This window comes from Rattus norvegicus, chromosome 9 (genome assembly GCF_036323735.1).
Source record: "Rattus norvegicus strain BN/NHsdMcwi chromosome 9, GRCr8, whole genome shotgun sequence".
Taxonomy (NCBI): Eukaryota; Metazoa; Chordata; class Mammalia; order Rodentia; family Muridae; genus Rattus; species Rattus norvegicus.
In genome coordinates this window covers 88,549,252-88,693,430 of record NC_086027.1, presented here as the reverse complement: position 1 = coordinate 88,693,430, position 144,179 = coordinate 88,549,252, and the positions used below count along the sequence as shown (strand labels likewise).

At 44.1% G+C, this 144,179-nt stretch overlaps 2 protein-coding genes and 1 pseudogene across 5 annotated transcripts; 2 read left to right on the top strand and 1 right to left on the bottom strand.

The window, feature by feature from the left end:
• Nucleotides 1-56,178: 56,178 nt before the first annotated feature.
• On the top strand, nt 56,179-120,293 carry Serpine2 (serpin family E member 2). 4 transcript variants are annotated; one of them, XM_006245162.5, is made up of 10 exons: nt 56,179-56,330; nt 62,867-62,962; nt 92,942-93,222; nt 97,541-97,768; nt 103,398-103,595; nt 111,196-111,394; nt 112,592-112,692; nt 114,711-114,797; nt 117,557-117,640; nt 119,511-120,293. In XM_006245162.5, the coding sequence occupies exons 3-10, from the start codon at nt 92,964-92,966 to the stop codon at nt 119,546-119,548; spliced, it is 1,194 nt and encodes a 397-aa protein (XP_006245224.1). In that variant the 5' UTR covers nt 56,179-56,330; nt 62,867-62,962; nt 92,942-92,963; the 3' UTR covers nt 119,549-120,293. The 4 variants fall into 4 exon arrangements, with proteins under 4 accessions (XP_006245224.1, XP_038939040.1, NP_062070.1 ...); XM_039083112.2 differs by lacking the exon at nt 62,867-62,962 and adding an exon at nt 83,674-83,762 and having other exon boundaries at nt 56,191-56,330; NM_019197.1 differs by lacking the exon at nt 62,867-62,962 and having other exon boundaries at nt 56,229-56,330.
• An 8,670-nt stretch (nt 120,294-128,963) lies between these two features.
• On the top strand, nt 128,964-129,998 carry LOC108352030 (40S ribosomal protein S2 pseudogene; annotated as a pseudogene).
• Nucleotides 129,999-133,329: 3,331 nt separating this feature from the next.
• On the bottom strand, nt 133,330-138,381 carry Mrpl44 (mitochondrial ribosomal protein L44). The gene is made up of 4 exons (NM_001031650.1): nt 138,185-138,381; nt 136,225-136,693; nt 134,911-135,089; nt 133,330-133,635 (listed from the first exon to the last, which is right to left on the bottom strand). The coding sequence occupies exons 1-4, from the start codon at nt 138,361-138,363 to the stop codon at nt 133,464-133,466; spliced, it is 999 nt and encodes a 332-aa protein (NP_001026820.1). The 5' UTR covers nt 138,364-138,381; the 3' UTR covers nt 133,330-133,463.
• Between the last annotated feature and the right edge of the window lie 5,798 nt (nt 138,382-144,179).

Genomic DNA, 144,179 nt, shown 5'->3' with positions numbered 1-144,179 from the left:
TTGGTCAAAAAACGGGCCTCAACAGGTACAGAAAGATAGAAATAATCCCATGCGTGCTATCGGACCACCACGGCCTAAAACTGGTCTTCAATAACCATAAGGGAAGAATGCCCACATATACGTGGAAATTGAACAATGCTCTACTCAATGATAACCTGGTCAAGGAAGAAATAAAGAAAGAAATTAAAAACTTTTTAGAATTTAATGAAAATGAAGGTACAACATACCCAAACTTATGGGACACAATGAAAGCTGTGCTAAGAGGAAAACTCATAGCGCTGAGTGCCTGCAGAAAGAAACAGGAAAGAGCATATGTCAGCAGCTTGACAGCACACCTAAAAGCTCTAGAACAAAAAGAAGCAAATACACCCAGGAGGAGTAGAAGGCAAGAAATAATCAAACTCAGAGCTGAAATCAACCAAGTAGAAACAAAAAGGACCATAGAAAGAATCAACAGAACCAAAAGTTGGTTCTTTGAGAAAATCAACAAGATAGATAAACCCTTAGCCAGACTAACGAGAGGACACAGAGAGTGCGTCCAAATTAACAAAATCAGAAATGAAAAGGGAGACATAACTACAGATTCAGAGGAAATTCAAAAAATCATCAGATCTTACTATAAAAACCTATATTCAACAAAACTTGAAAATCTTCAGGAAATGGACAATTTCCTAGACAGATACCAGGTATCGAAGTTAAATCAGGAACAGATAAACCAGTTAAACAACCCCATAACTCCTAAGGAAATAGAAGCAGTCATTAAAGGTCTCCCAACCAAAAAGAGCCCAGGTCCAGACGGGTTTAGTGCAGAATTCTATCAAACCTTCATAGAAGACCTTATACCAATATTATCCAAACTATTCCACAAAATTGAAACAGATGGAGCCCTACCGAATTCCTTCTATGAAGCCACAATTACTCTTATACCTAAACCACACAAAGACCCAACAAAGAAAGAGAACTTCAGACCAATTTCCCTTATGAATATCGACGCAAAAATACTCAATAAAATTCTGGCAAACCGAATTCAAGAGCACATCAAAACAATCATCCACCATGATCAAGTAGGCTTCATCCCAGGCATGCAGGGATGGTTTAATATACGGAAAACCATCAACGTGATCCATCATATAAACAAACTGAAAGAACAGAACCACATGATCATTTCATTAGATGCTGAGAAAGCATTTGACAAAATTCAACACCCCTTCATGATAAAAGTCCTGGAAAGAATAGGTATTCAAGGCCCATACCTAAACATAGTAAAAGCCATATACAGCAAACCAGTTGCTAACATTAAACTAAATGGAGAGAAACTTGAAGCAATCCCACTAAAATCAGGGACTAGACAAGGCTGCCCACTCTCTCCCTACTTATTCAATATAGTTCTTGAAGTTCTAGCCAGAGCAATCAGACAACAAAAGGAGATCAAGGGGATACAGATCGGAAAAGAAGAGGTCAAAATATCACTATTTGCAGACGACATGATAGTATATTTAAGTGATCCCAAAAGTTCCACCAGAGAACTACTAAAGCTGATAAACAACTTCAGCAAAGTGGCTGGGTATAAAATTAACTCAAATAAATCAGTTGCCTTCCTCTATACAAAAGAGAAACAAGCCGAGAAAGAAATTAGGGAAACGACACCCTTCATAATAGACCCAAATAATATAAAGTACCTCGGTGTGACTTTAACCAAGCAAGTAAAAGATCTGTACAATAAGAACTTCAAGACACTGAGGAAAGAAATTGAAGAAGACCTCAGAAGATGGAAAGATCTCCCATGCTCATGGATTGGCAGGATTAATATAGTAAAAATGGCCATTTTACCAAAAGCAATCTACAGATTCAATGCAATCCCCATCAAAATACCAATCCAATTCTTCAAAGAGTTAGACAGAACAATTTGCAAATTCATCTGGAATAACAAAAAACCCAGGATAGCTAAAGCTATCCTCCACAATAAGAGGACTTCAGGGGGAATCACTATCCCTGAACTCAAGCAGTATTACAGAGCAATAGTGATAAAAACTGCATGGTATTGGTACAGAGACAGACAGATAGACCAATGGAATAGAATTGAAGACCCAGAAATGAACCCACACACCTATGGTCACTTGATTTTTGACAAAGGAGCCAAAACCATCCAATGGAAAAAAGATAGCATTTTCAGCAAATGGTGCTGGTTCAACTGGAGGGCAACATGTAGAAGAATGCAGATCGATCCATGCTTATCACCCTGTACAAAGCTTAAGTCCAAGTGGATCAAGGACCTCCACATCAAACCAGACACACTCAAACTAATAGAAGAAAAACTAGGGAAGCATCTGGAACACATGGGCACTGGAAAAAATTTCCTGAACAAAACACCAATGGCTTATGCTCTAAGATCAAGAATCGACAAATGGGATCTCATAAAACTGCAAAGCTTCTGTAAGGCAAAGGACACTGTGGTTAGGACAAAACGACAACCAACAGATTGGGAAAAGATCTTTACCAATCCTATAACAGATAGAGGCCTTATATCCAAAATATACAAAGAACTCAAGAAGTTAGACCGCAGGGAAACAAATAACCCTATTAAAAAATGGGGTTCAGAGCTGAACAAAGAATTCACAGCTGAGGAATGCCGAATGGCTGAGAAACACCTAAAGAAATGTTCAACATCTTTAGTCATAAGGGAAATGCAAATCAAAACAACCCTGAGATTTCACCTCACACCAGTGAGAATGGCTAAGATCAAAAACTCAGGTGACAGCAGATGCTGGCGAGGATGTGGAGAAAGAGGAACACTCCTCCATTGTTGGTGGGATTGCAGACTGGTAAAACCATTCTGGAAATCAGTCTGGAGGTTCCTCAGAAAATTGGACATTGAACTGCCTGAGGATCCAGCCATACCTCTCTTGGGCATATACCCAAAAGATGCCTCAACATATAAAAGAGACACGTGCTCCACTATGTTCATCGCAGCCTTATTTATAATAGCCAGAAACTGGAAAGAACCCAGATGCCCTTCAACAGAGGAATGGATACAGAAAATGTGGTACATCTACACAATGGAATATTACTCAGCTATCAAAAACAACGAGTTTATGAAATTCGTAGGCAAATGGTTGGAACTGGAAAATATCATCCTGAGTGAGGTAACCCACTCACAGAAAGACATACATGGTATGCACTCATTGATAAGTGGCTATTAGCCCAAATGCTTGAATTACCCTAGATCCCTAGAACAAAGGAAACTCAAGACGGATGATCAAAATGTGAATGCTTCACTCCTTCTTTAAATGAGGAAAAAGAATACCCTTGGCAGGGAAGGGAGAGACAAAGATTAAAACAGAGACTGAAGGAACACCCATTCAGAGCCTGCCCCACAGATGGCCCATACATATACAGCCACCCAATTAGACAAGATGGATGAAGCAAAGAAGTGCAGACCGACAGGAGCCGGATGTAGATCGCTCCTGAGAGACACAGCCAGAATACAGCAAATACAGAGGCGAATGCCAGCAGCAAACCACTGAACTGAGAATAGGTCCCCCGTTGAAGGAATCAGAGAAAGAACTGGAAGAGCTTGAAGGTGCTCGAGACCCCAAAAGTACAACAATGTCAAGCAACCAGAGCTTCCAGGGACTAAGCCACTACCTAAAGACTATACATGGACTGACCCTGGACTCTGTCCCCATAGGTAGCAATGAATATCCTAGTAAGAGCACCAGTGGAAGGGGAAGCCCTGGGTCCTGCTAAGACTGAACCCCCAGTGAACTAGACTATGCGGGGAGGGTGGCAATGGGGGGAGGTTTGGGAGGGGAACACCCATAAGGAAGGGGAGGGGGGAGGGTGATGTCTGTCCGGAAACCGGGAAAGGGAATAACACTTGAAATGTATATAAGAAATACTCAAGATAATAAAAAAAAAAAGAACATTAATAACGGGGTTGGGGATAAAAAAAAAATATAGCAAATGCCTTCTCCTCCATCCAGGACAATAAAAGCCATCAGAAGCAGTTGGCTCTCCATTGTCTTAGTACTATATTATCCATATCCTACTTCAGGGATATACAAATTCTATAGTCCTTTGCCATACTTTAGTTTGTGTGGCGTAAACTAAACTTTGCTTTAGTGAGATACCGAAGTGGTCTATTAAGTTGGGAGTTACACTCAGTGTGCATGGAGTAGCTTCTACTCCTGTTGTACTGGTAAAAATAAATAAATAAATAAATAAATAAATAAATAAATAAATAAATAAATACCATGTATGTCAGAGAGCTAGACATAAATCCTACAAAAACTCAGAGACCTTTTATCTCAATGTAATTTTCAGTGATTGCGTGCTATGAGGCATATTGAGAAAGAGATCTTTCCCAAGGTAACAGGTAAGCTATTGAATCTGCCTCTTTGATACTCAAAAGAACAACATGGTGCCTAGAGGATCTGTTTAGACTTTGGAAGGGACTTATTTACTCTGTTGGGAGGTTTCTCTGGCCCATTTACTTCACGTCCTGAAATACTGCTGTGTGGAGAGCAGAGTTAGAGAAAATCCTGACACGGGTCCAGAAGGCTGGCAAACTACTCTAGTGTGAACCACTTGACCCGAGTTCCAATGGTGTGTGAAGATAGGCAAGCTCTTTGGAAGCCTTTGGCAAGCCGTTATCCAAAGAAGAAGGAGCTCCCAAGATTCCAGGACAAAGCCCCATCCTTCATTATGTTAAAGAAGCAGCTCTTAAAAGTCCTTAGCCATAGGTCACTGAGTTATCTTGCAACTTGAACTTTCCATCATATACTTGATTTATCCAATGTAATCAAACATAACTGATTGGGCACAATCAAATCCTGAAGTCATGAGTTAGTTGCATGTAGAAGTGGCTCCCATCTTCATGGTCCCCACTGCTATTGCACTGCCTTCTCCCTCCCAACTTGGACCTATGGGTTCATAGAGAGTCCTCTGTCACCAGCAGTTTATACATGGGTTCATACAAAATGCAGACATCACACAAAAGTGGGTGGTTATAACATTAAAACCCCCTTCATATGAAGGGAAAACCTCCCACAGCAGATTTTGCAGTACACCTGGTTTTCCACTTCACTTAGAAGTAGAAATAGCCAATACATAATTATCTACTAGTTCATGGATTGTTGACATTGATTTGCTCAATGGTCCAATTACTTAAGAGGAAAATTGGCGACAAAGAGATCTGCAGGAGAGGCATGTCAATAAAATTCTCTGGGTGGCCTTAAATAGCTCACAGTTCCGAGGTCTGATCCTGCTGAGACATCAGGGAGCTTGAAGCAGCTGGACACATCACATCCTCAATCAGGTCAGAGAGGAGTGAATGCATAAATAGTTCTCGCCTGTTTTTCTTCATTCTGTTCAACTCAGGATCGCCAGGCCAGAGAATGGCCCCATCCACAATTAAGGTAGGTCTTCTCATACCAACTAATATAGTCAAAACAATCTCCTTGTTGTTGGATGCTATTCTTAAAGAGACATGAGCAAATATCTACCCACCCAGAGAGGGAACTGATGACAGATCAAAGTATAGATGCCACTGAAGTCCAACTTGACGAACCGATGGGTTTGATCGGGTGACTAACAGAAACAGAAATGACTCAAAGCTGGGTCACCAAAAGCCCAGCCCGGGCATGAGCAACAGTTTGTAAAAGCTAGACACCTGGATCACACTGTATGGCCTGCAGGCAGCTCAACAGGTTGGAGAATATCCTTTCCAGGTAGATCAGTTGTTCAGAGGCTCTGCCAGGCCATTTGGTTGGTCTCTGCCTTTTCTAGGCAGCTCAACTGGTCTGAGGGTGTCTCTCAGCGGTTCTTACAGCTTGACTGTGCTTGGAGAGTGAGGAGCCTAGTGAGTATGGTCAGTGTCAGTGACTTCCTGAATGCTTTACATTGTCTACTTCCTGAGCTTAAGGAGCTTCCTGCAGGCTGAAATGTTTTACCTCCCCTTAGAGCATCCTGTTGTTTCCTCTTCTGTTTAACATACTGTATCTTAAGGAGCTTCCCTACATGTAAAGGGTTAATCTTGGGGGAGGCCCTACAACAGAAGGAATCCTGAGGCCCATCTCCTAAATGATTATAGATTCTGTCAAGCTTACAGTTAACACTAATAAGAACAGATTAAGAGATAGATACATAGATGATAGTTAGATAGTAGATAGATAGGTGGTAGATAGGATGGATAGATAGACAGACAGATGAAGGAATTCTGATTATTTACCTTTATAATTTTCTAAATAACTTCAGAAGATTTTGGAAATGCTTCTATACTTACACATAAGACAAATGTCTTATTGAAGTTTAGTGTACTTATAGAAAACTACACACACACACACACACACACACAAACACACACACACACACACACACACACACACACATTACAAATTCCTACTTCATCCACTGGTATCCAAAACATTACCCCTTCCAGCCTTTATACCATGAGGACAAATTATATATAACCCCATCCTGACTAACACCACAAGTGGGATTGGCTGGCTTTGAACATTGTATAAATTATACAATATTAGACACAGAGCCTGCTTCTCCTTATAGTCTGCACAGTTTGTCCACCTCATGCTCTCTTGTGTTCTTGTTGCTTTCTACCCTCTGCTGTCTTGCAACCTCTGTCTCACACAGTATGCTCTGTCTCTTTCTGTCTCCACTATGTTCCCCCACACTCCCATATACCTAGCCCAGCCACGTCCAGTCTGCTTTTCACTCTGCTCTGGACTTCAACAAATACTTCTGGCTGTTCTCTCTTTGGTATCCACAATAAAACCTCCCCATACTATGGAGCAATCATGTTAACAGTTTATACACACAATACTTGATTTAGCATGTGGTTGTTCATTCTCATTGTTGTGTGGTATTCTACAGCAATCTTTTCTACATTCTTATGCCTTCTGTCTAGTGTGTGTGTGTGTGTGTGTGTGTGTGTGGCACTCATGCTAGAGATTAGACTCCTTGCCTCACACATGCTACGCAAACAGTCTACCACTGAGCTGCTATAACTTTGGTGCTTTTGACCATAAACAATTCTCCTGCCATGAGTATTCTTGGATATGTGTTTTGAGGGATATATATGTCTTTTAATTAGAGTATACGTAACTTTGGCCAGAATTAAACACCTATTATCTTTGCTCCAAGAACATGAAAGATCTTCCCACTGATGCAAATTAAATATCCTTCCAAGAGCACGTCCACGTTTGCTTAGAGATGAAAGGAAACTAAGATAAAAGAAATCCTGATCTGATTTATCTTTCCCCAGCCAGGGTTGTACCTTCTTGCCAAAGCACAAAGTGTAAAGGCAATGTCTTTGGTTCCCCTTCCTTTTTTAGAAGGGACATTTTTAGAAACGTCCATCATACTCAACCATTACTGCTCCCAATATGCACTTTTGATTTGATTGTTGGTCGTGTCTCCCTCATTCAACTTTGGGCACCTGACATTTACAATGCACATTGACTGGAGGGAATCCATGTAGCAATTTGGAGGTTTTTGGGGTTTTTTGTTTGTTTGTTTTGTTTTGTTTGTTTTTGAGACTTCTTTATTGTGCACTTTCTAGAAATGATATTTCCTCTTGAGTCATTCTCTTGTTTACAGTTTTATTTCACATCAAAAAAAATCTTAGATATGTGTCTTACCATGGCAAGCATTCCTTTTGGCACAAATAGTCATCAATGTCTGCCTTAACTGAGGTGGATTAGACAAGGCTCAAGTGTCTTGTGGTGATCACATTTTACTGCTGACCTAAGCTGGCTCTTTAAATCTTTCTTAGAATAATATCTGCTAAGCTGTCTGATCCTGGCAGGGTCCAGCCTTAATGAGGGGCTTGTGTTTTAGAACAAATGAGCCCATTCCAACTCTCTACAAGCACGTAGGTATGCTTCAATTCTTACATGGTCTTGTGTACTCTACTAACCCCTGTGAACGTCTTCCTGTGCAGCACGAATCCCCAATACCAGCTAAAGGTCATGAGAGAACTAGCCCCACTAAGAATCAGGCCACAGCCTGCCTCACCCATTGGCCTCATCACTACTTCCATGAAGCTCCCCAACTTTAGACATTGCAGAATGAATGGTGTACAACACTCTGTTTTCTGACAAGTCAGGCCCTCTGGAATCCATGCAGAGCTCAACGCACTCCCCCTCCACCCTTCCATCTGCACCGTTGCCAATTTCTCCATTCTGAGGTTTGATCAATCATCTCCCCATGGAATAGACGGCAGTCTCTCTCAGCTTAAACTTCCGACTCTAGAAACAATTCCCATGGAGATCCAGGAGGATTTGGTAGAATAGGATGCTGGCTGAGATGGAGGAAATAAGTGCCCACCATGATGCAAGGATAGTGGTCTCTGACTCCCTATCTCTCTACCCCTCCCATTTCCTTCTTGGATACATTAGCTCCTATCCCATGGTTGCTGAGGGCCATGATCATTGACCATACAAAAGCAAATTAGTTAAGCTCGGGAGACTGACCCTGACTTTCTGTGTGGATATCTAGAGTATTGGGAGTATATAACAAGTTATTTATTCTCAGTTCTCTCCTAAGCCAGCTAATTTAAAATAGTGCGATTGTTTTAAGGTGATAAAAAGTCATTTATAAGTCCCATCATTTCACTTATGTTATGAAGAAGTTCTAAAGAGGTGGGACGTGATAAGGGGCTGCCGGAACTGTTCTGCTTCTATCCTTGGGGTTTCCAAGCACCCTTGTGCACCAGGCTGGACTGCAAGGAATGACACTTAGCTAGACCAGTGGATTCATCGGATCTCCCCTGCTCCTGGCATAAGTGAAGGAGTAATAGTCTTCACTTGAGATGGTTTTCAGTGAAACAGCTCTCCTTTATTGTGAATAACAAGGGCTTTATAAACCTCTGGGAGTGGACTGGGGTTTTCAGGGTGAGTGTACATTATTGGCTGGTGCCCAGATGCTAGAATGTTTCATTTGCATGAAGAGGAACTCCAGGTGCTTGCTGGACATGTCTTTATAGGGAGAAAGGAAGTTTTAACCTGTAATTTGGCCACCAGGCTACGTGTCTACCTAAGGGTAGCAGAGGTGGTGGTCATAAGGCTTATGTGGGCTGGGACATGCAGGCCCAGAGCAAGGAAGAAAACAGCCCTGCTCCTGACTCACTCTCAGGATGAGATTTTTCAGGGTTTGGACACATCTTGACCTTACTCTTGCTCTAGACTGGCTCCCGCAGTCTCATGACTTCTGGGTCTCACGAGGAACCAGTTAAGGTAGAGCCAAAAGCAGCAGCACTGAGGAGGAGGCATATGAGTACACACCATCAAAATGATGGAAATCACTGGACCCTTCAGAAATACGGAAGACCATTTCACACAAACAGAAGAGTGTGCACAAATATTCACGTAAAACTAAGCTTGGCTTCTTGGAAAACAGAGAGCAAGTCCATGTGCTTTACACTTTGCATTTTGCACTATGCAGTTTGCCTAGATACTGGCAAAGTTCTCTCTTCACCTTCAGTCTCTGGCCCAAAAGATAGCGTTCATTCACTAATGAGAAGGCATGGGGAAGCCCCTTTCCATGAGAAAGAAAAAGGATAGGAGATAGGGAAGATCACTCTTGAAAAGAATGATCTAGAAGCAGATTCTGTATGAATACGTAGTTAATCTTAGACTCTGGCATCACTAATGTAGAAATCATTAATGCTACTTTGCTGTGCTATGTATTCATATAAACAGAAGCTTGGGTTAATTATCATCTCTTGCTGTCCAGACATGCTATAAAATGAAGTAAGTAATTGAATTCTCCATAAAGAACCCAGGAGGCAGCCAACTATAACTCTGCTCATGATAATCAAGAAGACTTCACAGAATTAGAGAACAGGATAACTAGACATAGAAAAGTGAGTCTTTGGTGTGTGTTTTGCCAGCAACAAAACAAGGGGAACTTGTGAATGCCGTTGCACTGTTTTTTTAAAGAGAAATTATTCAAATGCATCTAGGACTAAGACATAATAACCGTGAATTAAATCCATAATACTTATTCTTAATCATGGATTTTTTTTGAGAAAAGTTAAAATTTCATTTAAAAAAATTAAGATGCTACTCAAACTTTTCTATCCAGAGGAGAAGTGCAATCAGCCAATTCCTATTCCTCTGCAGCTCTGAGGACTCAGAGTCCTGGCCAAATAGGCCCCTCTTCCAGAAGCTTCTACACTGGAGGTCAAAGTTTGAATCAGTGTGCAAGTTAAGTAGCATGTGAACCCCATCAGGAGCAGTGCAGCACAGGAGGTCGTCCACCCTTGGTTACCACAGGCCTTAAGAGACTCCTTTGTACACAATGTCTCTCCTCTGAGCCTGGCTGAGTTCCGTTTTACACTGAGGAGTTCTCTTTCTAATGGGGCTCATAGTCAGTTCACCGGGGAGGTATATGGCCCTAAGCCATTCTCATTCACCCAGACACTCACTAACAGAGCGTGTGTCAGTTTGACCAAATAGGTCTCAAGCCCCAATCACTTGGTCAGCTCTTTTAAAATGACAATAAGCATCAAGTGGTGGTATATCTATACAATTTTAAGATGTCCCAAACATCATCTGTTATGACTTCACTTACTCCACTTGTATAATCCCCAAGATTATCAATGGGATGGATTTTTCCCCCATCACCAGATTAGGCTATGTTCCACAGTGAACCTTCATGGGACAATTGTTCAGGTGGACCTGGTTTAAGATCATGAGCCACTTTCAGTGCTCTCCAATTGTCACAGAATTCAGTCATGTGGAACTGAAGAATTAGATTGTCTGGCTGGTGGAAAGATAGGAGAGGCCCTGTGTCAATGAATCAGGCAGAACAAAAAGGCTGAGAACAGTCCCTGGCTGACAGCCTGAAAGAAATGGGACCTCACTCACTCTTGCAAATGGATGGCATGGAATTCCTCAAGTATCCTAAATGAACTTGATAGCTGGTCCTTCACTTAGAGACCTCAGGCAAGAACACTATTTGACTGACCCACTGACTACTGCTTTAAGACACTAAGAAGGGCAATATCAGACTCAGACATCTGACCTAGAGAGTATGAGCTAAGAGACATCCTTTTTAGAGCTCTAAAGTTTATGGTACAACAGAAATATAATGTAATCTCTTCAGTAATTAATTTATTCTCTCTCTCTCTCTCACCTCTCTCTCTCTCTCTCTCTCTCTCTCTCTCTCTCTCTCTCTCTCTCTCTCTCCCTCTCCCTCCCTCCAGAGAGCTATTAAGTGAAATGTGTCTTCCCAAGACCCATCCTGGGATAACTATCTTAGTAGCACGCTAGGAATTATTAAATCGATACAGAATATATCCTGTGTTCCTTACATGTGACCCAAATCTATGGAAAAAAACAAATGAAAATGCCTATTATGATGACATATGAGGGAAACTGAGGAAGCAAGAGAAGAGAAATGGAAGAGAGGGGAAGAGAAGGAAGATACGACTGTGCGAGGGAAAGGAAGTAGAAGCAGTAGAGTGAGAACGTGGGATTTCAGTTCTTTGGTGATCGCTTAAGAATCATCCTAAAAACACATGGGCACTGGAAAAAATTTCCTGAACAAAACACCAATGGCTTATGCTCTAAGATCAAGAATCGACAAATGGGATCTCATAAAACTGCAAAGCTTCTTTAAGGCAAAGGACACTGTGGTTAGGACAAAACGGCAACCAACAGATTGGGAAAAGATCTTTACCAATCCTACAACAGATTGAGGCCTTATATCCAAAATATACAAAGAACTCAAGAAGTTAGACTGCAGGGAGACAAATAACCCTATTAAAAAATGGGGTTCAGAGCTAAACAAACAATTCACAGCTGAGGAATGCCGAATGGCTGAGAAACACCTAAAAAAATGTTCAACATCTTTAGTCATAAGGGAAATGCAAATCAAAACAACCCTGAGATTTCACCTCACACCAGTAAGAATGGCTAAGATCAAAAACTCAGGTGACAGCAGATGCTGACGAGGATGTGGAGAAAGAGGAACACTCCTCCATTGTTGGTGGGATGGCAGACTGGTACAACCATTCTGGAAATCAGTCTGGAGGTTCCTCAGAAAATTGGACATTGAACGGCCTGAGGATCCAGCTATACCTCTCTTGGGCATATACCCACAAGATGCCCCAACATATAAAAAAGACACATGCTCCACTATGTTCATCGCAGCCTTATTTATAATAGCCAGAAGCTGGAAAGAACCCAGATGCCCTTCAACAGAGGAATGGATACAGAAAATGTGGTACATCTACACAATGGAATATTACTCAGCTATCAAAAACAACGACTTTATGAAATTCGTAGGCAAATGGTTGGAACTGGAAAATATCATCCTGAGTGAGGTAACACAATCACAGAAAAACACACATGGTATGCACTCATTGATAAGTGGCTATTAGCCCAAATGCTTGAATTACCCTAGATGCCTAGAACAAATGAAACTCAAAACAGATGATCAAAATGTGAATGCTTCACTCCTTCTTTAAAAGGGGAACAAGAATACCCTTGGCAGGGAATAGAGAGGCAAAGATTAAAACAGACACAGAAGGAAGACCCATTCAGAGCCTGCCCCACATGTGGCCCATACATATACAGCCAGCCAATTAGACAAGATGGATGAAGCAAAGAAGTGCAGGCAGACAGGAACCAGATGTAGATCGCTCCTGAGAGACACAGCCAGAATACAGCAAATACAGAGGCGAATGCCAGCAGCAAACCACTGAACTGAGAATAGGACCCCCGTTGAAGGAATCAGAGAAAGAACTGGAAGAGCTTGAAGGGGCTCGTGACCCCATATGAACAACAATGCCAAGCAACCAGAGCTTCCAGGGACTAAGCCACTACCTAAAGACTATACATGGACTGACCCTGGACTCTGACCTCATAGGTAGCAATGAATATCCTAGTAAGAGCACCAGTGGAAGGGGAAGCCCTGGGTCCTGCTAAGACTGAACCCCCAGTGAACTAGATTGTTGGGGGGAGGGCGGCAATGGGGGGAGGATGGGGAGGGGAACACCCATACAGAAGGGGAGGGGGATTAGGGGGATGTTTGCCCGGAAACTGGGAAAGGGAATAACACTCGAAATGTATATAAGAAATACTCAAGTTAATAAAAAAAGAAAAAAAGAAAAAAAGAATCATCCTAAAACAACGGCTTAGTGGATAGCTATTTTATTTTCCTCTAATTGGCCCAGCCTTTCCGTCCTGATTTGGGATACAGGCATCCAAGGGACTTGTCTGGGCTTAAAGTCCAAGATGACAAAGTCACAGGGCTAACAATGGTGATGACTGCTGTCAGGAACCTTAGCTAGAGCCATCGGCCACACCCTGTGGTTCTCTGTGCAGTGTCACCATGCACCTGGTGCTCTTCTCAGCATGGCAGCTGGGTGTTGGGAAGCAGAGGTGGCAGCATCCTTAGGTGTGCATCCAGAAGTACAAGAATGTCACTTTCCCAACATCATCACGGTCAGAGCCTATCATAAGAATCATTCTGATTCAGAAGGAGAAGTCAGTTCTGCCTCTTGATGTAAAAACAAATACACGTGCAGGTTGGAGAAGAATTGGCATCACCACTGAAATCTCAGCATTGTGGGAAGGTCTCTATCTGATGCCCCTATACCCTCTTCTGCTTCTTCACACAGAAGCTATGATCTTGATCAAGCTAACAGCCTTCCACCTGCGGTGTTGCAATAGCCTATGAGGGAGGCATATAATCTACACCTGTTCCAGAGCTTACCTGAGCCCAACCTCATGCTCCCCCTCCACACAATGGCTCACTGCATTCCAGACCTGGGTCTCCTGTTGCTCCTCAAACGTTTCAGGAATATTCCTATCTCAGGATTTTCCTTTGCTTTTGTTTGTTTGTTTGTTCATTTGTTTGCTTTTTCCCTGTCTGGAAAGTATTCTGCAGACAATCACAAAGTTCCTTCCCTCAAATCAAACACCAGGGAAGCTGATTTCACTAGCCTAAAATAAAGAAGCCACCTCCTTCATCCCACTGCTATGCCCTAAATTGAGTCCTTCCAAAGTCTGCATGCTGAATGGAGTTCAAACCCCTTAAGAGAGTGTCCTTTGGAGTATGGAAACAATTAGGATTAAACAAAACCCTAAGGGTAAAGCCCTAACCTGATGACATTGATGCTCTTGTAAGAAGAGACAGTGGAACATCGGTGTCTCTCTCTTTCCTGTTCTCTTTTTATCTCCCCACCCACCTCCATTTCCCACACCATATGTGAGGATACAGCAAGAAGTCATCTACAAACCAGGAAGAAAGCTCTCTCTAGGAAAGAAAAAGAGCAGTGACCTTGACCCTGACCTTGGACTGCCAGTCTCCAAGACAATGAGAAAATGTATTTCCTCCCACCTGCAGCCTTCCACCTGGGGTGTCTCTGGCAACCCCAACAGCACCCTCTATCCTCCTCCTGTATAATTTTCTCCACACCCATATCACTACCTGCATGATTCTAACATATCTATTTGTGTTGTGTTAGAATCTCCTCGCATATATATATATATACACGCTTCATGAGGAGAGACTTGGTTTTAATCACTGCTGTTTCTACAGTCTCTAAAAGACATCATCACTACATATTTGATGAGAGAGTTGAATGAATGAGGAAAAACCAGGGAAACATTTTGTGCATTCACTAGGAAATCGAGAACACTGTCCCTTCCCCTGTTGGAAGCTTAGCATGCCTCCCTGTTCATTGTAAAACCAGCAAATGTTTTGAAGAGCTAGGTTGGGCGAAATATCATAATAATCACATCATAAACCCTCTAAGAAGACAGTGGGACAGGAAACAAATGTGCAGGGGTGGGATTGGGTTATGAAAGCACACGGATGGGAACTCGACTAGGATGGGCATGTTTCGTTTCGACTTATTTCTATTTGATGCATTGCGTTCAAGTACAGCTTGCCCCAAGGAACCTGTGAGTGCAGCTTAGACTGGGAGCCCAATCCACTGGGGAAAAGTGGTTCAGCTCTCATGACAGATCCAGAGTGTGTGTTTTCGAGTCTGTGGCAACACTGAAGGTCTATCTCAGAGCATCTTCTGAGAGCTCTGGGCTTTGTTTCCATAGCAGGCTTACAGAAGATACCCACAGGGCATTACATCATGGGTCTGAGTCATATTTCCATGGGAGATCAGTAACCCTTTCTGTGGATCACTACAACTTCTTTAACATCAAAAGATAACTCCGTAACAATTGCAGTAGCAATGAACATGGAAGTAACGAGGCTACCTGTTACTCGTCGTGTTGGGGTCATCACACGCTTCTTAGATGCAGACTGCCCGCTCTCTTGTCTAATAGTGGGGGAGGGGAACAACTACCACAGTGTCACAGCTGTCACCACAGTCCCAGTTCACTGACTAGGAAACCAAGATTGAACAGTCTATGTACACAGATTGCCCAGAACGACTTAAAAGAAAATTTGTGATGGATTGGCATAGTAACTGTCTGCTTCTTCATGACTGTTACACCTACTTGACAACAACTAAATAAAAACTATCATTGGAGAGAGTGCACAATGGGGGTTGAGGGGCATAGTTCAGTCAGTGAAGTGCTTGCCATGCACACACAAGGACCAGTTTAGATCCCAAGCACACAGGAAAATGCCAGGTGGGCACAGCAGCCTGCCTATAGTGCCAACTCTTAGAAGGTAGAGGCAGCATCCTCAGAACAAGTGGGATACCATGCCTCAAGATATAAGGTAAGGAACTATCAAAGAAAATACATGATCTCAACCTGTGGCTTCTACATAGACAGTTACACATGTGTGTGCATAGCTACATATATACAGATACACATGAATACACACAAAGAAGTTAGAATTAGGGGATATATTACTATCATCTAAATCAGAATGTCCCGAGAGGAATCTGAGCTACAGGAAGTAGATCCTCAATGGCAGCTATGAAAGAAATTTGATATTTGTCACCAAGAGCTACTATAATAGATCACCACAAACTCTGAGGTAAAACAATCAAAATTTCTTCTCCGATAGATTGGGAGAGCAGAAGTCCAGATTCAAGGCATTAACAAAGTCGGTTACTTCTGCAAACTGTTGGGACAGCTTGTCTGCAATCCTTGGTGTTTCTTGACTTAGGGATATAACTCTCCAGTATTCCACTCTGCCTTCACATGGCCTCTTCTCTGTCTCGCCTGTCTCTGTCTCTGTTCCTCTCTGTCTCTGTCTCTGTTCCTCTCTGTCTCTCTGTCTCTCTGTCTCTCTCTCTCTCTGTCTCTCTCTGTGTATGTGTGTGTGTATGTATGTATGTATGTATGTATGTATGTATGTATGTATGTATGTGTTCTCTATTTCTACCACTTATAATGGCCCCTCATTCAAATTAAGAATCCGTTCAGGTCTAGGATGGTCTCCTCTGGCCATCCTCACCTCCATTATACCTTCAAAGACCCTTATTCCTAATAGGATGATACTATGAGGTTCCAGGGATTAGAGATTGAACACATTTTTCTGGAGGACTGCATTCATTCCCTACGCGCTCTGTCAGAACATACTCTTGTCTAATAGATACAAATACTGATCACTGGTCTTGCAGTGCAGATAGGAGGGGTGGCAGAAGCCCTTTTTAGCCTGCAGTGTGCCCTCTTCCCTCAACAGCACCCTTTCATTCTTTCCTCGGTGTTCTTCTCAATTCATCTTTCCAAACTACAATGATAACCTAGTGATTCCCATAGATCACAGTCACCCTCTCCAAACCCACTTATTCCTCAGACATCTTCATTTCCACATATTCATATTTCGTTACAGAGGGTACTACTGCAAAGGTGGACTTTAGATCTGAATCCAAGCACAACGAGTCTCTAGTGTGACCTTGGGAGAAGTATCTACTTTTTCCGAGGCTTACTCTGCTTGCCTGTGCAGTAAGACTAGCCATGGAGAAAATACCCTTATATGGAAAGCTCCCAGCTCGGTGTCTTGCTCCTGGTCTACAGAAAGAGCAAAGTTAATGCTAGTGATACTAGTGTTCTTCCAGGGAATGCATTATATTTGTGCTGTGTAATCCACGCAGGACACAATAACAAGCCTTGTAGGAGTTTTCCTAAAGACAGGGGAAAAAAACACCATTATTCTGAGAGAAGCCACAAGTGAATTTTCCTATTTTGAAATTCTAGCAGAAGAAAATTTAGAAATGTCCTTGAATAAGAATACATGGATCACAGCTCCTTTTGTGTGTAGGAGAGCGTGCACATTTACTGTTACTGATGATGAAGATTCGGCCTATTTAATACATCTTTCTAAAAGAAAATACCTGCCTATGACAACCTTGCTTCCTTTTACAGCCCACAGCAGCTATTCTTTTAAAGAATCTTATTTCCCATATGATGGCTGAATCATCCTACTCTTTATCAGTCTTGTGTTGTCTTGAATTATAGCATTTGGTTTGACTGGAAATTCTACAGGTCTAACTTAGCCATTAAAAAAACACCCTCATATCCTGACAAATTCAAAATAACCTTTTTTGGATTTTTCTGGCACAGTTTGCTTACTGGTCACAATAATGTTCCAAGAGTACTGTAGGGTTCCTTCGGGGTTTCCTTAGCCATCAGAAGCATTGATAATAACCAGCCTTATTTAGATGATAAATATATTTTTCCTTCCCTGTTAATTTCACAGGAAGGACAAATTTGCATATTGTTTATAAAATAAAGCTCATAGATTGTCATCCTGAGTCATAAATCATGTTGAGAAGCCAATGACTGCATTCCCTGATCTTACCAGATAGCAAAATACCACTGTTTTCTAGAACCATTTTAGTTCTCTCTCTCTGTGTGTGTGTGTGTGTGTGTGTGTGTGTGTGTGTGTGTGTGTGTGTGTGTGTGTATTTGTACAGGTATACGTGTACAGACAGACACATGAAAGTCAGAGGTCTACCTTGGCTGTCATTCCTCAGGCACTATCACATTAGGGGTACACATGTAAGAGACCCAGTCTGAAGCATGCCAAGCAGGCTAGGTTGGCTAGCCAGTGAGTCCCAGAGATCTGTCTTCCCATTCCAGCGCCTCCCTAGCTCTAGGATAGCAAGGCCATGCTACCACACCCAGACTTTTTATGTGGCTTCTGGAGGTTGAGCCATGGCTCTCACAATTGCATGGCAAGCACATTATCAGCTGAGCTATCCCTCCAGCTCCTATTTCTTAAACCTTGCCTCCATTTCTAATCCAAGATGTGTCTTACCTCCCAGCAGCCTGCGTGGCTTCAGTAAACCTTAGATAATACAGTATATATTTTTTATTGTTTTAAGGGGTGCTCTCAGATTCAAAATAGCCCCTACTATTCTGTGTCTGCTTTTTCCATTTATACTCTTGCTTGGCTCCTAAATCCATGAGAGCTGGTGATAAGTTAAGACACTTAGCAGTGTCACTGGAAAATCCCTATGAATGTTGGCTAACAGGTCCAGTTAGGGTTACTAATGCCTCCTTGACAGCCAGGCACACCCTTATGGAGCCACCTTTGCCATGTGACTCATAGATCAGGCTTCGTTTACCCAGCTAGTTAGCTGTCTGGTTGGTTCCAAGAACCGCAGACCGAACTTCATTAAGTTGTGACACTTCGATATTTCCTAAATGATGGCATTTTGATACTGTGCTGTTTAAAAAAAAAAAACAGACAGTGTACTGGAATTTCCCCCTCACTGAAATGTTTACACTTTTATTAAGCATTTAAAATAAAAGTTCATCTGGCCCCACACACCTAGAACAAAACTTAAAATGTACCTAAGAACTTATTTAAATGGTATAGCCAACACCAAGCGCGCATTTAAGTCTTTCTCCCTACATTTGACCGATAAATTCTATAGGTCTGCCCTAACGACAGGCACTTTTCTATTAGCATTTGTGGTGGCTAGTTAAAAAAAAAAAAAAGCTAAGACTCTCTGAGCTTCTCTGATAAATTTGTGATTTGACTGTTGATCAGAATGATGTGCCCCAAAGCATTTTAGAACTCCTCTGGAGTCTTCTGGGTCAGGTAGGTTTTCTACAAAGGTTTTGCTACTCAAACACTCTGGGCCACTATGATATGATATGTAAAACACACACACACACACACACACACACACACACACACACACACACACACACACGGCGCAAAGACAGAGGGACATATATAGAGAACAGTGTGCAAATATGTATATTATAATATATATTTAAAATATCCCAATTCCTGCAGTTCTGATATACTGTATTATTCGTCAGTCTTTAGAATGCTCTCAGAAGATCTAGAGAGTACATATTATTTCATAAACTCATTTATCTAGCTAATTCTTTTTCAGAAAACATATCTTTGTTTGTACCCAATGTACATACTTTGAGAAAGGTTAATACTGGTTCCTGGGCAGAATTTGTGACAAATGCTGGATACTTAACCATAGTCCCAGTCACTAAGCCACCACACATGATTACCAGGCTTTTATTAGACCTTGGTTGCATCTTTGAACTGCTATAAACCACTGACTTTTTTTCATCTATTAAGCAAATAGTTTGAGTTTTTTTATAGCTTTTTTTGATTTGCCACCAGAGATTTGCCATATTATATCCATTTATTTCACCAAATGACCAAAGAGGAAGTGAAAAAAAATACTAGTCTATAAAACAGAATTCCAGGTATTCCAGACCAACCTGACTGTAAAGATTCAGCTAAGCTCTGCGGCAGAAGAGTTAAGATTCCCCCCAAGAACGCTCTGCATTTCCTTAAGGACCACTCAAGTGTGTAAGTCAAGTGTGTAAGTGTTAAAACTGACAGCTGCATACTTCATCCGCCAAGGTCTTTTGGAGATCATCCCTGGAACTCTTTCCCAGTCACTTCTGAGGAAGCTGAAAGCCACTTAGTGGCTTTGCAGCTCAGGACCTTAACACTGAGAGATGGAGGCCTGAAGTTAGGATGGCCAGGGCCACCAATTATTCACACAGCAATGTTTTCCTTTGACACAGTAGAGAAGGGTAAAGACCGAGGTCATGAGCCCAACCATCTTCCTTCCTGCACATCTTCCTCTTCTAGAGTTTAATTCTGGTCTCTCGGCTCTGGGCTCAGCTTCAATAGCTTGGCCACAATCCCAGAAAAGATATGATATGTTCAGAAAGAAATTGGAACTGTTTCTACAAGTTAAAATTCAGGCCACCCTCACCCCTGGCAGTGTAGGACACCTCTTTTGAAATATATGAAAGAGAATACATACATATACACATACACATACACACGCATTTGTTTCTCAACCTATAAAGAATGGATTTGTGGGTTTGTTTTGTTTTTGTTGTTGATCTGTTTGTTTGTTTGGGTTTGGGGGATTGTTTTTTTTTTTTTTTTTTTGCTTTGCTTTTTTAGCTTTTGATTTGTTTGGCTTTGGTTGTGAATGAGAACAGGAAGTTGTCTGGAAACGTCCAATTAGTTAATGAAGTTGTAATACACTGAAAATGAAAATTGATTGCCATTAAGCAACACACTTAGGAGTGTGTTCTCAGCACAGAGGCTGCTGTGAAGACGCGATCTTTGGCTTTTCTTCCAGGTGATAATCTACACAAGAATCCAATGTTTGCTGTTGTGCATTTCGATGATTCCAGAGAGCTACCTGGATGTTCCTCAAGAGAAACAGACAACACTTGGGGCGGGGGGTAAATGGAAAAATCACCTGGTGCAATTATGGCTTATTTTTCGAAAGAGTTTGATGGAAATGGAAGCTGTTTGGTGAGATGTGGAGCCAGGTCTAATCAATCAATCAATCAATCAATCAATCAATCAATCTCCTTCTTCTTCCCGCCCTACCTCCTTTCCTCTCTCCCTCTCTCTTTCCCTCCCTCCCCCTCTCTCTTCCCCCTTCCTTTCTTGCCTTTCTCCCTTTCTTTCAGCCTCTCTCCCAGTTAGCATAAAATTAAAAGGAATTTTTGCAATATACTAGCCCACTGGGTCAATGAATGGAACCCAGTTACAATTTTTCTTTGTATCCTGACTTGTCCCCAACATAGTCGCTTTCCTACCTAGTGCCTCTGCCTGGATCTGATAGGTCCCCCCCTCTCCATCTTTATCCCCTCCACAGACAAGCTCTAGGACCTATCTATTATCTATTAAAAGAGGACATTCGGTAGCTATTCTCTGTCTCGGGGCCCTGTTGGCTTCCCTTGAGGACAATCTCCGTAGAAGACATACTTGTAGATGTCTTCTGGCCCAGACTCTCTAGCCCATGAACACATGGACCTGCTTCACCAGCCAGTGCCCAATTCAACAACTGGAACAATGTCCACACTGTGTAGAAAGCAAAAAGTTGAAAGAATGAAATAAGCCAGAAGAAAGAGAAAAACCTATACTTCTTTGGTCCTTCTCTAGGCTGAGAAAAGCAAGGTGAGGTTACCTTTCCAGCCTCACAGGATGCATTTTGGCAGAAATTGGGAATGTGTGGAACTGGGATTTGGGACAGGAGTTCAGGGACTCAGCTTCATGTACCCTCACCAGTTCTTTGTACTTTCCCAAAAATCCTTTGACAATATTGTATGTGGCTGAGAACAGCGTACCACCAGATAAGTATGTATGGTGTTGTCTATGACATTCTCAATTTGTAGAGAGGGAAGACATTTTCTATGTCTCTGTCCTTAAAGAGATTCTGCATATTCTCTATCATATATGTGATAAGTAACATATATAAGAAATATAACACATGTAAAACAAATGAATATCTAATATATTTACAGAAGATTCTGGACCTAGATAAAATGGATCCATCATGACTAGAAGTGAAAAGCAGACAGGCAGGTAAGTCATAGAATACTCTGGCTGTATCTCATAAGAGTCTACGGAGTTAGAAATGAAAATAGAAGAATGCAAAGACACAAGGAGAAATAAGCCAAGAGGAGGGCAGAGGACCATGTCATCCTGATGGGGCTAAGGGTGAGACTGCGAATAAACTCTTGTGCCTGACGTAGATGCAGCTACTCAAGTAGGAGTGTTTCTTCCTCCTTTTGCTCTTACTGAGGCTTGATGCTGAGGTCTTAGTAAATCCACCCTTAACCACTGCAACTTGGCTGAAAGGGCTGTTTCAGTAACCGTGCTGGAATTCAGCTTTCTAAAGAAGTCTGCCCCTTATAATATACACAGGTTTCTAGTCAGTTCTCAAAACACAGAAGCACTTTTAATCTCAGAACGTGGGTTCACACTGGTGGGGTAAGATGTGTCACGGTGTGCTCTGAAGAAAGGCATTAAGTATCCACAACCATGCATAATAGCCTGTCCCCTTTGGATAACTCTCATTTCTGAACCAGCCCTTCTCAGGGAATCAAGTTCTGTGTCCTTGAACGTGAGGCCATTTGCAGCCTGTCATTCTTGCCTCCAGGTCAACAGTTCTGTGCGAGCTGTGTTTATACCATTCTGTCGGTTAAATATTTGATTTCGACTCACTAAGAAAACATTGGTCATTCTAACAAACATATAGCTTCTAAGACTTAAGTAAAGTAGGTTATTTCTTTACTCCTGCAAGTAATTGGTGGGATAAAAGATGAAGAAATGAATAGTTGAGAACTAGAAAACATCTTAATATCCCGAAAGACTTGCTGATCCCACAGGCGCCCAGAAAATCCAGCATGACTTTGTTCTACTTAGCAAAATGACATGAGCATGCCCTCTGCTCCAGGGGACATGCATTTCCTTGAGCTCCAGTGGCCTCTTTCTGGGATCCACCGCATCTCCACTGAGAGAACAAATACCATGGAGTTTCAATGTCTTTGTCTTCAGCAATGAGTCGGCCAAGAGGCTTTCTAAACATTTCAATACCTCTGTTAGCACAAAAGAACATCTTGATACCTCGGTAAATACTCTTACTCTTTCAAGAATTTGAAATTTTCCAACAGACCAAAAAGCTTTGAATTACTTTTGTCATCTATAACCATTCTGACATTTCAAATGGACCCCAGCCTTAATTTAATTTGTATTGGGGATTTCTACACGAACTAGTCATATTTCCTCTGTAAAGTGGTTTTGGAAAATCGTGACTACTGGAATTTAATTACATGGGCATATTTTTCCAATAAGAACTTGTTCAATTTTGGACATAGAAATGCCTCGGGTCAGAAAGAGGCTCTATGAAAAACTAAGGCACATAAACCAGTTAGGAATGCTCTATGTGAGGCTCGATTGTGGACAGACACACTACAAAATGCCAGGAGGTACAGTCAGTTCTGACGCATAACTCTAGAACTAGAATAAACTTCTTACATTCTGTTTCACAGTGATATCCAGAGAGGTTGTGAGTCTTACTCATAAAGATGCTTAACGGCAGGGGCAGGAACAAGTTCCAAACATTGACTCCAAATTGAAGCATTATGCTTGCTTTATAAACCACCTCATCATTTGTTCTGCATTTGTTCAACACAGAAGGATTAATTCCCAGCCAGGCATGGGGACTTGACTGTGAAATAATGCAAACATTTACCCTGTCCTCATAGAGTTTACATTCAAGTAAATGAGACAGGTTGTCACTGCTGTCGTCATCGTCACAGATTTGAACAAGGAAAATAAGCAAAGACAGAGAAAGGAATTGGAACTATCTGTGTTCACTGAAGGGGCAGAATATGTGTGTGTGTGTGTGTGTGTGTGTGTGTGTGTGTGTGTGTGTGTGTGTGTGTATGTGTGTCCCTGTGCACATGCATGGACATGTGCAGGTGCGTGTGTGTATGATTTAAAGAGGTTTTACTGGACTGGCCTGCTCAATTGGATAGCCATCTGTATGCAGAAGCACCAGAGAACTCCTGGCTGCCCAGTCCAAGAAACTGGAATCCTTAAAACAAGGAAGACCAATGGCATCGCCCCAGTCTGAGACTGAAGCCTGGGGGATGCCCTGAAAATCATCAGGGTGAGTGTTCATTGAGAGACTGGTGGAGCTCAGTCTGCTGTCCCGGAAGCAGCATTAATCGTTCTCCTCTGCAGGACAGCCTGCACACACTGACTGGCTTCCTCTTCTCCTACTTAGATTCCACCCATGAAAGTAAGATGCTTCTTACTTTCAGGTTAAACTTCTTTCCTCAGTCTCTCTCTCTCTCTCTCTCTCTCTCTCTCTCTCTCACATGTCAATCATCTATGGAAACACACAGGTACTTACATACACACACACAAACACACACACACACACACACACACGCATGCACACACACGTGTGTGGGGAGAGGGAGGAGAGGGCTTCACTAATCTTCTAGGCGTCTCTCCATCCAGTCAAGTTGGCAATTCAGATTAGCATGAAAACCCCCACTCGAGACAGTGGTTACCTGCCTCCACCCTTTGATACAAGTGATTTTTGGGTTCTGAGAGTTAGAGGATAAAAATGAGAAAGTCATCGCAAACATTTTGGGAGGCACAAGCAGCAGCACCTTACAGGCGTTCAGAGGCAATTTCAGTGTTGTTGGGCCTGAGGGCCATCTAGGTTCTCATTAGAGAAGGAACCTGTTTAATAGTTTCCTCCGGTTTGACCTCCATTTTCTTTGGTCAGCTTATCTGCTTCTGTTATACTTTGTTTTGCTTTTTGTTTGTTTTAACTTTTTCTTCCATCACTGGGGATTGAACAAAGGGCCTCACAAACGCCAGGAAGTACTACCATTGAACTACATCCCCAGCCCTCTATTTTTTTTTAACATTGAAACAGGGTCTCGCTCTGAATTTAGTCTTTAGCTAAGCATTCATTGAACCTGCAATCCTCCTGCCTCAGTCTCCCACCAGATCTAGCACATGTAATGCTTCTTGTACCATAGGAAAGAGCTTTTTCCATTATTTAGAAAGAGAATCATTCCTACACATTTTCTACCCTACATATGGCATGAAATAGCTTAGGCTTTATTACTATCTCTGCTTAAAGACTTGACTCCTCCCCAAATTAACAGAGGGCAGATCTTAAAATCATAGAAAATAATAGACTAAAGCACGGGGCTCAGGGATTCAAGTAGCTCATGAGCTGGTGAGCCTTCTATCTGCCTCATCCATTATATGTGCAATTTGGTGAATTCAGTTCTTCATATTCTCTTTCCACTCTGAATAGACGTAGAACTTTAGAGCATGTTCCTAGAGCACCATCACTCACAGCCTGATGATTGGATGCTGTGATAGTTTGAAAGAAAATGCCCCACAAAACGCCCATTGGGAGTGGCACTATTAGGAGGTGTGGCCTTGTGGGAGTAGGTGTGGCCTTGTTGGAGGAAGTGTGTCACTGGGGATGGGCTTTGGGATTTCAGAAGTTCAAGCCAGGCTCTGTGTCACTCTCTCTTCCTGCTGCCTGTGAATCCAGATGTAAAACCCTTAAGCACCACATTTGCCCACGTACCACCATTCTTCCTGACATGATGACAATGGACTAAACCTCCGAATTATAAACCAGCTCCAGTTACATTCTTTCCTTTACATGAGTTGCTGTGGTAATGGTATCTCTTGGTAGCAACAGGAATCCTAACTAAGGCAGATGCCATGGAAGACCTGAGCACATTCGTATATCTTGGCCTCTTTCAAATCTATCCCACCAAAATATCCCTGAACCCTGATGCTCTTCTTCATGTTTTTAAATCATGTTTTGGGGGCACAAATAGTAATGTGTTCTCAAAGTTTCTGCTAAGCCACCCTCTGACATTCTAGTGTTGGTTCTCACACACTAGGATAGAACATTTTGTATATAACATTAACATAAAGCCTCTTTGTCTGTCTGAATTAGAAAATAACTTGACCCCTCCAGTAATCTAGGATTTAACTGCTAATGCTTGCCGGAAGCTTGGTTGCTCTCCAGCCAGTTGGTTCAGCGGGGATGGTACTAATGAAGCCAGGGCTATAGACTCAGCTCCCCTGGGGACTAATTAGTTTCACACACAAGAAAAATTCTTCCAAATTTCCCTTATAACCTGAGCCTCCTATTTTAGAAGGGCATTCACTGGGGGAAAGAATGGTGGTCTATGTCATCCTCTGTAAATTCTACATAATCTCTCTTCTTCCCAAGAAAGATGATTGCAAGAGGTTTACATTCACAAGCTCAGTTATTTAACTCTGTGAATTCCTCCTTCCTCCTGTCACCTCTGAAATAGCTCCTACTAAAAACAACAGCAATCTGCTAACTTCCCCAAGAGAGGACCATTCAAGGCCAATCTATTTCTCCAGGAAGGGAACATGAGCAAACTTTTGGGACGATAAATGAGCACTAGTCAATGCTGTGCCTCCAGATCCTACCACTCCACCCCTGTCAGGGCAGTTGATGGTGAAAGCGTTCAGATGAGTTGCTTTGGGGGAAATCTATGTCAGCTGGTGAAAGTCATGGCTGTCACTCTCAAGGTATTATTGGGGACATCTAGAATTCAATGACTGGTTGTTGAGCATGGATATAAATTCAATCCTCTTACCTTAAATCAAGAAAATTCTTGTATCTCTGAAGCTCCCAAAGATGAAAGCTTTGCTGTATTGCCCTGATATGACATTATCCACTGAGGAAATTTGTCACAGAGTAGCAGAGTGGACTCTTTCCATAGTAAAAGGCTAGCAGATGTTAAAGATATTTAATCTGGTAGATATTAAAGACACATTTTAGGGTACATGACTTTGTCTTTCATTCCCACTGTGCCTCAGCCAGGAGTAATATCAAAAGACTTACAGAACATCTAGTGTACTGACATCACACTGGATAAAGAATTCACTTTAAGCCATAAAGGTGTGACATTGGTCACATGATCACCAAATATTGATATCACTTTTTACTTCATTATGCAGAAATGATTGACTTGACAGAGTAGCAGAAAGGACTTTCGAAGATGCAATTGCGTTTCAAACTTGTATATGGTTCCCTGACAAGAATGCCTCTCCCCTAAAATTTGACATAAAGTCTAAAGCAGTGACTACCATATGTTGTTGACTTTCTAGTATGTAGAGTGCACAAATCCAGAATTAAGAGTGTCTTAGTTATTTTTTTATTGCTGTGATAAGACACCATGACCAAGACAACTTATGAATAAACAACTTATTGGAGGCTTACAGTGTCAGAGGGTGAATCCATGACTCCATGTCAGGGAACATGGGAGCAGACAGGTAGGAATAGTGCTGGAGTAGTATCCAAGACCTTACATCCTTATCCAAAAGTAGAGACAGAGAGAACCGTTTAGGAGCAGCTTTCAAAATACTTTTGAAAACCTGAAAGCCCACCCACCGCCAGTGATACACCTTCTTCAACCAATTAAGAGGTTATACCTCCCAATCCTTCCCAAACAGTTCCATAGACTGTATAAGTAATCAAACATATGAGCCTATAGGGGACATTTTCATGCAAACCACCAAAAAGAGGTGGAAGTGGAAGGAAGCACCCCCTCCTGTCTTGACACATGCATCATCATGCCCAGAAGTATATTTTTGTCTCTATAATCCTAGTATAGATTTAAAGGTTCTGGTTCCCGGAATGAATACTTTCACCATAAGTTTAAAGAGAATTCCATTAACTTTTAAGCTATTGAGCTATACTCAGATTCTTTTGGCTCCTTTTGCCAACAAGAAGCAAAGTAAGTGGGGTTGGGGATTTAGCTCAGTGGTAGAGCGCTTGCCTAGCAAGCGCAAGGCCCTGGGTTCGGTCCCCAGCTCCGGGAAAAAAAAAGAAAAAAAAAAGAAGCAAAGTAAGCTTCTTTTGTCTTGACAGACGTAATCATGGCTATAAAGAGAAGGCTTTGTTACATAGTAGAGCTGGGGAAGACTATGATGTGATGTATTGAACATCTAGCTTTTGGTGCTCTCGTGTCTAACATTGATACTAAGTAGATGAATGTGGCAGCCATAAATAGCCTGAGAAGGGCATATTGACCAATGTTTAGGATCTTTGGGGTTGAGGGTCTAAATTGTACTATAAGTAAATTTACCTAACAGAAGATATAGCTGAGGATGGGGTAAATTTAGAATGAGAAAATAACTGCAGCTTTAAGACCAATAAGGATGAGGCTTATCTTTCACCTCATAACCTCTTTTTTGTAAAATCCCAAAGATCAACCAAATGTATGAAAGAGTTGTTCCCACAGATTAGGACAATAAGTAAAGCCCAGATCCAGGCACCGAGTGGGATGAAATGTAGTGATGTTTCAGAAGTGAGCCACCTCCTTCCTCCTTCCCACCTAAGTACTTGCAGTAGGGGAAGGTTTACAGCTTAGTAGTACTCTGTAACTGTCCTGTGTCAAATGAACTCACCCTACAGAGTCATATTTTCTTCTCATTGGTAGGGAACATCTATCTGAGTATTAATGACAGGAACATACAAGGAGCCTGCCCCTTTGTCTCACATGGAAAAGTATAAAAAGATGTTCTAGTTTTTACTTTCCACTGAGATAAGACAGGGCTTCTGTGACTGTATCTCAGTCCAACTTCTCCCTCTGCCCACTCATGCTTTGTTCATTACCCCACGAATACTGACATTGGCAACACTCCAAGATGTACTTTCTATGTCCCTGTCTGTCTCAGAGCCCATTTCTTGGTGACCATGAGGGACTTGAATACAAGAAGATGATATAACAGATGTTAAGGGGATGCTTTTATGACTCCTTTGGAGAGAGTGCAAACGTCTGCTTTCATTCTTCAGCAAGATACTCCATTCTCTGCACTTCTGGTTCAGTGACATGATGGCAGTGTGGAAGAAAATGGGTATCGTTAATGGATAAATGTATTGTGACAAAATCCTCACCATGACACTTGGAATAATAAGTATGTTCAATAAGTAGAAGTGTGTGCATATTATCTCATCTTCTACTGCAAACTTCTCTGAAGCAAATCATGATCCAAGTATCTGAATACAGCTGTTTTACCGGGAAGGCAGTCCTATCTTTAAAGAAGGAAAGGCAATACTGTTTGGTCAATGAGAACTTATCTGTGGTCAGTTAGGGCTGAAACCCACTAGAGATCTTCAAAATTCTAGGTACATTGCAACACCAAAGAAAAGAAAATGGAGGGATATTTACCTCCAACTCTTATTCACCAGATTCTTTGCCCCAACTGTGGTATTGACTACTAATATTTTTGGTCTGACTTACCTGCTGCTTTCTTTAAAAAGCAATTTGCCAACCAGTGAAAGCATTCAGATAGAAAGTGAGAGGGACGAGGAGGTAGACACCACAGATGTGGTTAAGAATGGGGAATGCTGAGGGAAGAAGGCTGGGCAAGGATAATATTTTCTGTGATATGTATTTGTACAAAGCACAAAATGCCAACAAGTTTTTATGATTTCCTCTACTCTTGGATCTCTAGCTGTCTTATTGGTTGGGTGGGGCAGAGCACAATGAGTGTTTGATCTCCTCAGTGCCAAAATGTCTGCATACCTCAACAACTGGAGACTGTAAGAATAAACTTATTTGGAGACAGAGTCTTTAAAGGTGCAACTGAAGATTCTAATAGGATCATCTGGGTGGACCCTAAACCCAATGTCAAAGTCCTTATGAAAATGAACCAGTGGAATCATTGAGAAAGAAGATGTATGATCTGACCACAGAAACAGAGTTTAGATTATGTGCCCCAAAACCAAAGGTCTCCCAGAACTACCCGGTGGTACCCTGGGAATAAAAGTGGCTGATGATGCTCACATCTTTTTGGTATCTAGCTTCTAGTTCTGTCGGAGGGTAGACTCCTATTGCTTGAAGACTCCAAGTTTCCAGTTTTCACAAAAGCACTAAGCATTTTCTGGGGATTTGTTTCTGCCACTTCCTCTGAGGATGCTAGCTTTCTTTACAGCAATTTAACCTCACTGGTCTAACCTGAAAACACCGATCTAGTGAAAATCGGGCTTAAAGGACTTACCTATAGGCTCTACTTCTTAGAACTGTCTTGAGACCCAGGAGATGCTCGACCCAGGCCCCCTGGCTCCAGACTGCAATAATACTCCCCTGTGATATCACATTCTCTGGCCATTTTAGAAAAGTAATAGGAATACAGTCTTTCCTGTGCCTTCTCAGACAGCTTAAAAAAATGGGTCAAGACTGACTGATGAAGCTGATTACTTGATCAGAAGCACATCGTGGTGCTTTCTTCAAATTTATGCAAAAGTTGGCTATTTATCCCACTGACATTTATCAGCTGTCATCGTCTGCCAAGAAATTTTCTGGGTGCTAACGTCTCAGAAGCAGGAATCCTGATAGAAAAGCCACAACTGTCTCATTCAGTGCACATTTACTGAGGTCCACACTCCTGCTGCAGGCCAGGGCTGTGCATGTGATGTATAAGAGTAAAGGTCTGGGCTGGAGAGATGGCCCAGTGGTTAAGAACACTGTCTGTTCTTCCACAGGTCCTGAGTTCAATTCCCAGCAACCACATGGTGCCTCGCAACCATCTGTAATGGGATCCAATGCCCTCTTCTGGCACACAGGTGTATATGCAGATAGAACACTTATACATTAAATAAATACATCCTTTAAAAAAAAAAAGTAAAGGTCTACTTTGACTGTGTCTACAGAGTTCCAGCTCACTGGCCCTTTCATTAACCCTACAATTCATTGCACTGGAAAAGTCACTGGGTACTGGGTGTAGAATCTGAAATGCTCCCAGAAGGCGTAGGTAACCTTCACATCTTAGAAGATCACATCTGTGTGCTTAGCACAGGAGGGAGAGAGAATCGTTCCCATCTATCCTCTTTCTTTGGCCAGCTAGTTCATCCCCCTCCTAAGCACCGTGCAGACTTTTCTGGCCCAAGGGATCCATCCAGCTATGGTACTCTGGACAAAGCCTCCCTGGCTGCCCCCAAATGTTTCCATTGCTGCCTAATGCTTTGCTAAGTGTCATCTTCCTCACATAGTAGGAGAGCACCTGGGAAGCTAAAATAGTTTCCTAATACTGTTGTCCTAATGCAGTAAATGCAGTAGATGATCAGCAATCTATTTGAATCACTGAATACTGAGTGCAGTTGATTAGACAGTTAAATGAATAAAATTAACACTTCTGTGTTCAGCACCTCCGACTAACTTCCTGTTACCCTCAAAGGAAAACGGAAAAGTCATCCCAGCGACCTCTGTGACACAGCGTCTGCTGTCTTTCAATGTCGCCTTCTATCTGTCTTCCCTTACTCATTCACTGCCCTTGCTACACACACTCCTTCCTGAAAACTAGCCAGGACTGCTAGGTTCCACAAATAAAATTACAGCACACCTAGATTGGGTTGGAGTTTGCATAAACTGATGGTGCCCTAGTCCCTCTGCAGGGAACACCTACACTAGGAATCCCTACATGTCTCTCAGATCCTTGGCTCTCTCAGACATCACCATCTTGAAGAGGCACAGCCTTAGTCCTGCATCCCCACCTCTAGCCCTGTCCCTCTGCTTCCTGTTTGTATGTTCTTTGTAACACTTTAGTATCCCAACAGGACATTTCTCGTGGGCTTTTTATTCATCTTCTCCCACTCACATGACAATTCCAAATGAGTAAGGATTTGTACCATTGGATAATGTGTTTATTTCCCGGAGACTAGGAACTGAAAGTCTAGCTTGGGTCAGGCCCTTACTAACTGTCCTTTCAATAAATAAAATGGAATCACTTATATTTTGCTTTATACAAAAGTAAATAAAATGGTGATTCTTACAGAAAAAAATCAATAATTTCAGGCAACTTTCCATTCTTGTTATTAGTGTCAATGTCCTTCAAAAGTGACGCAGCAGTCCACTCTTATTGTTCACACTTTCGTTGTGAGACTGGCCTTGAGTGGCTGAACCATCAATTCTAGCTCTCCAACCTTATGCTTGGCTTCACCTTGCACAGTCTTAGTCATCCATGGTAAGTATGATGCAAAAGTATTATTTGTCTTGATCCTTTTGAGAGAAAGGGACCACTTTTACATAACTTTTGTTATGGTGTACAACAGTGAGCAGTGTATGCTATGTCACAGTACATTGTCGTGGTTTTATTATTAGTTATTGATATCTCACTGTGCTTCATTTACAACTTGAACTTTATTACAGCCATGTAGGAATAAATGTAGCCCACGCAGAGCTTGGCACCATCTGCAATCGTAAACACCCAGCAGAGGTCTTGATACTTGACCCCCATAGAGAAAGGAGATCTCATGTATTCCCTTCTCAGCTCCCCATTCCCAAATCATGACAGAACTTTTTGTTTTAATATTTATTTTATTTTTAATTTTGCGTGTGTATGCATGTGTGTGTGCATCTGTGTGTGTATGTGTGTGTGTGCATCTATCTGTGTGCCACGCATGCACGGGTGTGCATGCGTGTGTGAGAGAGTACATGCATGTGTGTGCACATGTGCCTGTATGTGTGTGTGTATGTGTTAGAGAGAGAGGGAGAGGGAGAGAGAATGAATATGGGGGCATGGGATGCGCATGGTACTTCCGTTAGTTGCCTGAGGAAGCTAGAAGAGGGCATTGGATGACTTGAAACTGGAGTTATAGGTGGTTGTAAGCCACCTGCCCTGGGTGCTGAGAGCAGGCCCTGGGTCATCTGGAACAGTAACCAGAGCTCTTCACCATGGGACCACCTCCCCAGCTCGATAGAGCTTTGGTTTAGTAAGCAAACACCTGAAATAAAAAGAGAATTTTCTGCAACTCTGGCTTTTGGTCCCTTTCTTAGAAGGCAAAGAAAACAAACATCTGAGCTTTCCTCCTTATCTGGCAGAGGAGTCCAGCAGCACAAGTTCAGTGTCTCTTGCTCGACCTTGAGTTTTTCTGCAGTGTTGCAGGGCTGGTTTACCTGTAATTGACAGGTTGGGGAGAGCACAAATGAACATTGGTAATTGAGGGGCGACCTGTGCTCTTCCATCCCACATTCCCCTTCTGGTTGGCCCCTTGCCCGAGAACAGGGAGGGAAACTGTCCTGTGTTTTATTATAGTGATCATGTGTGAGACAAGTTGCAGCCACGGAACAATCTTCTGGGGGAGGCGCACTGTTTTCATCTCTGTTCCGGAGATAGCTGAGGGATGAGACACTGACCATAAGCAACTACCAGGCAGCGGTGTGACTTGGGGGATGCCGTCAATAGGAAAGCTGATCTTGGTTCACTCAACCTGCATCCAACAGGGAAACGCTTGCCTTCCAGTACTGCATCCCAGCCACGGTTTGAACCAGAATTGTGGTGGTCACTCTGGATAATGTGGGTTATTGTATGAAACTGTAGCTCTCCACTGTCATAATAGTGAGGCGTCTTTGATACCTCCTCCTCTTCCTCCCTCTCCCCTCCTCCTCCCCCTCCCCCTTTTCCTCCTCCTCCCCTCCCTTTCCCCCTTCCCCTCCTGCTGCCCATCCCCCTTTTCCTCCTCATTCTCCTCCCCCTTCCCTCCTCCTCCCCCTCCCCTTCCCCTTTTCCTCCTCCTCCCCTCCCTCTCCCTCTTCCTCTCCTCCTCTTCTTCCTCCCCCCTTCTCCTCCTCCTCCTCCTTTTCCTCCTCCATCACCACCCCTACATGGAGATAGCCCCTGTTCATATTCTCTGCTGACTAGCTGACCCCAGGTTCTGGGATGTGTCTCTGGAAATATCAGTCAGCATTCATCTTCATACTTTCTCTCATTCATTCAGAAATGATTGCCAAAACTCCAAGTTTCTGCCTTGTCCAGGATCCTCTACTGGACTCTCAAAGCCTGCGCCTTCTGCCTTCTCCCGGTCTGATCACCAACCAACCCATCTTTTACTCTTACCTTATTTTCTGGTGTGTTTCCACCTGTGGGCATCTTTCGAAGTGTTCTTTGCTGCCTTGATACCCTGATAACCTGGCTCGTTTTCCAGATTGACTTGCACTTGGGCTGGATTTTATTTCTCTTGGTCTTTAAGTTCCATATTTAAAATTTGGATATCTTTGCTGTGTTTATTTTTTTCTCACATCATCGTCATCATCGTTATTTTTATTTTTAGTTGGCGTACACATTAGTAAGCTTTATTGTGATGTTTTGTATGTATATACAATTATATTCCTTTCACCATCTGCCGCTGTCCTCCTTTTCCACTCTCCCATGAACTCTATCCTTCAGTCCCTCTGTGTACGTCAGTCCATCTGAGTCCATCAGTCCTTCTGTGTCAGTCAGTCCCTCTGTGTCCGTCTGTCCCTCTGTATCAGTCAGTCCCTCTATGTCAGTCCCTCTGTGTCTGTCTGTCCCTCTGTGTTCATCAGTCTCTCTGTGTCCATCAGTCCCTCTATGTCCATCTGTCTCTCTGTGTTCCTGTGGTCTTCCCTTCTGTTTTGCATCACATATACCCCTCACCTTCTCTTACTTCCATTCCCCATTCCGTATATGCCTTTTTCCTCTCCTCCGGTCTCCCCCTTTCTATTTTCATGTCTTACATATACAAAGCCATTTAAATTGATTCTACATTCAAGAGGAAATGAGCAATAGATTCTGAGTCAGGCTCGTTTTTCTCAACATGGCTATCTGCAGTTCCGTCCACAGTCATTTCATTCCTTACACCTGATCAAAATTCCACAGTACAGAGCTACTGCATTTCCTCATCCATTTATCCGTTTACGGACAGCAAGACTGCTCCCCACCTTAGGACACAACTTGGTGTTTTTATTGATTCCTATTGTCTTTCTCCCTCAACTAAATTGAAAGTGCCTTGAGATATGGAATAAAAATATGAAAAACAAGAACTGTATCTGATGACTGGTTTGTTTTTAAATGACCCCCATGGCCCAGTTAGGGTCCACCTATGTTGTTTGCTATTCACTTAGTTTCCTCCTAATGACAATAAGAATAGAAGAGGTCTCCTCTGGCTCGGCGGCTTTCTGGTTCTGTATATTAACCAAGTGTATTGACTGAATCTGCGCTGTCTTGACATCGGCTCAGTAAAGAGCAGCCTATTGTCGGTTTTGAGGCATCTAAAATAAATATCCTGACTATAGGTTATCTTGAAATCTTCCATAATCTCATGCTAAGGAATTGTTATTCTATTTTATCACTAAAACCAAGTCTAGTCAGACAAGAAAACAAATCCACGTTCACATAGTTGGTCAAGAGTAAAGCCAGGCCAGCTGTGGTAGCTCATAGTCCAAACACTTGGGAGGGAGAGGCAGGAGGGTGACTGCAAGTCTGAGGCCAGTCTGTCTGGTAGACATAGAGATTTCTAGACCAGCCAGGGATACATAGGGACATCCTGCGTTAAAATAACAATAACAAAAGTCACCGGATGTGTATACAGACCGGGCTACCTCTCACGCCTTGAACTTGGACTTCTAATGACACTTCCATTCATTCATTCCAGAGGTAGTCTAGAATCAGGTACTGATAGGCTCTGCACGGAAATGTCTACTCAGAGAGGAGCTGTCAAATGTATGAACAAAGGGGCAGCAGGCAGCGTTCCCCACCAAGGAGCAGTCAATAGAATGTCTCTTGGAATTTCTATTCTATTTCTTTTTCTGTGAAAAATCTAAATTCACCAAGTCTTCAAAGAACACCACAAATGTTCAACCCTTCAAAAAGCTGAAGACAGGAGTGTGAAACATCTAAATATGATTGATTCTTCTCCTGAGGGGGAATAAGGAATCAATGTTTCGCTATTTCCCCAGTTTAGTAGAGCTTTTTGTGTACGTTAACTGACTTCCTTTAGAAATTTAAATGCTTAATTTAAATAAGACCTGGGACTCCACATAGCTCCATCTGCACAGCTGTATTTAAAAATGCATGGCCCAGTAGCCAAAAAGTAACTTTAATTGAAATTTTGTTCTTTGCCTGCATCGCTCATAGAATATCAAAAGGGATAAAGTTCCTAAACTGAAACTCCACTCCAAACCCTGCATCCCCTTACCACCATTTCCTCTCTGTATGAAAGCTTCATCCATACCTCCCCTGGGCCAAATCCCCACAGTGCCTTCTAAGGCACCCTGAAGGAACTCTTCTCTTCCATGTATTTCCTTCCTGGTTTCCCATCTCACCCATCTTCTCATTTGACATTGCACCTAGGAACCAGAATGGCAAGGCTGCAACAATCTTAAGTGTGAGACAAGGCTAGCCTGTACTACGTAAGTCTCTAGCCACTTCACAGTGCCTCCCTCATGAGGGCCTGGATGTGCCGTTGTCTCCCAGACATTCTCTGTCTCTCTGACGTTTCTTTGTCCTTCCTTCCATCCCTCCCTCGTTCCTTTCCTTCCATTGTTTCTCTGAACCTTGACATGGTCATGTGAACAAACTAGGCCTCAAATGGGGAAATAAGTAAAGTCTAGTTATCCTAGCCCAAAACATTCTAGGTCAGCCAAACAACATGTAATAGCAATCAAAAAAAAAAGAAAGAAAGAAAGAAAGAAAGAAAGAAAAAAAGAAAGAAAGAAGGAAAGAAAGAGGCACAGCCAGCCACGAGCTACAACTCCCATCCTCACAGATGCACAAGAATGCTTAGCCAAGAGCCAACCCGATGACTTACGAGCTAATTTGGGTTTGATAGGTTTCACTACTTACTTCCTTTGGAGTGGTTTGCTAGACACCACCAAGTAACTGATGCATTAGTGAAATAGCAAAAAAGAAAAAAAAATGAGAACTGGAAGCCAAGAGGACACAGGAAATGTTTATAAATAGATTCTTGTCCCCAATTGGCGGAAGCTGGTATTTTTATGTTATAAGTTAAGTATTTCTAATAGCAATGTTGGGATTAATTTGCTACCATTCCCTTTTTAATCTAACTACCAAAATAAGAGATCAAAATGTAAATAATACTCAGACACTTCCTGCAACAAATGTAGACATGCTTACACCCCACGCCATAATTTAATCTGCAATTTTCCTTCAAATCTCAAGCAATTTTTTTCCTCCCTACCACTCACACGGCTACTAGATGGAGCCCAGTACTTAAGGGTTCTTCGGAGAATGGTGCCCAGCATATCAAAGAAGTGCTGGTCATAACCAATGATAGGTTTGTGTATAAACAGCAACAGTGTGTAAGTCACCATCTTCTGACAACGGCAATGAAATCTACATGCCGGCTGCAGCCACATAGAAAATATTCCCCTTCTGAGGATATTTGTTTGGCTCCAGCCGTACTGCACATAAATTGTTCTGAAGTTAGGGTGTATGGCTCTGAGTCACTGCCAAAGGAACTACTTTGATCACATCCAAAGTCTATCCCCACAAGATCTATCCTAGTTTGTGTTTTAAAAGGCGTTGCTATAGCATGAGGCCAATGACAACGGATTTGCTAATGCGCCACCAAACACATACCTTGAGATAAATTGCTTAAGGAAATTATAATGTCACCATCCAGTGACTCCCCCCAACACGCTGCAGCTATCCATGAGATTTCATTAGTGCCCTCAGAGCAAGAAGAAATCGGTTCTTAAAGAACATGGGGGATCTTTGCTGGAGTGTGGCCGTCACGTGAAGGGCAGTGGGTCAGAGCCTCTCTGCAGGTCCTCTGTTTACAAAGCAGACATCAACTGTTACTAAAATAGCAGAAAGGAACTTATTAGAATGACATAGGATGGTTTTTACGACCAAAGGAAGGGCCGAAAAACAACCTGGGAAAATGCCTTGCTGGTTATTATTTCTCTAGGAAGCCAGACAGGCGGGCCCAGAATGGGCAATCGTCATATTTATACTCCTCCATCCTGTGTCATAAACGAACCTGCCAGGAACCTAGTGCAATCCAAATCTCTCTCTCTCTCTCTCTCTCTCTCTCTCTCTCTCTCTCTCTCTCTCTCTCTCTCTCTCCCCCCCTCTTTCCCTCCCTTCTTAGCCCCCCACTGAGGAAACATGGTTTCTCTGCATAGTGTCTATAGGCCAGGCTGGCCTTAAACTCAGAAGTCTGTCTGGCCCTGCCTCTTGAGTGTTAAAGGTATGTGGCGCCACACCAGGCCTAAGCTTTTGTTTTTTAGAAGCTGGTTTTCTTTCCTCTAATTGTCTAACTCATTTTTGGCTAGAAGCTAAATTGATTTTTTTTAAAAAATATATGCTTACTTTTATTTTTAATTGTGCATGTTATGTGAGAGCCAGAGGCCTTTGTGAAGCCACAGACATCACATGCTTCTAGAGCTAGAGTTACAAATGGTTGTGGGACCTGAACTCAGGTCCTCTTCAAAAGCAGTACCTTGTCTCTGAAGCACCAGCCATCTCTCCAGCCCTCTAATCTACCTGTTCACTCCTAGAACTTACTGAATTTAGTCATGTTTTATCAATAGTGATGGAGAACATGCCACACCTCCTCCTATAGTTTTCATATGCTTATAGATGTTAAACGTGTTCTGGAGCTCACTATAAATCGAGGGGAACAATTAAACACCTTCCTCCATCAATTCTGTTTCCTGGGCTTTTAACAAGCTTTTCTGAATGAAATAATTGCCGGTCTGTCTGCCCTGGCAAGCCAAGGTTCTATCTGCTGTCTATTGAGAGTGGACATGATAAAAAGAGGAAGAATCATGCGGCAGTCACCCACAGTCATCTGTCCATAAAGATACATGCCCAGGCATGCACCTTCACACAAATGTCAAAGGCTGAGTTTCCTTGGAATATTCCAAGGCTTCTCTACCCGGAGAGATGTTAGAATCATGCACCCCAGATGGGCGAGGAAGAGGAAGAAGTCCTGACAAAAAAGGAATTAGAGCCAGGCAGGCTAACAGCCCCAGCTATTGGACTGGATCCCAACAATAGCATTTAATCCTAAAACACAACAACGATATCAAGTAAAATCTGTATGTGCTGGTGTTACATCAATCAAGTGCTTTACATGCATGATCTTATTTGATGGCTTATAGACCCTAACCTTAGAGAGCTACGGTTTGGGTGGGTAGGGGATTGTCTTGTTTTTGTTTGTTTTGTTTCTGTTTTCTGTTTTGTTTCTTGCTATGTATGAAGAAACTAGAGCTCAGAGGATAAAGACATTACTTCATTACCTTTACAGGGGGCTTTTGAGCAGATGAGGTGGTGTGGCTCCAGAGGCCGGGATGAAATCTCTATACCTCAAGGACAATGAAACCCAATGCTAGAGGTGGAGGAAAAAAAGAGTCCTTAGTCTGAGAGTAGCTTCTTGGTTCCCTGCAGGAAGGCAGAAGCCGTACAGAAGACATTGGGAATCTACTCAAGCCTGCAAGAACTTGGGTCTTGTCGCAAACCTCAACAGGCTGCCCACTGTTAAGACAAGCAGCCTGCTGTTAACTGCTGGTATTCAGGCAAAGCTTACGAGCCAATATAAATAAGATTGGCCATGATGTGCAGCCTCTGAACTCTAGAGCCATGTTCATATCTGGTCCTAAGACAGGACTCCCAGAAAATCGCCAGAGTCTGTGTGTACCTTATATACTCCCTACCTGTGAACTATAGCCCCTTTCATACTGTCCTTCTGGGATCCCAATGGTCCTCTCTTGTCTGATGAACCTGAAGCCAAGAATAACATCCAGCCTCTCCCTGTCTGCCCCTTTATCTCTCCAATGAGCTGAACCCCATCCCTCAACGTGCATCGATAGTAATATTGTATTAAAATTGATAGTATTCATTCGTGTTGGCTACCATGACAACACAGATATTTTCCCCCCTCATCCACCAAACTGGACCATTGGATTCTGATGCCAGACCAGATTAAACCCCACCTTCACTGGTGTTAGGACATCAGAATTGGTGCTACCAGAATGGGTGTTTTCCTTGCCTTCTCATGTCTGTGGCTTTTGGACTTGTCAAACAATAGATGGCTGAGAGAGTATTTCATTAAGACACAGAGAGCAAAGCCGATTGCTTTATTGACTAGCCTCAGGAAATGTGGGCCAGGCTGCAGGAAGTATTCACACAGGCTGACAGCCGGCCCGGGGTGCAGAGGTCCACATGACTTCACACACTCTTGAGGGTCGAGAGAACTGGTACAGCCCTGCTCCAACTCGGATGCCCTTCCACTGCTCAACATCTGCAGCTGGTGACTCGTTCCTGAGGCTCTACCTTCCCTTGTCGCTACCTCTGTCTCCATCGGCTCAACGACTCATTTTGAAACTTATGTCCTCTAAGGCCTTTAGTGGGTAGCAAGGTTATAACGTATGTTTTAAGGAGCAGACTCAGTGGGTTAGAGAGAGATGCAGCAGGGTTTAGAGCGCTTCCTGCTCTTACCAAAGACCTGAGTTCAATTCCCAGCACCCACCTGGCAGCTCACAACCATCTGTAATCATCAGAGGATGCTTTCTTCTGACCTCTGTGGCACCGAGCACGTACACCGTGAGCATACATACAGGAAGGCAAAACACTCATAAGTAAAATTAATACATCTGAAAGAGAAGAGAAGGGAGAAGAACCAGACGTGAAAATGGCTTACCTCTTAACTACCCAAGTCCACTCCCATTGCCTGAGTCAGTGCAGAGAAGGCCGGAATGTGCAGAGAAGCACCAGAGGTTGAAGGAGTTACACTATTCTTTGCGGGGGCAGTGGGAGGGGATCTTTTTAAAAGTCACATACAATGGTAAGATCTTTAGTTGCATTTCATTGGTACTGTTTTGCACTAAAACACTCTACTATGGCAAAACCGAGCCCTAAAACTGAGCTCTGTAGAGGAGGGCCATGAAGAGGAGAGCCAATGCTACCTTAGCCTACCATTCCCTGATCAAAAACCTTTGTTACGTTCTTTCTTTAAGGATGGAGAAAACAACTCTTACTATAGCCTCCAGGATGTATCTGATGTCCCCTGGACTCTGACAACCTCGTGACTGATAGGTGCTCCACTCCTTCTCTTCCTGATCGGATTGCTCTCCTCTGTCCCACAGACTGTCTTCATCTTCAGCTCCACCCCCACGCCTCCCACGTGGGACTCTGGACCCGACATCCCGAGCTCCAAGACCACCTTTATCCATCCCAACTTCATTTAAGACTTGGTTCGCACATCACTAAGTGAAGACTTACCTTGATCGTAGGTAGGTTGGAGTTGGCCGTAGGCTGACTTGTAGTCCTCACTCGTCCTCATGCAGCTAGTGACACGCCCTCTTCTTTATTGCACATGCGTGTGCAACTATTTAACCAACCTTTCTTTGGCTCCCATATCTTAGTAAATGTTTATTAAAAACAAACTCGTCGGTAAACTCTGGAAATTAACGACAGAATTATCACGGTTGCTCAGGGTTCATCAGGATTCTGTGCTAAACAGACAGTCGGAAAGAGGTAGACGGATGGATTACCTGAACGGAATACAGATTCTACTAGCAAAGAGTGGGTGATAACTGCAGATAACTACCTCTGCTCTGCCTAGTTGACAGCCAGTGCGCTTCGGGCTGCCACAAACCCTCGTGGGGATGTTGTCAGCTTTTTATCTGCGTGCATAATTTAGTGTGTGAATACCCATTTTGATGTGTTAATAGGTGGGTCTTAGCAAGAATATTCTTAGCTGATAATCCTCCTGTGGTGTGGTATAGGGTCTATTTCTCCATAAACAAGGAGCAGGAGGCATAAAACCTCGCTAATATGTGGGTGCTGAGATAGGAAAACCTTCCCCACTGGTAAAGCAAGTCATGTGTTCTGGACACTGGAGACATGGGGCTGAAGAGGTACCAAGAAGATTAGTTGATAATGGTTAATTTCAGTTGCCAGCTGGAATATCTTAACAAACATCCGGGACACACATTTGGGTGTGTCTATGACATTTACCAAAAAGATTGCTGATAGGGAAAAATCCAGAGAAATCAGGACCTGACATCTCTATCTTCTTAAGAAGAAACCATTGGAACAGGATCTCTGGAAGAGCAGCTTAAGGAAGAGCGGCGGGGCTCAGGCTCACAGTTCCCGGCAGCCTTGGCAGAGAAGACACGGTGGTGCCCATGGCACTGGGAACATGTCAGAGCCTTCTCACATCTCAGTGAATCAGAAAGCAAATTGCTCAGGTTGGAACCAGGGCTGGCTCTAACTCCCAAATATCCAGCCTCTGTAGCCTTACACCACCAGCCATGCATGCTGTCCCGAAAAGGTACCTAGCCTGTTCAAAAAGCCCCACCATCTAAAGGTCAAGAATGCGAGCAGGTGAGCCTGAGCAGGGGACAATGCACATGCAAACCATAGCAGCAGTGGTGCTGGGTTATGACCCTATCCAGACTTCTTAAATGTCCTGTTTCAAATACAATCATATTAGAAAGTGGGAGCTCACCCTGGGGCACCATCCCATACGATGGGGTACAGGACTGAATAGAAATGGTGGGGAGAGGGAAGAGGCAGCTAAGGACCGATGTTCCTTTTTCCTGATCCACTCAGATGTGCCTGGGAGTCAGCCCTTCTTTCTTCTCCCCATGACGGGCTGTATCCCCTGAAACTTCGATCCCGTATCAAGCTGTTCCCTTTAGTTCACTCTTGTTGGCTATTTTGCCACAGCAAGAAGGAAAGTCCTCACTACGCCCATCAACATGACACATGCAGTCAAACTGCATCATTCAACATTGTGCGTATCTTAGTAGCAACAAGCACACACAGTGTCTAGACAGGCTTCTACATACCCTTTTGCTAGTGAAAGGAACCATAACTTCAACTTCATGTCAGGGATGGAAAGGCAAATTATAGGGGATCCTGGTACATCTTGGTCCAAAAGGCAAAAGAAGGGGGCAGGGAAGGGCAATAGGTAAAGGGTTAGGGGCACGTGAAAGGGATATAGGAAGAGACCTCAGTGGCTGAGTCTGGAAATTGGAGAGTGAAAACATGACACAAAAGTGTGGTGGTGTGATTCTGTATCACATTCCAAAGTGTAAACATGCATGAATCCATACTGAGGCAAAAATATGACAGAACTAAGTAGGCAAAAAGAGACACATCTTTACTACAGCATAATTCTACTTAACAGGAGCAGATATTCCCGCCTGCAGAAGGTTTAACCTCCTTCCATGGGAGTTGGACTTAGCCACGAGCATCAAGGAAACAGAGCCCGTTGACGTGCCAGCGTGGAAAGAGTACGTTCTCCCTGGCCCGACCCCTAGACGAAGAGCTACAGGCTATTATGCCTGCTGAGAAAAGGAGAAGCAGTCTCCTCCAGGGACAAGCTCCCACATAAGGTTGTCCTGTCCCTGATGCTTAACCTAGAACCCACGAACAGATAAGCAGATTTAAATCATACTTAGTAGTTGGGCAGTCACGTGCGTATATGGACTGCATAACAGTAACAGCTAAAGAAGAGATCAGGAGATCATGGATTGGGAGGGGGATGGGGAAGAGTTAGAAGGGGAGAGAAAGGGGCAGGATTGATGTAGAAGCAATCCTTAAAAAAATAAAAGTATTAAAACTCTGGTAAAGTTATAGAGGATTAAAAGGGTGAAGTGGTGGCTTTCAGTGAAAAAGCACAGCAGTTACGGCCTGAGCCAAATGACCAAGGGAACTGCCAAGACGGAGCATCCTGACCTCGTGCAGCCCCAAGATGATGGGGGGGAGACACAGAGCTCACCTCTGAGGTCCTCTCTGAGTCCTGCAATCCCCATCCAGTTACCAAGGACACTCGACAAACACACATGGAGAGATGCCCAGCACGATACAACTATTGGCTCATACCTGTCAAGATTATGAAAAACAGGAAAAGGTTAAGAACTTGTCACAGCCTGTCACAGACTACAGGAGACTAAAGAAACACAGTGACTAAACTCAATGGGTACCTTTTATGGGAACCTGGAGTTACAATTAAACGTTGGAGGAAATGCTGGTGACATCCAAGTAAGTCTGACAGAATTTTGTTCCTGATGGGGTGTCATGAGTAATTTTTAAACCCTGACAAGTGATGGACACTCAATATTACCCTTTCAGCTTTGTTATAAGCCTAAAAATTATTTCAAAGTACAAAATGTTAAATGCTGATCATAGAAAGAAAGAAAGAAAGAAAGAAAGAAAGAGAGAGAGAGAGAGAGAAAGAAAGAAAGGGAGAAAGAAAGAGAGAGAGAGAGAGAGAGAGAGAGAGAGAGAGAGAGAGAGAAAGAGGAGAAGTAAGGTTCTAAAGCTCTTGTTTGGGAGGCTGAAGAGGTGACTCAGTAATGAGGAGCTCCCAGGATCCATGTTGGGCAACTCACAACCTCCTGGAAGCTTAGCTGCAGGGGATCCTCTGGCCTCTACAGGCTCCTGAACCGATGTGCACACAACCCCTCCCCTGACAGGCAGACATTTATGCAATGAAGATAAACAAATATATGCCCTTGGTCTAGGCAATAGTATTATGGTTCTGGGTTGCCCGAGTCCCCCAATGGTATCCTGCTTTTATTCCCTCGGTTACAGTACTCTGTGCTTGTGCCTAGATAGAATGTGATCAGCTCGTAGAGGGCCTCATGACATCAGTAACATCAACTTGATCTACTGTGTGTTGCCATCTAATAGTGCCATCTTCCCGAAGATCCACAGGGATGCCTTTTAGATTTAGTGCCCAGGGCGGTCGTGATTCTCTAACTCCGCTTAGACACCAGTTGCCGGGAAGCTTAAAGCCAAGTCTGCCAGACACCTCTAGGAGATTTAGGACTTCAGGTACAGATCCTGTGAAAATTCCCATTCTGTGCTTACTGAGAAATCTTCTTTTTCTCCTACCTCTTCACACACACAGAAATGGGGCCCTTCTTCTCTGGAACCTCAGTGCCCAGCTTGGCGTGTGGCCCACATCCGGGAACTCATATGGTGTTTGTCATACACCTCGCGCCCTTCCAACAATTTACCGCCGAGTATTTACAAACTTCAAAACAATCTGATAACACTGCGAGCACTCTCTTCTCCATTTTACAGGTCAGGTGAGTGAGCGTGAGGATGGAGAATTATACAACGTGTCCATGGTACAGAGGGAGTGAGTTGGGGTGGAGAGATGGCTCAGAGGTTAAGGACACTGACTGCTCTTCCGGAGGTCCTGAGTTCAATTCCCAGAAACCACACAGTGGCTCACAACCATCTGTAATGGGATCGGATGCCCTCTTCTGGTTTTTTTTTAATTTCATAAATTGAAAAAAAAACAGAAGGAGTGAGGGACAGAGCTTGGACTGGAACCCACAAAGTCTGACTCTGATGCCAGTGTTATCAAACTTGAAATGCCAAGTAGTTTGTAAATGAGAAGGCATGGGTGAGACACAGTAATAGGAAAGAAGGAGAAAAGAAAAGAGGAAGGGAGGAAGAGAGAGACTCCAGAGAAAGTTTAATGTAATGTAAGATAGTATTATCTGTTGTTTACAACCTCAGGATTTGAAATTTTAAAGAAAATGGCAAAAGATTCTATACTTACCCCTACCCAAATACAATCTGCATCATTGAGTTGAAAGACACATTAGTCATCTTTTAGGGTTTAAGGCAAAAAAGGATGTCATTAAGATGCAAATATCATTTGCAGGGAAGTGTAGCCAGTGTTAAAACTCATTTATCACCTCAGCTGGGCAGTTTTCAAGAAGAAGCTTCAGTGTGGATGACATCTGATAGGTGGAAGGCCCGGCTGGTCTCAGGTCTCCTAGGAGACTGTTTTGAAGGAACCAGCATAAAGCAGGGGCAGAGAGGAAGTCCACAGTGGTGAGCAGCACAGGAAAGCTGAGGAGATTGAGCTGTGGGCAGAGGCTTCCCACACCTGGCCTGTCTGGTGAGGCAACTGGTTGATTCTGCAAGCCTTTATGGACCAGCCAAGCCAAGAAGAGACTCAGAATCAGGGCCTGGTTCTGGGCCACATTCTGTTTACTTCCTCCAAACACGCCCTCTCTTATCCCCATTCTTTCAAACCATCAAATCTAAATGAGATAGAATCACTTCAAAAAGACCACATTTATCGAATGCACGTGATGTGGAACACTTGAGAGGCAGTGCAGAATCAGGAAATCTAAATTAGAATAGTGGTCATAATAGCTGCTGATTAAAAGCTTTCTGGATGGTGTGTGTGTGTGTGTGTGTGTGTGTGTGTGTGTGTGTGTGTGTGTGTGTGTGTTGTTTTTTTATATAATCTCATTCCAACTTCCCAGTGGGTCTGTGTGGTAGTTTGACCACTCCTTCAGTGATAAGTAGTGAGAGGCTCACAGGTATGTGAGGAATTGCCTAGGATTGCAGGCTAGGAAAGGAGAGGACTTAGAGAAGAGCACTGATGTAGCTGGCCTGAGGCACAGGCTCTTATCCCGTCATCTCAACCTCTTCTTGGCTTACCTGAGTCCTAGAACAAGTCAGTTGATTTTCAGCCCCAAGCAAGTGAGATCAGCTTTCTTAACTTTAATGTTCATGTGGCTCAACTGATCATTTTAAAACATTGTTTTGGGAAAAAAAAAAAAGGTTGTTGGCCCAAAGTACTGGGGTACACACTTTTAATCCCATCGATCAGGAGGCAGAGGCAGGTGAATCTCTGTGACTTCGCCACCATTCTGGTGTACACAGTGAGTTCTAGGCCAGCCAAAGCTGTGTAGTGAGACCCCTCCACCTCAGGAAAAAAAAATTAAGAATGTAGTAGGTGTGGCAGGCCTAGATGCTACCTAACAGGCAAGTTTCTGAGGTTGATGGACAGGGCATTCAGTTTTAGAAATGGGGGGTGTGCGTAAGTTTTGGTCGCTATGCATAAACATCTTGCTTGGAAACACACTGAGATTCACAGGAATGCCTGCCCCATGCACAACTGTGAAGAGTAAATTCCCGAGTGCATTCATCAACAAGGATTTCCAAGACGATCCTGCAGATACCCTGTGGAATACACTTTGGCCCAGTAGCCTGAAGATCTGTAAGGTTCCTCCCTCATTCGCGAAGTCTTTGAAGATATTGCTAAGACGTTACAGACGCAGCTACTCCATGACTCACTGGTATTAGGTCATGCTTAGCTGTTTATCCCTAAACCCTTTGGGGCAAAAGTCTCCAAAGTAGACTGGAGAGGCCGAGAGGGGCCCCTTAGCTGTCTCTTTGTGTGATAATTGCTTTAAAAAGTCACCATGGCTCTCGATGTCTGGTGTAACAATAATTGGCTTCTGTTCTTTAATAAGAGCCAGTCTTTCCTCAGAGCTTCATAAACATAGGGTCAGTGTTACCCTCATTAAAACCAAAACGGTGGTAAGTGGAAGCAGGGTACCTCTTCACAGTTGAGACCCCAGTGGCCTGGAAAAGTAAGAACTGCTGTATGGCAGCGCCATAAGATATAGCACAGATGCCTTAGCTGACCAAGAGTTTGATCTTAATGACTCGCTCATTACATTGACGATGACTGTTCTTAATTCAAAAGCTATCCTGGGAATTAGCTTGTCTTCTCTGTGTGACCTGAACAAACTTTGAGGGTCCACTGAGTCTGCCTAAACATCTATAGGCAAACTGACAAGGTTCTTAGAAAGCTTTCTGGCCTGGCATGAAGTCAAGAACTTGGGGATGAAATCTTTCTTTCCATGAAGAACTAGCCATCTCATCTTGCGACACTTGTCTTTGTCACCCACTCCCCCTCTCTGACACCTGTCAATAGGGTCTGGGGAAACCCATAATAAACATTATTATTTGTTGCTCAGCAATGTTCCAGGCATGATAGAAGGTACTCAGGAGAGTTGGCTTGGGAGGCTCTTACAAAATACCCTAGACCAGATGACCTATGAGAACAGAAATTTATTTCTCAATTCTTGAAGCTAAGAACTCTAGGAACAAGGTGCCAGATGAGTCAGAGTCTGGTGAGGGTCAATTTCCTGACTCATAGATGGCCATCTTCATCCCCACCCCTATCCTATAGGAGTCTACAGCATCATAGTGCAGGTGGATAAGGGTCTTTCACGTAAGTCCACTCATGAAGAATATCCATGGTCTAATCATATCCCAAAGATCTCACCTCTCTTTTGTTTATTTGGTTTGTCTAGTTGGTTGAATTTTTTTTTTTTTGAGATGTGGGTTTCTCTGTTGCCCTGGAACTCGCTCTGTAGACCAGGCTACCTCAACTCAATGATCTATCTGCCCCTACATCCCAAGTGCTGGGATTAAAAGTGTGCACTACCTCCACCCAGCAAGACATCATGTCTTAACAGCATCCATTAGTCAACAACTTTCAGCATGTGAACTTTAGAGGAACACAAACATACAGACCTTAGAAGCTGGTGTAGAACAGACTCAACAACAACTTGAGCTGGACCAGGAAAGACAACTGTATTTCTGAATTAATAATGATGATGATGATGATGATGATGATGATGATGATGATGATGATATACATGAAGTACTTTGGAATTTAGAATATGTTTCACCTAATCCTGTGAAAGAGATTTTCTTCTTTCAGTCTTAAGGAAACTGCATCCTAAAGATGGCACCCAGATGATCCCAAGAAAGTGACAGAAACAGACAGGAATCCAGATCTTTTGGATCTCAGTGTCTGGAAGAGTTCTTTCCATCATTCAAAGCTACAAAAGTGGAAGACTATAAAAGAAGGAAAAAAATATGCAGGTAGTACAGCTGCCAAGTCCTGCTTGGTCTTTGAGTGGCTATCCTCCTTTGGGACAGTGAGATGGATTGGATTACCCAATCATTCAATAATCACTTATAGTCTTCTGTAGTAATATGACTTCATAATGACTGACAATAGTCTTCTCTGTTGAAGGAACTGTATGGAAAAAATAGAGCTCTCTGGAATCAAATCCTTGTCTTGAAAATAGGATATCATTGTATGCAATAAGTAGTTGGCATTCAGAGTTAAGGGACTGTTGAGTAAGGAGAGAGAGTGATACTGGCTGAGAAAGAAAAGCCTTGATGGTCTTAGGGAGAGAGGTGATGGATTGTGCCCCGAAGTTGTCAAAGTAGTTCATGCCACATATCTGTCTGAAAGGTGATTTTGTGATTCACCTTATTATAAACCAAATTGTATATGTTGAAGTCTTAAACTCATTAATGTAACTGTATTTGAAGACAGAACACTTAAGATGGTAATTAAGACTAAATAAAGCCATAAGTGTGAGGTCTTAACCCAGAAACACTGGCACTATGGTTTGCGTGTGACATGGGCCATCCGGAGGATCACGCGTTTGCACACTGTTTGCTTGTACACTTTGTTCAGAGTTGATGTCACAGGTTTGGGAGGCTATGATGCAACTTCTAGGGAAGGAGGCATGGCTGGTGGAGTTGGGTCACTGAATGTGGACCTGTGAGGGTTTGGACCAACCCCACTTCTAGCTTAAGAGCTCTGCTTTCTACCTCACAGAGATGTGAGAAGATTCTGAAGGGCTTTTCCATTGCCATAAACATGCCTCCCTTGCCATGGCTGACTGTGAACTAAAAGAAACCTTTCCTGCTTTAACTTGTTTCTGAGCTAGCATACTCTGTCTCTCTCTGTCTCTCTTTCTCTCTGTGTGTCTCTCTTTCTCTGTGTACGTGTGTGTGTGTGTAGTCTCCCTCCCTCCATCCAATTCTCTCCCCCTTTTCCTCTCCCCCACTTTCTGACAGATGAGAAACAATCAGTGAGAAAGCAGACATCTGTAAAGTACAGTCTCCAAAACCCAGCACAGCTAACACCTCGTTCCTAGAGTCCCAGCTACCACAAATAAACGCCCATTCATATACCACTCAGTCCATGGCATAAACACACAGACATGCCTCTCAGCAAGAGGTGGGACCAATTTTTCCTCTTTGGATCTTAAAGAGCTCATGACTTGTTTTGAGTTGTGGCCACAGAAGTGACATGGTGCTAAATCCAAGATGAGTCTTTATGAGACTTTTCAGCTTTGGTTTCACCATCTGGAGGTTTGCACCATAACACGAAGTCTAATTCCTCCTGGGAAAACCACGGAGAGGAGATGGCTTTGAGTATGAAGTGTAAAAGATGAAAGAAGGAATGAACACAAAGACGAGAGACACTGGAGAAGACAAAAATAGAGTTCTAGTCATCCCTACCAAGGAGCCTCACATGTGAGTGAAGCCATCCTCAATTTGCAGCTGCACCAGTATGGTCAGACAACACAAAGTGAATTAGACACCAGCTGAAAGCTGCTGGGGCCAAAACATAGAACTGCAAATGAGCAAACAATGGTTGATTTGATGATTTGGACTAACTGGTTTCATGGATGAGAAGAGGGGCCATAGGGGAAGAAAAGTGGTTTGAACAATGGCACACTGATGGGGGGGAAGGTAATGTAATTATAGGTAAATAATTATGATCGATAAGGCATTAAAGAATATAGCAGAAAAATAAGATACTGCAAACACAAGCTATGGTAGACTGTGGGGGCTTTCATGGTACTTTTTTATTCTGAGCAATTAGGATGTATCAGGTGCTCTGTTAAACCCTTTTCATGGATTAACTGGTTGTCGATTGAACCCATGAATTCTATAGTTATTCACATCCTGGAAAAAAAGAAAAAGAAGCAGAGATTCAGAACTTAAGTTACCATTAACTTAGCAATAAGGCCAAGATCTGCACACAGGTGTTCAAACACCAGGATATGCACGTGTCTCCTCTGCAGAAGACTGCCTATGCTGAGGATTGGGCTACAGTCACGTGAAGGGCGCCATCTCAGCAGTTAACAGATAAAAAGACCAAGCAGCCATTGACAGACTCTGGAAACTTCCAGAGTAGGAAGGGGGATTTGGTGTGGTCTAGGTGTTAAGTAATAGGGGTGTGAACTCATTGGGAAAAAAACATAGAAGAGGAACGAACAAGTACAATTTGGAGAAGAAACAATGGCCAAGGACTAGCTGAGTATGGGGTGGTTACGGGCCCAGGAGGAGTGCGAACTCATGCTTTACGGCTTTAGTCGCTCCTATTAGCAAGTATGTGAAGGGAAACTCATTTGGGGATGGCAATGACTCATCTTGATGGTCACCTTAATGAGGTTTAGAGTCTCCATGGCAACAGACTTTTAGACAATGTAAAAGACAAAGGCACATCCTAAATGTGAGTGGCATCATTCCATGAGCTTAGGGTCCCAGGCTGAATAAAATAGAACTGTCAGAGCCCCGACATCCATTGCTCTTTGATTCCTGACTGTAGATGCGGTTTGATCAGCTTCCTCAGGTTCCTGCTGACATGACTTTCCTGCCATGACGGGCTGTACCTTCAGTCTTATGAGCCAAAATGAACCCTCCTTATCATTGCTCTTGTCAGATGCTTTGTCTTGGCAACAAGATTAATAATACATGGATGGAGGTAGCATGTTTGTTTTTAGACTTGCTAAGTGGAATGGGATGGTGAAATAGTAAGGGAAGCTGCCTACTAGGCATTTGGTGACTCTGTGTGTGTGTGTGTGTGTGTGTGTGTGTGTGTGTGTGTGTGCATACATATGCATAAACATATACATATACATTACACCTATGTGTTATACCTATGCATTGAACATATACATTGCACACATATACATATACACATACACATATACATGTGCATTTCACATACACACACATATGCATTATACCTGTAAGTTGAACCTATACATTGCACCTATACATTGAACATACACCTTACAAATATACACTACACATATACATTATACATAAACATTCCCTCAGAACAATAACGCAGACTACTTATAAATACAGTTTTGGAATCCATCCAAAGCTAACGAACTCACAGGTATCCAGAAAGTCAGTGAAGGGCCCTCAATTACACTACAGAAATAAGTGTTCCTATAGAGTCGTAAGGGCTCACAGAAACACACATTCCAAGCTTCTACTTGGAAGGGGAGAGACAAGAACAGTGCTGAGATCCAGATAATGCACAATCTCATTAGGCTGGAATGAGCAAGCTTCTAGCTACTCTTCCCAATTCTTGGAAGACTCCAAGTACCAGGAGGGAATCCAATTAACTTGGCTGTACGGTAATCTAGGGAAGTGAAGACAGTCTGAGTTCCATTCCCGAGAACATGGTACATGAAGCAGCAGAAGTGCTTCACTAGAGATGAAGATGGGAAGAATAGGCTGGCTACATAGTCATCGGTGTACCTCTCACTCTGGGAGCATAGAAAAGACACAGACAAGGGCAGTGGGCTTCATCTATCGGAAGACGAGGATAAGAAGGGAAAGACACAGGCAAGCAAAGGAATTAGAAAGAGTTGCAGAAGACAGGCAAATTGCAGGAATTCACTACTGCCAGAAGATCATGAGGAATGATAAAAAATCTACTGGGTTTAGCAATATTCCCGGTCACTTTGGAAGAGAAGGATGGCTTGAATGGCTGGTGGAGAGGGAAGGAGAGACCAGTGATGGGTCTCAGTGGCTAGATTCAAGAACCTCATAGAAGTAGGCAGGTAGCATCCATCGAGCGCTGATGAAAGGAGAGCTAGGTTCCTTGAAGCGCCGGGAACCACAGTGATTCTTAAAACCTGCACATTCCACTGTGCTTGCCGAGATGTAAGCTGAAAGTAATACCCAGCCTAGCGCTCGGTAATGCCTGTGCTCTGAAGCCATTGCTGAAAAGTAGACAATAGGAGAGAGCCAACGGACCCTCTGCCTTAATCAGTTTCAGAAGTTACAGAAAGAGGAAATTGGATTTACTTGAAAGCCAAGTTTAAAGGGAAATAAAAAGACAAATGTCTTTTATAAGCTCAACAGGGACAAAACAGCGGTGCAAGAGCCTCGGAAGGTAATTGTATAAGTGCACTGTTATAACCAGTCTCCTTTCTCTGGCTTGGAACCGTCTTACAAAACAGGATTTGCATCTGTAATGTTGTGTAACGAGCAGCTTTGTGGCATAATATCTTTTAAATAGAGGGTAGATAGGAGAGGGGCAACTGTGACTATCTTAGTATCATAATCTCCCTCAGTCCTCCAGACAAAACACCATCACCCAGTTGGGAGCTAAAGACAGCTTTGACTCAAATACACAAGGTCACTTTCTGTGGGTCTGCTGGGGAGCAGTGGAGGTGGGGTGGGGGATTCACATTTATTCCACAGCACTCGGCACTGGACCCCATCCAAGAGAGGAAACGAGACTAAATAGATCATTTGTTTTATTCTGTTTGGGAATTTCTTGTGTCTCTCCCAACTGCAGCTTATGGACACAAAGCCAAACTCAGAACCCTGGCTAGAGCTGGCTAAATGCCAGGTCACTTTTTTTTTTTTTTTAAGGACTAAACAGCTTGAAGCTGTAGTCGAAGATTAAGGCAAGCCACACAATTGAAGGATGAAATGAAATTCTACTGTGAATGTGAAGTTGGGGAAGGAAGAACCAGGTAGGAGGTAAGTGATTTGTACTGCTCAAACAAAGCAGAGACAGAGACGGGGAGGACACGTCCCATGGAAGCCCGCGTCTTTGAGAAATATACTTGCAAGAAGAGTTGGACACAGAGAGGAAAACCTGCAGTCTGAGCCCTCCAGCAGAGGCAGGCACACACCTTCTCTGGACCCCTGCACCGATGACGGACAGCAAAGTGCCGGGTGGTGTGAACGGCATGTAAAGTGTCCCCTGGACTTTTGCTGCTGCCCTGTCTCGTGGGCATGAGGAAGGTGGGCCAACAGCAGCCACGCACACTCAGTAACAAATGTCGTTGGTATTCCTAGCAGATCCCACTGGCAGAATGAGGCTTTGTTTGGAATCCTTTTCCTCTGGGGGGAAGTTCACAGTCCGTCCAGTGGCCAAAGGGAGAGAAAGGAACATTCGTGACTGGGCTTATTTTAGTCTATTAGTTAACAGTGTATCCTGCCTGGTTGCAGAATTGACAAGTCAAGTACAGCATTGCTCAGAAACGTTCCTTCGACACTCCTGGGGAGAGGGGGGAAGTACATGTCAGTTGTGAGGTTGTAAACAAAAGCAGCAAATCCTAAAGACTCCAGAATAGTTTATTTGATAGAGTACAGACCAGTGGCCCTCAGCCTTCCTAACGTTGCAACCCTTTAATACAGCTCCTCATGCCGTGGTGACCTCCAACCATCATACTATTATTTTCCTTGTTACTCCACAACTGTAACTTTGCAACTGCTATGAATCAAAATGTAAATAGCTGATATGCAGGATATCTGATACGCGACCCCTATGAAAGAGTCATTGGCCTCCGAAGAGGTTGTGACCCACAGGCTGAAAATTGCTAGGCTAAATCCTGTTTATGCTCTAACTGGGAAAATAAGAGGGTTTCCCGTTGGGAGGCATAAGCTGCATTACGAGACACTCAAATCCTTCAGTGTCTGTGTGTTTCTCCCAAAACCAGTTAACTTTAGATAGCTTTTCCTGAACATTTAGAAAGGCAAATAGTGTTTAAGATACAAACCATTGTACCCATGTGATATTATGAAATCCCTTTGCAAAATGTCAGCCCTGAGAAAAACTGGACAACGGGTGTATGGGGATCTCAACTGTACACCTACAACTACCTCAGTTAGCAGTGTCAGGGTGAAGAGCATGAGACAGGAGTGAGATGAGAGTCCAGCAAGCCCTGTTTATCTGCCTTCATTCACACGTCTAGCTTGGCTCCCAAGTATAGCGGTTCTCAACCTGTGGGCTGTGACCCCTTTAGGGGTCAAACAACCTTTTTATAGGAATCAGGTAAGATCATTGGAAACACTGATGTTTATATTACAGCTCATTAACAGTAGCAAAATCACAGTTACAAAGTGGCAAGGAAAATAATGTTATGTTGTGTGTGTCCATACATATTGGAAGGTTGAGAACCATTGCTCTAGGAGTTTCTTACTGCTCCCCCTCCTATCTACAGCACTTGGGCCCTGTTCCCGGGCCTTGTGCATGTGAGGCAAGCGCCCTACCACCTAACTACACCCTCAGCCCTTAATGCCTTCATCTGGAAAGCAGCTCTCAGATTTTCAAGTCAGTCTCTCACACACACTAGGGGGGGGGGTGGAAGGGTGCTTGGAGGCGTGCTCATTTCTGGTCTTTCTTCTCTTGTCTCCCCCACCAGACCTCATCCGAATTCTTCATATCCACAGCCCAACCTCCCAGACAAACCCAGCTACAACCCTGTCATTACCACATCGGAAGGTTTCCTTGATCTGTTTATTCTATCTACACACATCCTGAGCACTTGCTGAGTGTTAAACTACACTTTGGACACAGGGATGCCCTGAGCTGTAGTCTCCATCTCTGTCTCTCTCTGCCTCTCTCTCTCTCTCTCTCTCTCTCTCTCTCTCTCTCTCTCTCTCTCTCTCGACATACTGTGAAGAGGGAGAGAAGAAAAACAGCAAGAAGCAAATAGGGAAGAAAACAAATCAAATCATAATGAGGTTTATGAAAAAAGGGGGGGGAGGAAGTGACTTCAACTCGAAGTGACTTCAACTCCGTAGTCAAAGAAGGCTTCCCAAAGGAAGTAAGGTCTGACTGTGACCTGAGAGGGCAGTCTCTCAGGAGCATTTGGGACAGAGGGAAGAAGAAAAGTATATGGAATTTGTAAACTGTCATGACTGTACAGCAAAGGGAGGCGCACGAGGGTGTCTTTTTTGTAGATTGCATTTCCTTGTTTAGGGGACAAACCTTCCATAGCATTTGTCCCTACAAAAGAAACTGTGAAACACACACACACACACACACACACACACACACACACACACACACACACACACACAGGGTGGAGGAGTGTCTGGCATGGATATAGCCGTGTCAGTGTGGCTGCACAGTGGTCTGAGTTGCTCTAGCAGTGGGTGCAATTTATTTCACAGCCCTAGGGAGATTTTTTTTTTCTTCGCTGGGAACAAACATGGGGCCTGATGGGGAGGGCGTTGCAACAAAGGCAACAGAAACTACCATGAAAGTCCATACAAACCTAACCTGAGCAGAGGACAGAAGAGTGCAGAAAGGGACACCCAGGCGACAGACCATGGGACAGAACAGCCATCTGTTGCTGGCCTCAGGTCTGCAGCAGTTTCCTACTGATAAGGTCTCATGGGCTAAAGGTATAGGTTCAAAACACCTGGATCTCCGGAGCTCTGAGAATACTTCATGATGTCACCACAAGCAAGGGGTCAGTTTCCTGCATGTCCTTGCCTGTCATGTGCCTAGGACTCCCACCGCTCATCCACTAAGCAGGAATAAGTTGGCTCTGGGGCACCTGGAAGGGAGGACCTGTTCTAGCCCTCCAGGTCCTGGCTCCGTTATTCCCATCACCTGCAGGACTGCACACTGTCGACCCCCTCCCTATCCCCAGACGACGCGTCCTGCGTCTCAGGGGCACACCACTGGCTTCGGTGTCGCCCACTCCTCTCCACTCCCCATACGCTCATCCGGACGACCCACGTGCAGCTCTACCCCGGGTTGGCGCCGCACCTCGAGCCCGGCGCGTCTGGCCGGCGCTTTCTGGGGACCCGACCTCCACCGCCCCAGCGAGAGGGCAGCATCCGGCGACCGCGGGTCCGGCCGGGGGGCGTCCTTAAGTCCCCTGCGGTGCAGAGACCTTGCGGCCGGCTGCCACACAAAGGCGGCGGCGGGAAGGCGGGGCGGGGCGGGCCGGGGGGCGGGGGAGGCAGGAAGGGGCGGGGGCGGCGGCGGTGATAAAGCCCCCGCGCTGCCTGGCCGGCTAGTGCAGTGGTTGCACCGGAGCGCGGGCTGCAAGCGTCACCACCGCCTGTCCCCCACCGCCGCGCCGACCTCCTTCCCGGCTCCGGCCGCCACCTGGGGATCCAAGCGAGGACGGGTGAGTACTGGCTGCCGGATCCCGGCCGCTCGGAAAGGAGCCAGGAACTGTCCCCCGGGCAGCGCCGCGACCGGTGCTGGGGCGGGAACTTTCTCGAGCCGCCACGGCCCCCGCTGCGAGCGCTCCTAGCTCCCGCGTCCCTGTCCCCGAGGGCTCGGGCGTCCAGGTGTGCCCCAGGCTGGCGGATCGCTCGCCGAGCTCGGTGTAGCTACAGTGGGTTCAGCAGGGCTGCAAAACGTGACCCTGAACCGGAGGCGTCTGGGCACTCACGGGTAGCACCGACCCCATACTTTGCTTGTGCGCGGCTCCCTGTCCCGGGCGACCGGCTCTTACTTGTAACCTTTCCCTGAGCAGTGCGGAGGTGGGCAGCGGTTTGGGAAAAGGCTTCAGTTCACACTGGCCTTTGCAACAGGCTTATCCCTAGGATGCAGCCCCAGTTCATTGCTATTTCTTATTTATTTTCATCATCTGTAGACCAGGGAATTGAGAGGCCGCCGAGTGACTCCAGGAAAGGTGAAAGTACTCAGAAATCCTAGGCGGAATTAGGTATTTAATTTGCCCCCACAATGAGCCGAGAGGGGAAGCTGCTCTTACATAAGACAGCACTCCACCTTCAGGTATTAGGGAAGGTACTGTTGAGGATTTTTAGTGTTTGAATGAACAAAACAGAATCTCCGCGTGTCTCTCTTGAGAAATCTCCAAACGCGGCTGGATCTTGCTTTGACTACTTTGCAGAGAACGTTCTTATATTTAGCACGAACATAAAAAGGTGTTTGAAGGTTTAACTTTCTCTTTCAAGCCAGGAGGCAGTTTACTTTTCTGAACTGTTCTAGAACAATTGATCTGATAATGTTGTACTTTGGAGATCTCGTACCTGAATGGGAATACAGATAACTGGGAGAAATGTCAGCATCACCGATTTGTGCATCAGACGCACACTTAAAAACTGAAGGCGCTTTCAACACTTTCTGAGGCTCTAAAACAATAATTATACCCTGTCGGCAACATTTAAGCAAAAATATTCTCAAGAGCTATGCCACCGATGATGGCTCCATTAACCATGGAGTTTTAGCTGTTTTTCAGAGTAGTGTTTGGAAATTTTGTTCAGCTAAGGGTGACTCCTGAAGGTCATGAGCCCATGCCATCCTCCTTCTTCTTCTTCTTCTTCTTCTTCTTCTTCTTCTTCTTCTTCTTCTTCTTCTTCTTCTTCTTCTTCTTCTTCTTCTTCTTCTCCTCCTCCTCCTCCTCCTCCTCCTCCTCCTCCTCCTCCTCCTCCTCCTCCTCCTCCTCCTCCTCCTCCTCCTCCTCCTCCTCCTCCTTTGAAAGAATCTATGCAGAAATTTTCTCCCATGAACTTGACAAATTAGCACAATAAGACAGAAATTGCCGCGTCTGCAAAGGATGCTGATTTTCAGCTGCACACGGAGGTGACTTGACAGTGGTCAGAGATGGGTTGAGATGGAAAAGTTGGAAGGCTCCCGGTCCCCCTCCATGGCACTGCCTTCTCTTCTAGCCAGCTCTTCTCCCACATGGTTCAGAACTTTGGCCATTTTCCCCTCTTGTGGTTGTGATGCCACAGGCTCTTGATTCTGTGGCCGTGTCAGGTCCAGCGGTTTACACACACTCAGATTACTCAGTCCTCTCAGCACGGTTCAAGACCTGCCCTCACCTGGGGGTGCTAGGTTTCTAATGTTAGAAGCACCTGCTGGGTGTAGTGATACATACTCTCAAAATCCCAGCGTCTGGGAGGCTAGAGCAGAAGGACGGCTGTGACCCTATCTACATAGTGAGCCCCAGATCAGCCAAGGCTATATAGACAGACAGACAGACAGACAGACACACACACACACACACACACACACACACACACCCCAACACCAACACCAACTCCAGGCTCCTCCCCCTCCCCCAGGCTCTTCCATTGTAGGGTTTTTCTGGTGCCTTCCGTGCTTCAGGTTCTACAGGTGACCTAATGACCTATGTTCCTGAGAAAATAAAGGCCACCAGGCTTATTCCATGGGTCACCTCTGGGCCACCCCGTAAGCATTTCCATATTTACCCATTCATCTGCTCCGTCTCCCCAGACCTGTGTGTGCCTTAAATTATTTGGTGGGGGGGGGCACTTTTCACCTTTGCTAAATATAGCAACTCCTGTCTTCCTGAGATCATCATTCTTACGGTGGGAAAAACGGACAGAAATCACATCTATGGTAAATACTCTGGTGTGTAAAAGGCCGGGAAAATAATCAAGTTGAACTGGGAATTTGTAGATGAAAGCGAAGGCTCCCGGTGCCGGTGACTAATGTCCCCAGCTGTATCATGAATCCCAGCTGTCCCTCTGCTCAGGAATCTTACTCCTCTCTCTTGCCTTCTGTTCATTCTCTCACCTGGACCCCGATTTCAGATGTAATTTTGCATTGCTCTAACCTCCCTTGACCTGGCATTTCTACCTTATCCCCAGGGATCACTAGATTGCTCCATGCTTCTTAAACTATTTCCTACTTCCCCGGTCTCCCTTGTCCTCAGCCCCTGCCAGTTTCCCCAGAACAGAAGAACCTACAATTTCCTGCATGAGCCGTCTCCTGGGTGCTCAGCTGGCCTCCATTTGACTCCAGGCATTTTCTTCCGTGCCTTTCTATAGCTCTCTTCCCTTCTGGTTTTCCTTCCCAGTGCTCCTCCTCTCCCTGGTTAGACTATCTGTGGAGTCTTTGGCTGAACCAGGTTCCCCAGGTTCACCTATCACCAGTACCAAGTGAGTCAGTCCCAGGTTACCATCTGAGCTAAGAGCATTCTCCTACATTTCAATTGGTTACCAGCCTTGAGGTCTTTCTGTGTCGGCTTCTTGTATGCAGGTATGCATATATGTGTTTGCATGCACGTGGAGGCTAGAGAACAACCCCAAGCAACATTCCTCAGACACTGTCCATCTGCTTGGTTTTGTTTTTGTTGAGATAAGGTTCCTCACTAGCTGGGAGCTCCATAAGCAGCCGAGATTGCTCAGTGAGCCCGAGGGGATCCTCTCATCCCCACCCCCCACCTGTCAGCCCTGCGATTACAAGCACACACTATCACGCTCTTGATTTTTTTTTTTTTTATTCTAATGTCGGTCTGGGGATTGAACTCACATACCTGTGCTTGGGTGGAGAGCACTTTTATCATCTGAGCCACTGGTTCTCAACCTTCCTGATGCCGCCACCTTTTTATATATATATATTTCCTCACGTTCAGGGGACCCCCAACCTAAAATTATTTGTGTTGCTACTTCATAACTTCAATTTTGCTATTGTTATAACTCATAATGAAAATATCTAATATGCAGGACATCTGATATGTGACCTCATGAGTGGGTTGTTCCAGCCCACCCCACCCCCCAAGAGGTCACGACCCACAGGTTTAAAACCACTGGTCTAAACTACCTCATCAGTTCCTGACTTTTTATGTCTGCCCCATACGTGCCTCGTTAGCCAAAATTTACGTAGTTCCTCAAGGTATAAAGGTAGGAGCCTCCAGAAATGCCTAATTTCTGCATATCCTGTTCCCGGAAGTCACAGTCCAGTTGCTCCTCTATGCTGTGAGATCCCATAAGCCTCCAAATCTATTTGCTTGCCTCTGGTTTGCTTTGGTGTGTAGAAATGACAAGATGGCGGGCGGTGCATCACTTTCAGCCAACAGACCTATATTGGACTTAATGGAAATATACTGAAAATTAGCTAATACTGAGACATCTGGAGCTACCTTGAGTATATTGCTTGTCATAAAAGGCAGACGGTATGGAACATCATGAGGCTTCCATTCATTGTGGAACCCCTCTGCCGATGCTAAGCTTCTAGCATATGGCCATGACAGACAGCCACATTCTGGTCCCCGTGGACCTGTGGCGTCCACACTTACATCAGCTCCGTGGCTTTGGAATTAATAACGGGGCTGAGACAGCTAGCTGTTGGCAACCTGGGAGTCTCAGGGGCTTGCTGTAGGTTTCCTGCATCACGTTTTGCATCCCGCCTGTCTTCTGTGTTGTTACTGGTTCACTGCAGCCTCTGTCCGTCAGCCTGCAAAGACACAATCCAGTGTCTCCCTCTTGGTGTGGAGCTGGACTCTTGAATGGCATTGTTGTGTCAGGAGATCTCTCAGGGGGGAAGGTGAGTGCCCAGTGGTCTTCATGCAGGGTTGTTCCTGAGCGTCTCGGAATGCTTCCACTGAGGCTCCCACAGATTTCTGATCTCGCCTTCTCTGCCTCTACACTGTAGCCTCTGCTGTTTCCACATACGTCACTCCTTTAGGTTTGGTTAACTCACACCCCAGGCAGTACTGAGGAGACTGATAGTGGGGTGACAAGATCCCAGAGATATGCAGTTCCCAAGGTCACAGAGACTCTTCGTCTCCCAGCCAGAGCCTGTGTCCATGGCGTTCAGGGAACTTTCCAGAATATTCTGGGAACTCACTAGGCTGGTGGCCATCTGGTTACTTGATCATGTCTGCACTCTAGTCTACCCTCCCTGCCTCCCTGCCATGTCCTCCTCTAGGATTTTGTTTCTCCCACACTGGCTTTCATGTCATCCACAGACCAGGACACTGCACCGAGTCTTCCTGCCCTGGTCTTGCTGTTCCTTTGCCTTCTATTCCCTTCTTTCTTTCTCACTGTCTGGCTAATTTCACCTTTTCTAGTTACCTCCTGTTTCAAAAGCCATTCCTGGTATTCACTGTTTCTAGCCTTTGGTGGCACACACACACACACACACACACACACACACACACACACACACCATGCACACACACAGCACACAGCACATACACACACACCATGCACACACACACACACCATGCACACACACACACACCATGCACGCACACAGCACACAGCACACACACACACACACACACACACACACACATGCACAGCACACAGCACACAGCACACACACACAGTGCATACACAGCTCCATGGTGCCAGCTACTGCCTTGCAGTCAAATGCTGTACCTTCTCTTGTTGTAATTGTATCTGCAGCCTAACAGCATTCAATAGATATGTGGATAAAACCATCATCGTGTATTAAGAAGTCGGCTTCATATCCAGTGTGGAACAGTGGGTGTATTTCAGGCTTAAAGGGGAAGCCTTTAAGAGACCTCCACTTCTGGCTGTGTGGCTGTGGTCCTTCTCCTTTTAACACAGGCTTTCATACTTTCCTGTGTGGCTATGTGTGGACATGTGCTTGTGTGTGTGATGGTCGGAGGACAACTTCAGATGTTTGTTTGGTGGTAGCCACCTTATTTTATGAGAGTCTTTCATTGGCCTGAAGCTCATCAATTAGGAAAGGCTGCCTGGCCAGAGAGCCCAGGGATCCTGTTGTCTCTACTTCCCTAAGTGGGACTACAGGTATCTTCCACCATGCCTGACAGTTTTGTTTTGCTGTGTTTTTTGAACATGTGCCCTGGTGGACTCAACTTGGGTCCTTGAGCTTTCTGAGCAAGCGTTCCTGTCTTCTTGTTTAAAGAGTCCTGAGCGACCGTGTGTTTTGAGGGAGAGCATTAGGGAACTCAGGCAGTACAAACGTGTTGCTCTGCGTGAATCCACTTAGGTCATCCTCCTGACCCTTCTCAGCCACTACTGTTTTCCTCAAGACCCACTGGCCGGGCTGCACTCTGCCTCCCATGGTTTGTCTAAGGAGGGAGGGTGCATCATGGTTTACTTCCCCTGGCCTCCCTGATGATGGCGTCTACCTTCTTGGTGACATTATTTTTTCTTTTTTTCTTTTGTGTTTTTGCTTATTTCATCATGACATTGGCTCTCTTCAGGCAAATTTGGTGAAAAGGACCCTAGGCTGCAAAAGGTCTGCGTTGTGCTGCTGACACTCTAGCCATGTAGAACTCAGTTTCCTTCTGTATCCAGTGGCTATTCACTGAAATAAATGACATCCACAGTGTCTTATTAAATGCCTTATAGATTTTTTTTAAAATCTATAACTTCTTGGCGTTCGTTTCTAATCCAGCTTTCTCATAACTATCAAGTCTAGGTGACTTTTTTTTGTTCTGCATTATTCTGTGCTTACGGAGCACGCCATTCCTGGCCATCTCTTCTTTTCTAATCCTTCGAGGACCTTTAGCATTAGAACTTAGAAATATAGCACCGTGGGCCAGGGGGAAGATTTAGTTGATGTTTCTACTCAGAGGCAGTTAGTTATGAAATTGTTAAATGAATTAGGGCCCCTGTGCTTGGATCTTTTTTGTGAGCCTGCTCCCCATATATAAATGTTCCCAGTCCTCTCTTCCAAACCATCTTTCTTCATGAATAGATTACATGCCTGGGGTGGAAATCAATGTTGGTTAAAAGAAAATGCCCTTGGGTAGTAAAGGGAGCCAAGCACAGTAAACTGCATCTTAAGGTTATTTCTTATCTGTAAGTTCCCAATTTGTCTTAAGGATGCTGAAAGCCCAGTACTATTTTATTATTCTTCAGAGAAACGCCATCTTCTACTGAATAGGCTGGATCTTTTACGGAACCCACAAGTCTCCGCTTTATTTCACTGTTTGATTTCTAGATCTGGATTTAAGCCCCAGCTGGAGAAGTCAGCACCCTTACTCAACTCCCTTGTGCCAGGAAAGGCCACCAGCAAGCCGGAGCAGCCTTCTCCTTGGTAATCCTGTTGATGTGCTTGGACAAACATGTCCCCCATCTCATCTTTGAATCTCCCTCTCAAGGTCGGGTGGGCACCTGAGCTCATGATCTGATGAGGAACACCCAGACCTCTGCTCCTGCTTGACCTTAGACTTTATCTTTGCTTTAGAAGATAAATGGAGAAGTGATATCCACTGTGCCGTTCTGTTCTTATCAGTTGATTCTGAGAAGGAAGAAAATGTGGACCAAGTTGTAACGTTAAAACACACATTCATACACACACTCATCACACACACACACACACACACACACACACACACACACACACTGAGAAAGCTGCAGGCTTCTCTTACTGTGGCTTCGAACCTTAGTAGATACACTTGGTTTTTATACCTTTGCCTCTATGCTCACCCACAGCACCAAATGGAGGATTTTGGTTAAGGAATTTCTCTTGAGAGCATACCAAAAATAGCATCAGGTCCCTGCCACCCTTCCACCAACTCCCCTCTATGGAATTCTAACAAACGTAGCTATAGGAAAAATGCTGGAAATGGACACGGGTAGCAAGAGAGTTTATAGCAAGCACGAGACACACTTGCATTGGGTAAGGTGCAGCTGGGACTGTGGCTCTAAGGTCAAATGTCTGTCCATCCTGTGGAGCCCTAGTAAACACAGAACAGGAGACTTAACCACCTATAAGTGTTGTTACATCTTCCTCCAAGGAAGCCCTGTAATGGAGATATTTCCAAAGGCAAGTGGTTACATCTTCCTTCCAGGGGCCTGTAGGAATAATGGAGATGTTTCCTGGTAAAAGGTATTGTTTGGGTTTTTTTTGTTGTTTTTGTTGTTGTTGTTGTTTGTTTGTCTGTTTCCTTCATATCCTGAATATAGGTCTACCTGAGAAATTCTTCCATTGAGGTTTTGGTCTCTCTTCAGATCATAGCTGCTAACACCCACATTACCTTTCCCTCACAGTGCAAACCTAACAAAAACAACTCCAGCAGAACTGTGTTTCGTAGGGGCTCTGCCTTTCCTGACCCTCGGATCTGACTCTGAAATTGAAACAAGAGACTTGGGGTCTAGAGGTTCACCCTTTGTCTCTGCACTTCTCTCTCTCTTCTTCACAGGACTACAACTAGCTCCAGGTTTATCTTCCCAGAGCCCCATTATGAAGAGGGAAGGAGCTTTCCTGGCAGTTCTAGTTGGGAGGAAAAAAAAATGGTAGGAGGAAATCTGATTGGCTCGGTTCTAGTCACTGGCCTTTCTCTGCGCCAATGGCTGCAATTATGAGAACAGGGCTCTTCGGAGGGGCTGAATGGAAGTCAGGTGTTCAGTGCTATGGAATCAGGCTGGGGTAAGGTGTGCTAAGCAGGTAAGTGATCTTCAGTTGGCAGTGGCTCTGTGGGCTCCTTGACCATGCTGCCTACCTCTGGAATAGGCGCTAATATCTCTTCCACTTATCCAGTTGTAAGAGAAGAATGGAAAGCTCATGTGTCCACAGTCATATAGCCTATGTCTGTCCACGACAGAGGGAGATTTGTAAGTCTAAGTCTGGGAATGTGAGCCGAAAGCCTGGATCCACAAAGACTTACATCGCTTCTCAGCAGTGTTTACGTCCTCTGGAAGAGAAAACCTTCCAAATTGCACCCTTCCTTTCAAGCCACTGTCTTTTCCATGGGACATGATCTCCCAGGCCCACGAGGGAGGAAGAGGCCAACACTTTTAAGTTGCTTAAAGCGGTGCGTCGGTGTCATTTAGCCTCTCAGATTCTTCCATAGCCTCGTGCCCCACCCCCACTCCCTCCGAGACTGGAGTCTAAAATTAGTGCTGACCTTTGGGTGGAGAAGCCAGAATGTATTTACACACAGTCGTAAGGACCAATTTAGCCTGAGCTGGATACAAGTGCCACAGGACCGAAGAATGAGTGTAATGTGACTTTTTAAAATTCAACTGTTTGGGGTAACTCTATACTTTATCCAGAACTTGTCATCAGAGAATTCCCCCCACCCCCACCCCTTTTCAGCTCCTCCTTTCTGTTACCCTGTTTTTCTAGCTTTGGAGTCTGGTAGACTTTGGTTTGAATCTCGACCCCATTGATTGCAAGCAGGAGAACATAGCTAGGTTTTCTAAGCTTTCCCAAGCCCTAGCTTTGTCTGTGGGTTGAGCATGAGGGTAACCAGCTCTTGAGTACCATGAGGCTAGAGTGGAGAATGTATCTTAGGTAAGTGCTGGACATAACAGTAGGAGTCGAGTCTGACAGAACGTGGTTATAGTTTTGGATTATGTTTGCCACAGTGGTATAGGTGAGTGTTTGACTTCCCCAGGATTCCTATTCTGTGTGCCTCTGACCTGATGTGTTAGCAGCTCTATGTATTTGGCACCTTTCTCTCTAGTCTACCATCCCGTGATACTCAGTAGGCAACGCTCCCTCTGATTGGCCTCAAGTCAACAGAAGGATCTCCCTCTATTGCTTTCCACTTTATTGAGGCAGGGTCTGCCCCTGAACCTGATTGTGATTCATCTGGCTGGCCAGCTTACCCCAGTCATTCTCTGTATGTGCATCCCCAGTATGTGCCGTGGTTACACATAGACCACCCCTCCCAGGGCTTTTAAGAGGGTTCTGGGAATCTGAAATCTAGTCCTCATGCTTCTGTAGCCAACAGCTGACCCAGAATCATCTCCCCAACTGAGAAATGACCATTTAAAAGATGTGTCAAATGGATTTGGAACACATGGTCATTTAATTATGTTTGGATTCCCTAAATATACAAGAGTTCTAAGAATGTTTGACTTGCAAGTATTCCCAGATCAGCTACTTTCTGCTGCAGTTGATAGAGTTGTCTTAGGGCTTTTCTGGCACTTGTCCATTTGAGACATTACAACACTCTGGGTATGCTGCCTGCATCTGAGTTGTTGCTCTGGTCATGGGTTGGAAGATGTCATGGAGGTTTGGCTAACTTAATTATAAAAAGAGTGTCCTTTTTAAAGACACGAATTTTCTTTCGGAAATTAATTTGCTAAGAGATTCAGATCACCTACTGTCAAATCTACGTTAGTTTCTTAATATGACTTACTGGTTAAGATAAAACTTTAGAAGACTGGCCAAAGATGCTCAGATATTCATAATAAACCTATTCCTGAACAGCAAGGTGGTAAATTATGAATTATGTCCTGATTATACAAATGTGAATTAATTCAACATAGTTGAAGGGCTGAAAACATAGTTGAAGGGCTGAAAACATAGTTGTTCCTACAGGTTTGTGTCACTTATTTGACTAAAATTTTTTTTTGTGCAAGTTAAGTACACCTTTTGTTTGTATGCTGGTTAAGTTATGATTTCATGACTGGCCTTCCTTCTAGTTATGTGTGTCTTCTCTGTCCTGTGAGAACCAACAAACCTATCATGGCCTTCCCGGTTCCTTTTTGCTGTGCCTGGTGTAGAGGAGCTGAAAAGAGTCTTCAAGCAGAAGGAAGTGAGAAATTACAGATGATCAGTATGTCAAGTGCTGCTAGGCACGCTTTATACTTGACTTTGATGAGCCTTAACGACACTTGACTGTAAGGGGAGTGGGTCAAAGCTTATAGTGAGAAACCGTGAGTCCTAGATGGGCAGAGCAGCTTGTCCAGACGCTCATGGATCAGAGAGACTGGAACCACGTGTCCCTTGTAGAGGAAAATCTTTATTCTGAATCACTGTCTTCTGCAACAAGGCAAGACCGCTCAGACAAGAGGTCAGGACATGGCTGGGCAGGGAGTGACTTTGGAAGTCAGAGGAACTTGGGCTTAAATCCCAGCTCCATATGTAATTGCTGTGTGGCCCATGTTAAGTATTCACCTCTCTATGCTCTGTTTCCACAGGTAGAAAGTATACATGGTCAGGGTTTTTTCCTTTTTTGTGGGGAGGGATTGTGTCTGTCCCATCTCAAACTGAAAGAGCTAGAAAACGCAGGGACTTAACCTCATGTCATAGTCAGGGATGTGATGGAACTCCCCTCTCCCATTGTTGTTACCTGTGACTCGCCATTCAAGTCTCGGTCCAGTTTTGCAGCAGGTCCTGCCTGCTTCCTAACTTTGGCCTGCAGGCTCTTCTCATCCATTCCCTATAAATTTGTGGCCAACTTATGCCCCGCCCACCTCACCAATCTATATTTTTTCCCATCATCCTGAAGAGGAATCTGTCAAAAGTACAAGAAATTCTACAGATTGCCTCTTAGTGTACGCGCCCCTCCCATAGCATCCAGAGATTGAATGACAGCCCTCTCACTTAAATTCAATTTAAGGGCCAGGTTTTGAGCACCTGCTCTGTAATAGGTACTTAGAGGCACCTAGGTGAATGGATAGGACAGCCATTGGCTTTGGAGGTTCTCATCCACTTATGTTGAAAAATGTCGGTGTTCAGGTTAAGTGAGAGCAGGGGCGTAGCACAGTGGCAGAAGGGAAGCAGCCACAGAGTGCTCTAGAGGGTGCAGAAGCAACAGTGAAGGGGCTGGACAGATGACTCAGTCAGTCAAGTGCTTGCTGCACAAGTGAAGGACCTGAGTTTAGATCCCCAGTGTCCATGTAAAATCTGAAATGTCACATCATCACACATCATCACAGGATTTGGGAGGCAGATAGGCAGACCCCTGGGCTCACTGACTACTTGTTCTGGTGGCTGTGGTTAAGGTTGAGGCTCAATAAGAGACTCCATAGCAAAGAATAAGACAGCAAGCAATCAAGGAGGACATCTAACATTGACCTTTGGCCTCTACCCATGGACACATGGGCAAGCACAGCTGCATACACTTTCATGTATACCACAGGAAAGCACAGATGTGGATGTGTGCGCTCAGAAGACAGTGAACATTCCATGGAGTTGTTTTGCTTTTTATCACCATGAGCTGTGCTGATCAATATTCCCTCACCAGAGCAGACTTGATCCTACAACCTTCATCTTGCCCTCAGTCCTTCCCTGGGTCACTCATAAGCTGGCAAAATTAATGATGTTAATGAGATGTTTGGCAGGTCAGACTGCATAGTAGTCTGTGATCTAGAGAAGGAGAGAAGCCACCGGTGTCCCTGGAGCCACAGGCTGGGAAGGCCTTGACGTATCTGTCAAGTGATCTGGTCTGGAGGAGACTGTGGTTGAGGGTGGCTCTGTAGATGAGGAACCCGGTCTGCCCCCTGAAAAATACAGGCAAGTGACAGGATTTCCTCTGTGGTGTGAGGACAGTGATAGCCAGTTCTTAGGCAGCTAACTAGCTGGGAAGTTTCATGGTGTTCATGAGACACTCTGTGCACAGAAGTGCTGTAAATGTCACCAGGGTGTCTGGAAGGTAAGTCTGTGCACAGGTCAAGGGTGAGAGCATAGCTAATGAGCGTGGGTGTCTAGAATACCTGTAGGAAACACTGTCTCTGTTTCTTTTACTTGTAGACTTGCAAAATTCCCTGTGCCATAAGCTTTGTAGAGTGGTTTTGTATCGATTTGTTTCTGCCAAGAATTGTTTGGCTCTTTGTGGCTGACTACAGGTAGACAACTCCTTTACTGGGGAGAAATTAGTTTGCACACAAAGAAGATAAACGTTTTAGTGGACGGCCTTGGAAAGCGTGAACCGTTGTTCCTGGGAAGCTGGTACTTTTATTCAGTATGCATGGTTCCAAGAACAGACACCTATGGAACTGTATGCATACACATGTCTCCCAGCAAGGCGTACAGGCAGCAGATTGTGCGTCCATAAGTCATCCACAGGTAACACAGTGGAAACTTCCTCTGTAAGTTGAAGCTTGAAGCTTAGAGACTACCTGGGTATGATGTGAAGGACTTCCCCAAGATTGTCCTGCAGGGGAACAGGGGCTGCTGTCGAATGTAGCCCATCTCTGTGTTGTGTTCAACAGCATTCAGTATTCACGGAGGGAGATCGCTGGGTGAAACTCACGAGCAACTGGCTTTGAATTGGTGAGAGAGACACACATTAGCCTGGCATCCTGCCAGTCATCTCGTACTTGAAGAGTTGTTGAAGATTGCACAATGAAAAGGGGGATATTTTCTTCTTAAAGGAGGCAGAGACATGCTAAAGCCATAGGACCACAACTGGCAGCTAATTGAATGTTGTGAGTTACGGTCACATTCACTGCTGTGACAGATAATGCCTAAATATGTAGCATGGATCATTCTCCACATGCCTGAAGCCCAGGGTGGGTATGGCTATGGGAACTCAGCCTTCTACTTCATGGCTCCTCTTCCCTTAACCAGTGCTCATCGGTCATTATGCTGGTCAGTTCTGAGATGGTGACAGTAGACAGATCCTGGAGCATTTGCATGATGGACCAGGCCCAGGAACAGCTTATATCATCTCTCCTATTTTTGCTAAGTATTCAGTCTTGAGTTTTCTTGGACTTTCATCAGAGGCCAAGAAACGTCATCCAGCTTTGGGTCTGCAATGGTGGGGAAATGGATTACCTGGTATCCTAGTTGGGGTTACTATTGCCATGATAAAACGTCAAAGCGACTTAGAGGGACAGGGTTTATTTCGGCTCACACTTCCAGGTAACAGGACATCACTGAGGGACATTAGGGCAGAAGTCTGGAGGTAGGAACTGGTGTAGAGCCCATGGAAGAGTGTTGCTTGCTGGCTTGCTCCTCATGGCTTGCTCAGCCTGTTTTCTTACAGAACCCAGGACCAACACCAGCCCAAAGGTTGTCCCAGCAACAGTGGGCTGCACCCTCCCTATGAACCACTTAATGTTCTACAGCCTTGCCTACAGGCCAGGTCTATGGAGGCATTTCTCAACTGGGATCCCCTCCTCTCTGATGACTCTACCCTCTGTCGAATTGACAAATTATCTGGCACAGCTGGCCCCCTGCCTACTCTGTCAGAAGTAAAGACTACTAAAGGTCACTTGTTAGCAGCAACACAGTGAGTCATTGGCCGTAGGGGTCATGGATATTTTTGCCTCTGGGGAAAATTGTACGGTCGTTCCCTCAGAGGCCTCTTACACACCCAAGTCAACATGTCAGGGCCAGTGCCTATGACATGTCTTTGGTAAGGAGATGCAGTGCCTGGGAACATAGTTGCGAAGAACAGAAACAATGGCAGGTATTGGAAGCCGAGGAGGGGACAAAATAAATTGCTTCATGGAAGATGGGGGTGGAGGGAACGTGCTATTTCCAGCTCAGAATACATGTGACTTCATGTCTTAGTCATAAAGTTTGTTTAGTCTAGTGGGCCCAAATTTGTGAAGGCAGCAAGGATCTTTTCACTGGGAAAAGAGGAAACTGAGTTAGGTTATCTGAGAAATATATGATGGCCATCCACACTTGGGAATTAGAAATCCACTAATGGAAGAGTACATCTTCTGGAAGGAAGACCCCCTTTTTTAAAGCAATGTGGAGAAGGGTGTTTACGTACTGGAAAATCAACTCCATGCCTGGGATATCCAGGAAGAAAATCAGAGACAAAGCTTAGGAGCGCCATTCTCACCAACCGTGAGCACTGTTTCCATCTGAAGACATGGAAAGAACCAGAAGGATTAGATAGGTGGGGGCGGGTTTCCGTCTCTGGATGAAGCACTCGAAATGCCAGCCTTGAGGCAAACATACCCTACATGTGCCCGTACATCTGTCTGGCTGTGTGACCTGATCAGGATATATATCACCTGCACATCTCACATGTGACATGATATGTCTACAAGGCTGTGTTTCCAGTAGGGACTTTATAAGTTAAGTCTCTAGTGAAACCACTTGCCTTCTTCATTGTTGAGGAATATCATTTCTCTTTATCCAGGCACTTTGACAAGAATCTCAGCCAGTCTAGCCACCCTACCCATTCCCTGGTGTACTGTCTCTATTCCAGGTTAGGTAAAGGGAGAAAGTAAACTTTAAGATCTTAGGGTTGGGGTGTGTGTGTGTGTGTGTGTGTGTGTGTGTGTGTGTGTGTGTGTGTGTGTAAATTTAGAGATCCTTACTCTTCTGTAGATCTGGTAGAGAGAAGCAGCCAATCCTACAAGGAAAAGCTCTCAGATTGACGTCACCCTCCCTCCATAGCAGTTCTCTGAGGTATAGAGTGGAGGAAGCAGATTAGCACTTGCTACAGAGCAGGGAAACCGAGTCACAGAGCAGGTACGCGATCCATGAAAGGAGGCACAGATGAGGCAGCTGCCCTGTTTCCACACTTGGGTTGTGAACTTAGACTTCTTGTAGGAAATAGCTAAATGTCTTTCTTGTTCCTGCCTCCTATATGTCTTCAGTGTGAGCATCTACTGTAACAAGGGAAGTTGAGGCAAGCCAAGGGAAGAAACTGAGTGTGTGACCATGCTTCCTATCACCCTAGGTGGTTTCTAAGCTTTGAAGAATTATTCAGTTTCATAGTGGGGATGATAGATAGGTAGATAGATAGATAGATAGATAGATAGATAGATAGATAGATAGATAGATAGGTAAGTAGGTAGGTAGGTAGATAGGTAGATAGGTAGATATAGACATATGTGTGTATACACACACATATAAATATATATGTAATACATATATATATATATCACATACACACATACATGTATATTCTGTTTAGATTTGTTCTTACTTTTCATTGAATGTTGTCTTAGTTACTTTTCTATCACTGTAATAGAACACCAAGACCAAGGAGACTTAGAGAAAAAAGTGTTTACTTAGGAGCTTACAGTTTCAAAGATTTAGGAGTCCATGATGGGGGATCAAAGGCATGCTAGTAGGAAGAGCTGAGAGTTTACATCTTACAAGGAGCAGGTAGAGCGGTAAAGACTAGGTAAATGTGAACTGCTAGTCTTTTAAAACCTCAAGGCCTGGCCCCATCGGCACATCTCCTTCAGCAAGGCCACACTGCCTAGTCCTTCCCAAACAGCTCCACCATCTGGGGACCCAGCATTCAAATATACAAGCCTGTGGAGTGCATTCTAATTCAAACCACCACAAGCAAGCCCTCTCCCTGCTTCTTATCCTTCCTTTCCTTACCCCTATCCCAATTGATTTTTCCATGCATTCTTTGTAATGAAAGACTTAAAAGTAAGAGACTAAGACCTTCCCTTACCTTTTTACAGTATGCAGGCAAACCCAGTGCCTTCCACGCCCAGGATAAACTCTACCACTGAGCTGTATCCTCAGACTTACAGGAACCACTCCCCTTTGCTCACCTTCTTTCTTTATTTGGAAGTATTTTTAGATCCTTGCCTTTGGATACATATATATTTATTTATGTGTTTAATTTAGTTTGGAAGGTGGCTCAGATAATTTGCTCCCACCTACTTCTATGTCAGTGATATTTTCTCCAGCTGCTTTGCTTCCTGTAATTCACTAGAAAATTCTGCTTAGGGAGTTTGGCTATACCAAGCCTGGGTAGATGGACAGGAGATTTGGTATTGAGAACCACACTGAAGAGAAGGAGACTCTAAACATCACAGTTGTTGCCATCGCTCACCCAAGAGCAGCCATGGCAGTTCTAATAACAAATGGGAAACACTGTCTCCAGGTTTCCTGGTGGAATCCATTTTGTAAGTGTGACGTCATCAGTGAGTTTAGAGAACCTTTTCTTTAATACGGGCATTTTAGTTCCTGCATCTATTCTGGAATATTAGTGTCTTAGGAGTCTAATTTAGCTACTCTTTCCCCTTCTCTCTCAGCTTCTGTATCACAGGCTCAGCTTTTGCTTGTGTTCCTCGGGTTTGCCCTGGGGAAATGATAATAAATACCGTCTGGTGCCAGAGGGTAGGAAGAAGCATGCAGTACATGATGAACTGGTGTCACATTTTCCTTGCATCTGAGGAAAAAAGAGGCTGCTTAGATGGCATTTCCCATTGGGATCCACAGCACGCAGAATGGAATAAAGACTCAGTTTGTCAGGACACTCAGTGTTATCTGGAGTTAATAGGATTGACGATTACCAGTTTCACAGGCAGATGACTAATAAACAGGGTCCTTTGACTGAATAGCATACTCCATGTTGGGATGGTTCAGAGGCAGGGGCAAGAGGATCTCCATGAATTTAAAGTCAGCCTGGCCTATTACCAAACTGCAGATAAACCAGGACTGCATAACAAAGACTTACCTAAAACATTTAAAACCAAACCAAAGCAAAATAACAACCAACATTCAAGAGAACCTACTTGCTATATGAGGAGTGATTGGTAAAGTTGCATAAGTTACCAGAGGTGGTGTCGTGTGTCTTTGTCTCAGCCCTGGGGAGGCAGAGGCAGGTGGATCTGTGAGGCCATCTGGATTTACATAGTAAATGTCAGGACAGTCATGGGTACGTTAAAAAATAAAATAAAATGAGATTGTGCAAGTTAGTGGCTCAATTCATAGAACTAAAAACCCAGTAGACTATTTGCATGTCAGTAGACACTAAGTTAGCATATCAAAAGTTACACACAACTATATCCCTTCCATTCTTATGCACAACTGTAGATGCCACAGGGACCTCGCCCCTGGGGACAGGTTATTGAAATTTCTAGGTTGTGAGTTCTTTCAACTGGTTTTTCATTTCTTATTTTATAGACCAAAGGTAAAGAGTGAAAGTGTGACTAGAACGTCGACGCCTTCGGTAGATACGTAATTAGTGCCTCTTGTGTTTACCGACTTCCAATTCTAATGTCTTTTATTCTATGTTGGTAACTCTTACTTGCCAGTGCCACCAATGCTGGTCACTCATGTCTGTTAAGGGGAAGCAATGGCTTCCCCTCCTGCTCCCATGGTCTCTTATTTATTACATGGCGAGACATTAATAATCAAACAGTGTGGCCATTTATCAAGGCAAGTAGCTGGCCCCCTTGTTGGTCTGGCGTTCTTCTTGCTGCTTGTCACTTTCTGTCTATCTTGTTTCTTTTTCCTTTAAGGGCTTCTGTCAGTCATCATCGTTGTGAAGGTCCTCCTTTCTTTGTTTACTCGGGAAGTACACTGGCTACTTTGTAACCGGCAAAGCTCTCAGAAGTGGAAGGGGCTTGCATGAGATCTCATACTTTTCCCCCAAATAACATATTTTAAGTCTCCTGCCTTCCTCCCCACACGTGTCCTGGGGGCTTTTGTGTTTGAATCGTAAAGCTCTGGACACCCTTGAGAACTCAGTTTTTGCCTCCTTTTACTCTCGGTGCCTTCCTCCTGTCAGGGTATCCTGTTGCTACTTTTTGCTTTCTTCTCTGGGTCTCACAGGTTTGAACCAGTCCAGTCTATGAACTGTTTGTCTTTTCAAGACACAGAGCCCCTTTTAAGCCATTGTGTTTAGAAGTCACTTGGAGCCTTCGAAACCTCCAGTCATTAATTCACAGTGCTAAAATTTTAGGAGTGGCTGAGACTTCAGGCAAGCTATATTGAATTAAATGTGTGGTGCGCTTTAAGACAGCATTTGATTGTACATTTAAAATAGGGAATGCAAATTGAAATTCCTCCTGGGTGCCTTAAATCATGCATTATATGTGCAGTATTTTCAATTAGCTACAGGGGAAGAAAAAAATCCTTCGGTACGGCTCTATTTTTACAGCTGGGAATTTCTCAGAGAACAACCGACTATTTTATATATGTGAGATTTATTTAAATGACTCGTGGGGGCATTTGCAATTTAACCAATAATTGAAAATATTGTTGCAGGGTGGCAGGTAAAACTAGGAAGTCATTTTGCATTCCAGAAGAGGTGGTTGCGAGCTCAATAGCGCCTTAGTTAGAGTGGGCTGGATGCGGAGTTCAGCAGAGACTCGGCTCTTCACGTCTCATACCTAGGTTTAACCCCACCAGAGAAAGGAGACCGATTAGCTGTGACACGGTACTTTTAACAAGAACTCCCAACTCTAAGATGTTATTCATTTTCTCCCTCTTTTCTTCATTACTTTATTCACTTTACATCCCAATATCAGCTTCCGCAGTCCTCCCAGTCAGCTCCTCCCTTTCTCCTCTGAGAAGTGGGAGCCCCCTCCCACAGGTATGACCACACCCCAGCACATCAAGTCACTGCAGAACTAGACGCCTCCTCTCCCATTGAGGGCAGCACAGGCAGCCCAGTTAGGGGAACAGGATCCACAGGTAGGCAACAGGTTCAGGGACAGCCCTTGATCCAGTTGTTGATGGACAGGATGAAGACCAAGCTTTTTTTATTTTTTATTTTCAATGTGCCAAACAGAAATTAAAAGTCAGATGGGATAGGAGGAGACACAAGTCATTCTCTGAGTCCTGGCCCACACCTTCCTATTCACATCATCCCTGTGCAGATGACGTCTAAGTTCAGACAACTGATGCAGGAAGCAAGTCAAGGCTGCCCGTGTGGACTAACCCACCCTTCCGAGGTTGTTCATATGATGGCTGAGAGGTTATAACTCATGCTCCTACTCAAATAAATGATGTTGTGAATAAATGATGTTGTACCAAAACCCATCATTATTCTGATTCAAACAATGCATATAGGTTAATTGGGCATTTTGTGCCCAGAATGGGAATGGTATGCATTTATTTCTAACCTTTATAATAATGGTTGTTAACCAGGGCCAATCTTCCTTTCCTCTTCCAAGGATGTCTGCCAGTGTCTCTACGCGTGCAGTTATCACAACTCAGAGGGGATGCAGCAAGCATCTCTTCAGGAGAGCCTAGAAATGTATAATCTAGGGGTTGGGGATTTAGCTCAGTGGTAGAGCGCTTGCCTAGGAAGCGCAAGGCCCTGGGTTCGGTCCCCAGCTCCGAAAAAAAAGAACAAAAAAAAAAAAAAAAGCTTGAAATGTATAATCTATAGCCCCTTACAACCAAGCATCATCCAGCCCAGCATCTGAAGAGTGCCAAGCACTTTTCAATATGTTAGACTGTATGAAATGGTCCATGGTGCACCATCGAATTAAGTTGGACTTTAGAGGCCCGGGTGCCTCTTTAATGCCTTGTTTGTATATTGAACACGTGGGTATCCATGTGCCAGTCTGGATGCCAGGGTAAAGCGACAGACAGAGCAGATGAAGGAGTCAAGAGGACACAAGAAGGTAAATGTCTCATTTGGGAAGAACTTGAACATGGAAACCAGATGCTGAAAAGAGACTGGTGGGTTCCATATATATCTGGAGAAAGAAAGCCTGATCCTGGCCAAGTCCTGCCTTATAGGCTACAAGGCAAACTCCAGTTGCTAACAAGAGCATTGGAAAGCCCTTGGAGAGTCTGATGCAGATCCGGGCAAAATGTCATGGCCTGCTTTTCTTCTCTGTAATCCAAGAGCAATGTGAGTGGTGACTTAGATACAGGAAATCGGTGCTCTCTTCCAGAGAAGTTGATGGCTTACACTGGGAACAAGGAGATGGGGAAGATATTTGAGATGTATTACAGAGGGAGAATGAATGTATTGCTGATTCTAACAGGACAAGGGAAAAAATAATTCCCAGACTTTTGGCTTGGATTCTTGGGTGGAGACTTAGGTAGTGGGTGATGCTACTTAGTAAGGCCTGGCAAATAGCAAGTTTAGTGGATAGGACCAGCCCAGGGCTTCCTTGGATTTCCATGAAAATTGTTAAGGGGATATCTATATGCAGGAACACTGTATTTTGGTGGTCTGCTTATAAACACTTAAGCCTTTTCTCCCAGATTGCCTGTTGTTCTGGGGTCACCCTAGTGGGCTTTTTAGAGTGGTCCTACATTATTGGTAAGCACTCTCTGAGTGGTTATCAAGCACTTCCTGTTTCCTGTCATCCCGCCCATGTAAACAAACAAAACAGTTCTGAGAGTCCGCTTAAAACCCAGACAGCCTCCATTAAATCTCGCGACCACTGAGACAGGGTCTGTCTGGCCCTACTACACTGAAACCTTCAAAAATTGCTTGAGTTTAATCACACACTATTTCAGTTCCGGGCTGGTAGGAAAACACTTCGTATTCATGTGCTTGGCAGCCGTGTTAAAAAACACAAGGAAAATTGCCAGAGCCCGACTCCCATTTCCCAAGCTGACCAGGTGCTCTGTGGTCATTTCCAACCCTGTGGTGGGGACTGTCAGTGGAATAGCACAACGCACTACTGTCCTGAGGACAGAGGCCCTTATGTTATGTTCCTAGATTCAAAGTGCCCAGATTCAGAGATCTTGTGATGTCATACCTTAGACCTTAGAATCCCTCTTGTATTGAAGAAATATAGGAAATGTATCAGCAGTGGAAAAGAGAGACCATGGTGAATAAATAAGGTGACTTCTTGTTTCCAGGAGTCAGGGGTCAAGTCTTTTGTAGTTGAGGTTAAGGTTAAGGTGGTCTGTAGACCCTCAGAGAATGAGATCATCACCTCTGGCTATAGTGGTCATGGTGGTAAACAGAAGCCAGCATTGATATGGACCTTAAGAACTCTCCCCAAGCTCTCCAGCAGATGGCTCAGTGGTTAAGTGTATAGACTGTTCTCCCTAGAGGACCTGGGTTCAATTCCCAGCACACACAGAGTGGCTCCCAACCATCTGTGACTCCAGTTTCAGGGGATCCAGTGCCATCTTTTGGCCTCTGTGGGTACCAGACACCCAGGTGGAACACAAATATGCATGTAGGCAAAACACCCATACATGTAAAATAAAATAAATCCTAAGTCTTTACATGAAGAGCTAGCCTGTGAGTGAACCCAAGACACATCATGTTTTCTAATTATGACACTACCTCATGTACCTTTATAGGTCTGTACAAAGACAGTACTTTGCCTAACAGTGGAGCATCGGTACAACCAGCAAATTAGCATGGATACATGCAGTCTACCAGTCATTCATATTGTACGAGCTTTCTTGTGTTTTTTTAACAGATGTGTGTATGTGTGTGTGTGTATGTATGCTTATATGTGCATGTGTGTATATCTATGTGTATGTACATGTGTGTATATGTATGTAAGTGTGCATTTATATGTGTGTGCATGCAAGTATGTGTGTATATGTGTGTGTCCGTGTATGTATGTGCATGACGTATATGTGTGCATTTGTGTATACATGTATGTGTATGTGTGCATGTATGTACGTCTGTTTATCTATGTGTATGTGTGTGCATGTGCATGTCTATGTGTGTATATATGTGTATGTCCATATGTGTATGTGCATGTATATGTGTGAATGTATGTGTGCATTTGTGTGTGTATGTATGTGTGTATGTATGTATGTGTGCATTTGTGTGTATGTATGTATGCATGTATATATGTGTATGTATGTGTATATGCATGTGTGTGTATGTACATGTATATATGTGTGTGCATTTGTGTGTGTGTGTGTGTGTGTGTGTGTGTGTGTGTGTGTGTGTGTGTGTGTGTGTTTTAACCAGAGGTCAGTTGCAGGTATCATTTCTCAAGAGCTACTCACCTTGTATTTTGAAACAAGCTTTTTACTGGTTTGAGGTTCACTATTTGGGCTAGGCTGACTAGTGGCCCAGTAAGCCCCAGAAATCTGAATCTTTGCCTCCATAACACGGTGTGACTACAAGCCCACACCATACCAGCTTTTTGCATGGATGCTAGGGATCACACTTGTTATCATGTTTTGAGCACCAAATACTTTTCACCAACTGAGCTCTCTGCCTAGCCTCTTTACAGGATCTTTTTTGAAGAGCCAAAGGTTTGGGGGGAGGGACTGTTTGTTTTGTTTTAATTAATTTTTCAGGTTGTCAGTGTGGTGGTTTGAATATGCTTGGCCCAGGGAGTGGCACTATTAGGAAGTGTGGCCTTGTTGGAGTAGGTGTCACTTTTTTGGGGCAGTGCATCACTGTTGGTGTGGGCTTTGAGACCCTCCTCCTAGCTACATGTGAGACAGTCTGTTCCTGGCTTCCTTGCAATGAAGATGCAGAACCCTTGGTTGGCTCCTCCAGCACCATATCTGCCTGCTCACTGCCATGCTTCCCACCATAATGATAGAATGCACTGAATCTCTGAAAGTGTAAGCCAGCCCCAGTTAAATGTTGTCCTTTATAAGAGTTGCCTTGGTCACGGTATCTCTTCACAGCAATGAAACCCTAAGACAATCAGTTTTCCTTTTTATTGATATGGATACTTTTAATATGAAAGCTGAGAACGATTGGGAATTGGGGTCCTGCTGCTTACAATGTACAGTGACTGGTGGCTGAGAAAGGGGGGTACGGGAAGGTAGACACGAGCATGGGGAGTTTTTTCAGCTGCTCTCTGGTTTGGGCTCTGGTGTGTTGCTTGTCAGCTGCCTGCAGAGCAGGGTTTCCACTCGAGCATTGGTCACATGTGCCTTGCAAAGCCTGGGGGATTAGGATGGCCTGAAAAGAGAAAGAAAGTGCCTGAAGTATCAAAGGTGTTTTACCCACTTGACCAACGTCTTAATGAACAGCTTTCTCACCTCTCCCACTGCCCCTGGGCTAGTTATAAACAGCTCATTCTCCAGTCCGCACTGAGCAGGGCAGGGCTTTCTGTAGACAGCTTCCGGGTCCCTCTCTGGGTGGGTGTGTCTTGGCTTCCTTTGCTGTACAGCCTACTTGCTTTCAGTGCAAGAGGTACCAGGGCTAGGTAAACATGAATTTAAGTTTCGCCTCAGTAGCATGATGGTTTGGTTAAAGTCTCATTCTTCTCTAAAAGCAGGCCATACCAACCCCAGTTCTGTTGACAGATTAGATTATGCACTTCCTGATTGTTGGAGGGCTTTTTGTGGCTACCAGTGGTCCCTCCCTTCTCCTGGGGAATGCCACAGCACTTCCCTACCTACTTTTATACGTTTCTGAGAAATGCAATTGTCTTTAGTGATGATGTCCAAGGGTCCAGACCACTTGGGTTGAGAACCTTGAGGGGAGATGCTAATTATATTATTCAGTCATCAATTTGGTATGCACGTTGAAACAGCAACTGCACCTCATGGGTGCCATCATCACATGCTGACAGAATGCTCACACCATGGCCTGGTTCTCTTCTGGTAGCCTCAAATACTACCTTAGTATTTGAGGAGTAGAGGAGTGGATGGCTGTGCTTAAAATCAGAAAGTTCTTAATACTACCCGGACTTTAGGGGAGTCAAGAGGCTTTAGCTGTGAAATTGAGCCCCAGCGGTCTGGATTCCTCTCTGCATGGCTCAATGTGGATTTCCTTGCTCACCATCCCCACCGCCTGAAATAGGAGTGGGAGGACCTTCCGGGTTCCTGCCTGATTAAAGCCCACATCCTCTGGTAGTGTTCTCAAAGCTGGGCCTCAGGGCCTGGACAAATTATCTCTGTGCTTTTCAGGGCTCAGATGTCACCTACCCACTCACTGGTGTCACCTACCCACTTATTGGGACTCTCCTTCTACCAAAGAAGGCACCCCTCCCGTGACGATGGACACACACACACACACACACACACACACACACACACACCTTCACTTTTTAAGGTAATTTGGCATGGGATCATCTTGAGACCTAATACAGAACTTATTTACCAAGTAGTCTTTCCTGGCTAACTAAATGGGTCTCAACGGATGGAGGAGGGAGTAAAGTGGGGGTTGGGACTCAGAGTGGCTCATCCCTGCAGGTACTGCATAGAGAGGGTTCAGAAGTGCCAGGGACAGAGCACATAACATAACATAAGGTGTGGGGGGCACACGGGGTGCCTGACTCTTCTCTCCTTACTTGACAGTTCCAATTCCTGAACTTGAATGATAGTGTAGCTTTGGTTTAGCAAAACATAGCACCCATGGGGAGAGAGCCGAGAGTCGGTGAGCAGAAGGATGGACCAAGGGCAGAAGAAGTGATGTCAGTTGGCTCCCTGCTGCTGCTCTTTGGAGAGTTTAGGGAAATAACTGCTGGTGACTCAGCCTGGTCTTACCACCTCTCCATGTTTCTTGCTGGAAGCAGAAACTCATTAGAACGCCTTGTATCTCTGCTTCCAGCCTCAAAGTTCTTCCACGGGCTGCAGCAAACTGGAGTTGACACATTGGATGGGGTGAACTATCAGGCGGAAGCTGTAATTGCCGGTCGTAAGCCTCCCCTTCTAGGATGCGCAGAAGTAATTGGCTGGATTCCTTCCTCTTCTGCACAGGAAAGTTTCAGGTTAAAAGTTCCAGAGAGAATCTTGCTGTAAATTGGTGTCAGAACTGCCATGGCCTTGGCTAGGATTCTAAATGATGGGAAGCCAGCAACGTCAGGGGTGACCTGGGCAGAATGGAAATGTGTGTTCTTCCGTGCGTCAGAGCATAGGTTTTCTTGGAGTCCTGAGGTATAAGGTATGGGAGCTGACTCATACCCTAAGATGCTTATGCCCCTGAGGAGCGGTGTCCACTTGACAGCACAGCACTGCTAACCCAAGTGAGACAACCAAAAGTGTTCCCAAATAACCCTTGGGGACAGAATTGCCCCTACCCTGGATGGAAACCACCAGCCTAGAGTAACAAACAGTATGTTCAGTTTGGCACTCTTGAAAGCTGTGGCCACTTGTTTGCTCCAAGTGTTTGGTGAGTTAAGCCCAGGTAGAGGAACACAATGTTTCTTCTTCACCTTTTCCTCCATTGGCCTGTAATCTCCACCAAAGGAAGCATATTAGCCAAAAATCAAGGCTTTTGACCTGGGCTCTCTTACCACGTCCGAGTTGTACAACCTACGTATGCTATTCATGTTTTTTTTTTTAAGATCCCCAGTTTCCACCATTTGTAACATAGGACAACTAATTCCTACTGCTTAAGTGGAGGATTAAATTGCCTTTTCAATATAAAGTGCTGTGTCTGGCATTTAGGAGAGGTCTTGTACATTTAATCTGCTGTAAAAAATGCCATTAACTGGCGAGCTTACAAACAAGAGATTTATTTCTCACGGTCCTAGAGTCAGGGAAGTCTAAGTCTAAGACACTGGCATCTACAGTAGTTGGTAAAGACTTGCTGTTTGCAGACAGTACCCTCTAGTTGTTTTCCTCGCACATCAAGCAGGACTAGTTGTCTGTGGTGGTGGTGATGGTGGTCATGATGATGATGATGATGATGGTGGTGGTGGTGGTCATGATGATGGTGGTGGTGGTGGTCATGATGATGATGGTGGTGGTGGTGGTGGTCATGATGATGATGATGATGATGGTGGTGGTGGTGGTCATGATGATGATGGTGGTGGTGGTCATGATGATGATGGTGGTGGTGGTGGTGGTCATGATGATGATGGTGGTGGTGGTGGTGGTCATGATGATGATGATGATGATGGTGGTGGTGGTGGTCATGATGATGATGGTGGTGGTGGTCATGATGATGATGGTGGTGGTGGTGGTGGTCATGATGATGATGGTGGTGGTGGTCATGATGATGATGGTGGTGGTGGTCATGATGATGATGGTGGTGGTGGGGTGGTCATGATGATGATGATGATGATGGTGGTGGTCATGATGATGATGGTGGTGGTGGTCATGATGATGATGGTGGTGGTGGTCATGATGATGATGATGGTGGTGGTGGTGGTGGTCATGATGATGATGATGATGGTGGTGGTGGTGGTCATGATGATGGTGATGATGATGGTGGTGGTGGTCATGATGATGGTGGTGGTGGTCATGATGATGATGATGATGGTGGTGGTCATGATGATGATGATGATGGTGGTGGTGGTGGTCATGATGATGATGGTGGTGGTGGTCATGATGATGATGATGATGGTGGTGGTCATGATGATGATGATGATGGTGGTGGTCATGATGATGATGATGGTGGTGGTGGTCATGATGATGATGGTCATGATGATGATGACGACGACGACGACGACAATGATTGAGACAGAGTCTCGATGTATATCCCGGCTGGGTGACCTGGAATTCACTATGTAGATGAAGCTAGCTTTGAGTTCATGAGAGATGTGTCTGGGATTAAAGGTGTGCACTACCATGTCCAGCAGGAATCAACTTCTGAAAATGCACATGGCAGGTTAGGACTTGAATAAATGAATTTTGGGAGGATAAACTCTTCAGACTGTAGTGATAATGCATCCAGTTAATGATGGCATTCTTCTCAAGTACTTAAGAGTGTCTTCTATAGAATTTAAGCAAGTTAGAACTGGGCAGAAGAATTTAATTGCCGCTCTCACATAAAATAGGAACAGAACAGTTAACTTCTATTGAATTACAATTTGTTTCATAAGCATGTATTGACTTCCTTCTAAAATCCAGTTACTATACTAAACGCATGGCATAAGATATTAATAAATAATTATCTCTGCCTTTAAGTGTCTGATGGGGAGACATAGAGACAAATAGATCAAGTTGCTCATCAGAGTAGATGAACCACTATTGACAGAAGAACGTGGGCAGCCTGTGACATTGACCTGGGAGTATGAGAAAGGAGCTGACTGTGTTGTGTGTCCACAGATCTCCTTTTCCCGTGTTCTTCTGACTTAAGTACCGTTCCTGTGCTCTGCGGCTTTCTCTGCTCTCTTTGCGTCCAGCCTTCACCTTTAGGCTGACATAGAATCCCAGCTCCTGTCACATGTGCTTTTAGAAGCAGAAATAAAAGATCCTGTTCTAAGTATGCTGTTTAAGTATGCTGGGTTTTTTTTTTTCCTGAAACTTTGCAAAATACATAACGATCTGCAGAGAAGTGTTGTCATCGAAACAGTCATATAATGCTAACTCAGCAATGTCCATTAGTCTTGTTGCATGCAGGTATAATTTTCGCATAGTTGCTCATATGATAAATAGTTTTGGTTGTCAACTGGCGTATGTCTGTTTCAGCACTAGGGAGGCTGAGGCACAGGATTGAGTCCGGCTGGGGCTGTATAGCAAAAGTGTCTCAGCTACAAAAATAAACAGTCCCCAAAATAGCCAGGACCAATTACTACTGATGTATGACTGTTTTGTTTTCTTAACAGTGAGTGGCACTGTTGGGTGGATGTCATTAACTACCATTCAGCGTTGGGTGGCCTAGGTCGCGTTCTCCCAGAAGCAACAAGGTGACTTGGTAAGGAAGCATTTCCCAAGCAAACCCAGCAGTGGGATGGGAAGAGAGGGTGTTAGGAAAGAAAGAAGCTGAGCCAGAGATATATCTGGGCCAAGTCCCACTACAGAGCTCATGGGCGTTTTAGAGTCATTTACAGCAAGACTAGGAGTCAATGGCTATTAGCCTTCTGGGAGGAAATAGTGTCTGTAAACACTTAAGGCCCACTAAGAAAAGTGGGCTTTGCTTCCCCCTGGCAGTTGTCCAAGGGTAGCAGGTGCAAACAGTTAGCAAGAGAGCACACAAAAGCTAGAGGGCAAGTACGCTGAGCTACTAAAAGGCTACCCACAGTGCCGCTTCCATTGGAGATTTAAGTTGCAATTAAAATTGCCAGTGTAACTAGCTACTTATTGGGATGATGTTCCTTCTAGAAATACTCAGTTCCTGGACCCAGATCTCTTTTTATTTTCTTACAGTGGGTTGATGGAGCTTGCTGTTTAAGGCGTGTGCTTTTTTTTTTTTTAAGAAACATCTTTATTTCAGAAATATTTTTTGTAATCAGTTTGTTCTTAGAACCCTTAGTGTGCATGGTTCACCAGCATCAATTTAAAGAGTGCTGGGCTCTCATCAATGAGTGGGGGACCCACAGAGAGCATCAGTATCATTTCAAAGGACCAGTAAAGTTATGGTCAAAGATGAGCTTTGAGTATAGACTGAATAAACAATGTCTCAATAGGAGATATAAAAGGGGGCTGGAGGGGATGTATTTTTGGCTTAGCCAAGCACTTGCCACCAAATCTAATGACCTAAGTTCAACCACATGGCAGAAGGAACAAAAAATGATTCCTGTAAATTGCCCTCTCTGATCTCCACACAAATATCATAGCACACACACTCTCCTTCCACAAATAATTGAAATGTAAAAATAGTTTTACAGTGGTTCTTAATTATGTTTAATAAAAATAATTTGCTTTTTTATTGAAATATTTGTGAATTCGTGTTTATTTTGTATCTCCCAAAGAATGATATCTGTTACACTTTTTCTTTTTTAATGCAACAAAATTGTTTCCCTGTTTTTAAAGATTGTAAGTCACTAGTCTGTATCATTTTAGTCCTAGGGCCTTCTCTTGTAGGCTAGATGAGGAACTCAACCATCTAAAACATTATAGATTTAGTGGCCTAAGTCTGCACACTAAAAGACACATCTGACCATTATGAGTGCTTCTTTTTGGAGAGAGAATATACACCACCTTTATCATCCACTGAATTTTTTTTTATACCTCATCCCCAAATATTTCTCCCCACTCTAATTCTTCTGTTAAACCATCCACGGAAACCGGGAAGGCGTGCACGAGAGGAGAAAGCGAGCTTGATGAAAGGCTCATTCACTCACTCTACATCCCCTGGTGAGGGCATGGAAGTTGGATTTGAGGCCTTAGCAAATCATTCTGTAAACTTGAAGGAAATAGGGGGGAAAGCATTCCTCATCTAATGTTTTTGGAAGTTGACAGCAAACACTATCTTTTTCTTTCTTCTTTTTTTTCTTTTCTTTTTTTTTTTTTTTGTCAGATATGCTTTACATATCCCTTTAATTTTAGCTATCATTTCCATACATGTCAGCGGTTGAAAGTGTCTTTCCTAAACATGTTTATATCAGTTCTTGACCCAATGAATTGGTTAGTGTCATACATTGAACACACATGCATACCTGTTGGATTCTGGTTAAAAAAAAATATGAGAGGTTCCGAGGACTTACGCTTCTTTATAGTGGCCTGGAGAAGTATTTTCAAGCCACAGCAGTTCCAGCTGCCGTCTCTGGTTTGTTCCTCCCTAAACTGTAAAGATGCTAACTCACGTGGACCGGTAGGGACTTATCAGAGCTGCACCTCGGGGTATGCTCTGGCTTGCTTGACCTCTGGTTTAGTTATCTTAAGAAAATGTGATCTTATTTGGGTGACAGAGACAGAGCCTGGGGGGCATAATCTCAGGAATGGCTTACAAAGGTTTTTAATCTAGTCTTCTCGATTCTACGGGACTGTATTCAAGGCTAGCCTCTTCTTGGCTTCATAATCTTAGCTCCAGTTACTTGTGGATGAACAGTTACCTCCCTTTCACAGAGAGCCTTAAGTCTTCCCCGCCTAACTCCTGTAGAGTACCTACAGTGCCTCTTGTGAAACCCTCTGGAGAGTTTGAAATATTTCTCTACTGACAAAGATAGTTCGGGAAGTACATGCATGGTCTGACAGCTTGAGCATCACACACTTGTGTAAAAGTTTTAGTGTTTCCTTTGAGAAACTAAGACTTTTCCTTTGAGAAATCCTCGATGAAAGCTGTTGGGAGATGTGATTCCTCTCACGAAGGGTAACTTGCAGACATGTTCCTGCTGATTGTGCCAACTTTAGAAGAATGGGGACGGGGCAGATCCATGAGGGAGCATCTAGGTTTGAAGAACCAAGATCCTAGAAACAGAGACTAGAAGAGCCTCAGAGCTTTCCCAGTTGGCTGTCTGTCAGGCTGAGAAGTTATGGAAAGATACAGGGCTCAGGGTGACACAACATGACATTCCTTGTGGCACTGTCAGTTTGCTCATTCCAGGTGTGTGGTATTGCTGTGACCATACATTTTTTATGACAGGAACAATTCAGGAGACTCTGATTTTACCCATCAGTCGTGTATTTTGATCAGTCTCACCAATTTTTAATGTCAGATGTCTTCCCATCTTGGCCTCAACCATTGAGGCTCCTATTACTTTCTTGGCCCTGGGAGGCAAGCCAATGCATGTGCAAGCAGCTTTAGATGTGCCCCAGAAAACAACATAAACAAATGTGGGCTCTTCGTTGTCTCTGTCTCCCAATATTGCTACAGTTTACTCGGGGTTTATGAAATGCAATCTCTGAGTTCTTCCTCCCAGCCCCATGCTCCCAGAAATAAGACTCAGACTCAAAATATATTTACAAATACCTTGGTCACGTAACTAGGCTCTACTCTGGCTAGATCAGAACTTAAAATTACCCAATTATTTTAACCTACATTCTGTCACACGGATGGTTACCTGTGCTCAGGTATTATGTGTCTGTCTTGTCACATCTACCCAGGCCAACCTCCTCTGCCTGGCTTTATCCCAGAATCTGGTTTGCCTCCCGAATGTCCCACCTTCTATTCTATCCTTTCTTATAGGCCATAAGTTTTTTAATTGACAAGTGATGCATCCATACAATACTCAAGATATCCTCTCTATAATCTGTAAATACTGTTTCACTCTAAAAGAAGCCAGAGAAGTGACTGACTGTACTTGGGACAGGAAACATACAGATGAACCCAAGGATCAGAGGACAAGAAAGCTGAGGACACTATGTGATCAAATTGGATGTTTCAAGAATCAAGTTGAAGTGACTTATTTTGAGTCTCAATAAGAATTAATATATACAATGGATCAAGCCCCCAGAAGATGTTGAAAAACACTGAATTTGTAATGATGAAAAAAACAAAACATTCTAGTGAACTCATAATTTTATAACAAAGTCATTTCGAAAATGAGACTTCTTCTGCATACTTGTCCCACCTTTAACACACACACACACACACACACACACACATACACACACACACACACACACACACACACACACACACACACACACACACACACTGAATCTCAGAGTAGTCAGCTATGGAGGTTTTCTTTCTATTTATAATCCTACCAGTGAATGGAAAAAACATGGAAGATCCTACCATGTTGGATCTTCCAATCAAAGGTACTTGGGCAACAGCCATGATACAAAAGCAAAGACAGCTGTTGACCAATCAATCTCCTTACCCTAATACTTTGTACAACACGACTACAAAATGGTCTTACCCGAAGAATTAATTGAGATGCTTGGCTTCTAGCTCAGGGGTCATTGACAGTCTTCCAGGTGGTAATTTTTTTCTTCTTCATGCCAAACTGTCTCTGTTGCCAACAGCCCTGTTCTGACTCTACCCATTTTGCAAAGGACACAGGAATGTGGTTATCAAATTCTGGTGGTATTAGGACCAAAGCTAAAAATAAAGCAACTTATGATTTTGTGGTGTTGTTCTAAAAAAGCAAGAGGGTCATCGACTTGTAATGGCTGGAGCTTATAGCTCTCCTGAATCAAATAAAATTATAAATATAACAATACAATCAGGACAGTGTGGATACTTGATAATTAGCATATTGAAGAGTTACTGATTTTTTTAAAGAATTATTTATTTTATATATATGAGTAGTACACTGTAGTTGTCTTCAGACTCGCCAAAAGAGGGCATTGAGTCCCATTACAGGTGGTTGTGAGCCACCATGTGGTTGCTGGAAATTGAGCTCAGGACGTCTGGAAAAGCAGTCAGTGATCTTAACCACTGAGCCATCTCTCCAGCCTTTTACTGATTTTTTTGCTAGGTGATAATGATATTGTGGATTTATATCCTAATATAAATATATCGGGCTTGCTCGATCTTCTGGTTTAGTTATCTTAAGAAAGTGTGATCTTATTTGGGTAACAGAGACAGAGCCTGGGGGGCATAACTTCAGGAATGAGTGATCCTGAGTGCTATTATATGTCTATAGTTTGCTTCAGAATATTTGACTTTCAAGAGATAAGCCATGAATTGACTGTTACCATTATTAAATGTCAAGTACTATTGACTTACATTTTTCCATATATTTTATGTATATTTGAAAATTTCCATGTTATCATATATATACAAATGTGTGTGTGCGCACATTGTGTGTGCATGCATACACATGTAGTTTATTGTTAGTGCTTCCAGTGTATGTGAGTGAGCGATGGAGGATAGACTACTGTCTTCTCTTTAGACACTCTCGGGTCCCTCAGAGCAGATAAGAAAGTCTCAGATCTGTTCTTTATCTATCATGTTCTTTGAATGCCAGCACATTTCCATAAACTTGCTATACTAAGTAGAGCACGCGGACATGGCATTTATCACCTGCTTGTGCTGTAGAGAAGGTGTGTTTTATATAAAAAATGCTCGTTAGGTAGAAAACAAATGCCTCTGTTTGCAGGTCTCTCTCATATTCTGTTATTTAGTGGGTCAGCAATGAGGCCATCTAGGGCTCTGTTTCGAAGTCCTTATGTGCCCAGGCTAGGGATGGACAGCAGCTCCTCAGGCAGAAGGCAGAGGGGGCTGCAGAAATCAAGGCACGTGACCAGGCCCCAGAGCGGCGGCACTGAACAGGACATTTGTGGTGAGACTGGGGACCCCCCCCCCCAGAACCAGCCCTCTCTTTTTTTTTCACATTTCCTGTGAGTAACTCAAAATCCAGACTTCAGTTTCCTAAAATATTTTGGGAACACTACACTCCAAACCAAACCTGAGAGGTGGGATTAGGTCTTCACTTCTGCCTCTGACTTAGTGCAGACCCATGGTATGGCTCTAAATAGACCCTGTGGGCCCTGGGACTCGAAAGGCCGCTGATCCTATTTTCTGTGAACTTTCTGTCTAGTGGGATGGGGGTGGGATGATTTGAAAAGAAGCCAAATGAGAGGGATGATGTATCCAGAGAAGGGGGTGAGTAACCTATCAGAGGCAACCAGGAAGGACTTAAAACACTGCCTGGAAGAGTTGGAAAAGCTCTACTGGTCTCTAAGTGAACAACAGAAAGGTAAAGGGAAGCCCAGGGCCATCAACAGCCCCCAAAGAGAAGGACTGAGAACCTTATGGTTTCTATAGCCCACCAATGGAGGGTCACATCCGCCCCCCAAGTCAAAAGAGCACCATGAACAATCAGACGGAAATGAGTAGCAAGCCACCGAAAGCATGACAGTGAAATTAGCAGAAGTCTCAGGTTCGCCTGTGTAGAAGTGACAGTTGAAGCCACAGGGTCTATGGCGTGCTTTTCTCCCATGTCTGCCATCGGCGAGTGACACATTTTCAAATATGCGTTTTGAGTCTGGCGTTTGCAAAACTAGCGGCCCATTATTTACTATGCTAAGCCATGCTTAACACTCAGAGCACTACCCAATTACTTCAGGAACATTCCCCTGGCTGGAAAGGGAGAAAGTCGAGGAGCAGGAGAAAGCCAACGTTTGGGAGGCTGTTCCTGTGGTGGCGGCAGCCTTATTGGTAGGCTTCTGATCTCCCTCAGTGATGGCCTAAAGCACACGAATTGTGTTTTATACTCGTAAAAGGGTTATTCAAGAAATTCAGACAGTCGAGAACAGATTTATGAACATCCCCACATTTCCCAGGACACTCGGGCCAAACACTTGCTCTTTCTCTCATACCAAAGTTTACAGAGGGATTTCTTTTAGAGATGAAAAGTAAACAGAGAATTGTTACATCCTTCCCAGGACAGGACGCCCCCTGTTCTTGAGACGATGAAGCATTTTCAAGCTTGTCACAATTATGTCATGTAGAATGGTATCTACTGGGTTATGAGTATCTTTCATTCTTAGCGCTTCCTCAAGCCTGGAGTGATTTATGGGACCATCCCTCTTCTTGGGGCTCATGAGCTCACACTTAGATGTGTGTGTCAGGCCAGATGAGTTTATGTTTGAGAGCATTCAGCCAAGCAGAAGTTAGGCCTAGAACATGCATCAAAAGTAGCCCTGACTCCAAACTTCACACAGCCTGGAAACTGCCCAGTGTGCTTTTATGAAGCCGAATGTGGGCATCTCTCAAAAACTTCCCCCAGCAAAGAAACCAAGAAAAACACTCCCAGTATAATGAAACTGTTCTTAAAAAAGAAAAAAAAAGTTGTAACTGAGCAAAACTCTGGTAACTAAAGTAACTTTGTTTGGGAGACTGTCCACACCGATGCCAAGATATTGGGGCTCTTAAGATTTTTTTACTTTCATTTGTCCTCCTCAGCTACCCCACCTCCCACCCCCCCCCCCCGGGAGCTTTCAACTACTAATGGCAAAAACAACATGGCCTTTTGTGCCTCTTGAGGGTACAAATCCCAACCATTTATTCAAATATTCACTGACCCACAGAGTTTCTTAGGAGTCAGTCACAGAAATTGATGAGGTTGGCGGGTACAAAGATGCTACACGTTCTTCATATCTGCGATTAGCCTGTGGTATGTTGGAAGAGGAAATGCATTCCCGAGGGGAGAAAGTGAAGAAGGAAAATTAGGGCTAACTCTTAGGAGGGGGTGAGCTAAGCTCCTGTGGTCAGTGCTTGGAAGGCCGCCAAGGTCCAACAGGCTCCAGGAAACTCAGGCAATTGTCATGGTCTCAGAACTAGTCCAAGGTGCCAGAGTCAAAATACAGCCACCACTGACCGAAGCTGAGGGCTGCGTGGGACCGTATGTAGGTCACTTACACATTGTGAATTTAGACAGGCTGAGTTTATACAATTATTCTTACAACTAAGCTCTAGCGAAACACCAAATATTGTGAACTTTTAGAAGGTACCTACTTCCCAGCGTGTAGGAAAATTACAACACGGGCCTGAACGGTCTGCCTTTAGTGGCTCACTGCGTGTGGATAGCCAGGTGGGGAACTCTGTGCTAATGTTCCTTGCCCCACCTAGATGATGGCATTTCCCTGGTCAAATTTTGGAGTTCACTGGGACACTTATGACTCAACACAAGCATTCCCTCAACCACATTCAGTGAACTCTGGTTTGATGCAACGAAAAGTAATAAAATTAAAAATTGCTCTCTAACCCCTGGGGCTTAATCCCACAAGGGTTTTTTGAGCATCAGCCATGCATAGTGTGGAAAGTTCTCAAAACACGTAAGGAAGGCAGGAAGACACAGTTTACCCAGCCCCTACCCACACTCTTTTTCTTTTCCCATGTGGCCACTGATTTCCTCTCACTCCCAGTCACCTGTCTCCTCAAAGGCTTTCCTCTGTAACCTTCCACAGGTGACAAGAAGATCAACTTCCTCCCAGGGAGATTTGTGCCTTGGTAAGACCTCAGGCTTCTAAAGTAGGGATCAAATTAGTAACATCACAAATTCTGCCTTTGTTTTTGCTAAGTGCTGCCGTTGAGTTCTAACTTAATGGAAGTGCTTGCTTTCCCATAAATACACATAAACTCCTGCCTCCTGTCGTAGGCAAAGAAAGCCCTGTCAGTGACAATCAAGGACTGAAGCATATTTAAAGCAAATGGCTGTAATTGAAAGTCTCAGCGTAAGCAATGCCATCCGCACAGTTTATGGATTTACCAATTGTTCTGCCCTGTTGCAGCTTTAAAGCTGCCACTGAAATTTGTTTTAATTAACAGCCCTGTAATTTAAAAAAAAGTTGTATGTGGTACAGTAAAAGAATCACGTCTGTGTGGTTCTGAGAAAAATCCTCTCTGTTTAAAACCCTCCAAGTGGTCTCTTGTGACCCTTGCTGTGGGTCTACCCTGGTGTCTGTCACACAGACTGTTCCCTCCAGTCCCTTTGTGCTGCCGTCCTTTCCCTTGGCATGCCCTTCCTACGTCCATGGCTGGTTCTTTTCTCAACCTTCAGTTGTCCTCAGCTGGGCTCCTTCCACAGAGGTGACAGTCCCTGTGACGAGACCCTCCCCTGGCACCTCATTTACCCACACTGCTTTGCTTTATGATCCTGGCTTTTTTTTTAATATTTATTTTATTTATTATATATGAGTACACTGTAGCTGTCTTCAGATACACCAAATCTCTTTATAGATGGTTGTGAGCCACCATGTGGTTGCTGGGAATTGAACTCATGACCTCTGGAAGAGCAGTCGGGTTCTCTTAACCGCTGAGCCATCTCTCCAGCCCATGATCCTGGCTTTTAATCTTCTCTGAAGTTACCTAAGTGCTTGCTGTTTTATTTTCTCTATGTTCCTCTAGTAGAACAGGCTGAGAAGGCTGGGGTCACACCCACCACATTTAGAGTTGTCTGCCTACTGCTTAGAAAAGATCATGGCATATAGAAGACCCTTGGAAATAACGCTTTAAATGATTGACAGTCTCGAAAATTAAATAGTGCTTACAGCCTGATGTCTGGCACATACCAAGTATCTAGCAGATGGACGTTTACTTCTTTCCAGCCCTATCTGTCCAAACCCTATGCATTAGAGGCTAAGTTAGCGCAACATTCAGTTATCGTGAGCACAGGATCTCAGATCTGGTTGAGTATAGAGTATTCATCCTTTGTGTTTGCAAAAGAGTGACATGTTTCTGATTGGTTTTTACTATTATTTTTTAGTTTGCAAACGAGTGATATGTTTCTGATTGCTTTTTATTATTACTTTTTTTAGGCTGTCCTTGTTGGAAGGAACCATGAATTGGCATTTTCCCTTCTTCATCTTGACCACAGTGACTTTATCCTCTGTGTACTCCCAGCTCAACTCTCTGTCACTCGAGGAACTAGGCTCTGACACAGGGATCCAGGTTTTCAATCAGATCATCAAATCACAGCCTCATGAGAACGTTGTCATTTCTCCGCACGGGATTGCGTCCATCTTGGGCATGCTGCAGCTGGGGGCTGACGGCAGGACGAAGAAGCAGCTCTCAACGGTGATGCGATACAATGTGAACGGTGCGTGTGTGGTCCTCATCAGTGAGGTCTTGCCCGCAGTCCTGCATGTGAAGGGTCACGGCTTGATCTCTGCCTAACCAGAGGAACAGGGCAGCCAAGAGAGGTGATGCGATGCCATCTGGAAACTGGGGCCAGGGTCTGTTATAGGGAAGATGATACGCCTGACATTAAGAGCTACACTTTTGGTTCTATAGCTGTTAGGCTTTGTGTTCTCTGTCTACCAACACTAAGTGTTTTCTCTCTTAAGGAAAATCTTTTGCGTTATAAGCATCCTTTTGAAACAGGTCCAACACTCGAGACTGGCTCTGTGGAACCCTTATGATGGCGGAGCTGCCCTGGATTAATGGGGACGGGGCAAAGTGAGTCTATAGGAATGATATAAGTGAGCACACACACACACACACACACACACACACGAACACACACGCGCACGCACACATGCATGTGCACCGAGTGTGAATGAAAACCAAGTCAAGTCAGAATGAGCTCTGTAGACTGTACCCATGACAATTTCCCAATGTTTCCCCAAAGCCACTTGGAAAAAACTAGATATAGGGCACAAGGAATGTCCCTTTTCTATTTTTTTTTTTAATTTTTGAAAGCTCATTACTTTTTGTGGAGGTGGTGTAGGTAAGTTCGTGTGTGTGTGTGCGTGTGTGTGTGTGTGTGTGCGCATGTGTGTATGTGTATGTGTGCATGTGTATGTGTGTGTGTATGTGTGCATGTGTATGTGTGTATGTGTGTGTGCACATGGGTGAGGAAGTAGTGCATGTTGAGTGTCTCATTCCATTAAGCTCCTTATTTTTGGAGATATGGTCTCTAAGTGAACCTGAAATTTACCAATTGAGCAAGACTAGCAGGCCAGTCCACCTACCTATCCATCCCCAGTGCTACTAGGATCTACCACCACATGGGCAGGTTTTATGTAGATGCTAGAGATCTGAACTCTGGGTCTCATGCTTCTGTGGCAAACACTTTACTGACTGAGGCATCTGCCTAAACTAAAGCCACTCGTGTGCTGATCTAAAGCCACTTAGAAATGAAAAAGCTAACTGACTTAGAAAGGAAGAAAGAAAAGAAGGGAAGAAACTAAGGCCCAGTCACTGGCCACGGTAACTAATACACGCTTATAGTCATAGAACTTGGGAAGCGTGGCAGGAAGTTCAAGAGTTCAAGACTTGGCTGTACAGCAAACCTGCGTCAGAACAGTAAAATGAACCTGGAGATATAGCTCAGTGCTGGGGCTTTGCCTCACATGTACAAAGCCCTGGGTTTGGTATTTAGCTCCACAAAAGGACAAACAAATAAAAATAAAAAAATCATAGCAGATACAGGTAAGGTCTTGTGAGAGAGGCTCAGTGTTATCGAAAGGGAAAGCTTGCTTTGAATCACCTGCTTAGCCATAGGAACCCTTGTTTGCAGGCAGTAGTTCCCTGTAAGTTAGCTCTTTCTGAACCCTTCTTAGCTGTCATGCAGGCTGAGCATGAACTAGTCAGGCGCCAGTGGAAAGTGAAGGAGCTTTCTTTCTCACCGTGTTCTTCCTCCCTTCTCTAGTGATGACGTTCTGGGACTCTTGACTACATTGGCTCTTGTTACCAAGAAAGCTAGTTTAGTGGTGGAGGAATGCCTTTCCTTGTTTCTAGCTGCTCCCACTTCCTTTGTGTTTTAGTGTGACCCTCACCAGGACTAGGAGCCCTGTATGCCCAATGGTGCCCTCTGTCAGCAGGGTAAACTTTGCCTGCTTCTACAGTTTGCCTACCTGTTAGATGTGAGGAAGGGCTGAATTCTTGGAATACAGTGTCCTGGCTCTGTAAGTTCAGGGCTCTGGTGATTTATACCTCCGCTGTGGGTCACTCCGTTCTCACTGCCATCCAGGGTCCGTCCACCAGCACAGTTCCAAAGCAGCAACTGGCATTGTGTCTTGTTGTTTTGTTTTGTTCAGATTTAGTTTGGTTTTAATGCTGATCCACCATGATTTTAGATCTGTCCCTTCCTTGAAGTTGGCCTATTGACTACCAATCCACCCCCACCTGTCCTCCCTCCAGAATTGCCAGCAATCATAAGCAGATTGTGATGTCAGGGTTCACATATACTTAGGCATGCTGGAGGCTATTTTTGGAGCTCAGACTCTGAGGATTTGCTGTCATTGTTGAGGAAGACTGTGAGGAAACAGTGAGACTGTTTGGGATGTATATGAGGATGTGGAAGATGACCTCTGATCTTTTCCCTTGAAAAGTATATTAGTTACTCTTATTCATTGATGGAAGAAAAGCAACCAAACAAAAGCAAGATTCAGCTCAGTTCCCTGTTTGGAGAGAAAATGGTGAGAGCAGGAACTGGAGGCCGTTGGTCATGTATCCCCAGTCAGGAAGTAAAGAACAAGTGCCTGGTGCCCGGGTGCTAGGTCACTTTCTCCTGTTTTATTATGTCTGGGATGCTGGCTCTGGAGATGGTGCCTCCTAGGTGCAGGGATCTCCTGGGTGTCAGCTCAGTCCAACCTCCTCAGTTAATGCAGTCTGGAAACTCCTCTACGAGCATGCCCAGAGGGTGAGTCTTAAGTGATTTCAGATCCTGCCAAGTTGACAGTTGGTTACCACAAGGAGGACCTGTTCTTAGAGAGAGAGTAGAGCCAGAAAGTACCACAGCTGGCACTTGGTCTTAGAGGTGTCTTTTGACTCCCCAAAGCCTGCTGATCTCCATAAAATGGTTTCCCCCACATCGTGCTGCGAAGGTTCTGAAGCCCCACCCAGGATGTGAAGCCCTCCTTGTGAACCAGGGCATGGCCTAGCCCTGGCATTCATGGAAACTGAAGTAGATGCACATTCGGAATGACAAGGCAGCCCTTAAGCCCCCTCAAGGTGACTGTGGCTGGATGTTTTAGGACATTATAATTTTGAAAACCCCCAGATGACTAGTGCAGTCCTGTAATCCAGCTCCCTCTGGAAACGCATCTCATCCTTATGACATATTTTTTTTTCTCTCTTTCATGCCCCCAAACTAAATGGAGCATGAATGGATGGCTCATGTAAAATAAAGCTTATGCTGCCATAAAATTAATTTCTTTGCTTTCCAAGCTCAATATCAAGTAAAAACCACAGTGTTCTGGTTGGCGGCACATGACAATTTGTAATAGTCTTCCTAATGCCTATTTTATTCATTTTCTTTTCTCCAAATAGGAAAAAAATCCCATTGTTAAATCCTTGGCAAGAAAAGGAAATAGTGCTTAAGAATGTTAAACAAGGGAGCCTGTGTGAGGAAGCCTCCTGCTATTCATTTCTTCCACAGATGCCAGTCATGCTGGCCACAAGAAGACCATAGCATACCTGCTTGGTTCAGAAACAATTAATTGTCTTAAAAGAAATGTCGTGATTTATTTTAGCACTTCCCTTGCCTCCAGAGATAGAGGCCCCTTACAAAGAAAATGTGGCCTCTTATAGCTCCTGTCTTGTTGCTTCTTACATGCTGTGGTACATGTGTATGTAATGTCTACTGGTGTGTATGAGTTTAAGAGCATCTGCGTGCAGCCGTGTGAAGATTGAAAGCTGATAATGGAGTTTCTTCTTTGATTGCTCCCAACCTTAAATATTTAGGCAGGGCCTCTGTCTTAGTTAGGGTTTTACTGCTGTGAAGAGACACCGTGACCAAGGCAACTCTTATAAAAGGACAACTTTTAATTGGGGATGCCTTACGGGTTCATTATCATCAAGGCAGGAGCACGGCAGCATCCGGGCAGGCATGATACAGGAGCTGAGAGTTCTACATCTTCATCTGAGGGCTGCTAGGAGAAGACTGGCTTCCAGGCAGCAAGGATGAGGATCTTAAAGCCCACACCCACAGTGACACACCTACTCCAACAAGGCCACACCTTCTAATAGTGCCACTGCCTGGGCCGAGCATGTACAAACCATCATAGTCTCTCACTTAAACCTGAAGTTCACCAAATCGGCTCATCTAGCTAGCCAGTCCTGCTTGATGAATCTCCTGTCTCCACTTCTTTCTGAAGGCTGGAATTTTAAGTGGGTTGCCATGCCTGCCCAGAATTTATGTGGGAGCTGGAGATCTGAACACTAGTCCTTACAGATCGCAGGACAAGCACGTGACCTCCTGAACCACCTCCATAGAGCCTTGCTATTTCAACAGGGTCTTGCTATGTAGCCTCAGATGACCTCAACTTTAACTCATGACAATCCCCTTGGCTCAGCCTCCCAACTCCTAGATTACAAGGATGAGCTACTGTGCCCAACAAGAGGATTTTAAAAGATATGTAAATTCTCATTAAAAAAAAAAATACCACCGTGTTTTCTGATTTCTCCTTCAGGAGTCGGAAAAGTGCTGAAGAAGATCAACAAGGCTATTGTCTCCAAAAAGAATAAAGACATTGTGACCGTGGCCAATGCTGTGTTTGTCAGGAATGGCTTTAAAGTGGAAGTGCCTTTTGCAGCAAGGAACAAAGAGGTGTTTCAGTGTGAAGTACAGAGTGTGAACTTCCAGGACCCGGCCTCTGCTTGTGATGCCATCAATTTTTGGGTCAAAAATGAGACGAGGGGTGAGTGGCTCTCCCGTTCTGTGTGGGTTTACCCTGGGTGAAGGAGAGAGTAGGACATAGAGATTCGGACTGTGGTCCTCAAGACAGATGGTTGCTCTACCAAGAACTACCTGGGTTTAGGCACTCTCCATGGGCCAGGTTCAGTCTGCCTGCCTTCCCATAGCTACCACTGTTCACTACCTAAGGTTTTCCTCCTGCAGGGTGGACAGGAGAAAAGAACACAGCCCTCTACCTCTCTCCTTCCAGTGCCATACCCTCCCCCTAGAGCCCTTACCCACAAGCACATGTCTGTTTGGCTGCTTTCCTTGCTTGGGTTGCCTGGTTTTGCACCTAGTGTTTCCTTGGCCTGGAACAGCCTTCTCATGCCTTGGCTCTCATGACCCCAGCTTCATCCACCATTGCCAAGCTGGAGGTGCTCTTCTCTGGCCTTATTTGACCTGTGATTCCACCATTTTTTGAACCCTTCCATCATTACGTTTTCAACATCAGATAATGACCGCTTGTTAGAGATTTCTCTTCTCATTAAGTAGAGGTGTTTCCAACCTGCTGACTTGTAGGCCGAGAGTCTCAGAGACATTCAGAAGGAGCTTGGGGCCTACCACAACAAAGCAAGGCATGCTTTTATTTCCATTATAAAATGTCCTGGCAGAGAGCAGCTCTGGGAAGAAAGGGTTTCGTTTAGCTCACAATTCCATCATTTCAAGGAAGTCTAGCCAACGTTTAACTAACTACTCATATCAAGTCCCCACTCATGAGCAGAGAGAAATCAACTCAGGCATGTTCAGTACTCAGTTAGCTTTCTCTGTCGCCACACAGTCTGGGACCATAAAACCAGGAAATGGTGCTGTTCATTTTTGTGCTGGGTCCTCCTGCTTCAGATAAAGCTGGCAAGACAATACTTCATTGATTCATTCTTCCCAAATAACTCTGGGTTCTGTTCAGGTGACAGTTAAACTAACCCTTAGAGTCGCTAAGACTGGAAATGTGCTCTTGGGGTTAGAGTCATGCAAGAGGCAGAGACTCAGTAGGGTAAACCCTGCCTTCGGGGACAAGCTTCTCAGGACCTTGTTCCTGGTGCATTTGATCACCTGGAGGTGTGCTTTAGAATACGGTTCCCAGGGCTGGGGAGACGGCTCAGCAGTTAGGAGCACTGGCTGTTCTTCCAGAGGTCCAGAATTCAATTCCCAGCAACCACATGGTGGCTCACAACCATCTGTAATGCTGATGCCCTCTTCTGGCATGCAGGTTTACATACAGATAGAGCACTCATCTACATAAAGTAAATTTAAAAATTATTTTTAAAAATGAATGATTAGAATACAGTTCCCTGATCCCTGACTTACTAGGGGAGAATTTCTGAGGAATGGGCAGAGTACCTCCAGGCAGGCTCCATTACCCATCATCAGACATGTACACATGAGAAAATGCGATCACCTCAGAGGAGCTAATGAAGAGGGGGAAGGAAGATGTCCAGGGAGCAGAGTTGAACCAGTGGCTTTCTCAACTGCTCTGCAATCTGGAGTACACTCCCAAAACCATGCTGTTCTTGGGAAAGTGATACATGTATGTCCAGGGCTAGTTTTAGGCTTCCGGGTCCTGCATTTCTAGTGGTATCAGTTGGCAAGAGATGCACACAAAAATGACCCTCGGTCCTGATGCTGGCTATGTGACATCATGTCACTGTACTGTATGGCTTCTTTAACAGTGCATCGTGTTGGTATACCACCTAATGGAGCCTCTGGCCCCCTGTGCTGGGAACCTCAAGCAGGGTTCCTCAGCTCTGTCAGCTCTGTCCTCAGCTTTGTTAGTTTGTTCCTTTGTTTATTGGCTCCTGGTGGAACAGAGGGCTTTGCACCAAGCTAAACAAGACCTCAACCAATTAGCTACATCCTTAACCTTCAATCCATTCTTCTCCCCGCTCCTTCTAGCTTGAGACAAAATGCATAGATAATATATATTATCTATAGATATTATTATAGATAATGCATGTTTCCCTTGCACGCACAGATTATTTTTAAAAAATTAAATAATATAATGGTAGCAACAGGAATTAATAGCTGTGGTTAAATAGCAATAACTTTGGGTCCAACTACATGTGAATACATGATACATGTTTTCCTTTGATATTTTTTTTTTTGCCAAATTCTCAGGACGAGTGTCAACTAACAGTAGTCGAGTAAGTCAGGTGTATTATGCCATAGCCAGGGAATCCCAGGCTGTCACCATTGCTGATGCTATTTTTAAAAAATTAGACGAAACAAGAGACTTTCTGGATCTCACAGTTCTAATAACCCCAAACAGGCCGTTGCCGAGACTTTTCTGCTACGATAACAAACAGACCTATCTTTCACTTCTTCTCATTAGCAATTATCATTACGTAATTGGAAATCAGTGAGCCGCATGGGGCTTAGCGAAGAGAGTGACTCCTGGATCTTACTACCACCTGTCGTCATCACGTGATGCAACTTGTGAAAAATCATGGCCCAGAATTCCTGGTAAACTTCCAAACGTTTACCACGGCAAACAAAATGGAAATATTTAAAAGTAGGAGCCGAAAAAGGTGGCTCAGCACTTAGGAGCACTTGCTGCTCTTGCAGAGGACCAGAGTTCCGTGCCCAACAACCATGTTGAGTGGCCCGTGACTTCAGGTCCAGAGGATCTCAACAACCCACTACCATGGATACCTACACTCACGTGCACATATCCATACAGAGACATACACATATAGACATAGTTAAAAATAGTAAAAATATATCTTTTTTTAAAAAGTGAGGCACACTGCATTGTGTGGGACTGTTTTGAATACCATGGAATATGACCTATAGTAAGCCTGGTCACTGCCAACTCAACCAAAACATTGCCACAGACCCCCAGACAAACAACCTCTGTCTCCAAATTGCTAAAGATGAGCATCTTGCAGAGAGTGCTAGCACCAGGGTCCTCTGCTCATTCAGTGACAGAGCTGACTTGGGACCCATTGCAGCCTCAGTTTCCCCCTACCACAAAGGCTTCTCTCTTCCTCCCATCGCAGACTCCCCAAGCCTGTCATGCTTGCAGCAACCTGGAATGCTTCCCATCCTCTTTCCCTGTGTAGCTCCTGCACAGTTCTGTGCCTCCACATGAGTGGCACAGAAGCAGCAGGCCTTATAAGAATACCAGCCGAAGTCAGTAGCAGTGGCAGGGAAGTTTCTTTACCTAGAACTTCTTCTTCTGTCTCAGGCTGGCTTTGAATCAGCAATCTGCTTGGCTTTATCTCCTAGGATTAAATGTGTGTACCACCATGCCTGGATCTAAACTTAGCTGGGTGGGATCTTGCCCCAAATTCCCACTCCCTTAATTTGTTTTCTCCTTGAACACAGTATTCAGCTCCATTTCACTTCCTGGTGCCCCTTTAATACTAGAACCATGCATTTTATCTTTTTCCTTTCCCAGCTTGCTACACTTACTTAAAATGCTCTTCATGAGACTTAACAACAGAACAAGATCTATGATGGGCATTTCTGAGACTTTCTTTGTCAATGCAGTTAATCTGAGTCTCTTCACTTTAGCCTCAGGCAGACTCTTCAGACAAGACTCTTCACATTCGGGGGGTTGGGGATTTAGGTCAGTGGTTAGGCCCTGGGTTTGGTCCCCAGCTCTGAAAAAAAGAAGAAAAAAAAAAGTAGCCACATTCATCACCAAAATACCACTAAATAGGCCACATATTGAAATTCTTCACTGAAACCTCTTGGTCCAGATCCGCACAATTCAAATCACTCTCAGTAACAACATCTTTCACATTCCTACAAGTATAGCCCATTAAGCCCCATTTAAATCATTCCACTGCTTTCCAAATCCTAAGTCCCAAAATCCACATTCTTCCCAGAAAAAGCATGGTCAAGCCTACCACAGCAATACCCCACTCCCAATACCAACTTCTGTCTTAATTAGGGTTTTATTGCTGTGAACAGACACCATGACCAAGGCAATTCTTATAAGGAATAACATTTAATTGGGGCTGGCTTATAGGTTCAGAGGTTTAGTCCATTATCATCAAGGCAGGAACAGGGCAGCTTCCAGGCAGGCATGGTGCAGGAGGAGCTGAGAATTCTACAACTTCTGAAGGCTGCTAGAAGAAGACTGGCTTCTAGGCAACTAGGATGAGGGTCTTAAAGCCCACACCCACAGTGACACACGTACTCCAACAAGGCCACACCTACTTCAACAGGGCCACATCTAGTAGTGCTGCTCCCTGGGCCTAGCATATACAAACCATAACACAACTCGTTCCAGAGACTTTTGTAGATTATTAGAACTTTTCCCTCTTGAGCTTCATTCTAAGAGACATGGAGTTCTCTGCTTAATTTAGACATCTGGCCTCCTTGGAAGCTGTTGATTTTACTCTTACCATTTTACATATTATAATTTGAATGTATATTATATGTTGATACATATACAGACCAAAATCAAATGAATTAAATGTTAATAGCTTTGGGTATAAGAAACCCCTGTTCAGGGGTTGGGGATTTAGCTCAGTGGTAGAGCGCTCACCTAGCAAGTGCAGGGCCCTGGGTTTGGTCCCCAGCTCCAAAAAAAAAAGAAAAGAAAGAAAAAGAAAAGAAACCCCTGTTCAACACACACACACACACACACACACACACACACACACACACACACACACACACCTTTAAACCTTCCAAGATCAAGCAAAAAGAACCAGGGATGGCTTTTGAGGGATTCCCTCCAACACTCTGAAGTGGGAAGAACCTATTTCTTCCTTAACTAACGATGCAATAATGATACTACATCCCAGCATCCCTGCAGGAGATCACGTACCTTCAAAGTCATTTCCCATAGGCTAACCCCATCTCCTCTGTACTCTGGAGCCTAGCTCACTGCCCCATCTTAAACAGTGAGTGGCATGGCATTCCCTTGCAGTTCTCAGTTGTAGTCGTCAGGTGGCTTGTGAGGCCTGGGGATTGTGAAGCTTAGCTCTGACATTTCACAAGCTAGAATGTTTACTCAGATGGAGACTCTGTGAGCCTAGTGGCGTAAAAACAAAGAAAAGCCAAAACCACTTATCTCATAAACACCTAGGACTCTATCGGCAGTCACATGACAGTTGTCAGTAAGAGCATCCAAAACAGTTCCTACCTATTCTAGACACATAAGCATTTTCTAAAACAAGGGGCTTACGGACCTAGTTGTGAGTTCTTGAGCTAAAATTTAGTAGTCTTAACTAACCAGTAAGTAAAGGTCTTTTTTTTTTGTTGTTGTTTGTTTTTAGCAATTTTAAGTTTCAATTTTATTTGAAAAATTTAAATTTGAATGAGAAAAAATTAGTGTAAAAAGTGGGCTTTAGACATCCAATTGAGAAGCCATTGCTTGCTTAATTCACCTTGCAATGTCACATAAACTGGACACGGTTCATACCCTGAAATCCCATCACTTAGGAGTTGGAGGCAGAAGCGTCAGAAGTTCAAGTAGTCTCAGCTATAAAAAGAATTTGAGGCCAGCCTAGGCTACATGAGATCAGAATGTCTGATTTAATTCTTCAAAAAAAATTTTTTTCCATTGTGTCTTGGCAGCCAGCTGCCCTTTGCCCTGAGTGTGGCCTCCGTTGCTGACAATTTTCCCTTGTTCTTTACAGGCATGATTGACAACCTACTTTCCCCAAATCTGATCGATAGTGCTCTTACCAAACTGGTCCTCGTTAACGCAGTGTATTTCAAGGGTTTGTGGAAATCCCGGTTTCAACCTGAGAACACGAAGAAACGGACCTTCGTGGCAGGTGATGGAAAATCCTACCAAGTACCCATGCTAGCCCAGCTCTCCGTGTTCCGCTCTGGTGAGTGTTTTTTGGGTGAGGTCTATTCCAGAATGTGCTAGTAGCAGAAAGGCAAGGCCTCTGGTACTCTTTACTCAAGAGCAGATCTTTGTAAGGGCGGGGTTGAGGGGGACCCTCAGGGGTGGGGATGGGAGTTGAGAGACATGGCTCATACCCAGAATGCCAGAACTCCAGACAGGGTGAGGTTTCTAGGAAGCAAGACTTCTTAAAACCATATAAAAACATTATGTATTAACACTTCATCTGTGTAGACTTCTGGATTGAAAATATAGAACGAAAAGATAGTTAACGAAATCAATATACATGTACATTAAACATACAAAGGAATCTATCGAGTCACGATTAGCAAGTTTACATTGTCAAATTATTGTTATTTCTTTTTTACTTCTCACAGAAATTAGGAAGGCTACTAAAACCCACTTATGGCTACTGCCTAGGATAAGCAGGCCCCTTGAGCATTACTGGTGGTGGGGACCTGTTAGCTGAAGGACTTTCTCTAGGTCATTTCCCAGCAGCCCCACTCCAGAGAGCTGACTGCCCGGAGATAATCACACACTGGCAAATAGATAGAAACCTGATACAAAGCTAAATTCAGAGCTCTGGGTTCTGTATGGTCAGATTCAACTTACCTCAAATGGAAAAATATTTGAGAAAAAAAAAAGAAAGAAAGAAAAGAAAAGAAAAAAGTTGAGCATATATCAAACATACACAGATTTTTTTTTCTTGTCATTGTCCCTGAACAATGTAATGAAGTAGTAATCCACATCGCATCAGTTTTATAAGTAACAGATGATTTAAAATATTTGGTGGGACTCGGAGAGGCTACATGGAGAGACCACACTGAATGTGAGGGATTTTAGCAAGCCAAATGCTGTAGATCCTGAGACATGGCTGTGCTCTGGAACGCAGGTGGTGATTAGATTTAGAGCTACATAAATAGGAAGATTATGCAGTGTGTATCTGATTTCCGAAGGCAGGTTATAAAACAGCAGATGCTGATGAACTGTGCTTACAAAAATACTTTCTATACGTTTGTCTATACGGTTATGTCTTGGAGAATGTTCAGGAAAATGTTCACAGTGGTAGGATTTCACATGGGCTTCCATATTTAAAATGGAAATGTCCTGTGTGTGGATTTGTGTGTTTGTGTTTGTGTGTGTGTGTGCATGTGTGCATACGCGCACACACACACACATGTTCCTGTGGATGCCAGAGGACATTGAGTCCTGCTCTGTAACACTTAAATTGTTTCTTTTGAGACAAGATCTCTCACTGAGCCTGGAGCTGACAGCCAAAATGCTCCAACGATTTTCTTGTCTCCCAGTTTTTATGTGGTTTCTGGAGATTGGAATTTAAGTCCTCTTGCTTACACAGCAAGCTTTCTTCCCCTCTCTCCAGCCCCTGAATTTTCTTTTTAGTGAGCGTGCACCATCAACCTCACAGAGGAAAGAGTCTCCCATATATACCATTCTTTCCGCCACACAGATAACCATGACTGGTTGTCTTTCACATTCCACCTCATTGAAACATTCTTGATCCACCTTAAATCTCTTTCCTGTCTGTATGTCAGTCTTCAAGTCTCCTGTCTATACTGGCCCTCTGAGTGCCAAAATGCCCTTTTATTTCTTTTTAATCTTCCTTTTTAAAAAAAAAAAAGGGTCTTTTAATTCTGTGTATGCCTGTGTGCAGGTGCCCACAGCGGCTAAAAGAGGGCATCAGATACCCTGGAGCTAGAGTATCTGAATTCTCATCCTCTGCAAGGACTGAACACACTCTGAACCACTGAGCCATCTCTCTGGCTCCTAAATATGTCGCTTTTCATATTCAATCACCATTACATCCAGTTGACCACGGTGCTGGCTACCTGTGGGAGAAGTTAAGCACGGCCCCTGAGCACAGGAAATCGCTCCTTTTGCCTGAGAGTCGTTCCAGTCACATTGACTTCCCCTCCCTGGGCTGTGTTGCTTGAAATCACCTTGGGATGCTGGCAGCACCCCTAGTACATAGCCAGACAGAAATGTTTTATTTTTAAATAAAATCTTCATGCAGTCAGCCTTCTATTCAAAACCAAACAGAAGATTAAAATATGATTCTTTAGCTATTCCTCTGGAAGATTCAGACATGCAGTTTTTTAAATAAGAATACAGTCTAGTCTCAAAGAGAAGCACTTAAGGGCATATACAGAGTTCAGAACTGATTTGTCCAAGAACTTACAGGTGTTTACAGATGCATCTTTTTGTGGCATGGAGGCTCGAACCCAGGACCTTGGGCAGGCTAGACAAAGACTCTACTACTGAACGGCATCCTGGATATAAATGTATTTTTATCAGTTCAGACAGAGAAAGGAATAAGAGAGGAAATGTACACATACAGAAGGAGGAAGGGAGAGAGAGAGAGGGATGGACAGAAAGAGGAAGTGGGGAATGTGAGAATGAATATCTCCCTTCCCTTATTCTCTCTCCTTTCCCACCTCCTTCACTCAGTCTGCAGCTGAGGCTGCCTGATGGGGCTCCCTTTGTCCCTGGTTTCCTATGGGAGTGGCCAGTATAGCAACAGCAGGTGACTAGTGAGAGGAAAGAGATGACTGTGGCATTAACTTCCCAGTCTCTCCCTACAATGACACCAAGGCTGCAGCTCTCTTACCCTCCAGGTCACCCACCCCACAAGGTTGGGAATGGTGACCACCATTTATAACCTGTCTGTAGCAGTTTCCCTGTGTTCTTCCTGTGGTTTGTATGATGCCTCCTTTAAGATCTGCTTAGATGAGCCAGCCTGGCGACATGTCTACTTCAGGCCCACTGTGACTGCTGTAGTGAGCTCAGGACAGAATACACAGAATAGGTGTTCTTCTTGCCTCTGTTCCGTTTCATTACAAGTCAGTTCGGTGGTCAGCCTGGGCTCATCCTTCCCCTCCTATCTGTGCCTGTCTGTCATAGTGTCTGGCTTGGAGTCTGGCTTCTTTGTAGGTTGTGTGACGTGAGACTGTCATACTTCCCCTAGTTACACAGCAGCTTCTCCGGATAAGATCGGCTTATATGCGTGGGCCTATGAGGAGGGTCCGGCAGGCATTCATTTTCATGACTGCAGACCCCTTAGCCTGCTGGCCATTTCCACCTTCTGCCAACACTACCGGCCGCGACTCAAGAGGCTAGAACCCGCATGACTCGTAGGGCTTCCTGTTGGGTGTTTTCTGGGCCTCCACCAAGACTTGGCCCCGTTGCTGAAACATTGCCATTCAGAGAGGATCTGACTTCACTCCTCTCCTAAGATGTCGTTAGTGTCTCTCTGAGGAGACCCAGGCTTGGCAACATCCAGGCAAGACGGTGGGGAAAAAAAAGAGGGAGAGAAATACTTCTGACTTGTGACTCTTAAAGAATAAACCTTCAAGGATCGACTATTTAAAATTATTATTTATTTAGAGAGAGCTTTGAAGTGCTATTTAGTGGAACGGCATTTTGGGCCCACTGCAAAGCCAGCTGCCGCATGTAGAAAGCAGGAAGAAAATGGTTCCAATAATCCCACTTCCTGGGATAAAAACCTCTACTAAGTGCTAGGCATGTAACTTTTTACCTATTCTGTGAGTGTAGGAAGTGTATTTGAAGCCATTTTGCATGCATAGGATTACACTGCGGTGTTTGTTCCGTAATCTATCTGATTCATCATCTACTATATCATGGGACATTTTTTTTTTCAGCAATTCGTTAGGATTTACAAGGCCGATTTTTAGTTGCACATTATTTCATGATTATAAACTTACATAATATTTTCTGGCTAGTCAGTTGCTTCCTTTCCTCTAATAAGTAATCACTGGGTTTTCTTATGTGTACGTTTGTGAAGGCTTTTATCACTATCCTACAGGAAATTTGCTTAAATAGGAATTGCCGATCAACGTTGTTCCAAACGTTCAGCATAAATGTTTGAATTTATACCATGGAGACCTTACCCTGGCGGGAGGGGCAGGGGGAACCATAAATAACCAGATTGCTTCACGTGTACATGTGTGCACATACTCATACGTATGCAGGTGCACCTGTGTCCAAGGTGTGTACAGAAGGCGGAGGTCCCCATTGGGTATATTCCTCAATCACACTTCAACGTATTTTTTGAGACAAGGTCTCTCACTGAACCTGGTGCTCACGGTCAGCTAGGCTGACTGGTCATTGAATCTCTAGAACCCACCTCTTTCTGCTTCCCCAGAATTGGAATTTCAAGGTTGGCATCCTATCTGAATTTTTCTATGGGTCCTGGGCATTGAACTCAGGTCATCATACTTGTGTGGCGGGCACTGTACCAGCCTGGGATGTCTCCACAGTCCACCTATCTCTGGTTTCCTTCTTTCTCTGTTTCCAGCTCTTATTCATCCCCTTTGGCTGTCTACTGAGTTGTAGTTCCCAAGGCTACTTGTGTTCTGTCCTTTGTCTGCCAAGATCTCCCAACACGGCACTTCTATTGGTTCCCCCATTCCTTGAGCCTTGTTCTTCCCCATCAGCTGTCTCCAGGCCCGCTTTGGACTCTAGTCTGTGATGTAGACAGCCGTACTCAAGAGGGTCTATTTGTCGTTTGCAAATACATTTTTCACTCTCTGTTCAAGTGGGATGAGGAAATCCACTTCGACTGGTAGCTAGAGGTCATTACAGGGACAGCCGTCTATGACGCTTTCCTGATAGTATGTATTTAAAACATTCTCCTTGATTTTACAGACCATAAAGCATTTGTAGCTTTTCAGTGAATTCAGTTATGTCCTTCCTTGTAGGAGTTACCATAGGAATCAGAGTATTACAAGGACCTTTCTAGAATAAAAGCTCTTAGGCTAAATGGGTCTTCTAAGAAAAGTGTCCGCATTTTTCATACTTGACTCTTGACTAATTATATCTTTCATCTAAGAGAGAAGGCATCCTTGTCCCTTTTCTGAGTGAGGGGGCAGCTTCATGGGTTATACACCGCAGAAATCATTCTCACAGAAGAGCCCAGTGCGCTTTGCAGATGTTGGGTTTTAGATAGCTCAGGATGTGACACTGACACCCAGAGGCCCATGCCCTCACTCCAGCTCCCAAATACCCTTTCCTGTGTGACTTGTCCTAATGGGGAGGTATCCCGCCCCCTGCCACAGGTGTGATTTCCCATGATAAGTTAGCTCTGGGTCTACACTCCAAGGAGTAACAAGTCCTTCAAGAAGTAAGGCACCCAGGCATCATCATGGCTTGGACTTTGTCATCCCCACATGTAGCTGAGACAGAAGGATCTCGTGCTTGGAATCTCCAGCAAGCTCATGTTTCAAAAATGGGCCAGTGGTTACAAAGCTGCACCCATTAGTATGTAAGTCTGTGCTATGTGCCAACTTGTGTGGAGTGTGGTAAGTCATGACTGAGTGAGCTATTCCGATTGGCTTTGAATCCAGGTTCAGCAACTCAAGCCTGTGTTCTCAATCTCATATTTGCCCTCGGTAAAAGGCTATGGGTAGGGAGGGGCAGTACTGTAGTCCCTGGGAAGGAAGAAAGAGCAGAGGTGTTCTTCTCCCAACTTCTCAAGATGAGCATGGGTTTGGACAGATGCGGCCCTCCTTGCCAGCACTGGTCACCCAGTCCTGGGGTCCAATGCAGAGGTAGAAAAAGGTCAAGCATCCAGTGAATGTGTGACTATACACAATGGTTAACTGTGCTGGTTCTACTGGTCAGTAACGATGTATCTGGTCAAGGTTGGGTCAGCCTGTGAGCCTGCTCACCTCCCCACCTCTCACCCACTCCAGCTCTTCCTCCCCATCATCCATAGCTTCAATCCACCTTAGCTCAATTATATACACTTGTACAGCAACTGCTCTCTCTGGGTCTTCGTTCTCTGCCCCAGAGCAATAATTTAATAACTACTTCCTGCATTTCACAGTTTCTAAAAATTAGCCCCATTAGAGCCAGAGACTTGATGTTTCCTTCTAGGATTAAAGGGCTCATTAGGAAGTGGGGTATTTTCCCACTTTCTCATTGATTTCTCAGTTTCCACTGAGACCGTTTTATCACTCAGGCTAAATAAAAGTAAAGATGGAGTATATTCGCGTTGATTCTTGGGTAGTCACCACCCAGAATCCAGACTGGTGTGAGCTCACCCCAACTCCAAGCTGAGTCTGATGGCACTGGGTTCCTGGCTGTCCTACAGCCCTGTGCACTCTGTGCTTGGGGAGACGGAGAGATTCCAGCGGAACCAAGAGGCTCCGTTATTGGATGGCGGCGGCTCCTCTACCACCTTACGGTTTGTGTTTCATAGCTAACGTGCTTGTGACAAAACAAAGCTGCCTGTCTTTCTGTCTCCTGCTGTTTTCTTTCTTTGACCTCCTGTCCTCCTTCTCGGGAGGTGTGGCCTGTCCAAAGGTCTGTACCTTGTGGTGGAGTACGCCCTTAATCCCAGCACTCAAGAAGCAGAGGCAGGGAGGTCTCTGTGAGTTCCAGGGTAGCCAGGGCTGCTATACAATAAAACCTTGTCTCAAAAACAACAAAAACAAAGCCATTCGCCAAGAAGACTCCAGTGAAAATCATAAGAACTTGCTGCCTCTTTTCTCTCTTTGCTGTACTTCATGTAGAGGAGGAAAGGGTGGGTGTGGGGGGTCCCATGGGCACCCTGCTTACGACTGCATCTATTTTTTTTTCTCATTTGATCATCCCAGCAACCTCTTGAGGTCCATACTTTAATATCCCAGTATTTCTATCTGTATAGAGGGATAGCACAGGGAGACCATGGCACCTCATCGAGTTCACAGAGTTCACCTTTAAAGGTTTAGTGCTTAACACAAGCTTTAGAAAGCCCCTATCAATTTAGAAATGCCAGTGGGAGCCCTTTTGACTGCTCGGTTGTACTATGCAGTTGCTGTCTCAGGCTGTTCTCTGTTGCTGTGTGAGTTTCAATTCTTGTTGCTGTAAGAAAATTCCTGACAAAGGCAGCTAAAGCCAGGAAGGGTTTATTTTGGTTCACGGTTCGAGGCTATGGTGTATCATATCTATAATGGTGGCAGTGGTTTGAGGTAGCTGGTCATAGTGCATCTGCACTTGGGAAACAGTGATGGAACCTGGTGCTCACCTAGCTCGCTCCTTTTCTATTTTAAAACCGGAAACTATAAGGAATGATGGGTATGCTAATTGGCTCTACCATAGAAATGCTTTTGCTGTGTCTTGCCTTGGACATCATATTATGCCTTAAATACAATAAATCATATCTTCTAAAACAAAGTAAAATGTAAAAAAAAAAAAACAAAGCAAAGCTCATAATTAGCTTTAATTTATTCTTTTACCCATGTAAAGGTCAACTTCTTACAAAGCACTGTGTGGTGAGTACCTAGCGATCTAATGGTCTACTTACATTCTACTCAGCAGAATTAAAGTGAGCTTAGTGATGCCCAGAGGCGTTCTGTCTAGACTGAAGACAGAGAATTCTGCACCAGGGAAGAAAGAAGTCATTGTCCTTATCTTTGTCCTTCTGAGGGAGCTATTTGTAGCAAAGGGAGCTCTGCAGGCTGAATTGCTGTCTTTCTTCTACGACTTCCCTGGTGACTGCCAGCCACTTGTCCCCGCTCTAGAAGTCATTAGGCAAACACTAAATCTGCCTCTGATTTCTTTAGGGTCTACCAAAACCCCAAATGGCTTATGGTACAACTTCATTGAGCTACCCTACCATGGTGAGAGCATCAGCATGTTGATCGCCCTGCCAACAGAGAGCTCCACCCCACTGTCCGCCATCATCCCTCACATCAGTACCAAGACCATCAATAGCTGGATGAACACCATGGTACCCAAGAGGATGCAGCTGGTCCTGCCCAAGTGAGTAGCCCTTTCCTTAAAAAAGAAAGGCTGCCCTGCTCAGGGGAGAGCTGTCATATCGCATACCTAGAAACAGGGTACAAAGATGGTTTTATGGAAAGTGTGCTTTAGAGAGAACCAGGCTGTGTTTTCTGAAAGCTTCCTCTGAAACCCTGTGGAGCCTGTTTGTGGCGAGACCAGAATGATTACTAAAAGAATGCAGGCAGCCCTGGTCTTAGAATCCCCATGAATGGGAAGTCTTCATGACTCTTCTGACGTATCTCTTTCCACTTGAGAATTGAAAAATACATACATAGCCTCATAAGGTATGGATTAGAGCACAGCAGTTGAAGGAGGTTGGTAAGATAAGGAACTTCAGTGATCATTCAGGTACCTGCTGGGAGCTGTTAAACATCAAGGCCCATCCACCAGCACTTGAGGCACCTTTCCTTTTATACCTCCAAAGTAAATTATAGATGCAATTCCTGGTGTTACGACTTGAGGCTAAAGGGCAAAAGCAGACCCAGTTCTGTGTGCGTCCTAATTCCTAACAGTTCAAAGGACACTTTCTCCAGTGTGTGGGGTGGGTGGAATCTGTCTCCTTTCTGTGAACTTCTCATCAGTATCAGCTTTCCCACACTCCAGAGTGCCTAGCCACACCTCAGTGGGAACAGAGAATCCTACTAATGTTTAAGTCTTGAGTAGTCAGTGTAGACATCTACAAGTGTCAGAAGTCCTCCTCCTGAGGGGGCCGAAGAAGTGGGTCCATGTTTAAGAGTGCTCACTGTTCTTGCAAGGGACCTGGATTCTGTCCCTAACATCCACATGGTGGTACACAACCATCGGGGATCTGATGACCTTTCCTGGCTGCCCTGGGGACAGATGTACACACACACACGTGCATACAGGAAAAATATGTATACACCTAAAAGATACACATCTTAGGTGCATTCTCACACGCTCTTATAGAAAGCCACTGAAGAATGTTTAAATAGCCGGTATGAACTGTCACACCTGGATGGCTATGCCCATTGTGAGCGAGTAGAGGGTGTGTTGTCTATTTACCTGGTATTTAACTCTTAGGTTTAGAAGTCAGGCTGCAGTTCAGAGTGATAACAAGGTCTTACTTAAAGAATCTATTTCAAACTATGCACTGATTTCGCCATGCTTGAATCGCAGCGTATGTTAATCTCTCCTATATTTTCCGCCTTCCTATAGGTTCACAGCTGTGGCACAAACAGATCTGAAGGAGCCACTGAAAGCCCTTGGCATTACTGAGATGTTTGAACCGTCAAAGGCAAATTTTGCAAAAATAACAAGTATGTCGAGTTTAAAACGTAAACTTCAAGACCATGTTACAGGTCCTTCTTTCTTTGCTCAAAAAGAGAAATAGCAAAATCAGGAGGGTGTGGCCCTAAACCTGTGCAAATTTTGGTTTGATGCATCGCCAAAGGCTGCTGTTGAGTGCTGATGGCTCAGTTAGCATTCATCTTTCCCTCCCACATCTCATGTGAGGCCCAAGTGACCACAAGGATAAGGACTTCTGCATTGCCTGTTACCCAAACCCTAGCTTTTTTCCTTCTCCGATGCTGGGACTTGAACCCACATCTGTGAGCTTGCTAGACAACCACTCTACTGCTGAGGGACTTTGTAACCCCAGAGTGTGCCTCTTGATTAGGACTCCACAGTTCTTTATTTTTTAATACAAATTTTTCCCTTGGGTTTGAAAAAAAAAACCTGATGACTTTTGAATTCTCAAACACTTTGCTAACTTCCACAGAGCAGTGTCGGCTTGCCTTGTGTGCAGAAATGTATCTTTGCCATTTGTCTGAAGTAACGAATTCAATGCGTCTTCAACCAAGCAGCATACATAGCAAATACATCATACACATAGCATGGCATCATCTTTCTGTGTTTGCCATTTGATGTAATTTTTGCCTGGAATTGTGTAAATGGGTCAGGTCTCTGACGTCTACATTTAGTACACAATTTCCAATGATGGGCTACAGTGTGGACATGTCAAGTACTCCAGTGTGTATGTCGACCCTTGACTGGCAGACAGTTAGTTTTATTACCAACCCCAGTGGCATGCTGCAGCATATCTGAACATCTCCTGCAGGAGAAACTCCTGCCACCTCACGCCTAGCCCATCCTCACACCTTTGCTGGAGCTGGAGTTCCACCCACCCATCCATCCATCCATCCTCCCATTCTCTTTTCATTCCTGGTCCCCAGCCCAGCACATTAGCATAACCCATTAGAAATGTGGATCTTGGTTCACATCCAGACCTCCTGAATCACACCTTTATTTTAATGGGCTCCTTGACCTGATAAAGTTTGAGAAAGAACCACTTCTTGTGGTTCAAAATCACCTGTCATGGTCTGAATACTAAATAGGAGGACCAGGCACCCTGAATCTTCTTGAGCTGTTCTCTTTAACCTTGTAGGTGACCCAAGCCATACAAACATGCATCTGGTCTCAACTAGCCATTATTGGAGCCATATTGGAGCTGGCAATTTGTGCAGACAATGCAAAAAAACAGGTGGTCCCAAAAAAGCTCTTTGTTCTCTCTCTCTCTTTTTTTTTTTTCTTTTTTCAGAGCTGGGGACCAAACCCAGGGCCTTGCGCTTGCTACGCAAGTGCTCTACCACTGAGCTAAATCCCCAACCCCTCTTTTGTTCTCTTTATGCAGACCAGTGTCCCATCAGGTTCATAATGATGAGAGTTGGTGTCCTCTTGGGTAGTAGCAACCCTGGGGTTTGTTTGGTTGTTTTGGGAACTGAATTCATTCGAGGGTCCCCAAGACACAGCTGCAGTTCTATGCGTCTCTTCCCAGGAGTGCCCTTTTCATATTGCTGTGCTGGCAGATAGTGTGACTGGGGCTATGAAAGCCAGCACTTTCCTGTGCCTAACCATGTGACTAGGGACAGATGTCTTAACCTTGTGAGCCTCAGTTTCCCCATCTGAAATGCTCTCTGGGATAGACAGTCTAGTTGGATAATATTAAGTGTCTTTCTCCTTCTGGGAAAGGCATCTTTACAGATCTCCGTCCTTTTCATTTTTAAAATAAAATTAATAGTCATCTGAGTTGAAGCGATTAGAGGTGCTAAAACACTTGGGGTCTGGGAATCCATCCCAGAAGTTAAACTTGCAAATCATTGAGCAGAAATTGAAATCTACTGCAAGTGGCAGTCACCCACAGCCCTCCGTCTGCAGAACTGTCTGTACTTCTAACCCTTTTCATACGCTAGAATTTGCCGTGGCTTTGAGGTCGCTCCTGATACTGTAGGTGGCATGCTCATCAAAGAAGTGCTGATTTTGTGTTTTCTGGGAACAGGGTCAGAGAGCCTTCACGTCTCTCACATCTTGCAGAAAGCAAAAATTGAAGTCAGCGAAGATGGGACCAAAGCCGCAGTAGTGACAAGTAAGTGCCGGGTCACATGGCAAGGCCACATCCAATAGCCTTGGACTCGAACTCCAGGTTCATGCTTCCACTTAGAAGACTTCTAGGGAAAACTGGCCCTTAGGGCTAGAGAGATGGCTCAGTGGTTAAGAGCACTGACTGCTCTTCCTGAGGTCCTGAGTTCAAATCCCAGCAACCACAGGGTGGCTCACAATCATCTACAATGGGATCTGACGCCCTCTTCTGGTGTGACTGAAGACAGCAACAGTGTATTCATATATATAAAATAAATCTTTTTTTTTTTTTTAAAAAGAAAGCAAGCAGACACTTGGGAGACAACAACGGGTATGGGTTGATGAAGTAGTTCATGATGATGGTGGTGGTGATGGCAATGCTTAGAAGGGGGAGGGAGGAAGGGGCCTTGGAGACAGCAGCGAGTGTGGGTAAATAAAGAATTTGGGATGACTACAACAACAGCAATGTTGGTATCAGGGGTGTAGCTCAGTGGTAGGGTACTTGCCCCGCATACCCAAGGCCACGGGTTTGAACACTAAACACTGAGAAAAGATAAATCATGGTAGTGTAGAAATTTCATCTAAGAAGGGAGTCACCATCCTCCTGGAAAGAGCTAGTCACCATGTTATTTCAGCCCAACTCCTCAAGTCTGCACCTACATAATGGAAGCAGCTAGAGTGTGTAGCTGAGTGGGTATGGCTTCCCCAGGTATTCCAATAAAGCTTTATTTATCAAGCCAGGGGTTGGCAGTGTAGACGTAGCCTGACTACCATTGCGTTGGTCCCTGCTCTGGGCAGGACAAAGCACATCTGGCTACTTTACCTGCAGGAACAGCCCATCTTTAGACTGAAACATAACAGCCAGTACGGGAGCATAGCTCCTCAAGTCTCCCCAGGACAAGGAAGGATCAGCATCATCTACAGGACTGCACCAGGATTGCTGGGCAGCCTCCGTTGATCATTAGAACATCTGCATCTGTCCTCTTGGCCGATTATAAGGAAGGAAGACCTAAGCTTGTCTCCACCAGCACCAGCAATACCGTCAGTCATCCATATAATGAGATTGGAAGACTGGACTATGAGATTGTAAGCTCACAGAATAGCTTCACTGGACATCCTGCTGGATGGTTGATTATTTCTAGTCATGAAGCAAAGTTATCTTTTATTCTATAGGGTCAGCACCCTGTCACCTCCCAAATAAATGCTTATTTTTTTCTGTTGCTTTAAAATAGCACTTAACATAAAGACCCAGAATATGAGTTTTGATTTAAAAAAAAAATCCTTTGTCTTTCCTAGCTGCTACTTGCAAAATTTGACAAAAATTATTTGCCCACCTTGCCAACTGCCATTCCAGTCAAGATGTGCTACATGATTTGTAGAGAAGCCCTGTATGAAAGGGAAACTCCCTTGTTCTAAATTGTACCGGGGATTTCAAGACCGCTACAGCAGAATGCTAGGCTAAATCTGGGCCTCTGTGTCAGCACTCTGTGGCTGCTGAATTAGTCAGCTTGGGCTCCCATAACAATGACAGAGAGCAGAGAGCTTAAACAACAGATGTGTATTTTCTCACTGTTCTAGAGGCTGGAGGACTAGGGTCGGCATGGCAGCCGGTTTGGATTCTCTTGAGGTCTTTGTGTGCTCATGAGACTTGCGTGCTCGTTGGTTTTTGTCATGTCCCTGGAGTCCCTCCCCATCTTAATTAGGATATCAGTCTTATTGTGTCAGAGCCTCACCTCTGGGTCCTTCTGGGTCCTCAGTAGCCTCTGTGAAGGGCCTTTCTCCACCTGTATTCATATTGGGAGCTTAGTGCCTCAATGTAGGAATGTTAGGGAGACACTAATCTATACTGCATGCTATCTAATTATAATTCTAATTTATTGGAATACTGGGAATTGTAAGCAGTTTGCCTGGCATAGCTCTCGAGCATTCCTTTTCTAAGAGCAACCCACATCATTCATGCCTTTCAGAAGTTTGAGCAAAGTACCAGGCCAGCATACTGGACATTGGTCATTATATCACCCTTCTCTCTTCCTTAGCCTTACCATGGTCTTGTTAAATGGGGCCAGCCATTGGTCAAAGTAGGCAGGTCTAAGATTTATGTGTCTAAAGAACGTTTCTTTCAGGCTAGGGTGTAGTTTGGTAGCAAATGACTTGCTTGGCGGCCACATTGTCCTGGGTTTTATCCCCACTATTACAAGAATAACAAAAAGTTGTTTTCCAAGGCAGATATCTACAGCTAATGAGTTGAGCGGGGGCGTAATATAGCAGGTGCAGATGAGCAGTCTGTGTCGCCGTCACAAAGGGCATCTAAGTGATGTAGCAAAAGAGAAGGCGCAGAACCAACAGTTAAGCATTCTGAGCTGGCCTTTGATGTGCAGAAAGGATGTGGGTAGGTTAAAGAGGTCCAGAGGCTTCATCAGCACAGCAGATGGCATGCGTAAAAATAGCTTATAATAACAGCCACTATTCTCTGGGTGCTCATTTGGTTGCAGTCTCTGTCCTGAGAGCTAGAATGTGTTTTATGTTATTCAATCCCCATCAATCTATGAGAAATGGGGATTTACTGGGGAAATGGGGCTTTTACAGAATAAGTGAGACAGTAACTGAAAAGGCCAGCCCAATGCACAGTGATCATTGAGACCATGGTAGCATGCCAAGTTAGGAGTCAAAGCAAACGTATCCTCAGGTACCAACCTCTGGGTGTCCAGTCACTGCCCTGGTACTCAGTAGATAACACATCACTTCTTCTTCTTCTTCTTTCCATAGCTGCAATCCTAATTGCAAGGTCATCGCCTCCCTGGTTTATAGTAGACAGGCCTTTCCTGTTCTGCATCCGACACAATCCCACAGGTGAGTGGTTCCTCTGTTTCTTCTCTGGCTGTTTGTGTGCAGAAAGGGCCATCGCAGCTAAGTTGCACCCCATCAGTGTGGCCCTTAATCTGTTTACTTTGTGTCATCTATAGGAGACACTATGGATACTATAACCCCCCATGCACACACACCTTAAAGAGAGAGGAAAATGAAGTCTGTGTTACAGGGTTTGGTGGGATCTTTTAACTACTGCCAAGAATGTAGTTTTGGAAGGTGGTGGTTTTTAACATATAAAAAGGTGCAGCATGCCCTTTGAAACTCTTGGCATCTATTGAATTGTTTTTCATAGTTTTAAAAATATCTTAAATATCACAACAAACTCCGTGTCTTCTGTGAGGTCACTCAGATATAATGCCTTAGGAATTATCTGTTCAAAGAATCTTAGCTCAGTAGCTCATAGGTTAAGTTGGGCTCTGATCTTTATTCTGTGTGTGTGTGTGTGTGTGTGTGTGTGTGTCTGTCTGTCTGTCTGTCTGTCTGTGTCTGTGTGGTGTATATGTGTGATGTGTGCATGTGGTATGTATATATGTGTGGTGTATGTATACGTATATGTATGTATGTAGTGTGTGTGTCTGTCTGTCTGTCTGTCTGTGTCTGTGTGGTGTGTATGTGTGATGTGTGCATGTGGTATGTATATATGTGTGGTGTATGTGTATGTATATGTATGTATGTAATGTGTATGCATGTGTGTGCTATGTTTGTATGTGGATGAAGTGTGGGGGAGTAAGTGGGGGTAACTGTATGGATACATGTGCACATATATTCATGTATGAAGGACAGAGGTCAAATTTGGTTTGTCTGTCATTCCTTAGGTGCCATCTCTCCTGGGTTTTTTTGAGGTGGGGACCTAGGACTTGAAGAGTAGGCTAGGCTGACTGGCCAGCCCCAGACACCCTTTCTGTCTCCGTGAGATTATAAGCTATGAATATGCACCACCACATTTGTCTTTTTCTATGGGTGCCAGGGATTGAACCCAGGTCCTCGAGTTTACGGGGCAAACAACTCACCCACTTTGCAGTCTCATCAGCCCACTAAATTCACCTTGTAAAAATAACTAATCAAAATATATTGTAAGAAAATTTTCTTAATTAAATGATAATATTTTGTAATAAATAACTTTAAAAACTAAGGATAGTAAAGCTGGAGAGATGGCTCAGCGGTTGAGTGCTTACTGGGCTTGCAGAGGACCTGGGTTCTGTCCCTCGTGCCCAGGTCAGGCGGCTTATGACTGTATATCACTCTAGTTCCAGGTGACCTGATGCCCTCCCTCTGGCTTCCGTAGGCACCCACATACATTCAGTGCACATAAGCTCACATAGGCGCACACGTACATAACCAGATAGATCTTTTTACGAGGACGCACAGGGTAGTACCAGCCTTCCATTTTTATTTAATCGTGAAGTATAAGCCTGGCTTTATAGAAGGTTTGCTTCACATCCACGCACGCTGGGTGCTAGTACATTTTTCTCTTTCGCTGCCATTTTAATCAGAAGGTGTAGTTCCTTATTCTTTTATCTCATGTTCGATATGTCCTCATTAATGTATCGGAGATGAACAGCCCAATACTGGAGCTTCTAGGCACTGTGACTGTTTAACCTAAACTCTATTAAAATGACACATAATTAAAATGTCAGCGTCTCGGTCCCCCTCACCTCAGTTCTGCATTTGAGTAGCGATCGCACCGTGTCACTTGCACAGTGAAGGCAGAGACTATTTCTGCCTTTGGAGAATGGCACAGCCGAGCAAGAGGTTAGCCGTGGCTCCTTCTGTCCCCGTCATGCAGTATCCTCCATCCTGCACCATGAATTCATTTTATGATGTCAGACATTCTCTCTCTCTAACCCTCTAGGTGCCATCTTGTTCCTGGGGCAGGTGAACAAGCCCTGAAGGACGGACAAAACAAAAGCCACGCAAAGCCAAGACGACTTTGCTCCGAAGAGAGACTCCCTTCCCCACATCTTTCATAGTTCTGTTAAATATTTTTATACACTGCTTTCCTTTTTTGAAACTGGTTCATGGCGACAGTTAAGTGACACAAGTGTTTCTGGTCAGGGCTGTGTCAGAAGAAAGGGCAGGATGGCTGGGATGCTGTACGGAAGAACGAAGAGGCGGGTTTCAGGACGTCTAGAAGATTTCTTTAAACTACTGATCAGTTACCTAGGTTAACAACCCTCTCGAGTATTTGCTGTCTGTCGGGTTCAGCATTTTTGTTCCGTTCTTGTGTATATGTGTGACGTTCCGGGAGAGGTTTAATCAGTGTGATAGGAGGGGGGAAAAAGACATTTTATAGTAGTTTTTATGTTTTTATGGAAAACAGTATCATTTGCCTTTTTAATTCCTTTTCTCTCACTTCCACCCGAAGGCCAGAAGGTGGTGAGGTGGTGAGGGGTGGAGCTAGAAAAGCCGTAGCCTCTTCGTGTGTTGTTTCCGTTGCTGTTGCTATCGCTGTTTTATATACTGCATGTGTTCACTAAAATAAAGTTGGAAAACTAACGTCTCGCTGGACACAATTTGCTGTCGAGCCACGTGCCTGTCACTACTGGTCTGTACTCTTTGGATTGGCTTTTTTTTTTTTTTGTATTTTGTATAAAGTAAAAAGAAATAAAAGTGTTCCGAGTAGTAAAAATTTAAAGGAGGCCATTTCTCTGTTTGAAGAACATGATATTAAAAAAAAAAACAAACAAAAACAAAAAAAAAAAAAAAAAACACTGTTTCAAAAACCTTACCTGAGCCTCTTATGGTCAGAAGCCTTTCTACTTAGGTAGCTTGCAAGAGCTTCAAAGCCCCTGGACCTTTTCTGTTCTTTATCTTGCAACCTGGCAAGCAGTCACCCTCCTTGTCTCGAGGCTTCTCCATGTATAGAGCCGTTCCAGCAGTCACCGTTCCAGTAATCCTGGCTCTGCTCTCAGCTGCCGTTCACTTGAGCAGCAGCTAAGGATTCCCCACAGACTTGATGAAGTACAGAAAGAAGTTTCTGCAGACTTCTGTATCTTGGAGAACCTAAGCCCTGGTAAATGTTTGGGTTTTGGTAACCGGCTAGAGTGGTTGCTCTTTGAATTTGCAATTTTCGTTTGTTTTATTCAGGGGATAATTTTTCACACAGAATTTAAACATCACGTTCATGTTACCACGTACATTTTAAATTGAGGTTCTGGCTTGTATAGCCTGTCATCAGAAGAGTTGAAAACTTTGGAGCAGTGAGACGGCTTCGTAGGTAAAGAAGCTTGCTACCGAGGATGATGGACCAGAGTTTGATCCCAGGACCCATGAGGTAGAAGGAGAACTGACTCCCACAGGTTGTTCTCTGGCCTTCACACACTGGTTATACGTACACACGCGCGCGCGCGCACACACACACACACACACACACACACACACACACGCACACCAAATGTTTAAAAAAATTAAAACCTTTTAAAGCACTTATTGTCAAGACTTCAGAATATAATATTTTAAGCCCAGAAGCTCCATGCCTTATGCTAACATGAAAACGTCAGTCCGATTCAGCACTGTTTGACCTCGTTGTTTATGTTAATCATTACCTGTAAAGGAGGCTAAACTATGTTGTTTGCAACTACGTAATTGTTTGTATTTACAGCCACAGAAGAAGGGAGTCAATGCGAAGACCCTATTTTGAATAGATCATACATTCTACCAAATGTGCTCCTTGTTAGTAAAGCCTACTAAAACTGGTCCTGATGGGTTTTATTCTGCCCTGCGTCAGGAATATGTTGTGAGTTACTTAAAACTCTATTGCTGGTGGCAGTGGAATGAGAGTTATGTACTGCCCTCCTCATTTGCTCATACGCTGTATTGTGGAGAGTTCCGGGTAAAGAACCAGTATGATACAGGGAGACACAGGAGAGGGGGTGGGTTTACAGAAATTGTCCCTATGCCAATGGAGGCCAAGACGCCTGTAGTCCACCATCTGTAAGCTGGAGAACCAAAGAGTTTGGCAACACATCTCAATCCACATCCTATGGCCCAAGGTAGAGAAGCAATGATGTAACTCTATCAGGCCAAGAACTTGTGAACCTGAGCCTCGGGTGTCCAGTCAGGAGATGAGTGTCCACCTCTAGAAGAGAGGAAAGGTTGCCTTTCCTGTATTGTCCTAGCTTAGCTTACTCTCGATGGATGGGATGATGCCATCCACATCCCCAACCCTAAGGGAAGGTGGGTCTTCCTTTGTCCACTGACCCAAATACCAGTCTTCTGGAAGCACCTTCACAGACAAACCCAGGAGCAATGTTTTATCACATACATGGGCATATATTTTTCTTTCTTCCAGGAAAATTAACCCCTAAAATTTAAACCTCACAAGTGTCTACCAGGTGTCAAATGCTGGGGAGGGATCCTTTTCCCAAATAAACATGGGATGGGCAGACACAGTCTTAGCATAGCAACTGCTTGCCCACTTTTATGAGATTCAGAAGCGGAACAAAATGGAAATGAGTCCAAGAGAGAAAACATTCAAATGTCTACAGAGCCAAACAGTCCCTGGATTTCCAATTCTGCCTATTTGTGCTCCTTCCAAAAAGAACCAGACTTGGCTGGATGTTGGGATGGCTGTAGTGTGTTGTATAGAGATGCTGGAATATTGTATAGGGATGCTGGAATGGTCCTAGTGTGTTGTATAGAGATGCTGGAATATTGTATAGGGATGCTGGAATGGTCCTAGTGTGTTGTATAGAGATGCTGGAGTATTGTATAGGGATGCTGGAATGGTCCTAGTGTGTCGTGTAGAGATGGGCTGCTCTCCAAGGGTTTGTTGGCCATACTGCACTGGTTACATTAACTTCTCAAGTGTCTGGTAAAGTTTCAAAGTGCAGTGATGCTCAGAACTTGGAAAATCATGGCAGCGGGGTCCAGGCTGTCCTCTTCTCCCTTAGTTCTCCCAACTCCGCCAGCTCTACTGTCCCTCTACTCAACACACATACTTTCTGCTCCTACCTGACTTCTGGAATCAAATCTGTTTGCAATCCCTGGACCAGGAGAGGAAATGTTCCTCTCATCTTTTTTAATGTGTAGCCTTCTCCCTTGTGACATATTTAAGCCAATGAGTCTTCAGGCCTTGTCTTCAAAAATATCAATTTTCTGAAAGCTCTTTTCCTGGAGGGAAACTGAAATCCATTTAAGATACGGAGACTGCTAGGAAAATTACAGGCCTACAAGAGACTACTTTTACTCTGTAGTCATGGTTGAGCGAATGATTTACCATAGATTAGATGCCACACTGAGTTTGAGTAAGAAGCCGGCTGCAATTTTCTTAAAGCAACAAAATGGTAGACCTAGGGGAAAATGGAGCCAACTACCAGTGAAATAACTGTCTGTCACTTAATGAGATGGGTACTTTCAATTTCGCCTGGGACACTGGAAAATGAGAGCAGACACTGACCCAGATATGCTAGATGCTCTGATGTCTCACTGGCCTATCAAGTGTTTGTCCCATGAAGTAAATGACAGGTGACCTGGAAAAAATTCCAACCACCCAGAACTTTATAATAGCGTTCAAGGGAGTATCCTTTATGCCTGTCACTTTGTGTTTTTATATTGGTGGCGGTAGTGGTGGTTTGGTTTGGTTTTTTCTTTAAATGAACTGAGTGGCTCCTGAGCTTCCTATGAAGAGATCTGAAAACCTACAGTGATTCAGTGAGTCAACAAGGCACCAAACATTCCCTTCCAGGACCCATCATCAGTGACTTGTGGGAGAGATGAGATCTGGCTAAACTGTGGGCGATAGCTGTGTTCTTAAGTTGCCTATGAATGTTGTGTTCTCTGCCTACCGAGAATCTCTTGAAGATGCCACAATATGGGTAACCATTGCTGTGATCCTTTTTCAGACAGAATCTCAAACTCCATGTAGCTGAGGATAACTTTGAATGTCTGGGCCTATTTCCTCTACCTCACAAGTGCTGGGATTACAGCCAGGAGTCACCATGCTCATTTTATGTGGTACTGAGGCTTTGTGTGTACTAGGAGGGTACTTAACAGTTACATCTCCAGCACATGAAGCCCTCCCTGAAGACTCCCAAACTACTGTCCTCTTAAAAGCACTTTTAAGGGACTGGGGATTTAGCTCAGTGGTAGAGCGCTTACCTAGGAAGCACAAGGCCCTGGGTTCGGTCCCCAGCTCCGAAAAAAAGAACCAAAAAAAAAAAAAAAGCACTTTTAATTTTTTTTATGTTATGATTACGTCATTTGCTCCTTCCTTGTCTTCCCTTTAAACCCTCCCATGTGCTACCTGCCCTCCTTGCTCTCAGATTTGTGACCTCTTTTTCTTTAAAGTGTGTGTGTGTGTGTGTGTGTGTGTGTGTGTTTCTACATATGTAAACCCAACTTGCTTGATGTGTATAATGTTACTTGTATGTAAGTTTCAGGACCCACTATTTGGTATTGGATAATGTTCTCTTCCTTGGAGAAGACTTTCTCCACTCTCAGCCTTCCTCAGATGTCTGTAGTTCTTTGTCTGGGGTTGAGAGTTTGTTAGTTTTCCTCCTACATTAGCATGTCTACTGGTGCCTTCCTTGTTCAGGCAGCCGTGGTGTTGAATCCTCATCTCCAGGAGACACACTGTCTTAACAGACCTCCTGTACCTCTGGCTCTTGGTCTTTCTCTTCTGTGTTCCATGGCGTACATGGAGTCTTAGATGCAGCAGTCGTGCTGTAGATGTATCAGATGGGACTGTGTTTCACAGCTCTGAATGGTTTTTTTTGGGGGGGGGTTGTAGTTTTCTGTAATGGTCTCCTCCTTGATGAGGGGTGAGGTCTCCACTAATCTGTATTAGGATAATATTTAGAGTCTAGTTGGGGGTCATGATGGTTTAGTAAAGTAGCACTTGTAGGTTCTCCAAGATCCCTATCACTATGCCCTTCACTATCCCTACTAGTGAACCTAGTGGCTAGGTTTCCAGTACCAGGTATGATTTGCCTCTTATTCAGTGGGTCTTAATTTCAATTAGAGAGCTATTGGTTACTGCCAAGGTATGCCTACATGGGAACATCTTATTTATATATGTAACTGGGCATACATATGTGATACAGAACTTCAGTCCGAGCACTTGGCAGGCAGATGCAGGGGAATCTGAGTTTGAGGCCAGCCTAGTCTACAGAGAGATTTCCAGAACAACAAGACTACATTGAGAAACCCTGTCTCAAAAATAAATAAAAGTGTGTGTGTGTGTGTGTGTGTGTGTGTGTGTGTGTGTGTGTGTGTGTAGACTCACATGTACTATAGATATTCTTAGGTAGCTAGATAAATGATTCCTCATAACTTTCAGACAACCTTATGGTTATTTTACTCTCCCCCTTCTGTATTCATCTCCTTCCCCTGTCCCTAACTTCCCCCACCCCAGTTTTTCCCATTTCCCACTTTAGATCCCGTATACCCCGCTATCATCCTCTCCACAGTCCCCCTTCCCCATTTTACTTTCCTGGTTTCTGCAGTTACCCCAGGTTAGATAGTCACATCTGAATCGTTGGAGCTGGGAGCCTCGGATGACAGAGAACACACAGTGTTTGTCTTCCTGGGTCTGGGTTTCCTCACTCAATATGATTTTCTCATTCCTCCCATTTACATGCAGTTACCTATCCGTGGGTTCATTTCTTCCAGCTGAATATATCCATAAAGCGCACAGTGTGTGTGTACCACATGCTTACTGTCCATTCATTGGATGAAGGCCATTGTTGTCACTTCTTAGCTACTGAGAACAGAGCAGCAGTGAACGTGGCTAAGCGAGTATCTATGGAGTAAGATGGTGGTCCTTTGGGCAGATGCCTGGGAATGGTATAACTAGGTCATACAGTAGATTTATTTTTAACTTGGAGAATCCTCCACACTGATTTCCAGAGTGACTGGACCAATCTGCAATCCCACCAATCCCCAACCTCTTCAGCATTTGCCAAACCACTTTCCCCTTCTCTCTTGTGTCTTGAGGAAAGAAACTAACGTGATTTAAATAAGAAGCTTGCTAAATAGAAGTCACAGTTCTCCATTATACCCACCAAACCGTTGACTAACACTCGCAAACGTGATTAACTGAACATGGTGTGGCAAAATAGGAGTGAACCCCTAGCAGACCAGCCTCCGTCTGGAGTCAGTGAGCCCAGCTCTAAGCTAAGAGATGTGACAAACTTAGGAACAGCCTTTCCAGGATGCCACAACTGTCTTAGAGCCAAGAACTGAATCCTCGCGGCGACCCATCAGGCTCCCCTTAAACATCTCTATATGCTCAATTCATCGGTGTGGTCAGCTGAGCATTCTCCACCTTTGTCTCATAGCTGTAGCTCACTGGGAATGTCTCCAGGCCATTGTCTTGATGCGAAAAGTACCTGTATAGAGGAAACATCTTCAGCAAGCTATTCCCAGGCTTTAAAATGACCTCACATGAGGTCTTCTGCACATGACCTCATCTTGCCTGCAGAGAAAGGATGAGAACGGATCAAGCTTACTAGAACATTTTGCGATTTTAATACCAGGACCCTGGCAAAAAGGCACTCTGTGAATAATCAAGTCATGCGGGTCTTTCCTCAATGGCAGGGACAGTTAAATGTGTAGTTTTTAGCTTCCTCTATTATTTTTTCTCCAAGGACAGCTTTCCTAAATCACTAGTTTTGTATTGGTAATGAATGGCAGGCAGCTGAATACACAAGTATCAGTGGTAAATGCAAACACCACCAATTGAGCATTCTGTTTTCAGAAGTTTGTGCCTCTGGCTGTGAGTTGTTTTAACTTATTTTTCTTTTTGTTCTTGTTGTTGTTCTTTTGAAACAGGGTCTTACTGGTGTAGCCCAGGCTGGCTTTGAACTTGTGAACTTCAGCATTTCTCATTTTGAGTGCTGGGATCTGATTTGCCACAATCAGTTTGTGCTTTGTGATAAAGACTTTGGGGAAGAGGGGTAAGAAATGGAGAGGGAGGACAATGGAGTCTTCCAGAGTTGGCAGGCCTCCAACTTGTATTGCCAAAGCTAGCCTTGAACTCAGATCTGCCGTCTTCTGGCTGCTGCGACGACAGTCTCACACTACCACTCCTTGCTAGAAGCTTTTGACTCTAGGATTTTCTTCTGATGTTGGAGGGGGTGGAAGGTGTTCTTAGCTTGCAAGATGAGGATAAATCAAGCCATCCTCAGTTTTCTGCTGTGAGCCATGGGCTTCCTGTGTTCTCATACCCAAAGTGAAGAGCCGTGGATCCTGGGTCTTCAACTCCAAGGGTTGTAGGTCTTTGCAATCTGAGGATTGGAGAGACGGTACAGGATATCTGAAAGGGGCTGGAAACAGCAGACATCAGAATGCAGGTCTCAAGAGCGCATGATGTCTGAGAGGATGTTCTAGTAGAAGAGTAAATAAAAAATCTTCAAAAACAATTTTTATTTTCAGCATTCGTGTGGTTTCTCCTTTTCCCAGTGGAAAGGGGGATGAAAAACCAAACTCTCACACCTTGGCATCAAGAATGCACGGCGCACATCAGATTCCTAACTACAGCATCCTGAGAGGAAGCCCGCAGTGGGCTAGCTCGGGCTGTGTGGGGCCTGGAAGTCATGTGACATAATCATGTCCTTTCCTTCCTTTCCAAGGAGGAGGACAGTGGTCGCCACTAGGTTTGTGACATCCGAAGTTTGTGCTGCAGCTCTGGAGCACCATCTTGTGGTCAGGATCAGGCGAGGACTCTAAAAATAGCTCTTGCTTTGTGCCTTTCTTAATCAGAACTATAGTACCTAAGACGGTGAGAGTAAGGCTCTCCATTTTATGTCTGCATATAGTAAAATGTAGTAAAATATGCACACGTAAATGCATGTGTGAATACGCAAGATAACGTGACTTATGTATTCTTAGAGGTTCGAGCTTCCGTTTTTGGTGTAGGCTTTCAGGCTTAAAAAAGCAAAGTGAGAAAAAATAGGAGAGTCTAAGTATAATAGATGACGCTTTCTCCAGTGCCAACACTGTCTTTATAGCTTAATGATTCCCTTATGCTTATGGTTTTTTTTTTGGGGGGGGTGGGAGAGGGACAGATCCAGACAGGGCTTCTCTGTGAAGCCCTCACTATCCTGAAACTTGCTCTATAGACCAGGGTGACCTCAAACTCAGAGAAGTCTGCTTGCCTCTTCGTCCCCGGCGCTGGAATCAAAGGCCTGTGCCACTGACACCACCCTGTCCCCTTATATTCTTATGATTGTCCATACGAGGTGGCAAAGGCATTGGTCAAAGAGCCAGCTCTCCAGGTGATGACTGGATGAACTTAGTCACGTGCTCTACCCAACCTCCTTGTAGCCCGCGTGTTCCTCTTGCCCATGCCTAAAGTTTATTCTTCTGGGGTCAGGGAAAGTCGTGCAGGGATGGGTCCACTGTCTTACGTGACTTTACGTGATGGAACTGTGGAAGCTGATTTCCCCACGTTCCAGTCCACAGATGAATTTCAGTGGCTTTAAAACCAAGATTTAAATAAAGACAGCCTAACAATTTAAGTTCAAAGAGTTTTACTCAGAAGTGTGTTGAAAGTATATTCCTTATGCAAAATAATATTTTTACTTACAGGCTGTCTTATGTACTAAAGTTACATTTGTTCCTTGTGTCGCTCTATCCATACACAGGATTTAGAAGCTTGAAAGCTGAAGGGAAGTGTCACAAGCCAGCTTTTACCCCCAAACTGCTTCCTTCTGCCTCTCTCTGCATTCAGCCAGTATCAAGCACAGGGAAGTAGACCAGGAGTTCCCTGACAGCCTGGGAGGTTAGAGGGCAGTGTGGTCTCAACTCTTCCTAATACCGTGACCCTTTTATATAGATCTTCATGCTGTAATGATTCCCCCAACCATACAATTATTCTCATTACTTCTTAATAACTGTGCTTTTGAAACTGTTATGAATCATAATGTAAATATTTCTGGAGATAGAGGTTTGGCAAAAGGGTCTCCAACCACAAGTTGAGAACCACTGTTATAGAGCAAAGAACAGGGAGGGAGGCTAAGAGAAGGAATACCCACGTGTCATTATGCTTTCCAGTCATCTCCATAGCCATTATCACTTGTCATGGCACAAGAAGGCATGGCATTGGAAGCATGCAGATTGGGTCATAATGAAATTAGAGACAGGTGGGGGCTGGAGAGATGGCTCAGTGGTTAAGAGCACTGTCTGCTCTTCCAGAGGTCCTGAGTTCAATTCCCAGCAACCACATAGTGGCTCGCAACCACCTATAATCAGGTCTGGTGCCCTCTTCTGGCCTGTAGTTGCATACATGTAAGCAGAAAGCTGTATGGTTTATACATAATAAATAAATGTTTGTTTTTTTTTTTTTTTTTTTTAAAGAGCTTCTTCTTCGGGAAAACACCAAATGGCGGATGACGCCGGTGCAGTGGGAGGGCCGGGAGGACCCGGGGGCCCAGGATTAGGAGGCCGTGGTGGCTTCCACGGAGGATTCGGCAGCGGCCTTAGGGGCCGCGGTCGTGGCCGAGGCCGTGGCCGTGGTCGAGGCCGCGGGGCTCGTGGAGGTAAAGCTGAAGACAAGGAGTGGATCCCCGTCACCAAGCTGGGCCGCCTGGTTAAGGACATGAAGATCAAGTCCTTGGAGGAGATCTACCTGTTCTCCCTGCCCATTAAGGAGTCTGAGATTATTGACTTTTTCCTGGGTGCATCTCTAAAGCCTGAGGTTCTGAAAATCATGCCAGTGCAGAAGCAGACTCGGGCTGGCCAGCAGACCAGGTTCAAGGCCTTTGTCGCTATTGGGGACTACAATGGCCACGTTGGTCTTGGTGTTAAGTGCTCCAAGGAGGTAGCCACTGCCATCCGAGGGGCCATCATCCTGGCCAAGCTTTCGATCGTCCCAGTCCGGAGAGGCTACTGGAGGAACAAGACTGGCAAGCCCCACACTGTGCCATGCAAGGTGACAGGCCGCTGTGGCTCTGTGCTGGTGTGTCTCATCCCCGCCCCCAGAGGCACTGGCATTGTCTCTGCTCCTGTGCCCAAGAAGCTACTGATGATGGCCGTATAGATGACTGCTACACTCCAGCCAGGGGCTGCACTGCCACCCTGGGCAACTTTGCCAAGGCCACCTTTGATGCCATCTCCAAGACCTACAGCTACCTGACCCCTGACCTCTGGAAAGAGACTGTGTTCACCAAGTCTCCTTATCAGGAATTCACTGACCATCTTGTGAAAACCCACACCAGAGTCTCTGTTCAGAGGACCCAGGCTCCAGCTGTGGCTACCACATAAGGGCTTTTATACAAGAAAAATAAATGAATTAAGTCTGTTAAAAAAAAAAAAGAAAGAAAGAAAGAAAGAAAAGAAAAGAGAAGAGAAGAGAAGAAAAGAAAAGAAAAGAAAAGAAAAGAAAAGAAAAGAAAAGAAATTAGAGACAGGTAATCATTCCACCCTAAGTGAACAGGGATCCTGTACCCAAGGATAGGCAAGGCGAGTGTGGGTAAGAATTCAGAGACGTCAACAGGTGCCACTGGGGATTGAATTCTCAGTCAGCCTTGTAGGCTAAAGTCTTACTACCCTAAACAAGAAGTCAGAAAAGGATTGCCAGAGTTTGCCAGTGAAATCGCCAAAGATTACAAAGAGTGCTTAAAGAAACCCAGCAGATTCTCGGTAGAGGCTGGCATTTTGCTCACTCTGGGTGGGTATTTAACATGCTTGTTGTCTTGTGTTACATGATATCGCTGACTCCATGGTGCCACAGACACACTTTTGTGACGCTTACTCATGAGATGTCAGGCATAAGGACATCTGCACTGCTGGGTCTGTTATCCCTGTGGTTAACTGAAACTCAAGTTAAAGCTCAAAAAGCAAAACAGCAAAGCAAACAAACAGACAAACAACTAAAATGAGAGAAAAACAGAAACAGTGAACCAAGAAGATGAGTTACAGGTCAGCCTTGGCTACTACCAGGATTCAACAAATTAAAACTCAACATTTTACTAAACCCACTGATTTAGCCAACTAGATTCTTCTCAAGTGTCCTCTTGGAAACAGTCTGTTAGCCATGATACTGTGTCTGTTACACAAGACACAGGTTCTAGGGGTTGAGGATTTAGCTCAGCGGTAGAGCACTTGCCTAGCAAGCGCAAGGCCCTGGGGTCGGTCCCCAGCTCCGGGAATAGAAAAAAAAAAAAAAAGAAAAAGACACAGTTCTACCTTTCTGGCCAGTCTCAGCAAGAGGATTTGATTTTCTGGCTGATTGAGATGTGACTGAGCAGAGGATGAGGCCGCTGAGGCAGCTGCCTTCTCCACCCCACTGTTTGAAGCCTTCGTTGCTCAAAACAGACCGCAGCTTTAAAATATATTGTCTCTCATCTCAAAGGTGTTTCTTTCTAGCTTCAGAATGAATGCTGGGTACTCTTCTGTCACAGGTCTGGGGACTCATGCTGTTACTTTCAAAGTGGGGCAGACCAGAAACCAGAAACAATACAAAACAAACTCAAGGTTTTATGAGTCAGGGACAGAATGGTACTGCAATCTCACTCTGGCCTGCAGTCATTTCCCTACCCTTGGGATCTCTGTCAAATGAACTTAGAAGAAACGCAGGGCTTCATGTAGAAGACAGACATGGATTATTACAGAATACAACAGAGGCTACTATGGAAGAAAATACTCTCACAGGTGACTGACTAATGAGACCATAATGATGACACTGTATCTATTAAGAGGCTATATACTGTATCTTATAAATAAATAAGAGGCTATATACTGTATCTTCGAGTGTCTGGAACAGTTTTCCTGAGGCGTATTTTCTAGTTTATATGAGCAACAGATCCTTTTGATTAACTCTTGCTGTATGTAGGGGGTGGGAGGAAATGTTGTCTCTGTCCTGAGAGAGGTCTCTACTAGATAGTAACCTTAGACATTTAGGTCAGTGAAGAGTAATGTCTCCACTCAATGCCAGATCTATGACTGGATTCTTTTTTTTTTTTTAAACCAAAAATCAAATAACAGTACAGGTGAAAAAGCAAGAAAAGGTTTTAAAGCTATTAGAATAACTGGGTTTTATCAGGTGGAAATGGGTTTCCCTCTGTGGGCCCTATCCATGCACTGAAATTTCTTCTGTTTCATAAAGCACTTGAAAGCTTACTAGTATTTCCTTCCCTCCTCTTTACCTATCAGTTTTTCCCACACAAAATTTGCATTGTTGAAGATACAGGTAGGTGTGGAAGCTGGTGAAGCAGGGGTTCTGGGAGAGCAGGCTGTGTCCTTCTGTAAATTAGCCCATCTTGTATAAAAGTTTCAAAGACTATAGCTAGTCCTGAAAGACTCCATTATTTTAAAAGATGTATTTTTTTTAATGCATAGGAACATGTACTTATGGGCACATGCATGTAGTACTTAAGGAGGCTAGAAGAGGGTGTCAGATACCCTAGAATTGGTTGTGAGCCACTTCATGAATGCTGGGAACCAACATGGTTTCTCTACGATAGCAAGTGCACTTAGCTGCAGAGCCACCTCTCCCTGCAGATTTCTCTGCAGATTTCACTGCATTTTGAGGACTGAGTATGACTGCACACCTGTATGAACATGAATGTCATCATCTGTCTGGCACCACCACGCACACAGAAGAAGATAGCTTATTCCTGCACACAGAGAAGTCACCGTTTATTAGGAGTGAATTAAGACACTAGGGGCATATTGACATATTAAAATCCTATCAGGGATACCAGACCCAAGAACCTCCTGGGCACACTCAGGACGGAGAGCCAACATGGGACTCTACTTGGGTTATGAACAGCTCCCTCTCCTAATGCATTTGGCAGTCTAGCTCCTTTACCTACATGTACTACACCCACACACTCCCATCTCTGTACAATGCACCCAAGCACCCCTCTTAGGAACTCAGCTCCTCCTTCTCTTGGACCCCTTAATGGAGAACCCCACCATCATCAAGACTACTGAGTGTCTTCCCTCACATGGCCTGCTGCTCCCTGCAGGCTATTTTGATCTTTCCTACTGTTTTAATAAAATTTCCTTGCAACTTTGCAATCGGGGTAAGCTTTTACTTGAATACTGAACAAAACCCTAAGAACCTGGAAACACCCAGTCCAGACACCACCCTGGACTACTGGTACACACTGGACAAAGGAAAGTGGCCAGCCAGTAGGATGTGCAGCCTTTTAAAGAGGCAGCCAGCCCATGGTGCCTAGGTGAGAAGGGGAGTGGGTGAACAAAAACCCTGAACTCATCCTATTACTCTTCGGGGACTCAAAGTGGCCCAAATCAACTTCAAACCCCAAAGAACTCACCTGGAAGATGCTAGGAAGTGGCAGACACTTTTTTGCTACAGTGGTCCCCACACCTGGCACCAAGGACTAATAGGCAGAGGACTCCCAACTGTCCTGGGCTCAGCTCCATACCTGATGGTGTTGTAGCCTGAATTGTCATCTGCACTCGCTTAACTGTCCTCCTGTTCCTTCTACTGGACCCAGCCTTGCCCTCATCCTGTACCTCTGTCTCAAACCTGTGACACTCACAGCCACAGCTGCTTCTTCAGCCTTTCCTGCATCACCATGAAAAGGGAGGAAATCTCAAAGAGTAGCTTTTTATTCATATTACAATGAACTTTGCATATGACATGTATTTAACTGTACTGCAAAGCTGGAGGGAATAAAATACATCTAACTGTACAAATCATACACAGTAATAAACCAGTAGTAAGAGAAACAGAAAAAAAATGAAACAAATTCCCGTCACCTGATAAACACCTGTTTAATTGTAGGGCACAGTGAGAGCAATGAGACATTGCTCCCATATTCTGAGCTGTTCGCCTCCGGCACTGTCTCTCTGCTGTGCTCAGTGGTGATGACGTCACACACACCCTTGCTGCCTAGCTGGCAATGCTGGTTTTCTCTGCTCTTGAGCTCTCTTTGGGCTTGGAGTAGTCCCAGGGCCGCCTGTTCTCCGTGAATCCGTAAAGCTTCCTGAGCGCCACTCGTGCCGCTTCTTCCTCTGCAACAAGTACAGTTTCCCCAGGTCCCTCTGCGATCAGCCTTTTGTCACTAGGAAGAAAACAGACAGTGACCTGATGCCAGGAAGAGAGAGTACATGGTGCAGTTATGCCTTCCATCCCATTCCATATAAACACAATAACCTCTGAGGCCCAGTTCCTCCAAGGCACAGCAGAAGGTGGCACGAGGATCAGGAGTTCACGAGGACTACAGCTGAGTGTGGTGGCACACTCCTTTGACGCCAGCATTTGGGAGGCAGAGGCAGGCAGATCTCTGAGTCTGAAACAACTAGGTCTACATGGCAAGTTCCTTAGACTAGAAAATCCTCATGCAAAGACTGGAAAAATATTTGCAGAAAATTTAATGTATGTATCTTAGATACTCAATGTCCACATCTACCACTCTAATTGAATGTGATCGATAAATCATGCGCTCTCTCTCTTTCTCTCTCTCTCTCTCTCTCTCTCTCTCCCTCTCTCTCTCTCTCTCTCTCTGGAAAGCATTCTATCTTTCAGCTACACCTCTACCCCACTTTAAGACCTGAAATCAACTTCAGACAGGTTTGTTTTTAACAAAACTAAAAGGCTCTAAATGTGCAGACACTCTGACAGACAGCAGAGCTCCTATCTTCCACTATGAGGCTCAGCTTGGCTGCTGCCAAGAACAAATCAAGATAGAAATAAAGCTTTTATTTTTTTTATATAGAAAATATAAGATGAGCTTATATCCCATGAAATTCTACAGCAAACCGCTGTCCAGAAGTGACGTAGCAGGAGCTGGAGGGAAGACTCAGTGCTTAAGGGCAATGGCTGCTCTTGCGAAGAACCCAGGTTTGAATCCCAGGATGAACCCAACAGCTGACAAACATTGTAACTCCAGTTCCAGAACTGACACCTTCTTCTGGCCTCCATATGCATGTGGTTGCACACATACCTCAGGCCAACACTCACATACATACAATCTTCAGAAGTCACTATTATCAAAACACAGATTACTTATCTTCTATCAATAGCAGAAAAACAAAAAACCTACCACCACCACCACTACCAATAACAAAAACCAGATAATGATCGTATCCACCCCACCCCACCAGAGTCTCGCTGTGTAGTTCTGGGTGGCCTTTCTATAGACAGTCTGGGCTCAAACTCACAGAGATCTGCTTGCCTCTACCTCATAAATGCTAGCCTACATTAATGACATGTACCCCCACACCCAGCTCAGAGATAGGATTTTAATGTTATTAGAAGTAACACTTAACAACTGTGAGTCTATATCTTTAAGGTCTCCAATCAAAGTTAAAAAGTGAAGAATGAATTTTTCACTAACCAGTATAAGCCAACAAAATATAAAGGCAAAGCAGTTGTGCTTCCAGACTGCCTGGTGAGTCTGGACTCAGGAGCTGAGATGTTTCTCTTCTTCAGCTCCTCTACGAGGAGTCCCATGGGATTTACGATGGTCCACATCTCAAACAGCTCTTTCCCTGTCATTTGTGTAATTAAAAAGTCCTGTGCATAAAATGACATTTAAATTAGAACATAGAATATTATGGCCAGAATTCAAATTCCATTTCTACCATAAAAACCGATAGGCAATGAGTGTCAGGTGTACATATTAAATATATAGAGCCCGAAAGGAAAATGCTCGAAATCTGACCTTTTGCACTAAAGCATTGCTTGAAAAAGTTGAGATTATAGAGTATTTTCAGTTTCTGGCTATGGAACTCCAGTTTGAGCTTCTCCCCCGTGGGCTCACACACGCAAAGCCAGCACACAGCCTACCAGAGTTAAACCCAAATGATCCTGGTTGCTGTTTGTTTATATTTTTAATAAAAATCATGTTTCAATTTCAAACCTTGAGAAAATGATGTCAAGCAATATGACCTATGAAAATTATTCAGAAGACAGACTCCTGCCTTAGAATTCAAGAGTCAAATCACTGAAATTCAAAGTAGAAACCTGTGTATCTGTCTCATTACTAAGGACACACTCGCGAGGACACGCCTTTCCTCCATGTCGGACTATACACAAACATTTTCTCCTTAAAAAATAAACCAAAACGGGGCTGGGGATTTAGCTCAGTGGTAGAGCGCTTACCTAGGAAGCGCAAGGCCCTGGGTTCGGTCCCCAGCTCCGAAAAAAAGAACCAAAAAATAAATAAATAAATAAATAAACCAAAACAAAACAAAAAACTTAAAAAAGCTAAAAATAACTTAAATCTGCAGAACTCACAACCCAGCATGTATTATTTGCTTTCCAGGGTATTGGCAAAAGAAAACTGAAATAACAACCACAAAGTTACCATAAAAAGTTTGGGCTGGGCTGGAGAGATGGCTCAGCAATTAAGAAAACTGACTGCTCTTCCACAGGTCCTGAGTTCAATTCCCAGCAACCACATGGTGGCTCACAACCATTTGTAATGAGATCTGATGCCCTCTTCTGGTGTGCCTGAAGACAGTTCAGTGTATTCATATACATAAAATAAATAAATCTTTAAAAGAAATAGTTTTGAGTCTTTGTAAGTTTTGGGAGGTAGGAACATTCTGTTCTACCAACATCTAGCAAAGGAATGCATGAGAAAAAGACACTTCCCCCTCTGTCTACATCGAGCAGGTCTGGACAAGTGCTATTAACCATTACCCACCCTGATGAACAGTGCAGCCCTCTCAGGACCACTGCTCTGGAGCAGGGCTCCAATTACTGCAAAGAAAGTCCGACGTAACACAGGCTGGGGGACAGGAAACTCCGCACTGAGCGTCAACTGCTCCACAGCCAAGTTACTGGCCACGTGACAGACAACTGCCTCACCAGTAAGAAAGTTAACTAGACTCTCAATGCCTTCGGTGGGCAAGTTTGGAAACTCGTCTTCAAGAAACTGTGTGAGGCACCGATGTGAAAAAGACAGCCCTTGCTCAAACAGTTCTTGATTGTCCTTAAGATTCAGAAGAGCGGCTTCTTTCTCTATGCCGAGGTTCTGACGTTTCGCCTCTTCACTTTTGATGTAGCAGCTATTGACAAATGCTGTTTTGAGAAGGTCCAACGAAAAGGCCTCTTGTAACCGGGACCCAAAGGCTTGTATCTCCGCATGGTAATCCCAGTTTGGCTTCTCTGAGCTGAGGAGGTAGAAACAGTAAGAGATGGTAAGGAGAAGGGCATGGTACCACGTACAACTGTGCTGTAACTATTACACAGAGGAACGCAATCATTTTATTTTTCTTTTATTGTCGGGTTTTGACAGTTTAGATACAAAAAAAGAATACAGGTGAACGCTGACAGTCCTTTATCAGTCTCCATAAATGTGGATTAATTTTTTCATTTTGGCTTCATTGCCATATTAAAGAGACTGTTCACATCAGATTAGGCTGCTCTTCTAGCTTTTAAGTTCCTTCCTTCTGCTCTAACTGTGAAATAATGCTTTCCACCTGAGTATGAACAAATTATAACTATATAGATTCAGGCCACAAACTAAAAGTAATTCTATTTAGCTTATATCCTATTTATTTAAATCTCAGAAATGTCCACTTGAATTTCCAGTTACATAAGCTAGTATCAGTATTCTAAGTGTTTTAAAAGTTCATAACCATGGGTGAGAGTTGAGGCTGTTGTAATTCAGCGGTAGAGTGCCTATCTAGCAGACACAAAGGCCTGGTGTGTGCAGGTACACTACACAGTCACACACAGACAAGAATTAAAACATCTTTTCCTAGAGAAAAATATAGCCAAAACAAAACTCTTTAAAGAGAGAGAAGAAACGTAGAGAGATCTAAGTTGAAAATCTAAATTTGTTTTCTACAGTTTTTCCCAATTTTAATTCATGAATCTTAAAATACCCACCTGTCTACTGGGCAAGGGAATGAAAATTAAGACATGATTCTGAGTTTTGCTTATTAAGCCACAATTCTTTGTAATAGAAGGTGTGTTCTCACTGGTGTTAGTGTGAACAGAGGTCAATACTCTCCTGGAGGGCAATATTAAGGCAATCAAAATTTCAGCTCAGGAATAACTAGCTAGAGACAGTTTCTGCTTCACATGTGTACTAACAATCTAACGAAAGTCAAATGCCAGTGCAACTGTAAGAATGAAGTCGACCTTCGTGTACTTTTGTCCACAAAGACAGAGTAAACAGAATATGCAAGATGCAGGATCATATATGAGCATGATGCACTTAATAAAAACGTGTGGAGTTTTTTGTTGGTTGTTTTCATTCGTCCTCCCCCAGCCCTCAGGCAACAAGATTAATTAGATCAAAAACCTAAACTTTTACCCTCTTACTCCAGGCAGTGGACACGAAATTCAGTTTACATAGAACTAAATTTTTCTGCCCTGGTACGCAACGCTGTAGAATGAACGATCCTATTTCTCTTAAAGGTACCCAATTGGCCTGAGATTAGGAAGGGACAAAATTGGGCCAATTCCAATTACAAGCAGTTACCCTCTGTCGGATCCCACTTATTTTCGGCTAGTGAGATTCTGCAGGGGGCAGCCCGGCCTCTGTCGCCCAGTTCCTCTGCCCCAGGCCGGTGGCGGACACGTCCCCACCGCAGTTGCAGGCAGGCAGCTGCAGCCCAGTGTCCTCAACCATTCGACCCTCCCGAGACGCCTACCGTCGCACCGGCGGTGGCGGGCTGCGTAGCAGGCGCCATCGCTCCAGCTCCTTCTGGAAGCGGAAGGCGGCACGGAATCCCTTCTTCACTCCCCGAACTGGAGGAACCAACGTAGGGGCGGCCGGAGCCAAGAGGCGGCGAGGGCCCTGCTGCAGCAGCCGGAATACAGCAGAAGCCATGGCAAGAACAGGGCAATGGAGAGCGGAAGGAAGACAGCCGGACCGGTGTAGTGGGAACGCGGTTGCCCGGAAACTGGTGCAGCAACAGAAAGAGGCCTCAGTGCTGCAGGACACCCAAGAAAGTGCGTGACTAGCATAGTGCGCATGCGCAAGTGCTTCTTTCTGCCCATTCTATAAATATGGGTGCAGAAATTATTGGGAGACAGTTGCTTGACCCTGTCAGTCTCTCTTGTGTTTATTTCTCATTAAAGCAAAAACAAAAACTAGTTTCGTTTTCGTTTTAATAAAAAAGGCAACAATGTCCCTGCGGTCACCCAGTTTAGACTCCAGGGTCTTTAGGTGTGCCTACTTTCACAGCTTGTTCTGGTTACTAAATTATTTTTTAATTTATTTCCTTCCTCTCTTTGGTTATTGTAATTGGTTTCCAAACAAGACTAGTATCTGTCTTCCTGCCCAGGAAATGTATTTTCACCTGCTTTGAAATACTGACCAAGACATGTTACTGCCCAGTTAGGGTGTTTATGCTAGGATTGTGCACCCTCGTTTGAGCTTTTTCAAAATGGAGAATCTGAATGGCTATAAACGAGCTTCTAACAGATATCTGGTTGAAGCAAATTTTCTAAAACAAATCAAAATGATATTAAAAGCATTGAAAATTCGTGGACCATCAGATAAATGGATTCCAAGAAACCACAGGGAATTTTCATTTCTGCAACATAACATTTATTGGTAGAATTAATCTGAAGCTGGTTGATGTAACTGATGAACCAGCCTGTCTCATCTTTGACTTGAAAGCCATCTTACAATAAAGACAAACTACATTTGTACCTGTTTATGATTAAATCTCTGTTTCTCAAAGACTAGGCTATACCCCACCAGTCACCTTAGCTACAGATGGTTCTGTACTGCCTGTTCCAGGAATAGCAACCATGCATTTGTTTCAAAAGGTTATCGTGACCACATGTTGTTATGACCACTTTGCAACCACATCTTTGTTTCAGGAGGTTATTACAACCAACTTCTTGTGCTTGTGTTTTGTGTCTGTAACTCTGCCTATTTGCCTGCCAAATCCCACATCTGGAAACCCCCTACTCTGGACTACAAAAAAAACCTCTTATCTTCCCTAGATCTAATGCTGATCTCTTGAACCGCACCTTCACTGAGAGGCAGCCAATGTACACAAATTTTAAAGATTTGCTTTAATTAATAGCTTTCTTTATTTAACTTGGCCATAATGATTTGAGTTGGGGGTCTTTCTCCTCATATCTGTGGGATTAACAGTAATCACAAGTTTAATAAAGTTAAGGAAGAAGACCCACACACATCGAGGGTTCCCATTCAGATCCCAGATTAGGAACAAACCACACCCAAACACCTGTTTTCACTTTATTAAGTGGAGAAGAAAAATTAAAGTTGCTGCTTTCTGACTCAGGCAGAAAAACAGTAGCAAATGTTGCGGTTTAATTTTTAAGAATAAAAAAAGAGAGGGCTGTGTTAGGGTGGATGATGTATTTTGATTGGGCATTTTAATTAGGTGAGCCAAAGGGGGCTTATGATTGCCGGACTCCAATACTTAGATAGCTGGACCTTGGTGGTCAGTCTCAGGAAGAGGAAGTGGACAAATAAGGGAATAGACTAGCTATAGGAATGTGGCAGCCAGGTTTAGGAATGTAGTCTAATGGGTTTAACAAGACAGAGGGATTGGAGAAGGACAGGCCTACCAAAGCCATGCTGCCATAGTCCCTTCAGTTAAAGTGCTGTGTCTCTATGTGCAGAGGCTCTCGGCAACAACAGCTATAAAAATAACCTGTAATGGCTCAAGCAGTTTCTCCACTAATGCCCCACAAGAAGCCCAGAATTAATGTCTGTGTTCAGCTTGCTGTCGTTCCATCGGTGTAATCACTTTAAGACTAGTAAAGGCTTATTTGGTGTGCTGGCTATTCTTGGTTGTCAACTTGCCTACATATGGAATTAACTAAAACCCAAATGGCTGGACACATCTGTGAGGGTTTTTTTTTCCCCTAATTAAGTTATTTGAAATGAGAAATTCCACTTCCAACCCAGAGTTTTGAGGTGGGAAGATGCACCATTAATCTGCCCCACACCTTCTGCTGGAAGCCTGTAGAAAGGACATGGAAGAAGGATGTTTGCTTTCTTTGTCCACTTGCCCTTGCTCTTGCTGGCAAGTTGGTCTTTTCACAGCATTAGAGCCCACTTTTTTGGGATTTCAGCATATGCTGAAGACCAGCTGAGACATCCAGCCTTGTGGATTGAATACCTTTGGATTCTTGGACCTTCTGTTTGTAGGCAGCCACTGTTGCATTAGCTGGACCACACCCTATAAGCCATTCTTATAAATCCCCCTACTCTATTATAGAGAGATTTCATTCTAAGTTCTGTTGTGTTTTGTTTTGTTTTTGTGTTTTCTTGAGATTTCGGTTCATGATCAGGCACAACAATTGCTTCTGAACCCATGGTAAGGCAGAGTGAATAATGGCTCAAAAATTATTCATTTCATGCCTAGGACATAAGAGAGAGTTCATCCAGAGAAAAGGAGTGAGGATCCAGAATCTCCCTCAGAGGCCTAAACCCAATGACTGACAATCTCCCACTAGGCCTCAACTAATAGAGGTTCCGCTATTTTTTAGTAGTGCCATGGACTAGTGGTCAAACCTTTATCACATAAGCTTTGGAGGGATATTACAAATCTCAACATAGAAAACTACTTGTGTTCTTAAAAGTGTGCTTCAGGGGCTGGGGATTTAGCTCAGTGGTAGAGCGCTTGCCTAGGAAGCGCAAGGCCCTGGGTTCGGTCCCCAGCTCCGAAAAAAAGAACCAAAAAAAAAAAAAAAGTGTGCTTCAGTGAACATGGTAAGAGGACAAACACTTGGATCCATGATCCAGTTCCAAAAAACTTGAAGGGACAAAAAAATTTTTGTTGTATTTTTCTCTCAAGAACTTCATTAAGAACAATAATCTACTGTTGTTCCTAATTTTTTAAAGATTTAATTATATTCATGTACTTTATGTATTAGGGTGTTTTGTCTGTATGCATGTTTTGCACACCAGAAGAGGGCATTGGTTCCCATGGGACTACAGTTAGAGATGTTTGTGAGTCTTCATGTGTGCTGGGAATTGAACTCAGGACCTCTGGAACAGTAGCCACTGCTCTTACGTGCAGACCCATCCCAGTTTGATCAAAGCTTTATGAGTGTCAGCATTCTGGTTTCCAGTTGGTCAACATCAGGTGAACAGTAGGCAGAATCACATTGAGGAAGAAGAGGAAAGGAGGTAATGAGAGTTCGATCTAACCATTGTTGAATAGTTTATTTACTCTTTGATGTCGTTATATTGGGGACCTTGCTTACCTGGTCCTTCAGTGATGGTGTGGGCAGTTGGTACCCAGTGCACAAAAACATAAAAAACAGCAAAGGTGTGATGGCTGTAGAAGTTTTGCCTGCAAACTAGCAGCCTCAACCATTGGAAGTCAGTAAATCTCTTGTATTAGCTAAGGAATCAGATCCAAAATGTTCTTTAAATTCCCTCATTGAAGAAAATTGAGATAGATATAATTGTCATAAAATAAGATGACTAGAGTTAAAACTGCTTAAAAACCAGAGTAACTAAGTCTTGATAAGGAATTAAGTCTATTCTACTTAAGTTATATTTGTAAAACTAGTTTTAGGAAAGTTGACTCTAGATACACTAGCCAACGTGGAAAACTAGTAGAGCTTACTAGTGGTTCATAATGACCTGGAAATCCATTTCTAGGGGATCCGATGCCCTCTTCTGGTCACTGGAGGCACAAGTGTAGTACACGGTACATGTAAAATGATAAAATAAAAAAATCTTTAGGGCTGGAGAGATGGCTCAGCAGTTAGGAGCACTGACTGTTCTTCCAGAGGTCCTGAGTTCAATTCCCAGCAACCACATGGTAGCTCACAACCATCTGTAATGGGATCCGGTGCCCTTTTCTGGTGTGTCTGAAGGTAGCTACAGTGTACTCACATAAATTAAAAATAAACAAATAGGGGGTTGGAGAGATGGTTCAGTGGTTAAGAGCACTAACTGCTCTTCCAGAGGTCCTGAGTTCGAATCCCAGCAACCACATGGTGGCTCACAACCATCTATAATGAGATCTGATGCCCTTCTGGTGTGTCTGAAGACAGCTACAATGTACTTACATATAAATAAATAAATCTTTAAAATAAATAAATAAATAAATAAATCTTAAAACACACACTCATAAAAAAGGAAAAATATCTTTAAAAACCTATAAACGTCAATATATATCTGATGTAAACATTTTAATATATAATTATATTGCAAAAGTCTTCATGTGGTAGTAGTTACAGAGACCTTCTGCATGAAATGACTGTGTCGAGGGAGCCCTTATAGAAGTGGGGTGACCAGTTCCAGGCAATACCTTGACTGAAACCTCAGGAGCAGATCCTCTGCTCGTACATCCTAGGCTTTTGAAGGCTATGTTTTAAGTTATATGTTTTAGAGTAATTGGCTACTTGGGGTCAGACCAATTGGGTAAAACTGTCAACATAACAAATAGTCCATGTGGTATGCATCAGCTGGCCATGCCCCACGTCCAGCAGCGGCTGCAGTATTCATGTCAGGGTCCAGCTGTGGCTGAGTCCTCCACTTCCTCCCTCTCAGGGTATTCAGATTCGTCTGCACACTGGACTGGAAGGATGAAGCAGGAATCTGGAACAGGTGGGGTCACAGGGTCCCCGTGCAGCTGGGTGTGAGTGCCTGATTGCTGGGGGTAGGGGGGACAGGGGGACGGGGAACAGGACTGGGGGCAAGGATTGTTTTATCAAGGATCTTAGTGTTGTAGGTCTTTTAGACAAAGGCCTTCTCCAATGGTCTTCAACGAAACAGCTCTCTTAGACAGTCTTAGCTTGTGTGCATACGCACTTTATTTCCGGTGAAGCGGGGCTATATGAGACCCTTGGAGGATGGGGAGGGGTTCTTTTTCAGGTGAAGTTTTGTTGGCTAGAGTTTAAAGTACTGGGACTGTCTTCTTTGCTAGGAGAGGCATTCTAGGAATTCCTGCCAGGCAGGTTCTTCCCAGGCCTAAGGGGAGGAAGTTGACCTTGTCCAGGTAGGGAGATGAAGCTCCCAAACAAGGTCAGAGAAAGGGAAGCCATGCGGGTTAAGGGGGTTCTCCATTTTGTGCTAAGCTCTGAGGCGCTATCTGGTCCTGGTAGACTTCAACACCCCCCCACCCCCCTACCCCCCACCCCCGAGCTGGGGACCGAACCCAGGGCCTTACGCTTCCTAGGCAAGCGCTCTACCACTGAGCTAAATCCCCAACCACGGTAGACTTCAACCTTAATCAGCAGGGTCTCCCCACAATTCCACATTTCAGAAATCCATTGAAAGGCAGGTTCTAGATGGATACAGACTTGCCAAATGCTGAGGAGACGAGAAAATAAACAAATATTCTATGGGTTGTACAAAGTCACGAAGGCAAGAGCTATTAAGACTTTGTGGAGACGAAAGGAGGGCTCCTTGGCCTGAACAAATAGTGGACACTCAACCGTTGAGAGGGCAAACAAATTTGCTACATCCATAGATGTTAAACCCCAAAGCATAATTTCCCACTAGCCCAGCACGACTCAGACTGTATGTACCTTCTCACCAGGAATCTACACAACTTTAGGGAAATGTAGGTGTTGTGTAGGGAAATTCCCTGGGCTTAGAGAAGCAAAATGGCACAGACAATAGACAGCTAGAGAGCGAGTGGCTCTCTTTGGAATAATGAGTGGTGTCCTTGGAAACAAAGACTACGAGATATGGCT

Excerpts from the sequence above, each read along its gene's own strand:
- Mrpl44 (NM_001031650.1), bottom strand. The coding sequence starts at position 138,363 with ATGGCTTCTGCTGTATTCCGGCTGCTGCAGCAGGGCCCTCGCCGCCTC. Across the intron at positions 136,694-138,184 it reads CCGCCACCGCCGGTGCGACG|CTCAGAGAAGCCAAACTGGG; the intron begins GTAGGCGTCTCG and ends CTACCTCCTCAG. Across the intron at positions 135,090-136,224 it reads GGGCTGCACTGTTCATCAGG|GACTTTTTAATTACACAAAT; the intron begins GTGGGTAATGGT and ends TTTTATGCACAG.
- Serpine2 (XM_006245162.5), top strand. The coding sequence starts at position 92,964 with ATGAATTGGCATTTTCCCTTCTTCATCTTGACCACAGTGACTTTATCC. Across the intron at positions 111,395-112,591 it reads ATGCAGCTGGTCCTGCCCAA|GTTCACAGCTGTGGCACAAA; the intron begins GTGAGTAGCCCT and ends GCCTTCCTATAG. Across the intron at positions 117,641-119,510 it reads CATCCGACACAATCCCACAG|GTGCCATCTTGTTCCTGGGG; the intron begins GTGAGTGGTTCC and ends CTAACCCTCTAG.